Source organism: Chenopodium album, chromosome 9 (genome assembly GCF_948465745.1).
Source record: "Chenopodium album chromosome 9, dcCheAlbu1.1, whole genome shotgun sequence".
Lineage (NCBI taxonomy): Eukaryota > Viridiplantae > Streptophyta > Magnoliopsida > Caryophyllales > Amaranthaceae > Chenopodium > Chenopodium album.
The window spans coordinates 1,357,960-1,493,060 of record NC_137842.1 but is presented as its reverse complement, the minus strand read 5'-3'; the positions used below and the strand labels follow the sequence as shown (position 1 = coordinate 1,493,060).

The window sequence follows — 135,101 nt, the reverse complement described above, 5'->3', positions numbered from 1 at the left end:
TACTCATTTACTATACATACACAATTTCAAAAATTGTTGAATATGAGTAGATGCAAAAACAAATAAGAGACATAATGTAAAAAAGTGGGTTTGTTTAGGAAAAGGTGAATAAAGTAACAGATAAAGTCATTGTTGTGGGGTAGAAGGGGTAAAATGGTAAAAAGAGTATGACATAAGTAGAATAAAGTAAAGTGAGTAGAATTTAAACAAAGACCTAAAACGGAAAACAGGTATAACAAAAAAGAATAGGGGGAGTATAACACTTCTATTCACGTCACGATTTTATTACTAGAGTTGCTGCTGGAGCTCTACACTCGCATCCACGGAATTATTCCATATTTTCAAATTAATATCTATTTCACCACACATACGAACTTAATTTTCACACCTACACCCCGTCCCATCACCCAATTCAATTAATATTTCTTTATCTTTATCACCAAATTAACGTATATCCTTACCTAATTATAAAAGTGGAAATCTAAACAGTCGCCCTCGAATATCTAACTAACGCCCGCAAAATAAACTAAAATTACAAATTTACCCTTTTTTAATAAAAAAATTTACCCCCTCAATTCACCCCCCTCTTCATACTACCCACCACTACCACCTCTTCATACTAACCACCGCCACCACCACCACTTCCTTCTCCTCTTTTAACCACCAACTCCTTAGCGCCGGTTTCACGATCTACACAGCTGCATTAATAACGAGTAAGGACAAAGGGAAGTCGCTTGCGCAGCGGAGAAAATGTTTATTTTTTTTTAATTTTTTGAATTCGCGACAAACGCCTATATTTTTCGCACTTCCGAGGCTCAAACGCCTAGTTCGTGCGAACAACCGTGTGGTTGTATGAAAAATTTGGGCGTTTAAGGTGAAACACCTAGTTTTTTAGAATACCCTAGGCTGAAACGCCTAATTTTTTCGAATAGGCTAGGATGTTTCAAAAAAACTAGGTGTTTCAACCTAGGGTATTCAAAAATTCTAGGCGTTTCTTGGGTTTCGATTTTTTTAAAAAAAAATTATCGAGACATACCGATTCCGTACGGTTCGACAAGCCTTTGGCGAGCGTCTAAGGTTGTGTTTCTAGTATTTCATCGTCGTCCATAAGATCTAACGAATTTGAATTTGCAAAATTTTAAAAATTTGTTTGATTTTGAAACTCAGGATGGTTGTTCGATGAGCGTTAGTGGCCGTTGACCATTAGAGAGAACGGTAAAAAGTTTTGTGTACAGTAAAAGTGTGAAATTTAGGTAAAATTAATTATTTTTATAATCGTTATTATAAATATAAATACGTAATTTTATTTTATTTTGCGGGCGTTACTTAGATATCGAGGGCGATATTTAACAACAAAGCCAAATTCCATTTAAACCGCCCTTAACCACTTTCCCATGACCCCCTACCCTATCAACTCACTTTTTTGGCTTAGTTCTAGATTGCGACTCGACCCATGCCCAACTCTATGTTATTCTAGCCGATCCCTGTATTCGCAGTCTCGAACACTACACAACTAAAACTAGTAAACCCTCCCCTTATTTCTTCGTCCAATTCCAGAAACCTTTCTTCCCTCCTCAAATCTGAGCGACAAAGATGCTGCGTAGCGCCATAACCAAGGGCCTTTCACTGCGCTCATCACAGTCGTCGTTCTCAAATGGCTTGATTCCTCAAAATTGCCGAGCATACAGCTTAATTCCAATGGTGATTGAGCACTCTTCTCGAGGAGAGAGAGCCTATGATATCTTCTCTCGTCTTCTGAAGGAGCGCATCATCTGCATCAATGGCCCAATCGCTGATGATACTGCTCATGTTGTGGTTGCTCAGCTTCTTTACCTTGAATCTGAAAACCCCTCTAAGCCTATTCACATGTACCTCAATTCACCTGGTGGCGCTGTTACTGCTGGTTAGTTTTCTCACTCACACTCCCTTTTTTTCTTTGATTTTCTGAAATTTTGTTGTTTTTTATGATGTGGGTGTTTGTTAATTTTTATCAATTTTGGTTTTTTTAGCAGTTCATTTGGTTTAATTGCAGAAATGCATGTGAATTTTTGTGGGAATTCATGTAATTGTTATATAATTTGTGTTTTTACATGGGTTTTGTTTATTTTAAGCTCACCTTTTGTTTCTTGAGAATTTGATTGTTGTAATTTTATCTATTTTAGGGGGCCTTTTGTTCCCCAGTGTTTTGGTTTATATTTCATATACATAGGCGAACTTGGAGTTTTCTGTTGTAATTTAGATGGGAACTTGGAATTTCTCAAATTGTGCTCTAATGGAACAAACTACATGAAAAGTGGGACTTTGTGTGTGTGTGTGAGAGAGAGTGTGGTTGTGCGTGTAGTCTCTTATGCTGGAAGAAGGGGTTGTTGCAAAATCTCACTTGTTTCTTTAGACTTACCTAATGCTTCATAAATAGTTTACAGGATTCTAGGCCTTCTTGAAATTGTTGTCACAATGTCTTAAAATGAACATATTTGGAATGATCGATGGTGAGTGGTGTGTGTGTGAGAGAGCGAGAGAGACTGTGAAAAACTGAGATTGATACATGTGCTATAAAGGGTCCACTAGGAAAGTATGTCACTCTGGAGTTAAAATTATGTGAGTATGTGATTTATTTCTGAAGGAGTGTATAACTGTATGTGTATCTTGACAAGGGAGAAAATTTAAATTGTGCTGGTGAGTTCTTGTAGTTGTTTACTCGCTTACCATTTTCAGCCATCGTGTTGATTGACACCACGTCATTATCTCTCTGAAATACAGGTCTTGCAATCTATGATACAATGCAGTACATCCGCTCTCCAATCAGTACCATTTGTTTAGGACAGGCTGCATCGATGGCTTCTCTTCTATTGTCAGCGGGTACCAAGGGTGAGAGAAGGTCACTCCCAAACGCGACAGTTATGGTCCATCAGCCATCTGGGGGTTACAGTGGGCAAGCAAAAGATATGACTATTCACACAAAACAAATTGTCCGTGTCTGGGATTCGTTGAATGCATTGTACTCTAAGCATACAGGGCAATCTGTTGACATAATTCAAAAATACATGGATAGAGATTACTTTATGACACCAGAAGAGGCTAAAGAATTTGGGATTATCGATGAAGTCATTAATGAGAGACCCATAGCTTTGGTAAGTGATGCTGTCGGTGCTGAAGACAAAGAGAAAGGCAAAGGTTCAAAGAAGGATACATAAGTGAGGTATGTGTCATACATGCCAGTGATGCCACCACTTATTACTCTGGTGATTAATTTTTGATATGCTGTTGAAGTGGACTGTTTATTAGCTTGCTATATGCACTCTATGATCTGCAAATGCTGAACTTTTTCTTTGCTTTTGTTGCCTAAGCTTTTATTTTCACTTTTACGTCAATACTTGTGCATTCAAACTTGTGATGTGTAGGGTAAATATCACTGTAGTTGAAATGTACTGCAGGAAAATTAGTGGAGACAAATCACCGGTTTCTGTTTCTATCTCCGTTCTAAGTAGCATGGCAGAGTGTTGATTCTCATGGGATTGGGAAAGGGGAGGTGGGTAGGGAAAAGCAGGATCATGACTTGGGCTTTGATTGTCCAGGGGGATTCCTGCAATAGGGTTCTGGAAGGGAAAGTCAATTTTGTATGTGGCTTATTGTACTTGGATCCTATATTGGCATAGGTAGCTCATAATGATATTCTTATGAGGTGATGTCACCCATTCAATTATCATACCCTTCCCCGCTCATTTTGTTTGCAGAAGTGCCACATTTTTTAATGTCATTCTCTTGGCCAAACCCCAAACCTTTGTGACCAATATATTTCCTACTTTTCTTTCCATACCTGTAACCTGAGGTCAACATTAACTTTGGTAGTATATTATGTAACTAGCTTCCAGCAACATCAACTCTCTAATCACCTTGAGACCTTCTCACAATAAGAGAACAATACTATGCAATACACTTCATCAACATTATCACATGACCACATGACAAAGAATGGGATACAGTGGCAAGTTGGGGTTATCTACAAAATATATGAAGCTCTTAAAATCTCTCTACATACAATCAGTTTTAACTGTTTCAATGTACAAAGCAACCCCTCGAATGTCAAGGTGTGTGATGTTAACTAATGACAAATGTTATAAAACAACACTAACTCTTATCCTCTTGACGACAAATGTTAACTAATTTATTACATCTTAAGTGTTATTACCTTGCTTATTTTGTGACCAATGACCGTTTGTTGTCTTTGTGTGTTAAAAGGCAGGGTAATTTCTCTGGTTGAGTTTTAAATGTGGGATATTAGATTGGCAGACTGTAATACATGGTGCTCCATCATTACAAGAGAGATTGAACATAGAGATGGTGTTTTAGTGGAAAGAAAGGGTTTGGGTTTAGGAATAAAACTTATTGGTGCAAACCGCAAAAGAAGTGTTTGTGTACTTGTACTTTCAAAGTTTTAGTGTTGTGTTTGGAAGTCTATTGTTTTTCGTGCTGTTTGTTAATTGACTTTTTGAATTTTTTTGCAATACATTTGCAACATAACTCTTACCCCATTATATTTGGTAGCAGTAGATTACATCCAGTTTTTGTTGTTTATTTGTGATCCATAGTGGGATGCTGTATAACTGCATACAAATCCATGACTTCTTCTGAAGCACCCTGAACCCCTGTTAGTGCTGCGGTGCTGCCTCACTTGCTTCATATCACATTTCCACGTGCTTTCATTTTGTCATGTAGGTCAGTTCACTAATTTACAGGGATATGAGCCTTTGCCTATTCTGTGATAAAGGAATTTTGGGGGTGAGGAGTGAGGACATTAAGTCAATAAATCATCTATGGAAATACCATGAGAAAGATAGTTGACGTTGGGCTACTTGGCTACTATCGTTGGCAGTGTGGAACTGTGGATAGTCTGATATTAGCAAAAGCTTTAAGCAATTAAGCATGCTTTGTTGGCTGTTTCTTGATGATTATCATATTTAATGATGAGTAATAATGAATATATGTAAAAGACACCTAAGAGGCATCACCCATGTACAAAAGGAGATGAATCTCATACTTTTTAGAGAGGAGAGAAGAATGTGTTGCTTTCTGCTTCTTAGGACATATAGACTGGAGACCATGAGTGTTTCCACCCTTAGCTTGGAGTTCTTGTGGGTGAGATTTTATTGCTGCCTGTATAACTTAAAAATAGTTTTACTCCTCAGTTGCTTCTAATGTCAACACATCATATCCTGGGGTTGAAAAACATCCTTTCATTCGCTCCTCTTCAATGGAAGTTTGATTTTCTGATGAGATCTTAATTTGACATTTGGTTCAGATAAAGCCTTTTTTCCCTGAAAAGTGCCTACTTGCTTCAAGTTGTTTTTTCTATATTTGTGGTGAAGACTGATTATCCATTAAAGTAGAAACAATATGAATTATTAATGATTCAATGCAATTGTTGAAAACCCCTTACTCTGACAGGTCAACCCAAACCTTCCTCCTTGACATGGTTGTGTTCTCACATTGAGTAGAAAATAAAGATTAGCTTGGAAAAGTAGGCTTGGGATGTGGGTGTGTCTTTGGTCTTGAGTAACTAGCAATTTACAAACTAGGTTTAAGCCTGTGCATGCACTTTTTTTTTAATCTAACTTTTTGAATATCTTGTTATCTCTATGGGTTTTTTCTTTTGAAAAAAGGACTTATTATTTATTCTAATTCAATTTAAATCTCTAGTCTCATTCGTTGATTATAATAAATGATACCCCCTCCATTTTGCCGAGTGTTACTCACTTTCTGCTTTCATACGTTTTCTAAGTTCTACTCACTTTTGCTTTATTCTTATTATGACAACTTTTTATCTATTTTTTTTAATAATTGACAACAACCCCACTGTGTAGGGTCCATTTTATTTAATAAATCTCATTCTTTCTCTCTCTTTTTAATACTAAAGTACCTACATTTATGGTCCCCATTTTTAGTTTTCCTTGGGTTGCGTAGCTACTAAGTAACACTTAGCAAAATGGAGGGAGTAATTAATTTTAAAATTAAATTAAAATCTCTGACACTTGAATTTTTTTTTAATTCTACAGTAAATTATAAATCTCTTTTCTCATCTGTAAAATTTTAATGCTTGCTTATATGGTGCTCTAAATGCTCCTGAAAATTCCTTATATACCAAACTTGTTGTAGTTTGATCTGTTTCTCCTTTTTCTTATTTTTAAACATCACAAAGTGAGAATTGTGGACCAGCTTAGGCTGTGGGCATTAGGGGCATGATTTATTATAAACCAGCTTTGAGTTTAATTTCCTATCGGGTGGGGAAGCACTATTTCTGTATTAAGCCTGAAACTTACTGTAAGTAGTTCAAAGACTAAGATCCCCCCTTTTTTTGTAAGATTGTCTGTAAAAACCAAAGAACGAAAGAGTGGTTCAGTATATCAAATGTTTTTCTTTGTGGTGATAACTAATTTTTGGCCCGGGCGAGGAGAAGCAATGAAGGATTCTGTGGATTTTCACCAAGATTTGACTTAAATAAAGTGTTATACTCATCATTGCCAAGAAAATTAATGTCAAATGGTGATTGCCATCTGGCCTACCCCTACTAAGAGCTCTAGCTCACAAAAAAAGTAAGGTGCCAACCCAATTCGATTTTTCTCACTTAAGACATAACGTGATTTACCACAATCAAGGTAACTGTTTTCAGAGAAACATCAGAAACAGGAACTTTCTCTCATGGTTAACTTCAATTGCTAGGATGACTCTATGCTTAACCTTATTTCTTCTGTGCTTCTATAGTCCCTCCTTATGTCTTCCTAATGCACTAAAAAAAAAGCATAGGCTGTATAGCACAACACATTTCTTGGCTGCAGCTGCATTCAAAGATTAATTTGGTAGCTGTCTCAGGTTGACTATCACACGCTACAGTCGCTAACACACAGGGCAAGTGTTGTCATCTGCCATCAGAGTTCACAGACCACAAATTCAAAGGTCTTTTTCTTGTGTTCCTAATTTTGAAAAGTGTCAATGGCTCTGTTACTTTGATTCTTCATTTCATCTCAATTCTCAAGTAACCATGTTCAGTCTTTGACACCTCGACATGAGTATGGAGTCTTTGGGCCCACACTGACACACCACTTTATTTTGAACCAAAAGCATGATTTTTTTTTTTCCATAAATGTGCTTAACATAAGCACCCGAGTCCGAGTAACATAGGCCCCAAATGTTCCTAGGAAAAAGGCTCACATAGGCTAAGACTCATTTGACACACCTTGTCACAATGCATGTGTCTCCTGGTGCAGCGCCTTGGTAGTTTTAGAGTAGAGACGAAGAGGGGGAGAAGCTCTATGAGAATACTAACTTTAATTATAATTTCTCTGGATGAAGTTGTACCCAGCTTTAAGATCCTTATATGATCCAAAGCCCTTGATGGAATTGCTTCCATGTAGACGCTAGAATTAACTGCCCTAATTTGGTAAAAATATCCTAATTTAATAAATATCAAATTGGAGGTCACTGACTAACTGGTCACATAACAATGTAACCGTGATTGTTGGTGAATTTTTTTTGGTGGCTGTATTTGGTCATTTTACCTCTGGTGGTCATTGCTGTTCATCCATTTTAGATTTGCAGATTTTTCCTTTTTCCTATTTCTCTGTTGCTTCAAATTTTCTAGCTCACATGTTGAAAATATCAAGTCTTGAGTTGTCAGTGTGTTTTCAACTTTTGTTTCCCATGCAGTGACTTATATTCTAATATTCATATTCTTTTTTATTTTCATTTTCTTTCACATGTCTTAACTTTTACTTGAACTGGGGCTCATATACTGAAATTATACTCCCCGCACACATAATAAAAGCAATAAATGTGCCTTGCATATGTGAAGTGCATGCCTGCATCTTGCACCTTTTCTCTTAGTTTCCAAGGACCCTTTGTGCTTTAACTTCATCTTGTGGTAACTGCTGACCCAAATTGGAAACTCTACTTTATCTTCATCTCATAGTAGCCAAATACAACCGCTTAAAGAATTGAGTAGTGTAGCATGTTTTGGATAGTGCTGGCATTTGGCCCTGACAACACATCTTCGAAGTTGTCTTTTACCTACATATTGCTTCAAACCCAGTATGCTGTGAGTGTACTCCACTGACTACTAGCCTTGTGCTTTGAAGTAGATGTAGTAAATCTGTCTGACCGGTAGGATTCACCTTATAACTCACAAAATTCAATAGAAGCAATGTTCTCTGTGACTTAAGAACTTTTGCACCAGACATTTTACACTCTCTAAAATGGCATGGTTAATTTCTGTCTGATCCATGATCACCTCCTAAACATGCCATTTTGGATTCAGATACAAAGTATAAGCAACCAAATGTTGTTGATTGAGGTGATGTTTATGAGTATGTTTGTGATTTTGTATGGTGAGTCTAATATGTCAATGTGATGAAAACATATCTTTGATAGATTAGAGATGCATTACAAAAGACATTTGCATCAACATTTAATACATTGGCACATAAGTCACCACTGTTTATTCCTATATAACATTTTATCATGCTGTTAGATTAAAAGATTTTTAATTCCCACTAGTCTAATTATTAGTATTCATGACTGACTGACCACCACTAGTAGCATGATTCTATAATATGCATCCCATTTCCCTGTCTAGCCATCATAAGTTTGTCTTTCTATCTGTTTTGGAATCTGAAATAAGTATTTAAAATTGCTGGAGATTTCACCAGAAGTTATGAACTGAAAAGAATATGAAAATTGGCATTACAAGCTGGAATTAAAACTTTAAAAGACAATACAAGCTTTTGAGATGCTTTTTCTCTCCTAAAGTGTAAAATAAACTAAAGAAAACTTTCAATAATATTCTTTGTGGTTTATCGCTATTCTTGAGATGCTTGTTCTCTCCTAAAGTGTAAAATAAACTAAAGAAAACTTTCAATAATATTCTTTGTGGTTTATCGCTATTCTTCTCTTTATATTAGCATTTCTTAGTCTAACTTACTGACTAGCTTCTCCTAAAAGCTTATTCTTACAACTGATTATGCATTGCTTATGCTGTTACACCTACCCCTTCCCCTTGAACTAGTTCATTGCACAAGTGTTGGTGAGAAATGGAATATTCTGTAGACCATGCTGTATTTGTTTTATTTAAGCTTGTGGATGCATTAGCCATGAACGATACAGTTGTATCTTAGGGTGAATAGTTTATCCTATAAAATTAAATTTTGTGTTTCATGTGTTAGAAAGTTTCAATGAGGGGATTGGCATATTGTTTCGACCTGATTTTATTTATTTATTTGTTATTTGATCATATCTGAAACATTTAAAATCAGATATTTTTGATGTCATGTTCTCCACCCTTTCCTATTGATGGTGACTTGTCTGTAACATGCTTTACTTTTTTCCCTTTCTTTTATTTGGTTGTGTGTGCGTGTGTATTTTACCTTGTCGAAGTTATCCAATTGCGTAATATGACGTCTTAAGGTTTTTATTTCTGTGGGCAGATGGTCAATCGTGAGAGAAACGTTTCTTCTAACATAGTAGATGAATAATGGTTGAACATCACTCCGGAAGATGTTGAAGTTTGGAGAGCAGCTTTCGTTGATTGTTGCTGAATTGAGATTTATGCGGTATTGATAAAAATCCAGATAGAGCAATCATTGAACATGGCAAGCGCTTATACGTTTTGTTGAATACTTTCAGCTGTGTATTTTTTTGCCTTCTCCATTTCATTTTATGGAACTTACAGAATATCTGTCACTCTTGGTGGAAGTGTTATTGGATAATTCTTTCCATAGTAACATAGCCATCATGATTCATTACTGTCCTTTATTTGTGCATATCAAAAGGGCATGACTTTGCGTTGTTTGTGCTGGCAAGTGGTGAGCTAAGGTGGTGAATTTGTCAACCAAACAACTCCAAAGAATTTCAATTCCTATGTTTTTATTTGCCATCCAAACGACTAGGGCTGGCAAAAGCTGACCCGACCCGAAAACACGACCCGAACCTGACCCGAAAATAGCGGGTTTGGGTTGAGATTCTTGATCGAAAACTTAAATGGGTCGACACGAACCCGACCTGATAATTAAATGGGATAGGTTAAGGTTGAAATTTTCAACCCGAAAATGACCCACTTAACCCGAAATAAGTGAAATAGCCAAAAAAAAATGCTAAAGTAAACTAGCCCAAGCCCATATTTAAGTTCTAATAAAACATAAAACCCTAAATCCTATCACACTCTCAATCCTCTCCCAGCAGCCGTAAGAAGCCCTTTCTCTCTCCTATTTCAAGTTTCCTCTCAATTTTCTCTCTCTTCAATTGTGGAGATCCATAATTCCATATTGCAATTCAAGAGTAAGGCAGGCAGTTCCCAGACTTCCCACACATTAAATTATGGAAGAATGAGAGGTGGAGGCAGCGGCGACACTACTGACGATATTACAAGCTAGTAAATGTGATGAATCTGATGATAATTGTTTTTTTTTTTCATGTTTTTGTTATTTACCTTGTAATTTATTGATTTAGTATTTTGGTTTCAACTAAAGCAATGTGTCTATGAACTTTGATAATATCAAGGGGTTTGATAATAAAAGTTATTAGAAAAACAAATCAGGCTAGTTTCAGGTTGAATAATCTGATTAAAAATTTAAAACCCAAAAAAAAAAAAAGTCAGGTGAGATAAGGTCAATTTCGGGTTGACCCGAACCCGATAATATCAGGTTCAGGTTCGGGTTTTCAACCCGAAAAGTTAAATGGGTCAGGTTAGGGTTGGGGGGTAGTTGACCCAAAATCAACTGACCCGAACACGAACCCGACCCGACCTGATCCATTTGCCAGCCCTACAAACGACACCTTATACTCTGCGATTTATCAGGAATCAGGAAATGGCTTAGGAATACCGTATCCACTCTTTGCCGACTTAGGAAAAGCAACATTTTGTAACGTTCATGTTTTTATGGGCTCTGTGACAGACTTTTAGATCTAATTGGAGTGCTTTTAGTGTTCTGTGAACCTCAACATTAGGTCATCCATTATATATCTATCGTATTTGAGTTGATCTAGCTCTGCCTAATCGAGTTGGGGGCTGAGAGCGCAACCATCGTATGATTCCTCTCCACTCAACTAGCTTGGCGAGGCTAGGCCAACTTTCCACTTGAGTCTTTCCCAAATCGATTTTTATAGCTGGGTCGATCACTTGAGTCCCTTGAGTAGAGTTTCAGGATAAAATTAGTCGAATCGATTTAGCTGGGTCACTTGAGTCCCATAACTCCTATTGGCTATTGAGTAGAGTTTGAGAGTAAATTCAATTAAAACAGTTGAGAAGTAACTTTGACCATAAACATGTTTAAAATAATCAGTACGGTAATAGTTGGATTAATCCGTGTTTAATTTATCATTATCGTAACATTATAGACGATTGCGATTGATTGTCTAACTTGCGTGATTGCACGTAATCCACACGCTGCTGGCTCAGAATTGAATACAAAATTAGGCAAGACGCTGGCAATTGAGTCTAATGTTTGATTTGATTTTAAATACCCTTGATTCTTCAGCTTGCTGTCACAAAGAATGCAATTTCTAATACTTAAAAGAAATTAAAGATATACTTGTACGTGTTATTATATTAAAAAAAAAAAAACAGTTGTTTAGGGTTCCTCTGACGTAAACCTTGTAGGAAAGTTTTTAATCTTCTGGTTTTCTTAATAATACTTTGTAATCTGTATTTCGTACTCTCTCTGTCCCTTAATACAATGACTCTTTCTCTTTATTATGTGGGTAATAAATGCTCAAAAAAGGCATTGTATTAAGGGATGGAAGGAGTATTATCCACCAATCATAATCAAATTTTATATTCCCTCAAAAATTAAAACTAAATATGAACATGTCATCTTGACACGTATTTTAAAAAAGATACAAAGTACATAGATAAATATAAGTAGATATTATTTTTAATTTTAATTTTCTTTTTATTAATTCGTTATATATTGTGCCGACTGTTTCAGGAAAATGGATTAGAGTTGGTAGAATTACTTAAGGCAAAATTAATCAAAATAATGGGTATTAATGAATAATGAATATCATACAGTTGCACCAATATATTAATTGTTGGGTTTGGTCAACAGGACGGTAAAATATTGACATGTACATAAGTACATTCATTTCTAGGACAAATTATTCATTTATCAATAAAATCTTGCCAAGGCTAACGTAAGTTATACTCGTAATTGAATTAATAAATATGGAACTATTAATTAATCATCTTTATTACTCCCTAATCCCTATTAATCTATTATCAACCTAACAGCCTAACACAAAGTCACAAATCAAGACCTCATCTTATGCCATAGTTCCCCCTCACATATTTCCCTTTTTTTTTTCGTGGATATCAACTAACTGAATTGGTTAAAAAAATTTAGAACGGTATCCAAAATCTAGCCACATGGCCCACATAAAAGTTAAGATCATATCTCATCTACATGACTACATCTTGCATTGCAGATTTCAGTACAAAAAAATAAAAAAAAATCCTTTCATTCTCTCATCTATAGCTCTATACATATCTATTATTCTAGTAAAAAAATTGATTTATGAGTGATGATTATGGTGTAACTTGAGGCTTACAGAATACATGAAATATAATTCATGCATTATTTTGTCATATATTTCTAAATTAATTCAAATAAAAAGAGATATTAAATACTTATTTATAATCCTAACATCTAGTTATATTAAAAGCTAATTTGATTATTGCTTTCCAAAAAAAAAAAAAAAAAAAAAAACTACTTTGATTACGATAGGATTAAAAAAAAGCTATGTGTTATTATCATTATTAATTATTTTTTTTTTAATAGTATTATCATTATTATTAATTACTTTGCCATGAATACGATTGGAAATAATAAATTGAAAAAAAATTACTAGTATTACATACTACGAGTACTAATAAGTAATAACAAGAAGAAAATACTACGGAGTACTCCGTATATTACATTATTTACATACTAATAATAACATGCTAAGAAAAATTACTAGTATTACCTTCATTTAAAAAGAAAATCGTCTAGGATGCACCTCAACCCTCAACTTTTAATATCTAGAGTGTATGGAGGGATGCAGTCTTGTGGGGTGTGTTGTATGGCTAGGCCATATGTGAGGAAGGGGAATCCATCGTTGGGAAGGTCAAGTCTGCTAAGGGTTGTTAGGAGGTTTAGTGATGGGTTTGCTTGGAAGATCGGCAATGGGAGAGAAGTTAAGGCTATCAGTATGCCTTGGGTTGATGGTGAGATCCCATCTGTTAGGTCGAACCAAACCTTGGGTAAGGCTCTAGGTTGGAAGGTGGAAGATTTTATTGATCGGAACACAGGAACCTGGAATGCAGGGAAGGTTAGGAGTTGTTTCGATTGGGATAGTGCAAAAGCCATCTTGGCTATGGACCTCCCTCACAGCGGGGATGATGACTTCGTCTACTGGAAATACCACCCATCAGGGAGGTATACGGTTAAAACAGGATACTATTTTCTCTTGAAGAATGCGGGGCTGAGGCAGTCTTCTTTTTCAGACATGGATCAGAGGTTTGTAAAGCTGATTTGGAGATTAGACATTCAACCAAAATGGAAATTCTTCCTTTGGAGACTCTTTCATGATAGTATTGCGGTTAAAGCCAACCTAGCAAGGAGAGGGCTACAAGTTGATGAGACGTGTGATTTCTGTGACTCAGGGCCGGAGAATTGTCAACATCTCTTCCGGTTTTGTTCTCTGGCAAGGGAAGTTTGGGGGAATTCCCCTCTTCCTATTAGCCATGACACTACTGGTAAGAGGTGGATCCAGAGCCATATCCTGCTTTTTCATAGCGAGGATGGTAAGAATGGGACTCGTATTCCTTTGTTTATAGCAACCTTGTGGGGGCTCTGGAAGTCAAGGAATGCGAGATGTTTCAAGAATGCAAATGGGAATGCAAGGTTGGTTGCAGAATTCACTAGCCAAGCAATGCAAGACCATGAGGTCTTTACCCATAAGGATAACCATGACAGGGACAACATGGGGATAAGGAATGAGGACCCTACCATTCCCCTAGGGTTCAATCATGTGCAGTTGGGAAGTGACAAGACTGGTTATGATGATTTCATAGTGGAGGTGGATGGGTCCTGGGATAAAAAGACCTCAAAAGCAGGGGTTGGATGGGCAGTGGTAGGGAATAACTCGGCTAACTTGATGAATGAAGGAGGTCTTAGTGGAGCAGCTTCATCGGCACTACAATGTGAAGCATGGGCATGCCTGGAAGCAATGAAATGGACAAGAGCACAGGGGGGAAAATGGTATTCTTTTGCTTTCTGACTCCATTTCCCTACTTAATAACTTACAGGATAACATGTGTAAGGATGTTAAGATTACCTGGTTGGTTAGGGAGATTAAGGAAATAGGGGCAACATTCCGAAGATGTGCAATCTTAAAGGTCCCGAGAGAACAGGTGAAGAGGGCAGACGGCATAGCTAGGAAATGTCGCCTTACCTTGTCTAGCTTATATTAGTTTTTAGCTCCTTTGCTTTTGTCAAAAAAAAAAAAAAAAAAAAAAAGAAAATTCTTCCAAGCAAACTTCTTTTAGCTTCATTTTTATTGGTTTACAAAAATTCAATAAGCAAGCAAAAACCCACACTTTAAAGTTTTTTTTTTTTTTTTTTTTTTTTTTTTTTTTTTTTTTTTTTTATAAAAAGTCTCCAGCTTGAATAAAAATTAAATATCGATCCCAATCTTTTTGGATGTAATTGGTGAATAATATACAATTTTTTAAGTTGAAAAGTTAAATATAGAGCATAGTATCTACACTAGGGATGAAAAGATGGCAAATAAAAGAGAGTTGTTAACAAAGAAAAAAAAAAATTAATTTGAATGTAGTATTGTTGTGACACTTTGGTAAGCATCCGATTTCTTCAAAATTTGGCAAATATGGTGAGTAAAAAAGAGATATGTATTTAATTTGCACCTCTAAAATTAATGACATTTTATGACTAATGAAGTTGACAACTTGTATGTCACGAAATGCCAATAGCATTTTTGTGATCCCTTTGAAGAAGTCCTTGTAGCACCACTTTCTTCTTGTACAATTCTAAGTTTAAATTTTTGGTCGTCTTACCCGTGTTATCCAATTTTGTGTTTGTATTATTTTGTGTAATAGCAACATCTTTAGTTCCTCGAAAAAGTGGTATGCAATATAGCCAAGCTGACATGCATAAAATCGCACAAAATCGCCCCCAAATTGACATAATAACTAACATCGCTATCATGATTGCCATTCCGAGCAGTGAATCCTTGATAACTTTATTAGTAGACCAAGAACCTCCGACGACAACGCTTGTTGCCTTATGATCGGCCACATCTTCTCTATGACATGTGTCACAATTTGATTGAATCTTTGGATGATTTTGTATGTCTTTAGGGATGATTATTCCTTTGGAGGGCACCTTTGGCTGAATTAATTGATATATAAAAAAAATAAAATTTAATCAATCAACTAATTTATATCATTCATCAAGATTAAAAATATAACATTTTTCTTTTTTTTTTAGAAAAAAACCATTTTTCGTTTCTTTTACTCAAATTTAATTTCTTCATTTAAGTAGTTTCAAATTAAAATTTTGTTCACAAATCATAGACCATTTTTTTGGTATTGTCAACGATAATGAATATATTTTTCCGAACATCCTAATATAGTAATTCTGAACCAGGGATCTAGAGTATTATTATTACATACCTCTTGGACAAGGTTTGAGACATGGTGATCAATACGTTTGCGTTGTTGGTGAGCTTTTGTCGCTTCAAGTATTATATCATGGCTGGTTTTGAGAGTTGCTGCTTTAGCATCATCAAAGGAAAATCTTCTCTTCTCAATGGTTATGACTTTAAGCTTAGGCCATCTTAATAACTTGAACTTGAAGAACTTCTTTCGAGCGTCGATTTTCTTAGGCTTCTTCTTCTTTGAGGAAGAGGGTTTTGAAGAAATTCCAAAACAATTTAGAAAACAATTGGTTTTAGGTTTCTTTTGTTGAGTTGTTTTTTGGTTTGGTGCCATGGAAAAAAGATGAACAAGTTGATGGTTAACCCATAAATAAAAAAGGATCTTAGAGAAAAGGAGGGTTTTTGAAGGTGATGGGTTTGGTTGGACTTTGGCATTGCATGGAGGGGACTAAGCTTTAATTCAATTTGCCTAATATTTTAATTTCTTACAAAATTAAAAAAAAAAAATACTAAAAATTAAAAATTAAATCCTTAGTTTTGATTGTTCAAAGTGTTTTTGTTCAAACACGCTTAATGTTGATGATGACATCAATTAGCCTCAATTAGCTTCTTATTTACGGTAATCTTAGTTATAAAATAGTAACTCATGAGTAAGACGACTGACTGTATCATGTATATAGTAAGATAAGGATGCCTTTTAACAAAAGATGAAAAAACCGGCTTTTATGCATGAAAAATTGTTACCTATATGTAGGATGTCTATAATTAAGAGCTTGGGTACGAGGTTTTTTTTTTTTTTTCTTTTCTTTTCTGTTTCATGTTACGAAATAGTCTCCTGCTAAAATTACAATTATATTTACAAAATGCTATTACCTCCGTTTCAAAGGAATTAACATAATTTGACTTTTTTTATAAATTTTTTAACTCAAACATTATCATTTTTTTTCCTGAGAAAATGTATACGCTCATATATTAGTGGTTAAATTTATGTGTTGTCTAATTAAAGTATGTCAAGTATTCTCTTTTGATAAAAAAACTATGTCAAGTATTATGAAATGGAAATAATACTTTATACCAGTCTATAGTTTATTTGTTTTTGTTTTTGTTTTTGATTTGATTGGTTGTTGTATTTTGTTTTTAATTGGTTGTTGAATGGGTAGCAATTGTCTATCTTGGTTTAGAGTTTAGACGACCCCTCACAAGACGGAGGTGACTTTAGACTTGGTGGGGTACCAAATACCAATTAGCACTAGAAAGGAGATTGCGTTTTTGGTCAAAAGAATGCACCTTCTTCACGTTCCCGTGTTATTCACTTCAATTGAATAAATAAATGCTTGCATCTTAGTTAGGTGTATAGTTCACGGATGTATTAATGTATTATTACCAAAGTATATATGCAAATCCTAATGAAAACCCAAAAAAGATGTTTTATGATTCTTGTTCTTCTTTATCTCAATGACTTTTGACATTTATTAGTATTTTTAGAACATATTTTGATTGTTGTATTGTAAAGACTAAAGACCTTGTTCACTTCACCTTATGAAAAAATATTTAGTAAAAATAATTTCAATTCGGCAAAAATAAATTGAGTTTAGTAAAATTAATTTTAGTTCACAGGGCCTATGTGAAAAAAAAATATTTTATATTTTTTCGAGAAAGTCGACTACGACTAATTATTATTAAAACTTAAGCAAAAATCGGAAGCAACGACATCCTTCATCATACTTGGACAACCCCCAACCCACATTCGAGTCACATAATTGAGTGGGTTAAGGTGAGCCATAGCATGGGCAACACAATTCCCTTCCCGGAAAACATGAACAAGAATGATACTATATATATATATATAAAAAAAAAAAAAAAAAAAAAAAAAAAACAAGTAATGCTCCTAATTTCCCCAGCAAGCATACCCAAGAAAGGAACATCAATACGTTTCCTTTGAACTAACGAGACTAAGATCTCACAATCACTTTCAATTAAAACCCTCCTTGCCTCACATTGAACAACCATTTTCAAACCTAAACTCATTGCTTTCGCTTCAGCTATCCCTGCTTCCAACCTGCTACGAACTTGCTGACATGCTACCCGCACCACATTCCCACCTTTATAATCTCGAATAACAACACCCATACCTGTTCCAACGTCACCCAAAACCGCCCCATCCACATTCACTTTTAGTGTACCTATCTCAGTTGGACACTAGCTAGCTCACCTCCTCTCGTCTTCGCCTGCTGTTGTTGGTGTTCTGAGGGGCAACGACAACCCCCTCATCTCGCGCCTAACGAAATGTCCAGCGTTGACAACAACAACCCCCACTTTAGAATGATGTCTATGCAGAGTATCATACAACATTTCTCTCATTCCAGGCTTCCCAATTAAGCTAATGTCACAGCATCAGTTTTATCATCTTCTCTTGATTTTGACAAGACCCAATCCAACCAGTCACCCACCATGGTAAATTTTGGACAATTAACCATAATCTCCACGTTATCCCAAGCACTAGTAATAAAATCACAGCCCAAGATAGCATGTAACTCCGTTTCCACATGCGTATTACATCTATCTTCTATAGAGAGGAGAAATATTATCAATTATTACATTCAAGCCTTTATTAGTAGGAATAACCACTTTAGAAAGTCTTCAAATAAAGTCTCGTACCTTCGGTGGAACTTTTAGCTTCCAAATCTTCTTCCATAAATCAGACGACATTGAAGAACCAACACTACCTTCTTCCATTTTCCAATTAAAAGAAATGAAATGATAGTCAAATTTTACAAAAATATGAACCAGAATTTTGTAGCTCCAAAAGTATATATCATCAAAAGAAATCGACGTAAAGGGCATATTTAAAATCTCCTCCGCCTCAAATGGAATAAAATTTGCCTCCATCAGCTCCGTATTCTAGCCCCCACCATCAGCAAGCATCAAATCTGTTTCTTCTTGAAGTGACTCTAAATGAAGGTGGTCTGTTCAGCCATTGATCACTCCAAACTCTCTAAGTGTCCATCTACATCTCATCTCTATTACCTACCAACTACCCCAAATACTCCTCCAAATAAAGCTCGATCTACTACCATGACAACATTTAGAAAATCTAAGCATGATTTTATCTATTTTACAATTATTATCGTACAATTTCAAGACAAAAACATTACAAAAATTCTGATGTTAATATAAAACAAAAATTAAATAAACGCAAATGCTCATACACACATTAGTTATGAATATTGATTGCAATTACTTATTTTTGAAATAAATTTGACCAAACTAATAATTTAAGTGGACTCGAAATAATAAACCTGAAACAAAATATACTAATATTATTAATAAATTAACAAATTATGTGAAAAAATATCGTGTGAAAACTAAGCCTAAAATTAGAACAACGAAGCAATCTAGACCTCGAATGGTCAAGATGTTATATATGATTATACTGATAACCCAGAAAATGATGGATTTATGTGAATCTAACAAATATTAAATTACTAAAAACATCTATCTTAACAACCACCAGATTTTCTGTCAATCGGTTTAGCTTTCTTACAAAACTCTAATTTCACTATTTAATTAAAATTATATATTTTTGGGAAATTCTCTTTGGTAACACCATACTTTTTACTTTTCTCAATGGTGAATTACAAAAATTCTCATTATCTTTGGTAAACCTAAGTTTTTGATTACCAAAGATAATACTTATTTTAACTTAAACTCATTAACCATAGTTAGTTTTTATATTTTTTAAAATAATTAATTACTTTTATAAAATAAAAAATAAAAACCCAACCCCACCCACCGGTGCCCCAGCCAACCCCATCACCCCTCCCCTCCGCCAGCGCCACCTTACTTCGTTGCCGACTTGCCGGCACCCAAACCCCTTAACGCCGGCGACCATCCCACACCTCTCCCCTTCCTCGAAAACCCTGAAACATTCTATCCCCCACCCCCGAAAACCACCTGCCGCTCACCCCCTCACCCCCGAAAACCACCAACCTCTTATCCCTTACCTCTGAAAACCGCCAGCCGCTCATCCCCCACCCCCGAAATTCGCCAGCCTCTCATCCCCATCCCCGAAATCCGCAACCACACCTTAACCCCCTTTCCTGTCGAACTCCGATCCTCTTCCCGATTCCCCACTTCCCGATTTCCACCCTAAACCCTAACCCTAAAAAAATCCCCAATGTTTCTCTTGCTAATCTCCATTGTTTGTTTGGTCGGCAGAAAAGAAATCACTCATCAAATCTCAACGAAGAGAGATAAGGACGAATTGGAAGCGAATTGATCGAAAAAGACGTCGGCGATTGACGGTGAAGATCGAAATTGAGGACGGGGAAGGTGTTTGGCTGATTGATGTTGTTGTATAGTAGCGGTTTTGGCTGTTGTCGATTCATGGCCGGGAGGGAAGGTCGGCGCGCCGACGAGAATGGGGTCGGCGTCGGCGTGGGTGGGGGGAAGAGTGGTGGCTGATTGGTTGGGGAAGGGGTGGCTGATTGGTTGGGGAAGGGATGGTTAATTTTAATAAAAAAATAATTTTTTTAAGTTAATAAAATAAAATAAAATAAAATAAATAAATAAACTAACTATAGTTAAATATTTAACTACAGTTTATCATTAATGTCATGGTTAGCTTAATATAAAAATTCAGGTTTACCAAAGATAATAAGAATTTTTGTAATTCACCACTGAGAAAAGTAAAAAATATGGTGTTACTAAAGAGAATTTCCCTATATTTTTTAATTCCTTTTGTAACCGAGAAGATGTCACAACATATCATTATTATTGTGCATTTTTAGGTTCAACTCACAACTTTTTTAGGGCAAAAATTGACTTCAATGAGAGCATGGCTATACAAGAAATATCTAAACTTGATATTCTTGTTGGTGAAAATCGATGACAGACAGTTTCAAAGACTTGAAGAGTTGTTTCATGCTGAATTGATCAAGTACAACTCTATGTGCATTGTTACGGGAGTTGTACTTGGTGTAATATTGATAGGGCTAACTACTTTATTTAGGCATATTTAATTAGGTAAAATAAAAATCATTTATAAAGACTATTACATAAATGAAGTCCTTGTTAGTTCTTTTGAGCCTGCATGCAAGCAATAATAGTGATAATAAAGTCTTTTCAATTGGTTTTATTAGGATCTGAATCCTCTCATGTTGTTACCATAATCGAGAGCTCATTCAAAATGCTTTGTAGTTTGAATTACTTTCCTTTTATTAGCTCTTACTTGATGAAATGTAATACACAATGGACTGATGAAATGCGGAATTTGATATCCTCAATTGACTGGATGATATCCTCCAATGGCTGGGTGATATCCTCTACTAGCCGAATGATATCCTCTACTGGCTATATGATATCATGGCTGGATGAGGATATCATCAAGCCTTAGAGAATATCAAAATATGCATTTTGCGTTACTCCGAACTGACGTAATACCTTCTCTATGTAATATATGGGATGTTACAATTAGATAATTTGTTTTCATTTCTTTAATTTACTTATTTCTGTACTTCTAACTAGACCTGGTTATTGGGCGGGTCGAGTCAAGGTCGGTGCGGGTCGGGTCAAAGAGGGTCAAATTTTATAAGGTCAATATTGGGTCAGACCAATGCGGGTCGCGGGTCAATAACGGGTCGATAATGGACGAGCCTACAAAATATCAATTAAAAAAAAATTGGACAAAGCCATTATTAAGTATATACGAATATAAATTTATCTATGTATGTAATCCCCCGTATTTTTAAATATATTATAAATGAAATTATATTTTATTTATAATATAGATTTGTATTTTTTCGAAATTTAATTTCAAAAGTTTCAAATTATTTTGGGTGGAAAATTATTTTTATTACAATATGATTTTTTATGGACCATCATTTTATAATTTATGTCCAACATACAAACCTAACCCACTTTACTTACTTAATTGGCCCATTAATTTTTGAGGCCCAATTTTACTACTTACCCTACACCACTCTCTCTCCTATAAATACCCCATACATCCCCAAATTTTTCCCCACACAAAAAGGTTGGTAAACTCTCTTCTCTTTATTTTATTTCTTTATTTTTTTTTCTTTCCTTTCCTTTTCCCTTTTTCTTTTCTTTTTTCACGTGAGCATAGCTCACTGCTGCCGCCTGTTGCCCGCCACCACCGCCGGTCGCCAGTCACCGCCCACCACCGCCAGCGACCCACCGTGGCCTTCCTTCCCTCCTCCTTTTTTTTTTTTTTTTTTTTTTTTTTTTTTTTTTTAGTTTTGCTTAGAACTGATTTAATTGTTTTGGGTTTTGATTTTGTGGTATAAAGATTATATTTTTAGTATCAAAATCATGTTTTTGATGTTTTAAACTAATAATTTCAGATTTTAATTATGTTATAAAATTTCAGATTTTGTGATTATAAAACCTAGGGTTTTAATTGGTTCAAATTGGGATTTTAGGGTTTAATGAGCAATTAATTTGGGGCTTTTATTCCTATTGTATTTCTATTGATTAATTAAGCATAAAAACATGTTTTTAATGAAGTTTTAAGGACTTTTAATCAAATTTATATTGCTGGAAATTTGGTTAAGTATTAATTTATTGTTGTTGCTTGTTTTCTAGGAAGTGATTATTTCTTAGGAGACTTTTAGGTGATTAAAAGTGGCACAAAGGATTGTTTATACGAGGTACGTACATGTCTACTTCGTTGTAAGTAGTATCATGTTTAGGTACCAAAGAAAAGAACTTAGTTTCATGATTAGAGAACACTTGGATGAAAATTGTTTGGTTATACATTTAATTAATCCATGTGCTTATGTTTATAAGACATGTTTTAATTTGGTGAATTGATTATGTTTGTATGGAATTATGGATGCAAGCATGTTGAATTACATTGGATTAATTGTTTGTATGGAATGTTGATACAAGCATAATTTTATTGGATTGGTTTGTTAACCACATTTGGATTATTAAAGGATTGGAATTGAATGGTTTAAGTGGAATGAATTTATTAATTATTCCACAAGGTTATTATTTATTTTATTTATTAATCAAGCATGACTTGTTAGTATGTTGAGTAAAAGTGGATTAAGTCGAAATGGCTAGGTGGGTTGACTATGTTCAACAATTTTGATAATTTGGAAGTTTAATGGAATTAAAGGTCAATTTGTGATGTGATCACCATTGTCCTAAATAAGATTAAAAGTAAATTGATGTATGATTTTTATGTATGGTCTATTTGATTGAGTCGGCTATTAATTAAAATTGTAATCACGTAAAGTGAAACATGGATGAGCAATAAAACTCTAGAAAGCGTGCACTTCTAGAGTTTTGACAATTATGGGTTGGGGTACACGGTGGTAGCCTGTGGCTTTCCGAGGCTTGTTTGATCAACATGTCCTCTTCTCTTTTGGTATTTACATTTTTATTTTATAATGAAAGTTAGATGGGATCCTATACTAACTTTGTGAGAATGGAGTCGCGCCCATTCTTGCATCGCGCTAAACTTTTATTTTAAATGGTCATTTGGGACCAAAATGATTTGGTGGATTGGACAACCTCGTCTATTGCTTACTCCAAACTAAGTTAATTAAATTAAATATAAAGAGTCGAGTGTTTAGAATTGATTAGCAAGTATGTTGAGTCGATTGAATTGTTTAAGTGTGGAGTCTTGATTAATGAATTCGTGTTGTATGTTTATTACTTTAATTAGTTGAGCATGCTAGGCTTGGTACGTTGTAGCTTGTATGTAGCTGATTGCGTACTTTTGTGTGTTTTCTTTTGGTCATGGCCTTCGCCTTTCAATGACCCTGTGATGATCCAATTATTACACTTGTATTATTGGGGAGTAGTATTGCACAGGTTAGCTTGATGATGTGAAGTTCGAGGATTTGACATACGCATTGTCAAGGGATTGGTGTGATTGAGAGTATTCGTTCTTTGTGTTGAACTTATTTATGTTTTACTACTTTAATTATGTTTTGGGACTTTGATTATTGGTTTGGTTTTAAATAAGGGCCTTTACGGTTCCAATTTGTAAGCTTTGACTTATTGGGTTTCTAAATTATATTATTTTAATATTTAAGTTGGATTTCCGCTGCAATACTTTGATAAAGCCTTAACGTTTTAACACGTGGCGGTAACATGCCGATGGTTCTCCTCTATTTTTATTTAAAGTAAGTGGTTTGGAAAAGGGAGAATTATTGAGGTGTTACAATGTAATTATTTTTACATTATCTATTTTCTTTATTAATTAAATTGAAAAACATTTTGGCCCTATATTAACCCTGTCCAATAAGGGCTCTGTCCATTAAAAGCCCTTTAAGCTTGGCCCTAACCCTATTATTATTGGGCTACCCTACCCAACCCAATAACCACCTCTACTTCTAACTATAGAATGTGAGTGGACTTGATATTTGTGCATATATGTATGCATAGTAAGGTGTGTACTCTTGATTATGATGGCAAGTATTCTACTGAGTATTGAGTAGAGAAGAACGAGAATAATGTGACTAGAGCACATCGAAAACCTAGTAATTCCATTATGCCTACTCATTTATTTTTCTACTATATATAAGAATAGATAGTCATGTGTAATCTATATCTATATCTATACTTAGTATTTAAAAACACAAATCACAAATTTTTCATATGACACATGGCATTACAATTCACAAGTCACTCATCTATTTATGTTCAAGTCTTTATGCATTATACAACTTGCAAATTCAACTAAGAAAATGAAGTGTTTTATTTCCACCATAATAAAATAATGTTTTAATTAATACACATTACATAAACATATAAATTATAATAAAAATTGTCTTTCCATCTCTAAGACTTTAAATATAATTTAAAATAATATGTCATTTTATATCCCACAATCTTCACGTGTATATATCTAACTAAATTCATTCATCTTCTTTCACGGTTCTACCCTCTCTCACTTTTTTTTTAAAATTTATTTTAAGTTTAGAAATGAAACAATCTTCCGACATATGAAAATAATTAACCCAAGTAACAACCCGTGCATTGAACGGGCCAAAAAGCTAGTTATTATTAAAACTCCAAGACAAGGAGTGTCATTTTGCCATTTGTCAATTCTTTTTTGCCATTTCGCCACATCACTTTAAATTTTTTGCCACGTCACTTTTGCAATTGTATTATTGTATCTAAATAATGTGCTTGATTTACACCATATAATAATGATCAATCAAATATTGATTCTAAATTTAAAGAAAGAGAAGGTGTTACTTGCAAACCAATAGACTAGCCATTATTAGTATTTAGTTTGGTCACAATTGAGAAGATGAATAATTAAAATGTTTTTAAATTGCTTTGATCCATTTAATTTGTAAAATATGTAACCGATATGTATTCAATATATTTATCCCTATAAATTAACTATCTAAGGAAATGATATACTAAACGGTCTAAACCTCTTGGAGAAACATTTTACTAGGCCAGTATTGAGCTACTTAAGTATTTGTTTACTCTACTTACCTTGGAATGCAATGTATATATTTTGCATACTTAACTCATATTTTTACACTTTTAATAAATCACCCCGAATTAATTATGGGCTATATATGTTTTAAGCAATAAGTAGCATTTTGGTTCGATGATTGTGTATTTTGTAAGAATTGCTATATTTTAATATGTGATTCCATTGTTTGATTTTCTTTATAGTTCACTCAAAGCTCTCAAAGTTAGTGCGTGTAAAATTTTGTATTATTCACTACTTATGCTCGGTGGTTGAATATTGGTTTGATGATTCATTTGTGCATCCAATTTGAAAACAATACTACATTTTTTAAAAAAGGATATCATGCATGTAATTATTTGTCACGTACGTAATTGAATATGAAGAAGATAAACAAGCCCGGGCCGGGTCACTAACTAGTTCTTATATGTAAATAGAGTATAACTTCCCTTTAAATAGAGTTGTGGATTCGTGGTACTTATTACTTAATGTTACCAGCGACGCTAACTTAAACTAAAAAATGTTGATCTGGTGACATTATTGTAAATAAGTTAATAACTTTTATCAAATGCAAGTCCCGCAAAGGCACAAATGTTAATTATTTACGAAAATATCAACATGATTGTAATATTCCATTGATTTATTTATCGAAATGCACTTGATATCGACTATTGTTTATCTCGAAGATTAATCGGGACTACCTCTGGAAAAAGTAGGGTGCCAAAGAAACAAACAACGCGCCAAAAAAACATCACATAGTTAGTTCCTCTTCGATCGACAAAAACTCCGACCACCATTGAAATGGAGGAGAGGAGAGAGACAGTGAGACGAGCAGAGAAGTTGGTTGAGGAACACATGAGTGCCAACGATGCTTCCCATGATGCTGCTCACGTCTTTCGAGTTCGCGACTTGTCTCTTTCTCTTGCTGCTCAAGAAGGCCTCTCAGCTTCACCAGATTCCATGTTTGTTGTAAAAAAAGCCATCTTTTTCTCTTTCTTTTTTGCAATTTCATTTTTGTTTGATTAAATTTTTTCAATTGAACAATTTGAGGGTTTTATGACTAGTCAATTTTAAGTAGTAATTTGAATGTGATTAGACCTATTTTCTCTTAATTATTTAGGGAAATTCCGAATTTATCTTCTTGTTAATTTAACAATAAGTTGCTAATCAAGTGTAAATATGTGACCTTTTGATATCATAGTTATCGATTTATTATGAAAATGCAATGTTGACATGTTGTTGTACATAGTGTGAAGTTGTGTGACCTACATTTAATGAGTAGTTGAGTTTATTGTGCCATTTGGTTCAATTTTTCTGGGTTAATATAGAATATTACCTCGTAAAGGCTCATAATTTAGCTTATGTGTTGACAATGTTATTCCCTGTTATTGTCGGTTCACTTTAAAAAGGTCTCAACTTTCGATAACTTAAAATGGTCCTAACTTTCGAGTAGTTTAGAATAATCCCAACTTTGAGCGGTTTACTTTAAAAGTGCTTTCTTCATTGGTGGTATTGTTAGTTTAAACTTATAGAGTATCATTATAAGACCTTTTTAGGGTAAGAATAGTCATATTGTTGCCTTTTCCATCGAGGAATACGATTGATTAAAATCAATCATGCCAGCAATGAGAGAATAGCCTTCTTTTTTTGTTCTTTGAACATTTGGTTGTTTTGTAAGTCAACTAAACACTCCCTAGTTATGACTTATATTAGTGTGCAAATATTGACTTGGGTTTGTGGCTTGGTTCCAATGAGTTGTGTGTTAATCGAAGGATACAAATTAATACTGAATAAGTATCACCTCAAAGCGCGTAAGGTGGATTTCCCTTTACTAATATAACAGTTGCTTGCACATAATGATTGCTGTATGCAAGTGTCTAAAAATGTGTATTTATTGTTACAATGTTACCTTTATTAAAAATAAACACTTTGTAATCTGTTGGAGACTTTTACCATAGTAAATTGCAATAGCATGCTTAAATTGGTACTTGAAAGAGATAAAGGACTATGTGATGTGTAGAATAAAGGCTAGCAGATAGTATTAGTATATCTTAGCATTTGTGAAGTATGTCATACTCAGCGACTTTTTTTTCCTCTATGCTTTTAGGTGGAACTTGCTGCACTGTTACATGATATAGGTAATCCTAGTTTCTTGCATCTTGGAAGTAAAGTTTTTAAGTAAAAAGTTTGAATTGAAAGAATCAGAGCACATAACGTATGAATATTACCAAAGTTGATGTGGTAATATGGTTTTTACCAATACTGATTGTTTATTTCTTTGGCTGACCGATTTGCAGGGGACTACAAGTACGCTAGGTCAGTTATTCAGTCTTTAATTCTTAGCCTGATTGTTTTCGAGTTTTGTTTCAAAAGTTTGTTTATTTGACTATCAAGTCTAGCGTACTAAAGTCTATACATTGATTGAGCTTTATCTAATAAAACCTATATGTGCAAGCCTAACTTCTGTTTCAATCAAGCTTGACAAAAGTATGGCTACGTTCTTCTGTTTTGCAACCATTAGTATTTGCTAATGAGCTATGGATACCTTTGGAGCTTAAAATGAAATCCGCTAGAATGGTTGAATATCAGGTTTAGGCATGCCTCTGCTTTCCAGTAGGACTTTCCTTTGTCACACTCCTCTCTATGGCTCTATATATGTTAATACTATACGCATTTTTACATGAATTTACCCCCTGGTTTTGTGGACTTAATACCATGGCCCTTGGTTATTCCTTGGAGAGGAGGTTTAGCAGTCAAGCTTCGTCAATTATCAATGCACTGCTAAGAAACTTGTATCTTATACTCTAAGACACAGACTTCTACTGCTTTCTTTTTTATAGTAGAAATGTCCTCTTCTGTGCCCCTGACAATTTTCTCTGTATGATTTTTTCCCCCTTGGTCATATGTTGGCCTTTGGAATGCAGAGATCCTGCCGAGGAAAATCTAGTTGAGCAATTTCTTGAGAAGGAAGGCATAGAGGAGAACAAGAAGATGAAGATAGTGGATATTATAAAAAGAATGGGTTTGTTCTCCTGCTGTCCAGCATCTACTTGTAGAAAATGTTGCACTTAGGCTCTATTAAGAGAAATTTTGCACTTTGACATACCTACACCAGCATTATTATCTTAGATAGTATATTATTACTGAAGCTCACCTTATGAATATGGTTGTTGCATACATACCCATAGTACCTTAGGGATGCTGTATACTTCACTCTGAGCTGATCTTCTCCTCTTTCACTTAAAAGTGCTCTTGAGACTTTGAGGATTTAGAGATTGTAACTCTTAATAAATAATCCATGCTCTCGTTGTTTATTGTTGAGACTTGAGAATGTAGACTGGGTTTTCCCTCATTGACAGGTTCTATTCCTTCATTGTCGTTTTTAACCATATAACTTGATGTATTTGCTTTTAATTTATAATCCCCTTGATTTTCCACTCAATCATTGTTTTTGACCCCATAATCCATGCCAGTAGACAATTATACTCAATTCGATTCCGCCAGTGACTTTTCTCATTCCTTCTTTCCTCTTGAAAAAACAAGGATTTCTTATTAGCGCTTGCATAGATAATATAAGGCAGATGGTGGATTATTTAAGTAACTGGACCATTATTCAGATTTGTATTATGGTAAATTGTTGATCTTTGCAGGTTTCAAAGAGGAGCTTGCAGGAATTTCAGATCAGGAATGCTCTCTGGAATTCGGGGTGGTACAAGATGCAGATCGTCTAGATGCTATTGGGGCTATTGGTACTTTCTTAATTCATTGTTCTAACATCAGTACCTTAAACAATTTCATATGTGTAAGAAGCTCCTGATGTAAACCTTTAGTAGGGGAAGCTTGAATGCAACTTAGTTAGCTTCATATTGATTGGATGGTTTATTTGGTTGCCTGAAGTATATAACACCCAGAAGTGTTGCCAATTTTTCCAACTCTACTACTCATTTTCTGTTTGACACTCTGAATTCAGTTTGCTTGATCGCAAAATGGTTATTAAAACCTATGCAAATGGCTGAAGAAAACATGCTTATTTACATAGTACTGTTCATTATGATGATTTGTAGAACACGTCATCTTTCGCTCCAAGATAAAATCATACTCTATCAATAACCGCCCTTCCTTCCCTAACTCAACTATCCGTTCTCTCAAGAATAAGGAAAAAAGGAATAAGGGCCATTCAGAAAAGGCTGTCAAATCAATGAAGATTATTACTGATTTCTTAATTGAACAAGGTTTTGTCTTTTGGAACAGTGATCAGATGATCATGTAACACTTGCCCAATACCTTCAACTTGATCTTAATATGGTTATGATGATTAGGCTTGCATTAAGAATGTGGACAAACCTTAATTTTTTCCCCTTTACTTTCAGGTATTGCTCGTTGCTTCACCTTTGGGGGAAGTAGGAACAGGGTGCTTCATGATCCTGCCATTAAGCCACGCTCTTCAATATCAAAAGAAGAGTACATGAACAAAAATCAGCAGACTACTGTGAATCATTTCCATGAGAAGCTTTTGAAACTGAAGGATTTGATGAAAACACAGGTACGAATGAGATTAGCTTACTAAATGTGGCTTCAAAACTTCAGACTGCATCTTTTCCTACTATAAATTTGGATTTTATTCATTGTCGTCTATTTGTTCATTCATTCAGTTTATGAATGATCCTTTCCTTTTCCGTGTTTTTAATTCTAAATTGAGAATACAGCCATTAGCGCTGTTACTTACCAAATGTGTCTGATCTTTGTACTGTGCCTGCATTATCATTCCACTTGTTTGTCTTAGTAGTTTCTTTAATGTCAATTTGAAGATTTATTTTTATCAATATAAATTTTTCCTACATGTATATGGTTTAGGCTGGGCGGACGAGGGCAGAGAAAAGGCACAAGTTTATGGAAGAATACCTAGAAGAGTTCTACCTAGAATGGAATGGGAGGGCTTGAATAGACGGTACCAATATTGGGACTTGTAAGTTGTAACAGAATATCATGAATTCATGATGTATAATTTTCGTGTTTATTAGCATGCTGTTATAATGAAGCGTGAATGTGTGATTGTGTTGAAATAGATGCATCAAGTAAACTACCTTCAACTTCATGCTTATTCTTCTGTTTATTGAGCAGGTGACACAGCCTGGTTTTCTGATTTAGGCTTTTATTTTCTTGGTTTTATCACATCTCATAGAAAAGTAAGGAGGAAATTAATAAATCATTCAAGTTTTGAACCAGATTGTCATTCCTTCCAATATGGGAAAAGGGGCCATGGTTATGAGTATGACTTATAATCTTGAATCTAGTAAACGAATCGCCGTGAGACTAAAACAGGGTCATATACATGCTCCTGACTAGAAGTCTAGAAGCCTTGAAGGGGTCATTTACTGATTTGAGTGTATTTAGAAATTGTCATATTCTCTCATAGTTTCACGATGGGCCTGGCTTGGATTCAGGGCATCTGAACCTTACTACTCATAACCAACTTACGCTTTTATGGGTAAAGCTAATACCCATAAACAACTTACTCTTTCGATCCTTTATTACTTGCCTCATTTTAATTACTAAGGTGTCCAATTCATTTGTCCGATTTCTTTTTAAATTTTTTCTTCCCTACACAATATTCTTTCGAGTTGGGCTCCACGTTTACCCACCCATATTTTTTCTCCTTACTTCTTCACCTGCATAGAATCATGCGTAAATGGCTATGGGCAAGTAAACAGGGATGGCGGGAGTATAATTTATATGAGTTGGTACCAAGCTCATTCATAAATAACATGTGGGCAATTAATGTACGTACTATGTAACTAAGCTAATACCTTTTCATGATCCAGATTCCTTATTTGGGGGTGGGTGCAGTAGATGTAGCCATGTTCATGTATATGAGATTAATTTTACAGACCAAATGGCCTGAGAAATTGACTTTACCATCATTTCAAGGGTATGGGTTATATCTAATCTGACTTTCCTGAACCTAGTCATTCGTCAGGGCGGCACCCATCTCTCATTGGTTAAATCTTAAATGTTTATGACTCAGTTTTTTTTCCAATTGTTTGGAGATGGTCCTCCCCTTTGTGGCAGTAATTAATCCTGTGCTATCCACTGCAGTTAAACAACTGCAATGAATAGCATACTTGTGAGCATAGATTTAGCTGTGTTAGGAAGCCAATAGCTAGCATAGGAGAAGCTATTCGACTTAACTCCAACGTAATCACTTGAATTTTACGGCCTATCAAGATGCATTAGTTATTGATTTTGTTGCTTTGTTAGTACTCAATAAACTTAGTGATGGAGTATAAAACATATTCCTGGTTGATGGTTGAGGCTCAGGAATATATTTTATACTCTATCAATTGGGTTATGTTATTTGGCCGATGAGTCAAAACTTTACTAATAATTGTTTGGTTTAGAAGTGTTTATAGATAGCGTTTGGAGGTTGAAATTGTTTAACTAATTTATCAACAAGTTTCACTGAAGTTTAATTTCTTTTTACTTTTAACAACTAACTATCTCCTCTTTCACTCCATCCCTTATCAATGACTCTTGCCCTTATTGATTGTCGTAACTCGTAAATTGCACACTTGCCTTTTCAAATAAACTTTTTGCTTTTATCTTTTCCCTTTCCCCTAAAGTACACATTTGATACTTCCTCCGCCCATATTTGTGAGATATAAAATATGGAAAATTCCTTTGTTGCACATGATTGTGGGCGGAGGGAGTATAAAAAAATGTGTGATCTCTTTCTATGTACTATCGTACTCATATTTTGTACTAATGACTTATTGACATGTATGCAAACTAATACGGAGCAGAGGTAGTACCTAGACTGCAAATTACGACAATCACGAAACCTCACAATTGGTGTAACGACTACTTATGTCCTACAAAATAGAGCCTCAGTAGACCCTTAAGTAGTTAAGGAGGACTAATGACCAGAAATAGAACTTCTTCATATTCTTAAATTTTATGCCATGGTACATGGATGGCTGTCCTATAAATTAGCTGACTTTACCTATCTAAAATTAACATGGGTGAGACGCCGAGACAACGATGCAGTTAACCTGGTTGCTATGATACTTGGAGCATCCATAGGCCATTGATAGAGGTTACCTTTTCTAAACTATATGCACTCTTCCTTTACTCTTTGATCTTTCACAACGGATAGAAAGAAAATGTAACAATTAAGGTATATAAATGATGATAAGATCGAGAGTAAAGGTAGTACTCCTTACGATCTGGTCATATTTCTGTTTTAGTACGTCCTAAAATAATATGTCACTTTCTAAATTTAGTAGGTGTATAATTAAAGATAGAGTTACGGAGTATAAGAATTTCAAAGAATGAAAACATTGGTAATGTGATGATGTAAAATTGTACTTTAGCTAAATTCTTTGAAAATGACACTGTGATAAAGGGAAACACATTATATTATTTTGTATAGAAGAGGAAAACCATAAACATATTATTCTGAATGCTTCATTCAAAATTTTAATATCAAAACCTATGATTATTGACATACCTAAATGCACACTGTTGAAGACAATCTTTCACCCTAAGAATGTATGTTCTGTTACTTCTGTATGTCTTCTCAAATTACTCTAAATCATATTGTATTCTTTTACAAATCCAATCACAAAAAAATAGCTAAAACAGAAAACATTACACACAACCCTGTCAAACTTAACACTTCTAGTATCTAACCCTGAGGAACTTATGCAGCTTAGCTTCATCGCGCCTGATGAGATTTACTTGTAGTCCATGTTTCATGTACATAGTCAGCGCGAGCTTTGGTTCAACAGGGTGATTTTCCACCACCTTTACGTGATATCGGTATAGAATTGAGGCTGCAGCAAACTTCATTTGGTAATAAGCAAAGTCCTTGCCTAAACATAGTCTAGGTCCACCATTAAAAGCTGTAAACTTGTATGCAGACTCACTCATGAACCGTCCATCTCTAAGCCACCTCTCCGGCTTGTACTCCCTGCAGTCCTTACCCCAGATAGCCTCCATTCTTCCCATCGAGTAGATAGCGTATATTACCTTGGTTCCTTTCTTTAGCACTGTCCCATCTGGGAAGACGTCGTCTTCAACAACCTGTACATTCATCAAGTATGTAGAATTTTAGTTAATGTTTGTAGAGAACCAACGTAGGAGCTGTCCTTCTCTTATCTTCCTTATTAATTCTTCTTATCATTCTGTCAGAAATCAATGATGTTTTTTTTTTTTTTTTCCTTTGACAATTTGATGATTTGACGTTTGATCTAGTGGTATTATCTGAAGCCAAGTTTATGGTATATTGTTACAGCATAGGTTGTTGGTGGGGTTGTGAAGTTCTAGATGATATATACAGTTGATGACTCATTTGCTTCGGTTTCAATTTGATTGTCATGTATGAGTCAAGTCAGATTTTGGTCTATTGACAATTACTAGTGTATTATGAATTTATGATAAAATGAATCAATCAATTGTAATCATACAAATATCCTAGTCGGTTCAAGTCATAACCGATTTACCTAATTGTGGATTAAGGTCTGTCTATTTCGGGTTGGGTCAGTTTTGCTAAGTCAAGCTCTAGATATGAACGGCTTGACACTTAGAAACTAGTAGATGGCCGGGCTCCATGCTGAAGGTTTGTCTAATGAATTTCGCGCATAAGTGCATGCTTAGGGGGTATTAAGGCTGATAAGACATCAAATTATCTTTGGTTTTCTGGCACTTGATTCATTGATTGAGTGCTAAATTGACAGTTTAAGATGCCTTATTCTGGAACTTTTTTCATGAACATAAAAAAATGGTGTAAACAATTGTTTAAAAAGAAAGAAAGAAAGGAAACAGAGTATTTTACCTCCTTATGATCAACTGGCACTGAAGGGTACAACCTCAGGGCATCTGAGATAGCGGCGTGTAGATAATCCATCTTCTTAATCTCCTCTGGACGGAAACTGACTGGACCTCTAGTTCCGGCATTGTCAGTGACTTCCCTTTCGCGTATGATTCTGCCTATCTCAGCTAGAATGTTCTTCTCGATCTCTGGGTGCTGGTCGATAAGCCAGAAAAACCAGCTGAGTGCCACAGATGAGGTATCTCTTCCTGCAAGGATGAAGTTTACACAAATATCTCTTAAAAACTTGTCAGAAAATGGCTGACCCTTTTCATCCTTTAACCTCATAAACACAGTCAGTAAATCAGATCTCTCCTTGCTGTTGTCATCTTGCAAGGAAAGCTCCTTCTTTCGCGTTCTGATAACTTCATCAGCAAATTTGTTTACTCCTGTGATTGATTCTTTCAGCTCTTTCTCTGGTCCAAGGTTAAGGTACCTCATTGTTTGCCATACACAGGTTGGAGTGACAAATCGAAGAACTGTGGCTTCAGTAGCTTTCTCGAATGCACGAGCAAATGGTATTTCAGGGAGTCCTAGGCTTAAACATCCAGGATCAACCCCGAAAGCTATCATGCAGACATTATCAAATGTCATTCTTAAGAGAACATCTTGTAAGTCAATAGGCAGAGAATTTTTCTGTGACTCCTCTAGGACAGGTATTAGCCTCTTATGGACTAACTCGAACAAGGACTCAGCAGTCAGTTGTCGAAACCTTGCTGAGTGAAACTCAATGCTCGCCGTCTTCCTTTGCTTGGACCAAGTCTCATTATCCGCGTTAAAGATCCCATCCCCAAGAAGGTCCTTCAGAGTGTTTCGAAAATACCCTCCCTTAGGAAAGTTAGAGAACTTTGCCTTCAGAAGGTGCTCCAAGTTTCTAGGATCCGATGTCACCACACACTGGAGGTTACTGAACCAGGGTCCCTTGAAGTGGAACGTCCCGTTCTGACGATTAGTAATCTCAGTAAGCCACTCATACAAGTTTTGCCTAAGTCCGAAAATCAAGGAAGGCAACATACCTACAAATGGCCATACTGGCATACCATGATACTTCCTTTGCCTTAAAGAATGTATCACTATAAAGACCGCGATAGCAAGGAAGATCTCTAGTATTTGAACATCATGTAATGAAAAGACTCGCCGTGAAATGGCTCCCCCTCCTCCTTCTCCTCCTCTTCCGATCATGATGTCAGAGGCGAAAGGAAAAAACGAGTAAGGGGAAGAAGTCATGTTGTTGAAGTGCTGCTTAATCATGAAGTTAGAATGAGAAGAAGTATGTATGTAATAGTTGTATGAAAGTAAGAATAGCATGAGTTATATGAGAAGGTGTGCATGTATTTGTTGGCGTGCTTATGTTTATATAGTGGTTTTGATTTGGTGAGCTGAAATGAGAAGCAGAGGAAATGAGAGAAAAGAGGTTACCAGAAATAGTAAAAGCTGTGGGTCTGTTTTCTTGAAACAAGAACTTTTTATTCAGAGTTTTTGAGTCTTAAAATTCTTATCTTTCAAGAGGGAAAATAATCAAGTAAATCAAAGGTTTAAATGTATTGATTTTGAAGTGTCAAATATAAGTATTGGAAAGAAAAATTATGGAGGATGAGAAGTGGGTGTAACGGTTAACCTAAGTGTAACAGTTAAGTGCTGATTTTGTATTCCCGGAATTTTCTTGCTCTTTCCGTAGTGTACAAGTATAGAATCTATAAGATAGGATTATTAATATAGGATTAGTTACTCGATAGGTCTTGTGCGCGATGATGAATTGCTTAGAACAGACTTAATCAATAATCATACATTATTACCATGTCATGTCATATTAAGGAGTCGATCGTTTATGAAGTGACTTTTATGTGATTAAGGATGATTAAAGTTGTCAAGCATAGGGTGTGTAAACATCCCATTATACACAACCCTTCTTTGTAGAGGGCCTAAATTGAAAGAGTTACCCACCAAAGTCTTAACATGCCGAGATCAACAACAATTTCAAAGGTAAGGAATAAGGGTATGAATGTTCTTCGATCTTATAATTTTTAATTGTTAATATATACAAGTACTTACTTTTGCGATCCACCCCTATATACACTTGCTTGAAACTTATAAAAATACCCAAGCCTAAGGGCCTGTTCACATTTACTGAACTGAACTGATTGAAGCTGAACTGAACTGAATAATGAGAGAAGGAAATTAGGAGCTGAACTGAACTGAACTGATTGGAGCTAAACTAAATTGAAATTAAGCTGAAGTGAACAGACATTAAATACTCCGTACATTATAAAGGTATATATAATTCTCAATCTGATCAATTTTTTTTAAGTTCACTTTATATTCATATCAATCTTTATCTTAATTTACCATCAGAGTGGGTTCCTGAGTTCAAACCACCCCTTAACTTGATAGCTAATTTTATTGTACAAGTATTAAATACTGATTAAACATGTTCCCTGCTTAAACCGATACCCGCAACAATAGTGATTAGCCTAGGCAAATTGTTCAATAACAAGAATTAAAAAAGATTAATAAATACGAAGTAATTTGATAAGATGAAGAATAAAGTTGATCCTGCAAATTAAATGAAGAAATGAACGCAGGATATATGAAAAGTGCCACTAAATAATAGATATACAACAACAACTACCTTGATTAATTATAGTTTTATCAAACCTTTTACCATACTTTTGTAGTACTATAATATGAGTTGGTGCTTACTTGATTTTATATTTGTAACTTAAAGCTCTTATCTTTTTAATTGTTTTTTGTTCCATGTAAATATTCAATTTGAAAAGAGACAAACTTTGATCAAATTTTATTTTAATATGCAAATTTTAGATGTTGTAATAGCTTGTTATAACTTATTAACTTTTAACTATACACACTTAAAGATATTAATTACTCCCTCCTAAACAACACAATTAAAGATAATAAGGTATAGTCTAATGCAACAAGAGCATGTTTCAAGCGACTGATCGACTTCTTTTAAAGCTAAAGATAGATCCCAAGAGCTTATTGTATGTGTGTAAGAGTTGAATTGGTTTATTAGCTCAATGAAATAATTTAGTTCGATATAAGGTCATATGTTAAATAAGGAAAGAAAAAAAAAAAAAAAAAAAAAAAAAAAAAAAAAAAAATTTCGCCCATGCTCATCAAGTCCTTTGTTTTTCGTGAAGTATGTTGATAGCATGGAAATCGGTAACTAATTAATACAAACTACAACTCCATGTGTAATTTAGTTTGATATAAGGGTATATGTTAATTAAACAAGGAGAAAAAAAAAAAAAAAAAAAAAAAAAAACCTTTTTCGCCCATGCTCACCAAGTTCTTTGTTTTTCGTGAAGTATGTTGATAGCATGGAAATTGGTAACTAATTAATACAAACTACAACTCAATGTGTAATTTAGTTCGATATACTCTGTAAGGGTATATGTTAATTAAAAAAGAAAAATGAAACCTTTTTCGCCCATGCTCACCAAGTTCTTTGTTTTTTGTGAAGTATGTTGATAGCATGGAAATTGGTAACTAGTTAATACAAACTACAACTCAATGTGTAATAATTATCACCTTTTAAATACACCCGGGTGCACATAGAGGTATGTGTAGGCAAAAGTAGTTTTAAAGAAAATATACTAGCTAACAGACTCTTTCATAAATTAAGCATAATATTTTAATAATTTTTTATTTTGTAATTAATTGTAGTGTTAATATGAAACAATTATTAAAAATAACCGTGCATGGCACGGGACCTAACCTAGTTAATACAAAATACAACTCAATGTGTAATTTAGTTTGATATAAGGGTATATGTTAATTAAAGGGAAAAAAAAAACTTTTTCTCCCAAGCTCACCAAGCTCTTTATTTTTTGTGAAGTATGTTGTCTTGTTGATAGCATGGAATTGGTAACTAATTAATACCAAAATACAACTCAATGTGTAATTTAGTTCGATATAAGGGTATATGTTAATTGAAGGAAAAAAAAAAAAAAAAAAAAACCTTTTTCGCCCATGCTCACCAAGTTCGTTGTTTTTCGTAAAGTATGCTAATAGCATGAAAATTGGTAACTAATTAATACAAACTACTTTGTAGAATTGACATGTCCTGCGAAGTGCTATTACGGGTATTAGATTTGATAACATTAAAAATCCACCATTATATATCTGTAATTTAAATTCTCTTATATTAAAATTAATTAATGCCATTCATTTACATTTATTCATTAGAAAACTAGAAAATCTAATTCTACAAATGATCACAGGAAGTAGAGAGAAAACCTACCTCCACAAACAACAATACATGCAATTATTACTATAAAAATGGATCAGTGATTGGGAGAATATAGTACGTAACACCCTTGTATCCATAACACATGTGTACAAATGTGTCAATAACAAATAGCTATAAACTCGAGCATGTCGAATTTTGGGTAGCATACATGAACATCAATATGCAGTATATGGATAGAAGAAGAGGCAACGATAGATATAGAACCACCTTAGCTAGAATGAGACTGTAAATAAGTAAAAGGAAATTAAACCCCAAGTGAAAATATAAGATCCCTAACGTTAGTCGTTTAGGAAAGTAATCTACATTAGCCCTAATTTTAATCGTTTAGGAAAGTAATTTGTCGACTCTTAAGAATATATATTACTTTTGATTCAATATACAAATCATTATGCTCATTTCCGTTCTTGAAATTTAGACTAATGTTGAATTTCATACGGCATTACTGAAAGCTTTTAATTAAATATAAAATAACATATAAAATTGTATTGATAGTAACAATATTGAAAATTTGTAGTTTGATTAGAAAATACCCCGTAATTAACTTAATTATATGAACATTATTCATCCCTAAAACTTAGGGGCCGTTTGGTTGGGGTTAATAATCAAAGGGAAAGGGAATGAACATGCCTCATTCCCTTTATTGTTGTTTGTTTACCATTTTTTTCATTCCCTTTACCCTTTTTATTTTTGAATTTACCCAAAATCATTCTATCTTGATACCCCACCCCCTCCTAGACTTTTCCATTCCATTTCCTAGGCCACCACTACACACACCAGCCACTAGCTTACCCACTTACCCCCACCGCACAGCCACCTCGCCGAAGTTCGCCTAGTCCTCATCGGATCTCGCCGGAGATAGCCCAGTCCTCATCGGAAGGTGCCGGACTTTCCCAAATCCATATTGGAACCCGTCGCACCTCCCTATGAAGAATTCTCTCCTCGTCGGAAAAACTTATCTTGCCCACGAAAAACCATTCTCGTCCCCTTATAACCGTCGGCCGTCACTTCCCCTACCCTCGAAACCCTGCGGCTAGGGTTTCGAGGGTAGGAGAAGTGACGGTCAGCGGTTATAAGGGGACGAGGCTGGTTTCTAGGGTTTTTCGTGGGCGAGGGAAGGTTTTCCGGGGGGAATAGAGGGGCGGAGAGAGGTGGGGAGGGCGCGACGACGGACGGCGATGGTGGGGGAGGGTGCGACGACGGGCGGCGATGGTGGTGGCTGGGCGGTTTAGTGGTTGGAGAGGTGGGAAAGAGGGGTTGTGCAATGGTGGTAGTGGTTGCCTTTGATTTTTAAAAACAAACAACATAGTATATGGAAAGGGTTTCATTCCATTCTCTTTGATTCCCTTTGTTCATTCCATTCCGTTTACCCCGTGTGAACCAAACGGCCCCTTATAGTTTTATTATTAGTATCCTCAACTAAAGGGCATTTATCTAGGAATAGTAAATATAAAATTAAGGTTAGGCAAAAGTGATACATGATGTTTCCTTGTACTTGAAATGGACAACAACAACCTTGTAAGAAAAGCCATTAGTCAGGTGGCTAAAAATATGTAAAAAAAAGTTAAAACTTTATAAGTGTAAAACCAAATATTACTACTATTAATAAATTACTAATACTACACGTTAATTTGAGGATAAGACAGATACCTCCTAACTAAAAGATTTAGACTTTTGATATAAAATGAAAGTAATTTTAAATTGCAATAGAATTGATAGTGATTAAAATAAATAAGAAGCCACAAATTTACAAATTTATAAATTTAATTAATATTTGTGGCATGAGAAGTATGCACTTGTTGGTAAGATGATGCTTTCTTGTTTGACCCTTTAAAACACCAACATCAAATTGAAATGGAAACCGACAGTTGGAAAGAAACCATTTGGACTAATTCGGCCGTCATGAGCATTTCTCAAATTATCTTTGGAAAGAAAAATAAAACGGATGACCTATCTTCTTAAAGAAAATTGTCTATGTGGATCGATTAATTTAACATGATAAATAGAATACTATCGGCCGGTCGGCAACAGGTGATTAGAGGTAACGTAGTAATCTCTTTGTTATTTTTAAATGCAACAGTTTAATCCGTATCTTTCTTAAATGCAACAGTTTGATCCGTATCTTTGTCAGACACGACACTGCTGACTATTAATAACTTTAATTACGTATAAATAGGTAAAAATATAAAAATATGATATATTGAAATATATCTCTTAGTTAATTTATAAATATATTACATGATATCATATGTATTTTGTATAGTAGTAACTAGTACGATGCCCGTGCGATGCACGGCTTATAATATTAAATAAGATTAACTAATAATATGCAATATTAATCCAATTTATGAGTAATAAAAATATGAAACAAAACTATCATCAATTGTATACTATGAACGATATGTCGTTGTAGAAGTGTTTTTGTTAAAACTTCTTACTTCCTGATCATATAAGTAATCATGCAATAAATAATTGTCTTATACGAAGAAAAAAATAACACAAACAAATCAATTTAAGCTCCAAACCAACGCATACAATGTTTGAATAAAAATTAAATTATTCGACTCTAACCACAAAAATCTAATTAAAATACTTAATGCCTTTCAATTTTTACCTACTTCGTCCATTTGTTGGGCATTAATAAAAGTCCATGAATTGTAGCACTACAATGTAAAAATTGATTACAAAAAAAGTTAGAGTGTTTAACAATGTAGATTTAAAACAACGTTAGCAAATAATTAATATTAATTTATTTATTAATTAGTGTTGAGTAATACCTTCTCATGGCAAATTTTGAAATACTTTTTGAAGGAGTTGTGTCTTCAATAAGTGCAATTACTAGATATATCAAGGATCACTATTATGGAGATAATAAGTTCGTTCTCTTGGGGCGTCATCATCTGTTGCTAGACTATGAGAGATGATCTTTGGACTAGTTAAATAGTCCAAAGCCCGCTAGAATGGATCCTATGAGGTCACACACAAGGGTATTGGGTTAAGCAAGTTAGAGGCCCATTAATGGGCCTCATGAGCAATTAACTAATCATGAAATGGATTGGGCTAGCATAGTTAGATTGGAAATAAGTTTTGGGCTTTTGACATGGGCTCTTATTTAGAGATGAGATCTATAAATAAGATCCATGCCTAGGGTTGCAATGATGTAGAAGTAGTCATAATTCACACACAGTGAATTTTGACATCAAGGCAACCAATCCCAAAGACCCTAATTCCTCTCTCTAACTCACGGCTTTCTCTCTCCTCCCCTCGTCCGTACGGCCGGCCACCTTGGTGGCGCGTGTGGTGGTTTGTGGTGGTTCGTTGCTTGCACTTCTCCATAGAAGGTCAATTGAAGGGTTCAATTGCAACTAACTAGCATTAGTGGAGGTCTTAATCTGTGCCCGTGGACCAAGTAGAGGAATCACGCTTGAGGTTCTTTATCTCCCATTGTTCTTGCTCGATCGCACGTGGAATCACGCTTCAAAGGTACGATTATATGTTCTTTATGTGTTATGCATTAGATCTTGGGATTAGGTACTGTATGAATATGATTCATGTTTATTTCCGCTGCGTAGTACCTATAATTCCCTACAGTGGTATCAGTTAGCCTATTGCATTTACGCATATTGACTATAATTCTTTGATAGTCCACAATTTTAATCCAATTAAGAGGGAGATTAATTTAATTATAGTTTAATTATTATATTTAATGTGATTAAACTTTTGGAATCGATTAAATGTGATTTAATTATGCTCAAAATAGCCATGAAGAGACCGAATTTTAGCCCTAATAATTGCAAAGAATTAAAACAATTCAATAGGAAATTATCAAGCAATATCAATAATCAATAATAACAAACTATCCCTTCATATTAATTATGGATCCCCATAAACCCTAGAATGGAACTACTCACTAATCATCATAACTAAGCCAATCAAGTAAAAAATTAAAAGCATAATCAAGAAAACAATTAAAATAGCTGAAATTAAAAAGGGAAGAAATTGTACCAAAAATAAATCTGGAGTTAAGGAAGTATTAAGAACAAGAGTTAAGAGAGAATTTAAGAGAGAGAAAAATACTAAGTAGAGAGAGAAAGTTTAAGAAAGAAGGTGACTAATAATTCCGTTCAAAACGTATTTAAACCTCTCCTAAAATAAGAATTAAAACTAAACTAATCAGCTTCTAAGAAAACACGCGCCCGATCGGGCGGCCCTTCGCCTTTTTTACAATGCCCTTTACTGATGTGCCGCGCCCGATCGAGCTTAGCTCACCCGATCGGGCGCGCCTCTTCCTTGAGGGTCCTTATGCGCGCAGCCGCCCGATCGGGCGTATGCTTGCCCGATCGGGCCCGGTCTTCTTCTTCGAGGCTTGAACTTCGATTGGGCTAGATTTCTCGGCCCAATCCGGATTTCCTCTCGGGTCTCGAATACTTGGTCCAAATGCCTCGTGATCCCAATTACCGAGCCCTTAATCACCGGCTCTCACCGATCCTGGGCTCCAAAAGTGGCCGTGTCCTTCTAGCTTCCATAGTCGATCCAATAAAGCCCGGGAAAATGCTCCAAGAGTGCAATTTCCTGTAAAATACAACTAAAACTACGAAAACACTAGAACACACAAATTAGTAATAAAAGTGGCTCGAAAGAGCCAAAAACACTACTAATAACGACCAAGGGACGGGGATAAAACACTATATAAACTAGACATATCACCAATATGTTCGAAAATTTCGAACCCCCTAACCCTATTTTTCGAATTTTTCGAAATTCCTAGCCCTAAAATATGATTTTTGTGCTTGATTTTGATTTAATTCGATTTATTTTATGATTCATAATTTTAATCGGATTGATTTATGCATAAAAGTGTTTTATGTATGATGATCAATTTAATTTTTAAAGTTAGAATTAAATTGGGATTAATTTTATGATGAACCCTAATTTTAAAGTTGAATGTGATTTAATTTTAATCTTATGGACTGATTTAATTTAATTTTAATAAATGTTATTTTAATTAAATTAAAAACAAAAACAAAAAAAAATTATTATTTTGGTCGGCAATCGCGGCTGGGTGGCGCAGCCACGGCGGCTGCCGACCAGGTGGTGGTCCAAGAGGGAGGGAAGGGGAGGGCAGAGGTCAGGGTGGTTGTGGACAGCAGCGTGCAAGTGTTGCACGGCTGCTGCCACGGCTGCCAGAGCAGCTGCCCGCTGCTGCTTGCGGCAGTGGCTGCTGTTATGGCAGCCAGCCACCGTGGCTAGCTTCGGCTAGCCAACCACGGTGGCCGGCGGCGGTGGCTTGCGGTTTTTTCAAAAAAAAAAAAAAAAAAAAAAAAAAAAAAAAACTGTTTTGAAAAATTATTTCAAGATAATTATAAATTATTTTGGGATAAAATCAGTTTTATTTTGGATAAGATAAAATATTTTGAAAATATGATCTTTTATTTTTAAAAGATAAAATTGGTTTTATTTGGATAAAATCTTTTATTTTAGGATAAAATCAAATATTCAAAAGTTGTTATATTTGATATTATCCATATTTAAAGTTGTTAGATTGGTAATTATCCATAATTAAAGTGGTTAATTTTGGATAAGATTTGTTAGGATATTCTGAGCATATTCCAAAAGGATAATAATTGATTTAAATAATGTGATTATCCCATAATTAATATTGGATATAATTGATTTAAAATTTTGTGATTGGCTAGTAATTAGGATAGAATTTCCTAACTTTGTTAAGATAATCTTTGATGAGGATAAATATGATTTATCTTTTAAGATTAAAATAAGATTTGATTCTATCTCATGACTAATTTAGAATATATGATATTTTATTGATGGTCATGAATAATATATGATATTATCTAATTACATTAATTAAAATATGAGATATTTTGGTGCCATGTTTCCTTAATTGTGAACATTCGATGTTGTAGTTTAGGAAAGCATGATGAGTGATTTATTATGTGGCAATTTTATAATATATGATATTATTTACTGCTATATAATGACTAGTATGGCCCACTAGATTGCTAAATACGATCTGCACATCGTGATGTATTTTTGTAATCTTAATACGGTCTACGTACCGATAAAGTATTTTTGTAATTTTATTTAATTTTATTTAAGTAGTAGATAGAATAGAGTAAAATTACAGGTTGCAGTTATTCCAAGAAGCCCATGAAGTGAAGGCCCAAAGGAGCAAGATGGATGAGATCCATGAAGGTTCAAGTGGGAGCATTTACTTTATTAGTTTTCTTAGGATTAGGGGCCATGCTATGTCTTGTTTATGCATTCAGTTTATTATGCATGTTAGATTTTATTGATGTTTTGTGAGGATGCGCTAGAGTTCACTATTTAATCACAACATAATAAATCTAGGTCCCAGTAATATTGAGGTTGCTTTTCCAATTAAAAACCCGATGAAACCTTCGATATTTATGACAGGTCATGCCTCAGCTGGGTGTCATACTATATCTTAGGGGAGTGGGGGTAAATCACGTTTTACACTTTTAATTGGTTATACTCAACAAGGTTACCTAAAGAGTTTAGAACCTTGAAGCTAAGGGTAATAATTAAACATGTGATGTTTAATTATTCAACCAAGAGTTACAAAGAGTTGTAATCAGTAAAGAGTTTACTCACCTTGAAAATGCGATACTTGATGGTAGGGCCTCAGTCTGGTCAATTATTGCACAAATAAAGGATCTTGGAATCATTTTGTTCAATATGGATCAAATTAAAATTGAATAAATGCTTTAAAGTTTCCAATTTAATTCGCTTACGGCACTTTAAATTTTATTAAACATAATTGAATTTTGCGTTTACATACAAGTAACATGTCGTTCTAATTTTATTATTATATATAATCTCCTCGATTGAAAATAAAGTTGAGAAACGTTCACAAAAGGTTAAAAGATAATCCATAAACCTATATTCCAACTTTGCTAAGATGGTTCTAAATGGCAAGTTTTAGAAATCCATGTCACATGTCTAAGATTGGTTTTATTCAAAATGTTTGAGTAAAATGCCAACACATCTTCATTTTGAAAAGTGTTTCAAGGGATATAATGAGATGGGAGGAACAAACCCTCTAAAAGACAAGTATAGAAGTCCAATAAAATCTCTTATCTTCAATATGATTGAATATAAGAAAGTGATTGGAAATCTCTATGATCAAAAGTTGATCAAATGACGCTATTCTTCATCCACTTTATATAAGAGTTAAATAGTTGATTAAACTCTATTATAAATAATGATTGAATAGACTTAGCAAAATCATGAAAAGTGCTTAAAGTAGTTAAGCAAAGCATCATTTTGAACCTAAGAGAAGTGTTCTAAGTGGCTCAAATGGGAAAGGTTTAGGAATATATGAGGATTGCATTAAGAAGTTATAGGCCAAGAAATGCAAACAAGTTGCTACTTCTCAAACCTAGAACTACTTACATGCTAAAAGTTGTTATGAACAGCAAATGTTTCAAATTAAATGGACCAATTCCAATTGATTAGAAACTACCTCATATAGTTGGAAAGTAAAATAATGAAAATGTTCCAATTTAAGAAGTATATTATAGAAATTGATTTAGCACATTGCTACTTCTTAGACATATGATGTCTTGTTTAGTTCTCTCTCATTAAGAATGAGGTTGAACTAAATGAAGAAGTATGGCTAAAGGAGAAATAAATCTACAAGTTTAGAAGCAAATGTTGCTACTTCACAAGTAGAATCTACGAGTCTGGAAGCAAAAGTTGCAACTTTACAAGTAGAACCTATATTTCACCTTACCTTGTTATTGGCTAGAATTAAATAAATGTTATTCATTCTTGCCATTATCAAAACACCATTCAATGTTAGTAATGACTACGCATCGAAGATTCAAAAACATAGAATAAATCACTAGTAGAAAATATCAAAAAGGCACCCCCTAATTGGCACCGGTTCAGTCCAAACCGGTGCCAAAAATGGCCTACAAAATTGGTGGGAAACTGAACCAGAGTAAAAGGCACCGGTTCACTTCAAACCGGTGCCAAAAACAAATAGGCCACCGGTTTGAACCGGTGCCTTTTGAACCGGAGCCATTAAAAAAAAAAAAAAAAACAAAACAAAAATAAAACACGGTTCTTTTAAACCCACCCCAACCCTAAAATCTTTCTCTCTCCTATCATCCTCTTTCTCTTTCTCTCTCCTCTCATCTCCTCCTCCTCAAACTGATCTCCTTCTCGATCCTCAAACTGATTTTTCTCTTTATTTTTTCGATCTTCTTCTTCTCCTTCTAATTCTCTTTAATTTTTCGATCTTCTTCTCCCTCACAATCACGAATAACACATGCAACATCTCGATTTTCTGGGTTTTTGAAGACCACATGCAACATCTCAATTTTCTGGGTTTTTGAAGACCACATGCAACACCGATTTGTGAGGGAATTTATGGGTTTTGTTTTAATTTTCTGGGTTTTTGTTTTAATTTATTTTTTAATCGGTTTTTTTAAAATTTTAATCGATTAAAATTCTTTTTTTTTTCTGGGTTGTTGTTAGATCAATTTCAATCAAATTTCTGGGTTATTGTTTTGATTTTAATCGAATTTTTGGGTTTTTTTTTTTAAATTTTAAATCGGATTTTTTTCGATTTCAATTATTTTTTGTTTCTGGGTTTTTCGAACACCAATTTTAATTTTTTTCGAATTCTAATTTTTTTGCATTGGTTTTTTCTGGGTTTATTCATTGATTTTTTTCTGGGTTTATTCATTGATTTTTTCTGGGTTTATTCATTGATTTTTTCTGGGTTTATTCATTAATTTTTTTCTGGATTTTTTCTGGGTTTGTTCATTGATTTTTTCTGGGTTTATTCATCGGTCGTTTCTGGGTTTATTCATTGGTTTTTTTTTTTCTGGGTTTTTGCATTAGTTTTTTCTGGGTTTATTCTAATTTTAATTTTTGCATTGCTTTTTTTTTTATTTTAATTTTTTTTTCTGGGTAACACCGATTTCAATTTTTTTTCGTTTTCTGGGTTTCTGGGTTTGAATTTTTTTTCAATTTTTGGGATTAAATTTCTGGGCTTTTTCTTTCGAAGTTTAATTATATTAATCGATTTTTGTTTTAATTGGTGCAGGTATGTTATTTAGATCTGAAATCGAAGAAGCAAGATACAAGCAAGAATGAATGAGTTTTTTTTTTTTTTTTGAATTTATATTGTAATTTTTTTTTAAATTTATATTGTAATTTATTTTAATATGCTGTAATCAAAGTTTTTTTTTGTTGTAATTTTTTTTTTATCATATATTGCAAATTTTTTATTCTTGTTGATATGTTGCAATTTTCGATTCTTGTTGATATATTCCAAATTTTCGATTCTTGTTCATATTTCGCAAATTGGCTGGAAAAAACAAAAAAAAAAAAAAAATATATTTTTGGGCATTTTTGGCACCGGTTAACCGGTGCCAAAAACAACAAAATAATTTTTGTTGGCCATTTTTTGGCACCGGTTAACCGGTGCCATTTCCAATTTTTGGCACCGGTTTGAACCGGTGCCTTATTAAACCACTTTTGGCACCCCTCACATAGGCAGCGGTTCAAACCGGTGCCTTAGACCGGGTTTGAACCGCTGCCAAATGCCTTTTTTCACCTAGTGAATGTTATTCTATGCTTCATTGAGTCATAATGTGTTTTGAGTTGCTAAATAGGTTCAAAGTTCTATATGATAGAAAAATTAAGCCATTTCTATATATAAATTGTCTCTAAAATGTCAAAAATTCGAATGAAAATGAACATTGCATGCGGAAGATCAAAAGGGATGGACTTTCAATATCATTGGATTATGAATCCATTGATATATGTAAATATCATTCTAATTTGAAAGTATTGACAAAGTCACCATTTAGAGAAATGATGATGCGAACTCGAGGTCGAATACATATCGATGTAAGAAAACCAAAGGTTCAAAAGCTAGAGACGGACAATGAAACTTCATTTGTGATACGATCACTACTTGTGCTTAGTTGAAGCATAAGAGTGAAAATTTTGAAAAGTTCAAAATGTTCAGTATGAAGTTCAGTATCAACTTGACAAGATAATAATTGCATTACAATATGATTGTATTGTGAAAATTTGAGTCAAGACATTTACTTGGCAACACATTCAAAATATTGCGATATGGTTGTAATAATGAAAATTTAAGCCAAGACCTTAATGAACATCCAAGAGTTGTGAAATCGTTTTACGACAAACTCCGAAAGAAAACCTTATGAAGTGTTTATGAAGGGAGCTATCAATCTATATGAGATATATTTTGATAATGGATGAAAATTACCTATCTTCCAACCATTGTTCGAGGGATATACTTTTAAGATAAGCTACAAAACTAAACAAAGCTACATAGGTCAAATCAAAATGTAGCAAAGGCTTCATATGTGATATGGATAAGAAAAGTTCTTATTAAGTCTTTCTACAAAGCAAGGAATAAAATTTGTATTAAATTGTTTAATGCACGATCAATTCCTATACAGATGACAGGGTAAAGTCGTATCCCCTAATAAAAAATAATTACCTAAATCACTAACTAAAGTAGATAGGGAAGTAGGGTCGATCTCCACAGGGAAACAAGTCTTTTTAATTCTAATTTATTATTATAATCTAAATTATCTAAGTAACCAATATTTTTAGGTATGAATTCTATACTACGAAGAATAAGTTTAGGGAGAAAAGAATCAATAATAATGAAACCTAGGGTCACAGGTTCACCAATAATTAATATTCCGGGATAGAACGAAGTAATTAATAATTAACAATGCACAGATAACATGATTAACAGGCTCTCGCAATTTATTAATCAACATAGATCTAACAGGCTCTCGCAATTTACTAGACTTAAGTTCCTATTAAAATTAGCCTTTAATATTAAATCAACATCTGCTCGATTCATCAATTCAATATTGCTAAACATTCACAATCAAATTACATCTGCTCGATTCATAATCTAATTGCAAAGAATTAAAACAATTCAATAGGAAATTATCATGCAATATCAAAAATCAATAATAACAAACTATCCCTTCATATTAATTATGGATCCCCACAAACCCTAGAATGAAACTACTCACTAATCATCATAACTAAGCCAATCAAGTAAATAATTAAAAGCATAATCAAGAAAACAATTAAAATAGCTGAAATTAAAAAGGGAAGAAATTGTACCAAAAATAAATCTGGAATTAAAAGGAGTATTAAGAACAAAAGTTTAGAGAGAATTTAAGAGAGAGAAAAATACTAAGTAGAGAGAGAAAGTCTAAGAAAGAAGGTGACTAATAATTCCGTACAAATCGTATTTAAACCTCTTCTAAAACAAGAATTAAAACTAAACTAATCAGCTTCTAAGAAAACACGCGCCCGATCGGGCCCGCCTTTTTTACAATGCCCTTTACTGATGTGTCGCGCCCGATCGGGCCCGCCTTTTTTACAATGCCCTTTACTGATGTGCCGCGCCCGATCGAGCTTAGCTCACCCGATCGGGCGCGCCTCTTCCTTGAGGGTCCTTATGCGCGCAGCCGCCCGATCGGGCGTATGCTTGCCCGATCGGGCCCGGTCTTCTTCTTCGAGGCTTGAACTTCGATTGGGCCAGATTTCTCGGCCCAATCCGGATTTCCTCTCGGGTCTCGAATACTTGGTCCAAATGCCTCGTGATCCCAATTACCGAGCCCTTAATCACCGGCTCTCACCGATCCTGGGCTCCAAAAGTGGTCATGTCCTTCTAGCTTCCGTAGTCGATCTAATAAAGCCCGGGAAAAAGCTCCAAGAGTGCAATTTCCTGTCAAATACAACTAAAACTACGAAAACACTAGAACACACAAATTAGTAATAAAAATGGCTCGAAAGAGCCAAAAACACTACTAATAACGACCAAGGGACGGGGATAAAACACTATATAAACTAGACATATCAACAGAGCACAGGGTACTACCACACAAATCATACTTAGCACAAAATGTTTGTTGCTAAAGTAGGTGCCCTTATGGAAATTGTTCCAAAATGTCAAGTGGGAGTAGTATAAATCTCGAAAGAGTTCGAGAAAAGCAACAAACAAACATGGCTCAAACCATGGTTGGTTCACCCTATGCTAAAAAGTGCCTCCTCAAAAAGTCAAGTGGGAGTATAAGAATCTCGAAAAGTTCGAGAGCCTTGAAAAGTTCAAGAAAAGTGATTTCGAAAATCTTGAAGAAATTTGAGAAGTAATCGAATCAAAGCAACAATATGAGCATGATTCACCTCATGTTACAAGTGACAACGCATGGTCTCATTAAGTGTAATGGGAATAATAACCATGTGTCGAAGGTAGTACATTCCAAGTGCACATTCTCAATTGTCGTTTCTCATTGAAACTAAACAAAGTTGTTGTATGAGTTTCAATTGTTGCATAAAAACCCACAATGATGACTAGCATATGTAAAACTTAGTCAAAGAAATATGATTTCATATTGATTAAGAGTTCTAAAATATTCATTTTGGAACATGATGATTATGCAAGTAACAAAGATGATTTGACAAGTAATGACTCCAAGTGGTTTAAAAACCAGGAAATCTGAAATAGATTCTAAATTTGTAAGCAAGTGTATGACACTTGAATAATTTGCCTAATTGGGTGAGACCCATTATAAGCAAAGCAGACAAGAAAGAAAAATGTTTTCTAACTAAAGCAAAGACTTATTAAAGGATTCAACTAATTCATAGTATGACTATAATTACGATGAAACCTTTACATTTGTCACGTTGCAAAGATCTATTAAAGATATTTTAGTGATTTCTACCTTATAAGATTTGGTAGATGGATTTCAAAACGCTTTCTTGAAATTGTTCATGAAAGAAGATTTGTATATGATACAATCAGAATGATTTTGAAAATCCAATAATCCTAAAGATGCATAAAAGATCCTTTAATGGATTGAAGTTAGCATCATGGAGTTGATTAATGTTCTTAATTTTGTGAGTAAATCAAATCGTTTGATGTTCTCGTAAAATGAAGAAAATGTCTTGTGTGTACAAGATGTTTAGTGGGAGCTATGAAGTCTTCTTGGTCTAGTATAAAGAGAAAATTATTCATTGCGGGAATAGTTGATGTATCCATTTTATATAGTATTTTACCCCCGTCCCTTGGTCATAATTAGTAGTGTTTTTGGCTCTTTAGAGCCACTTTTATTACTAATTGATGTTTTCTAGTGTTTTCGTAGATTTGGTTGACTTTTGCAGGGATTTATGCTTTTGGAGTATTTTCCCGAGATATTTAGGAGCAATCACGAGCACTGGAGAAGCACGACCAGATTTTATAGCCCAGGGCCGGTTGGAGCCATCGAACCGGTGATTAAGGGCTCGGTAGAGGTGTTACCGGGGCGTTTGGACCGAGTATTCAAGACCCAAAGAGGAAACCCAGATTGGCCCGAAGAATTGGAGCCCAATCGAAGTCCAAATATTGGCCCAAATGATCCGCCCCGCCAAAAAGGCGCGCCCGGCCGGGCGGGAGGAGCGCCCGGTGACGCGCCCAGCCGGGCGCGAGATAGCTATTAAAGATAAAAAGGCGCGCCCGATCGGGCGGTGCCTCGCCCGATCGGGCGCGTGTTTATTTAGGAGACGATTAACGTCGTTTTAATTTGTTTCAGTTTAGGATTTTTGTACGGAGTATAAATACTCCTCCGTAATACGATTTTTGGGGATCTTCTTCTTCTTCTCTTAATCCTTTCTCCTAGACTTTCTCTCTCTACTTAGTTTTCTCTCTCTTAATCTCTCTCTAAACTTTTGTTCTTATTTCTTTGATTAATTCCAGATTTACTTTGGTGACGATTTCTCTTCCCTTAATCTTAGTTATTTATTTTATTCCTTTGATCATGATTTATTTTATTGCTTTGCTTAGTCTATATTTAATAATGTGTGAGTAGTTTAATTTCTAGGGTTCATGGGGATCTAATAAATGATATGAAGGGGTAAATTATTGTTGTTGATTATTAATGCTAGATTAATTTCCTATTGATTGATTTAATGCTCTGTGACTAGATTAGGCCTATCTTTTATGCATGAGTTTGACAATATTGATTCAAGAATCGAGAGATGAGAATTAATGTTTAGGTCTAGTTTCAATAGGCAAGTTAATTTATAAATGGTTAAGTCAAGATTCGAGAGATGAGATTTAATACCGATAAGTTAATTGTGTGATTGTAATAAGTAGCGAGAGCCCTTTACAATCTGATTAATTGATGTATTGATGATTGACTATTATTGATTGTTGGTATTGCACGATGATTTCTTATTGGATTGTTTTAATGTTTTACAATTGCGGCTTGTAAAAGTATAGCGATATTAAATTGATGAATCGAGCAGATGTTAATTTGATATTAAAGGCTATTTTCAATAAGAACTTAGATCTAGTAAATTGCGAGAGCCTGTTAGGTCTATGTTGGTTAATAAATTGCGAGAGCCTGTTAATCATGTTATTTATGCAATGTCAATGATTGATTACCCTATTTTACCCAGGAGTATTATTTATTGGTGAACCTATGCCCTAGATCCTTTATATATTATTTTCTCCTTTTTCCTACTCTTTTTAGTTTAGTTTCATATTCAACTTTTAATATTGGTTACTTAAATAATTTAGATTATAATATTTAATTAGGAGTAAAAAGACTTGTTTCCCTGTGGAGATCGACCCTACTTCCCTATCTACTTTAGTTAGTGAATTAGGTAATTATTTTTGATTAGGGGATACGACTTTACCCTGTCAATAGTCAAGTGGCGGGTAGTGCATTTTGTATGAAAATCTTGAAGAGGATGATGAGTACATTTGGGATTCAAGATCTATAGTGATAGGTCTCGAAGGATGTTTGAGTTTGGTTAAGAAGCTTATATTGATAAGATTCTTATAAGGTTCAACATTATATTGAAGGAGTTTCAATCCCATGTAACATGGCACATTGCTTATGATTCAATACTTTGAGAAAGGTTGATGAAATTAAGGTCTTGAGTGATGATCCTTATGCAGTTTGCAAAGGATGCATCATGCATGTCATGGACTATACTCGCCTATTTGATTCACATGTTTTAAGAACAAGTGATGATAGATTTCAATTGAAATCCAATGTTACGTTGGAATACAAATTAGAAATTTCTAAGTTCCTTGTGAAAGGACGAAGGAAAATTCTTAGTGTATGGAGATGAAAATGATTATAAAATTTAGAAATTGGAAAATTCATGTTTATGAGAATGTCTCATGAACTCTACTTACTAAACCCCTTCCATTTCCAAAGCATGAGAAACATGCCAATGAAATTGGATTGAGGCAAATGATGTAATTAGAAGTTGTATTTGTTTTTGGAGAAAAACAAGTTACATATGTAATACATTCATTTGCAGAATTATGTTTATCAATTGAAACAAAGTTTCAATCTTATTTAATCGTGGTTTCAAGATTAAATAAAATGTCCAAAATAATTATGAATTGATGGGCTCATCAGGTTGATGACCTGGTGAATGAAACCCCACAGGTGAACTGAAGTCATATATTATTTAAGTTCCTAGTTCAGAATCATTAAACTGGACATAAATTATTTCAATTCATGGACTAGCATGTAAGATTGATTGGATAGCGCAGTTTCATGGGCTATAGGAGCGTAGTGAAGCTCGGTCAATCACATGGATATGCATGAATGATGCATGATCGAACTATAGACCTACTTTGAAGTTCAAGTATAGAGCTTCCGGATATATTAGTGGATTCCTTTGACATGAGTGGAACATTGATTTCATTCAATGGATGTTATGGTTGTGGTACACTCAAACGTCTGCCCGTAACTGGAGATTATAAAGGGTGTTTCCCGGTTATTTCAGAAGTTGAGTGGGAGCTTTGGTTGCCACAAGATTGGATAGAGTCTACCTATTTAATTAGGAATGTGTCTTGGCCCCTTAAATAGGGAGAATTCAGAAAATGCATGGCCGTGCTCAAATGGATTACATAGTAACCATTTGTTTTGTAATTCTCACTCAATTTTCAAGAAAAGATTTGTAGACTAATATGATCACGACATGAGATGCAATCATATTATCAAATCAACACACATTGACTTAAGGAATTTGAATATTGCGCACTTGTCTCGGACAAGTGGGAGATTGAAGGAGTTGTGTCTTCGATAAGTGCAATTACTAGATATATCAAGGATCACTATTATGGAGATAATAAGTTTGTTCTCTTGGGGCATCATCATCTGTTGCTAGACTATGAGAGATGATCTTTGGACTAGTTAAATAGTCCAAAGCCCGCTAGAATGGATCCTATGAGGTCACACACAAGGGTATTGGGTTAAGCAAGTTAGAGGCCCATTAATGGGCCTCATGAGCAATTAACTAATCATGAAATGGATTGGGCTAGCATAGTTAGATTGGAAATAAGTTTTGGGCTTTTGACATGGGCTCTTATTTAGAGATGAGATCTATAAATAAGATCCATGCCTAGGGTTGCAATGATGTAGAAGTAGTCATAATTCACACACAGTGAATTTTGACATCAAGGCAACCAATCCCAAAGACCCTAATTCCTCTCTCTAACTCACGGCTTTCTCTCTCCTCCCCTCGTCCGTACGGCCGGCCACCTTGGTGGCGCGTGTGGTGGTTTGTGGTGGTTCGTTGCTTGCACTTCTCCATAGAAGGTCAATTGAAGGGTTCAATTGCAACTAACTAGCATTAGTGGAGGTCTTAATCTGTGCCCGTGGACCAAGTAGAGGAATCACGCTTGAGGTTCTTTATCTCCCATTGTTCTTTCTCGATCGCACGTGGAATCACGCTTCAAAGGTACAATTATATGTTCTTTATGTGTTATGCATTAGATCTTGGGATTATGTACTGTATGAATATGATTCATGTTTATTTCCGCTGCGTAGTACCTATAATTCCCTACACTTCTTTGTATACTAAATTGTTTGTAGTGTTAGCAATATTTCCGTCCTTATCGCATATTAGAACCTTCAAACCTTTCTTGTTTGTAACTCTGGAGATTGCAACATAAAGTTGACCATGACTAAAAACCGGTCTTGGAAGATATAAACCAACATGTGAGAGTGATTGACCTAGGCTTTTATTTATTGTCATAGCAAAACAAACTACCAACGGAATTTGTCTACGTTGAAGCTTGATTGGCAAAGTGTTAGTATCCGATGGGCTTAGGACCATTCTAAGAATGAACACTTTATGCCCAATGTTACTACTTGAAATTATTTTGGCTTCAACAACATACTTTCCTAGCTGAGTTATCACCAATCGGGTACCATTACATAAGCAAGAAGACTGATCAATATTTCTGAGAAGCATAACAGAAACACCAACCTTCAATCTTAGCCGGTGATTTGGCAAACCGGAGCATCTAATGGTGTTTAGGAACTCGGGTGGATAAAAGTCTTCAATTCCCATGGTTTTATCTGCTTGACATATGCTATCAGAACTCAAGTACTCTATTTCTTCACCTAGCATTAAAGATAGCAAGTAATAGTCAATAAAAATCTTATATATTAAATTAAGAACTAATCATTTATAAGCAAGTAATAGTTAAAACTTTATCTTCATCTGGCATTAAAGATAACATATAATCATTTATAGCTTCAACATTTTCGTGAGTTGATGCTCACATCTAATTTATCCCTTGATGAATGCTTGTATAAACGGGAAGTGCCCTCTTTCACAAGACCTTCAAATCGTCGAATGAGTGATTCTTTGATAGTTGCTTGTATTTTGGATCCCTGCGTTTATCATATCAAAATCAATTTTGCACTATAATTTATGAGTAAACATATTACAAAAATTAAACACATCTAAAAGACGAAAACTTTATGAACCTATAATAGTATACCTTCTCATAAACTAAAATTAACTCAAGTGAGTTAATTTTTTTTTTGGATTGGAACAGTCAGGTTAATTAGTACCATAGCCTCACAATACGAACTTTTATTCTCCATGATTCTTTAAAAGGGGTAAGGTCAGATATCATAGTGAACGCCATTAACAATATATTAACCTCGATAATATGACCTTGATATAAAAATTGTTACGACTTATATGATATGACTAATATTTATATAGCTGATAATACAAATAATATTGCATCCGATTTTATTATTTGAATATATATGATTTATATATGATTTGATTTTAATATGTTAACTATATTTTATTTTTGCCGTTTTTCGATCCAATTATGTAACATAATATATTGATAAGTATCAATGTATTTTTTTTGTAAAGATAGTAATCATACGTAGTGTATATTTGCCTACTTTATAGCTTACCATTAAGTTATAGTTATTTATGCTTAGTGTATATTTGTCTTCCATTAATTGTAGGAAATTAGGCCTACTTTATATCTTACCATACGTAGCTTACAATGTATATAATGCATTTGATAGACTTGTTAATATTTGAGGAATTATCTTCTTTCATTATAAAGATAATAATCTAAAATATCTTACAGATTAAGATAATATATTCTTAACAAAAAAAAAGGATATTCAAAGTATATTATTCTAATATTATATATAAGAAATTTACTTATGGTAATTTGCATTTGATTATATATATAATACCCTTAGAAATAAGAAATCTTCTATACATAAAATTGGGAAATAAATTAAGAAATTTATAAAAAAAATCTAGTGTATCTTAAGACGTAAGATAATATTCTACAAAATATCTTAGTATAATAAAAGACAGCGAATCATAATGAGACATTTGTCAGTCTCACATTTAGGAGCTTGTCTTTTAGTATAATATATATAGATAGATAGATTAATCGTATCAAACTTTGTACGTAAATAGCAATACAAAAACATCCCAAATGTGTGATAGGATAGTCACCCCTCTCACGATGCCCCAGGACTCCAAGAGGACCTAGCTCCTATACATTCATCCATCAAACAATCTCAACAATTTTCCAATGATATATTCTGTAATTACTTCAAGACCTAGTGTATACTTAGGCTAATATACATAAAATCCTACGAAGTACATAATAGCATGGTGCAGGTGTTACAAGTACGACACCGCCCCACATTCCTAATTTAATGCGTGTCATTCAATTTTATAATCACTAGAGTAGCTACGTGCGTGACATAGTTAGCTATGTTCAGGGAGTTTTTCAGTTGTTGAATAAATTAATGAGGGAGAATAAATAAATATTTTAGGTAAAATAAATAAATAAATAAATTTGCATAGTAAGGTATGTAAATTTTGAAGGACATAATTGACAGAAATCTATTTTTATAAGAGTTTCTTATACCTTTTATAAGGTAAACATGCATATATAGAATACTCGTACTATAATCACACATAGACCTGTTCAATGGGTTAGGGGCCCATTTAAAGCCCTAGTCCAACCCTTTTATAAAAGGGTTTTACCCATCCAACATTTAAATGGGGCGGGCTTTTAAAGGGCTATTAAATAATGGGCTTTAAAGGGTTGGGTCTAAGTTAAAAAGGGCTGAAATTAGATTACACTTATGAGGCTTTTTTATCCTAAATTAGATTACACTTTCTAAAATTCTAACGTCAGTAAAAAAAAAAAAAAATTCCCTTTAAAAATTCCCTATTTCCCCCAAATGATGAACCCTAAAAAAATTCCCAAATTCTAAATCTTCAATTTATCACCTTCTTGCTTGCCGCTCTCAATCGTTGATTCCGTCATATCATTTCAATTACCAAGGTATGTTGTTCGATTTCGCTCAATTCTTCAATTATTTTGATTTGTTTCATCTGGAATTTCGCTCAATTCTTCAATTATTTTGATTTGTTTCATCTGGAATTTCGATTCTTCAATTATTTTGATTAGCTCGCCGTATGCTTCTTCCTACATAATATATGTATGCATCACATAGATTAGCTAGACATATTAACAGGACAAGCATGCCTAATCGATTTTGATAAACCATTGATCGATTTTACTATGAAAACTTGTAATAATATTTAGTCTTCAAAATCGTATAATAATAGTAATGTGGATAGAATTAGTGATTTGCCTGATGATGTATGAAAACTTTTGATGTATAATAATATTTAAATGCCTACTATGAAAACTTTTGAACTAGCCTTGTTTCCAAAAGGTGGAGATATGTTTGGACTAATTTAGTTCATCTTGATTTCGAACACCCTGATTTTCATTTGATCCGCTGCCCTTTTCCCAGACCATCATTTGATTATGAAAGAGATATATATTATAAATGGGTTAATCAGGTTATGACTGGGAATTATTTTAAATGGGCCGGGCCGGGCCGGTCTTAATGGCCCATGGACAATATTGGACCATTTTGGATTAGGCTTGGCCCGGCCCATTTTAGATAAAGCCATGTCCGGCCCAGCCCGGCCCGTTGAACAGGTTTAATCACACAAGATCCTTAAAACCAAGGAACAGTCATATTATCATTATCATTTCAACCGTAATTTTTTAAAAGTGTCTAATAGAAAACACAAAATGAACAATGTTAATTAAAATTTTTCCAATTGCTAGATGAATCAGGTGTCACATTCTACAATGACTCTAGATGGATGGATTGATGGGAATGAAATAGGTGATCGTGGGACGTCTTTCCACTCATATTCTAGAGTCATTGTAGTTCATTCTATCAATCATTTTTCCAGACTCGATATATACGTAAGCTAACATTATACGTGGAACTCGTTGCAGCAAAATTGGGGGCATATGAAAATAGCGTCGGAGTGTGATGCGTCCAATGTGGTGAATACCATTAACAAGGTAGAGTAGGGATAGCACATTTAGTAGCTAGATTCGGTATTAGTGAAACTTACGAAGTATTATGTATGGTTCAATGATTTCCCCTAAAACTTTATTTGATTGGCAAAAATTTATCGGCTTTAATAATTTTGCCCGGCTAACGGTTTTCTTAATAAATAAATATTTTATGAGAGAAGGAAATTAGGAGCTGAAATGAACTAATTAGAGCTGAACTGAACTGATTGAAGCTGAAGCAAACAAGCCCTAAATATAGAAATTTTAATGTAAATATAATATTAATTACACCAATTGACGCATGATTTTATCATGTATTTCAAACTTTAATACTATTTTAAGTAATATATTAAGTAAGATCCATAAAAAAATATAATGCAGTTAGGCTAATTATTAAGTGAAAAAAAAAAGGATATTGGGGTTAAATTAATTAATATATAGCTGGGGTTTTGTTGGTTATGGGTGAAATGAGAATCTTATTTGGATTAAGAGGAAATAATTTGTTGCAATTTTACTTTTATATTAGCTTCAATTTAACTATTTCACTACACATACCACTTTGATTTTACTTTATACATAACATTAATTAAATATAATCTTTCGAGTATTTGTAAGAGTTGTTTTAAATATATAGTTTTGGAATATCAACTTGTTACACTAATTTATATTTATTGATAACTAACAAAAACCATTGGTCAAAAATCACTTAATAAATATGTCAATTAAGATGAGGCACTTAGGGCCTGTTCTGATTGCCTGAACTAAATATTTTATAAGAGAAGGATATTAAAAATTGAAATGAACTGAACTTATTGAAATTAAATTAAACTGAAAATAACAGACTCTTAAAAAAAAAAACCGAGGATTAAGTAATATAATCCCTTGATACCTTTTAGCTTAAAATCCGCGAACCAGCCCAATTGTACGATTCAGCGACACTAAGGATTACGGTCGAGGTGACCGGTGCAATTTCAAAGCCCAATACTTTAGTCACGTGCTCAGGAGCATGCCAACAGAACGTTCGAGTTCTAACTCCATTTTATCATCTACGAGCCCTAATTTCTCTTCAATTTCAATCTTCAATTCTTCTCCAATTTACCCCAAAACCCTAAATTATTGATTTTAGTTTTATTTGATTCATTTTTTGCAGTAACAAAATCGGTTCTTTAAGGTAATTGCGTCTTTTTCTATTTTGTTTATGCAATTGATTTATTCATTTTCAGTGTTTGCAATGCATTGTGGCAGAATTTCACCAGATTTCAGCTGGATTTTGATTAAAATGATTTAATTTGTTATTGTTTTTTAAAGTTTGATGCATTGTTAACCTGAAATGCTTAATCTTTGCTGTTATTGCTTTTATGTTCATTGATGAATTGAAGGATATGTTTAATTTTGATGAATTTATAGGAATTTGTGGTAGATTAAAGAAGTTGCAATGCTTGCAAGAAGATTTAAATGTAGAAATCAGAGGTGGGAGTATTTATATCAGTCATTAAAGCACTCAATTAGATTGTACTCCGGTGAATGCTCGAGTTTTCGAGGTTCTATTGTGGGGGATGCTTATGTACGGAGTAATTATGTGAGGCAAAATATGTTAGAATGTAGCCGGGCGATATGTGTTGTAGGAAATTCTTTGCCTTTGAGTGGGGGGTTACATTCGCCTTGGCGGGGCGGTCATTTACGATTTTACAGCTCGGAAGGGGGTAGAGGGAATGCTAGAGATGAAGAACATATATCTGTGAAAGATGGGGTGGACTTTGATAAGAATGGTGTCCCGCGGACAGAAGTAAAGGAGGCTATACAGCAATTCGATCAGCATGCTCGGTTAGGGGAGCAAGATCAGAAGGAATGGCTGAGTAATGAGAAGCTAGCGATCGAGAATAAAAAGAAAGAGTCCCCCTTTCTTAGCAGGCAGGAAAAGTTTAAGAATGAATTCATGCGGAGGATTGTCCCGTGGGAGAAAATTACTGTTTCCTGGGATACATTTCCCTACTATGTCCAGTAAATATCTTCTACCGTTGTACTTTGTATTAATTTTAGCACATATTATCTTGATACCATGTTCATTAGAGCTATGTTTTTGTCAGTGAACATACGAAAAGCCTTTTGGTGGACTGTGCTTCATCACACTTGAACAACAAGAAATTCACTTCGGAGTATGGTTCTCGTTTACCGTCTTCAAGTGGGAGAATATTGCTACAAAGTGTTCCAGGTTTTTAATTGACTGGTTTATAACCTTTTGACAGAAACTGCATTGCATAGAAAAAGTATCTGTAGTTGATGTGATATATTTTCATGATTTCTAGGCACGGAACTATATCGAGAAAGATTGGTTAGAGCGCTTGCTCGTGATTTAAAAGTTCCACTATTGGTGCTTGACAGTAGCGTTCTTGCTCCTTATGTAAGCTTTTAAGCTAACTTATGATTTGCTGTGGGCAATATAAGTGTTCAAAATAGAGTGAACACTGGACTCTGTTGTTAATGATGGTGTCAATGTGCAGGATTTTGGGGATGATGGTGTGTCAGAAAATGACTCAGATGATGAACATGCGGTATCCAGTGAAGAGTGCACTTCTGGGTCAGAAGGCGAGGATGAAAATGAGGAAGAGTGGGCCAACAATGCTGAAGCAAAATCAGATGCTTCCGAGGATGACGAAGCTGATGTGCAAGCATCTGCTGAAGCCCTTAAGAAGCTTGTGCCTTTCAATCTTGACGAGTTTGAGAAGGTATGTTTAATGTGAAGTTGATAACTGTTTGGTTCCTTGGCAAGGAAGCATTGTAGCAGATATATTTGTGTGCTTTTACCCTCATTCTACTATTCATTTTGCCCTTATTTCTGACATCCTTCTGTAAGGAGACTGCTATTTTTAATAAGAATGTCAATTGTATGCAATATCTAAAAGAGGGAATCAATTGGATTGGCTAATCTGTTGGGTGAGTTGGGATCTTGTATGTTATCTGAATTAGTTAAGGTGTAGTCATTGAAAGCTCCCCATGACTCATGTGTAATTTTTCTCTTTTAGCCACATACTTTTGAAAATGTTATGCTTGATTAAATGTTTAAACCTTTGTGTGGACAACTCACTCAGGGAAACTCTGATGATAATATGTAGACTTGGCAGCCTAATGTTATTGAACTTGACCTATGACAGGATGTGTATCTTATGCCTTTGGAATTGTGATATAGGTATTTATTTTCCTTGCATTATGTTGGGGCTATGTATCTAGAAAGAACAGATCAAGTTTTTCACAATAAACTTAAGTCTAGGAGAATTTATTGGATATACAGTGAACTTGCATTCCATTGATGTTGAGCTTTTATTGGTATGGTTCTCAATGATCATTTTCATTTACTCTCTTTGGTGGACTTTCTTCTTGTATAATATTGTTATTGTTTCATATTATTATTATACTATTTAAAAGTTGCTCGACATCACCATTTGTATAACCCTTTTGCTATAATCTCTGTACAAGACTTTTTTTTTGGGTAACCACTAACATTATATGTATTATGTATATATTTTAGTTTCAATAACGCACTTGTTGACGAAACTTGTTTCAAGCAACTTTGTTATTTGTAAGTATAAAATACTGATATTCTGTTCAAAATTATTTTTATTCTTCCAATTATTGTCTTAACTTCCAAGCTATGTGAAATTTGAGGTTCTGGATGAATCAACTTTAGCCTAATCTCCATATCTAAAAAATTTACTCATACGTCCAAGCAAGTTTTTTTTCACGTGTTTAGGAAGTTCGTTCCTACTTAAATGCTAACTTTTTTAGAGTTGGATGTCACTTTCATTCTTAATACCTTTCTAGGCACCTCATGTTTCTTTCGTTGATACCCTTGTGAAGTGTCCTAACTTTGGGGTTGAACCTTGTGCATACTTCCTTCGTTTCTTTTTAGTTGACACATTTTAACTTTGTGCACTATTCACATAACTTACTTTGACTTCGTTTTGTGATTTAGTGCTAAGAAAAATATAGCAATGGCGGGTCTTGTTGGATTCGTCTCATGATCTATTTTCCAAATATCAAAATTTTATAAATTTTCTAATACATAATTAAATATATTTGCATTTAAAGTGTGCATTGTTGAACGTGTTTAAACAAATTGTGTTACTCCCTTCGTGTTTTAATAAGTGTTGCACTTTCTTTTTCTTGAAAAAACCTACATTTTAATATTATATCGTTCTTCTCTCATAGTCTCCACCCAAACCCACTAATACTGTTTTTTATTATTTCTTTCCTCTCACATTCATTACTTTTCAATAAACTATTAACCCTATATATTTTTTTTGACACGTTTTAAATACTAACATCCCCACTTACCTCTAATTTTATTTAAGTCAATAAATTGCCTTAAACTATGTGCCGGTGAAATTGTAACACGTTTAATATGAAATGGAGGAATTGCATGTTTTCTAAACTGGTAGCTCACTCAAGTAGGCACATATTCTAAAATATTCTTGGCAATGCAATTGACTCCAGTGGCAATTCCTACAAAAATGTGTTTTACTTGATATAATTCCTTTTACCCTCTGAGTTAGTGGTGTGCTTCAAGCTTTTAACTATGATGACTTAAGTTGGCGGTTTCTTCTCTCACTCATTTTGTAGCGAGTATCTGGAGAATGTGAAAGTGCATCTGAATCCTCCAAGTCAGTTAACCCGACTGCTGATGAGTCACAACGACCTCTGAGGAAAGGTATTTTGTCATTTTTTCTTTACTTCAACTCTTAATTTCTTTTCTTTATATTTGTGATTTGTATATAGTATCTTGGTCATTTTCTGTATGTATATGGTTTTGGTTGTTTAGACTGTAATTCTTGATGCTCTATTTGGTGTACATGTGGTCAAAGTTAGTCGGAGTTTGGGATGCTGGAGGCTATCATCAAGATCATTTTGTTATATAATTACGGACTTTTTCAAGATTAATGGATATAAGAAAGCCATAAATATTTCCTTTTTCATTAGTTGCTTACACATTGGAAATCTAAGGTCCCTGAATATTTTACATTCTTGGATTGCAAATCTTGTTTTTGGTGGCTCTATACGATTTATACTTGGCAACCTAGGAAGTGTATATCCCTTGATGTATTGCCTTTTGGCTGTGAAGAAAGGCAGTCATCTCTCCTTTTGCTGCATATCTTTGGAACTTATTGGTTGAATATTTCCGATTACTGTTGACTTATTCTCCTGGCCCTTCATTCTGTGTCTGGATTTGTTCCCTTTGTTTTCTTTGTAGTGGTCAACCATCACATCATACGTCTATATGTGGAGTTTGGAAGAAATAAAAGTGGGAGATATCCGAGCAATATGTTTGTTTGGTTATTTCTTGTGCTTTGTGATTAGAGAAATGTTAATTTTTCGGAGTGTGGGTGAAATGCAAAGATTTTTGGTGTAGAGTATTGTGCTTTGTTTCCTTTTGGTCTGATTCTTTAGGCTTTTCTGAGGAAGCCTTTTTCTGTTTATAGACAACAGTTTTTTGTGTGGCTTTTATGTATTCTCGCACCAGAGTATGATCTGGTGTTTGCTTGTTGGAGATTTAAGCTTCTGCATGAATGTTGTAAAAATATAGTTTCAATCGATAACTGTGGGACTTCATTACCCTTTATATACTGATTTTTCCTCTGAAATTAATTTGTAAATATGATGTCATTTTAATATTTTATACTGTCTGCTTACAGGCGACCGTATCAAGTACATTGGACGATCTGTGCATGTTGAATCAGATAGCAGGTCATAACTTTTCCACTTTTATGTTTCGTTTTTGAAAGAATTTTCTTTGGTGTATCTTCACCATACCTTGATCATTGAGTTACCATTTGCAATTGTTCGAGCATTCCTTTCCCATTTGTGCTCTTCTGTCAAATTAGCGTGCTATTCTGATTTACATTATATCTATGCGTGTATAAACTCAGATTTATTTTGTTATTGATGACTAATGAAAAATCATGCTTGTTCTATTGATTTATAAACCTTTGTTTTGTATGTGTGGGATGATCTAATGCTTGTTCATACTCCTCACAGTCCTCAGTATCAAAGACTATTTTCTTTCAATTGTTTGTTTTTGTGTGGGATTGGATAACTTCCTCGTTAAAGATTAATTCAGGGATTTTATTATATTTTGCATTTTAAGAGAGAGGGCATAGCAGGAAGAATTATACAAGCTGATTTTAAATGCATAATAGGCACTATTTCATTTGTAATTTGTTTATAAATTTCATCATGGTAGTTATAGGATCTCTTTTGTTATGCATGGGTTAGTGGGTAGACAATACCTTGACACTTCTGATGTAAAATAAGAAAGAGAATTTTTTTCTTCTTTCTTCTTTATTTCTTCTAGAGAAACCTTTACCACTATCTCCTCCTATAGAGATAGCATTGTCCCCCCCCTTAATCATTGACAATATACAATGCTCACAGGATCTTATTGGGGAAGATTCCAACATCCGATGGGCCGATGAATGCTTATACTATTATTCGTAGCAGGTGGGTTGGTAAGTTGCCATTATATGTTGGAGAAAGAACCCAAATAATACCTGCAAACACATGGTTAACATCCTCAGATCCAATGTAATAAAAGTCACTTTAGCAATTCTTACGCATTCTAAGAATTCACTTGAGTCTAGTTAAACTTGCGATAGTCTCGTAAAATTGTTTTGAATGTTGCTTGGATAATATCATATGACCTACATTATCTTGTACAACAAATTAGTAATGTGCATTGTTACTGTAGTTTGAGTTGTTTTATGCTTGATTAGTTATGTACAATAAATTAGTAATGTACATTATTAAGCAAAACATATATATTGTGTCTTCCTTTTATAGGGTTACATTTAGAGGGTTTTGTTTTCTCTACCTGACACAAAAAGAAGATATATTCTTCTGATATAATTTATTTGTGGATTGTTTAGGTTGTAGAATATTTTGTCAAGAGGATTTTTAATTAGTTTCGCTGTGCTGCATTTAGTCCTGTTTAGACTCACCATAGATATTCTTTAGATTGGCTTTGTAATCACCATTGTGCCACTTTTGTTGAGAGAGAGATTAAATGGGGAAAATAGAGTACAAGCAGGCAGGTTTTAAGAATTCATTGGAAGATTTGATGGTTGAAAAGAGTAGGATAATAGGAGTATGCAATGTAAGAAATCTTAGAGGATTGGAGGAGTCAAGAAGATGTGATAAGTGAGGTCACTAATTGGAGGAGTTTTAGAAGGGGTTTTTAGTGGGAGGAGTCAATGTAAAAAGAATTAAAGTTGTATTTTGAGGTTATTGTTTGGAGGAGTTTCAGAAAGAGCTTGAGGTTGGAGGATATGTTGTTTTAAGAGATCAAGAGGTTACTGTTGTTGAGATTTTCTTCTCCAATCAGGCCCTATATGTGGAGCTTGTTAAAGCAGGTTAAACCTTGTGCTGATACAGGTTAGTTGAATAGGCCCTTGAGTTGGGATGCCATTTGGAGTGTCAAGGCTTTTGGGATCCTAATTGTGAAACACTTTGAACGGCTTTCAGAAGTTACTAGAATCAGGTTCTTTTGCAATAAAAACTTAAGCTACTCAACTTTTTTAACCTTGATGCCAAGTCGAGGTTATGGATGTTAGGCCAATGAGATTGATCAATAGTATGTACTATGCTATTGCATTGCCTAAGTTTCTTGCATTGTAAAAGGGCTACTTATTGGGGAGAAGCTGAATATGTAGACTTGATAAGGTGGGTTGGTTTATCATATATTTTGCAGATTTATTATAATTAAGTTAGAAGGTCTATTGGGAATAGAATATTGTGTCTGATGTCTTTCTTTGCTATTTAGTGAGTGATTTAGCTGAAAATGAATGATCTATATCAACAGTTAGTTTCTTTGTAGGAGAGGGTTGAGGCAAATATGTGTTGTTGGTTTGATGTGTATCGGTTTCTAGCATTTCTCAATTTGCTTGACTTGCATTGTCGGACTGTGGTTTTTGGTGTATTTTCTTGAATGAATAACAGTCAGTTATATCCTGCATGAAGAAATAAAGTAGTTAACTCTTATCACTTTAGTCATCTAAGCTCTTAAACTCATGCATATGAAGAAGTCTTTGCTTCTGCATTTTCAGGTCTTTATTTAGTGCATATGTAGAGCGAGATGATTTCTTGCAATCTTAGAGCTTGATTGACTATTTTTTTAAAAAATAAAATCCCTCTCCCACATATATGGTTTATCTTAAATTCTCTTTTTATTCATTCTCTGTGTGTGTGTGTGTGGAGGCGGGGGTGGGTGAAGGTTATTATTGTTTTTTAGGAGTATTTCGTGGATTTTATTATATCTGAGTTGGGCACATTTGCAGAGAGATACCAACTGGACAGCGTGGTGAGGTATACGAAGTTGAAAAAGACCGTGTAGCTGTCATTTTGGACAGGGGGGAAAAAGATGGTAACGCAGAGCAAGATGTAAAACCTCCAATTTATTGGATTCCTGGTAATTCCTTATACTAATCAAGCTTCATTATTTGAGTGATATTGTTTATCCTATTTTTCATTGGTTGAACAGACAATTATTGTCATTTCTGACTGTTTTTAGATGATGAACATTAATGATTGATCCATTGATTGACAATGAAGCTTGGCAAAACAGTCATCTTGTTTATGCCTGCTTGAATCTGTAGCATAAAGTAGTAGATGTATATGTACTCGTTTACTCTGGACTGTAGCTATGGTTTGATGATGCGGTTTTGGTCTTTTATCATGGGAATGGTCATGGTGTAATGAGAAAGGAAATGCTTGACCACTAGGCCGTGTTGTGATGCAGATAATATTTTAAATTTCTGAAAAAAATTCTAATAATTGTATGCTATTAGAGTAGTTTAAGTATATTCTTAGATTCACAGAGCTGAGATTAGGGAGACTTAGGAAATCTTTTGCTATATCTCATGATAGCAAGTGACTTTTGAGTGAAACATGGGACATAATGCTCAATGCGGGGCAACTCGGGGTTGGATCCTTTGATTTGGTCAAGATCGCAGGTTTTCAAAGTATTGAGCAGGATGAATGGTTTGGTCTATCGAAAATCTTTTACATTATACTGCCGAACCGAAACATCAGAGGCTCTCTTTGGGCTCAGGCCTTGGGATCTTTGTTAGGTTCATTCTTGTATCAGAATTCAGATGCGGTAATTGGCACTCAAAATTTCACTCTGTAGAATGTCTTTGTTTATGATAAAAATTTGCATCTACTTGCTCATCTTTGTGAAAAATTGGCCTAAAAATATACTGTAGGAGGTATCCTGGTTGTTGTTAAGTTTACTTTTTTCTAATTTTATCAATTTAATTTACATGTAAAATCCGAAACAAATGAAGTATAGTACACAGTGTTTGAAATTTTACAGAAATAATTTTCACCTTATCTGATCAGGGTATAGTAAAAAAATTTCATTGGAGATGTAGATGAATTTCACAGGGGTATAGTAAGAAAACTATGTAAAACGGTGAAAAAGAGAGAGGTGTTGCTCTATACATCAGATAAATTTGATAGGATGAAAGTCTCATATGTTACATTATGTACGGCCAGGAGTGGGTTCTGGGTTGGGTTTATTAGGGTTTTGGGTAGTCAGAACAATTTTCTTGTCATCTTTTCACATTGATTATTGATCCATGAGTTGTTTTCTCCCTTTCTCATCACTTGTACTGCTGATCTATAGAATTTAGATAGCTATTGTTTTGAATGTTGTTTTTTTTCTCCTGCATCTTGTTGGTGATTTTTTATCTATCTATAAAATGCTGTAATTGACTAATTGGGGCATGATGTAAATATTTCAAATCTTGTTGAGTTCCTCCCGTATTTTCACAGTTTATTAGCTTAATGCTTTCATCAGATCTCTACTGGTTATTTCTTAGACAGTTGATGTATGCATGTTATGTATTTTGCTGTTTTTCTGTTTGACATTTTTTTGGTGCTTTACCAGTGGTTTAACTTTGGGTTTTGTTTAAGTTTTGATTAGTTTGTATGAAATGCATAACGCTCACACCCCACCCCCCCCCCCCCCCCCCCCCCCCCCCCCCAATCTCCTTTTAACTATCTTTGTCGCATGCAAACAATTATTACCTCCACTCTTTTTACCACACTTTCCATTTTAGGAAGTTTCGTTATGATTATAGTTGGAACATTATGCTATTTGCATGTTGTTTTTCTCTATCCCTCTCCTCATCACGTCCTTTTTATTTTTCTGCCTTAAACTATTTGCCTCCCCGTTATGTTGCAATTGCAGAAGAATGAGGGAACGATAGGTTTTCAGAGTTCCTTTCTATGTGTTTATAAGATATTGTATGTTGTTCTTGAATTAATTGTTTCCTTGTATTATTTGCAGTGAAGGATATTGAGCGTGATCTTGATGCTCAGGCCGAAGACTGTTATATTGCTATGGAATCTTTGTGTGAAGTATGTTATGGATCCAAGACTAGGGACTACCTGTATAAAATAAAATTTGCATATGGGGAATTCTGATGTTTCTTCTGAATTCTTAATTTAACGTTCCTTTAGCCTGACTATGCCCATGTCTTTTCAGGTTTTACAGTCACAGCAACCTCTCATTGTCTATTTTCCCGATTCTTCGCTGTGGTTGTCACGTGCAGCTCCCAAGTCCAATCGAACTGTGTTTGTTAGCAAGGTTGGAGAGATGTTTGACCGATTATCAGGGCCGTTGGTCCTGATTTGTGGGCAAAACAAAGTTGAAACTGGTTCCAAGGAGAAAGAGAAATTTGTAAGTTTCAAATATGCTAGTTTATGTTCTGATTTGTCCATCCATGAGATCTCCACAGTTTATTGGTCTCTAATCCTTAACGGCGGATTATTATGACACTGAGAACCAAATCAACTAATAGCTTCAGTTACAACTAGTTTGTCTAGAAATATTACGTCATATTCAATTTTGAACTTGATATTATTTAAAGCTTTGGTCTTACTGGTGAGGATTCAGCTAGCCTGTTTGAAGATTTGCCACTGAACTTTTAGTGTAACAACAGATACCTAGGAAAGCAGGGTTTTAAATATCTAATGCAAAGTGGGTCCCTTTATTGGGTAGGAAAGAGTTAGTTGCTTAAAGAATTGGTTAAAGAGGGAACATGCCTAAATGGAAAGTAGGAAGACTAATGGAGAAAGGAAGGAGTATGTGCTAATGAAAAGCAAATCTTTTGAGAATTTTTGAAGTTATAGATTTTCTTGCTATGGTTTTGTCTGAAGATTGTGCTGAAAGTCCAATTAGAATAATTAACATCTTTGATAATTTTATTTTTATTCTCCCCCCCCCCCCCCCCCCAAAAAAAAAAAAAAATTACATATGTATGATGCATGCAAGCAACTGATTATTGCTAAAATTTATTTTAAATTGTCGTTTTGCAGACAATGCTACTCCCGAATTTCGGCCGCCTTGCAAAGCTGGTAATGCCTCACAATCTTTTCTTAACAATTAGCAATTTAGCATCATAATATTGACTAATTTTGTTTTCAAAGTATCTAACTTCTCCGTCTTTCTTTCTCGTCTTTCTTTCTGTTCTTATTCTGACATTATCTTTTTTTTACCTGTTTTTATTTATTTATTATTATTATTTTTATTTATTTATTTATTTATTTTATTTTACTTCCAACTGTGTGTCATTGTGAATTTGTGACTGTTTTGTTTAGAACCTTGGTGAATGGTGATATGATGGTTTATATACTGCATGTCTTACATACATCAATTGTTTGAGTTGCTTGATTGTTTGTGGGCGAAGAAAAAGGGTTCCATCAGATTGGCTGTTAGCATGCATATCTTGATTTTTATTTTTTATGTGCAACTTTTGATTTCAATGAGAGGAGTTTTTCCTGTGTTGGTGATTCGTATAAACATGTTATGGTGATATATTGAAACTCATAACTTTAAATCCTTTTCTGATAATATTAGTAAGATTTGAGGGAAGAAATTATGGAGGAGTTGATAGCTTTTGAGTTGCTTAAAGTGGTCCTTTGTAACTTATATTTCATCTGGTTGAAGTTTTTTTCTTCTGTGAATTTATTTGATTATTCCAAAGAATACAAAAAGATTGCCAATTCATTAATTCTACCATTTATATCTGTAATTATTAATTAAATTTTTAGTTGATTTTGTGTATTAAGATATAATGAGTTTTTAACTGAACGTCTTTGTGTTTCTGGAATGATGTTAGTTTTCCTTATTAATGATGTAACTCAAAATTAACTTCTGTCTTCTGTCATTACTTATTATTTTGCATCTAACTCCATTCCCATTTCTTCTCAATTTGCCAGCCACTTCCTTTAAGAAGACTGACAGAGGGACTTAAAGCTACAAAGAGATCTGATGACAATGATATATATAAGCTTTTTACAAATGTCATGTGTATACATCCACCAAAGGTAACCAAGTAACTGCTAATACTATGCATTTTGGAATTTAACTGCTGTGGCTTCCTTTTTAATCAATATCCCTTTCAAAATTTTCTTTTAATCATATGCAATTCATCGTTATAATAGATCTAAAATGATGGCTTTCAATAAATGTATCTACTGAATGTCTTTTCTTTTATCAACTTGTTTTGTTGGACACCATTCGTGTGCATCTTAGTCCACTTGAGCTTTCTCTTAGCTTTCTTTGGTACACCTTTTTTTTGGTTAAGAATGCGGTCACTCATGAGTACGTAAATCTTTGTTCTATTCTTTGATGATTGTGATTTAAGAATTAAAATCTGTTAAATTATGAAAAGTATTTTTAAGTCTATATCAAAGCTGCTATGTATTATTGGAACAAAAAAAAATGAGTTTAAGATCTCATGTATGTGAATTTTAATAATGTTAACTTGTACCATGGTTTTATAATGGTTTGCGGTAACAGCACATTATGGTCTATACCAGATTTCATGGTGTGATGTGAAAAGTACATGCTACTGGCATTATTCGCAAATTTGCATGTTGAAATTCTTAAGTAACGACCTTGTAAATGAAGGGCCTTGATTTGATTCCATACAGTGGAATCATGTCATATCAGCTTGCCGAAATTTCGTTGCCCCTTGTAATATATATTTTGGTGTAACAGATTTTTATCTGTGAAAGTCTATTTTATTCTCATACCTAAGGTCCTTACTGCTTTTATATTTAAAGGTCTTGAATATGTTATCTATTCTTTTGATTGTCTTCTCTCTTCATGCTGCTATCAGGAGGAAGAGCTACTTCGGACTTTTAATAAACAACTTGAAGAAGACAGAAGAATAGTAATTTCACGCAGCAATCTGAATGAACTACATAAGGTATTGCATACCTTTGTCATATTAATACAGGGATATATTCAGCTACTCAGGTGTAAGGCTGAGTATATGTTGACCTTTATATTCTGCTTGGCATGGGATTCACTCTGGTCTTGTTGTTTTTTGTTGGCTTTCAATTTGATTTTATGTTACTACCTTTCCAATATAAAACTAGGCATTGGGCTAAAGGTAATGTCTGGGATGGGGAGAAAGAAATTCCCAGTCATTGTATTTGGAGACAAGGAAGTTTCTTTATTTGAGTATCTGCAACTTCTATTCATACTTATAGTTATTTTTGGCCTTGGAGCTTTGTTGTCAACAAATGATTTCTATGGATTCACTCTTATGAAGTTATGACGTAATGCAGGTTCTTGAAGAACACGAGCTTTCTTGTTTGGAGTTACTGCAGGTTGGTACTGACGGTGTGGTATTGACAAAAAAAAGTAAGTACCCCGTTGTGGGTATAATAGTGCTGGTCTCTGCATACTATTTACCTGAGCTTCAATCTATTTAAAACATAATTGGTGAAGTTTCACTTATATCGTTGACAATAAAAATTATGATTACTTAATTAAATCTATTCTGTGGAGGGGCTATGTGAGTTTACACAGGGGCTTGTTGTAATACTCCCTCTATTTTTAATGCAACACTTCCCGTAATGGAGATAATCCATACTGTTTTATTATATTCTTCTCATCTCACGGTCCCCAACTCTTACCTCTCTGATACTTAATTATTATTTCTCTCACCTCACATCAAAAAAAAAAAAAAAATTCCTATTAGTGCACTCTCATTTTTGTAGTTTTTAATTCCCCAACAAACGCTGCATACAGTATACTTAAACAAATTCAACTCAACCACCTATAGTTCTGTGACGGTCACCATGTTACTGATGTAAGAAAAGATACCTATTTGGCAGTCTTCTCCATTTTCTGTTATATATTTGCGCCTGGACCAGGAATGTGTTTCCACAAAATTATTTCTGCTCTGGTGCTTTATCAAGTTTTTCCTTCTCCCGTGCCTTTTTTGACCTACTGCTTCCTCTAACTCTATCCACAGAGGCCGAGAAGGTTGTTGGCTGGGCCAAAAATCATTACTTAGCAGCTTGCCTTATTCCTTCCGTCAAGGGAGAAAGACTCACTTTGCCTCGTGAAAGGTATGTAGTGTATTATTTCTTCATGTTAATTTGACAGACTTATGTTGCACATGTCTGATTTTGTTTTTGCAATCTCTGTTTGGTGTTTTGCGTATAGCTTGGAGGTTGCAATTTCAAGGTTAAAGGAGCAGGAGTCTATTACAAAAAAGCCTTCACAAAATCTAAAGGTATGCATTTGGTTAACATGCGATTTGATGATTCTCTCTGTTATAGCTTCATTTGTTTAAATTTTTCTGATCTGGCAGAATCTTGCGAAGGATGAGTATGAGAGTAACTTTATTACAGCAGTAGTTCCCCCTGGTGAAGTAGGTGTTCAATTTGATGATATTGGTGCTCTTGAAGATGTGAAGAAGGCACTGAATGAATTGGTTATTCTTCCTATGAGACGGCCAGAACTTTTCTCTCGTGGAAATTTGCTGCGGGTATTACTTTGCATCAAATACTCATTGAGTTTAATTTTGGTTAAAATATTACATGCATCTATTAATAGTCTGAGGCTCGTAACAGCCTTGCAAGGGAATTTTGCTGTTTGGACCTCCGGGAACTGGTAAAACTCTTCTTGCCAAAGCACTTGCAACTGAAGCAGGGGCAAATTTCATTAGCGTTACGGGTTCAACTTTAACATCAAAGGTATGAACAGCACATCTGTGCTGACTTTTGTAATCTTTATTTATAGACTTTTTCCTGCGTCATTTTCTTGTTCTCTTACTTCATCTGCAAGCAATTTGTAGTCTTGTTTATATGTTTTGTTTCCAATATTCTAAAGTATCATGCTTCTTGTGTTTGTAGACTGAGGCCTTGTTCTCTTCACCTTATTCTAATAATCTTTAGAAGAGTAATTTAAGTTTAGTAACAATGTGTTATGTTTTGCAAAAATAAGTTAAATTCACAAATCAATAAAAACAAGTTTTTAGTAAAAAATAATTTAAGTTTAGAAAAAAAAAATTCAGTTAAATGATTTACTTGTTTATAAAATAGTTTTAATTCACGAGAGTGAAGGACAGCTCAAGTGGTTAAAGCTTACTTCCCGGTTTCAAGAGAACTTGGGATCGATTCTCACCCCCGCCCTTGTGGCTCTCGAAACACCAAAAAAATAAAAAATAAATAGCTTTAATTCACAAAATTCAAGTGAAGAGAACAGGGCCTGTCAATTTTTCATTTGCTGGCAGCCTCAATCCCCCCCTTCTGCCAATGTTATTGTTTTTTCGAATAGATATAAGACAATTATGAAAAGAGTAATGTAGAATACGACTAGAGTCTAGATTTCCTCAGAATCGACACAAATTAAAACACAGAGATATCTCACCCATTATTAGAAAATTGTTCTTCAAAAGCTGCCTTTTTGTCTGGCTAACACTGCTGTATCATCTTTGTTTGTTTAATATTCTTGTTAGTCATAGGTCACCAAATATGGTGTTTTATTTGTTAGTTTCTAATGGAGAAAAATAAAGAATATCTTTTTTTCTGGTCAATGTCAGACTTATAACATCTACAGTGATCATGAGCGTTGTAGTTGTAATCTTTCCACCTGAGTTTGGAATTGTTTGGTCAAATAACTGTCTTTATAGCTCTTGTTTCGAAATGTACTTGATATGGACATAATGATGTTGTGTACTAATGTATGAGCTTCGTGCTGAAATCGAAAAAGGTACTAGTAGAACTATACGCTTTTTATAGCAAACTATATTTTTCCTTTTTTTACTGTCATGTCCTCTGAAAAGTTCTGATTTCTTGAATGCATGGTGTCTTTGCTTGTTATGGGTGGCTGATGAGGCTGTAAATCTTGACCTCACTTGATCTTGTCAGCCTTGTATCCAAACTGGATATTTTATTTTCTTTATGATTTTATTTTCAATATTTTTCTAATCATTTCAATTTATTTATGGCAGTGGTTTGGAGATGCTGAAAAGCTTACTAAGGCTCTTTTTTCCTTTGCTAGTAAGCTGGCACCAGTCATAATATTTGTTGATGAGGTAATATACGTTATTAGAATGCTTGTATTGAGTGCTGAAGTATGGCTGCTATTTAATCGAAAAAAAATATTCTTTTATCTTCAGAAACTAGCATCTGACTTGATTACAATGTAATTTAATAATCATATGTTGCCATTTTAGATGCATCTTTTTTCTGGTATTCTTAACACTAAGAATAGACATGTTTAAGTAAGCTTGTTCCCCATGAAAAGTAGCTATTTGAATGGGAGTGTTGCATGCTGCTTGCGGTTGACAGTGTGGTCTGAGCTCCGTGTAGTAAAGAAGAGGCCTTTTCTATTCATGTAGGTGGACAGTTTGCTTGGTGCTCGTGGTGGGTCCTTTGAACATGAAGCAACTAGAAGAATGCGTAATGAATTTATGGCTGCTTGGGATGGGTTGAGGACAAAGGATAGTCAAAGAATTCTCATCCTTGGTGCAACCAATCGCCCATTTGACCTTGATGATGCTGTCATTCGTCGTTTGCCGAGAAGGTAAGACTATTTTTCCTCATTGCCTGGCTGCTTCTCTGCCCAGTGCCAACTAAGTTACCTCTCTTAATTTAATTTCTTTCAAAAATCTACTGGTTTGAGTCTACAAGATCATTTCATGCTGTAAAACCTGAGGCACTGTAATTTTATATTTTCCTGGTTTGCTCTGGTTCCTGCTTTTGGTATTCGTCAATGTCTATTGGATATTTCTCTATACTTTTTCTTAGCCCCTTTAATTGGTTGGTTGTTTGAATTTTGGAAGCTCTTGAAAGAGCAATTATATGTGCTTAACTGAAAGCAGTTGCTTTAGAGTCATGATATATCTTTTTGTCATGCAGGATATATGTGGACCTTCCAGATGTAGAAAATAGAATGAAGATTTTGAAAATATTTCTTGCTCAAGAGAACATTGAGCCAAATTTCCAATTTGATAAGCTTGCAAATGTGACAGAAGGATATTCCGGGAGTGATTTGAAGGTATTCTGATTTTCCCTGATCTCATTTTCTTTGGCATTATCCTACATGCTGTGAGCTTCTAACATAAATCTACTTTGTTCTGCAGAACCTCTGCATTGCTGCAGCATATAGACCTGTCCAAGAACTCTTGGAACAAGAAAACAAGGTACATGTCTAATGTACATCTCTCAGCAAACAACTTATATTCAATCATGCTGAAGCAGTAATTTAGCCTGATCTGTATCCCTGACTTTACATGGGATTGAGGTTTTCAGGAGTCGAGTTTTTGTACTTTCATAGTTTCATGTGATAGCATGTGAGCCAAGAGCTAGTTCAATGGCAAACAAAAAGTATTAATTTTTTTTTGTGTTTTCTTCTTGCTCTCGTGCATGTTTTTCATGTGATTGTTCTTACTGTAAAATTTAGTTTACTGGCAATTCTGAAGAATTCCTTTTTGGGGTTGTGGAGTTGTCATTAAAATATGTGAAAGGATGGGTTATGTGCCTTATTATGTAAAGGTTATGTGTACTAGTAGCATGGTCATTTACCCGTCTGTAATACGTTCATTTGCTTTTCCTGACAGGTTGAGAAGAACGTTACATCTTCAATATTACGTCCACTTAGTTTGGAAGATTTTATTCAATCAAAATCCAAGGTAATTTGTTTAACTACTTTTTGCATTAGTCACTGGACACGAATAACTTTTGTTTCTCTTGAACTCCATGACAATTATTGTTGCATTGAAATACGTTGTTGATAATAATTGAATTATAAAATTGATTTTTTTATTTCAAGCTTATAGTGTTGATTATTTTGGAGTTGTGAGTAGTATTGTAAAGAATGCAGTATATTCTGGTACAAAGGGTGAGTAATTGTGATCCACCACTTGACTTATCTACACTAGACCATGGGACACAAGCAAATCCCTATCACAGTTAACGCAATCCAGAACATGTTTATCTCGAAGTGTGTAGTGAAAGGATGTATCATACGGGCCAGTGGAGAAATTATATTCACGACCTGAAAATTTTCTAAAGTTGTGCTAAGTCAGAGATTGGATTTTTATAGGAATTTTCATTCTCAATATACCCCCTTATTAGATAATTTTTTTTTAATAGAAATTTTTATCCTCAAAACTTTTAAAAACAACCTATGTGTTCCATATAAACTAGTTAGAAATCCTTGAGGAGGCTTTAATTCGAGTGGTGTCCCTATTACCAGCCTTTTGTCATTTTTAGAGAATATGTCCTTGTTTTCATTCATCTATCCATCCAGTTTCTCTTGCTTTCTGTTTATAGTCAGAGGTGGAGAAAGGGAGTTATTCACCTCAGCTATAAAAGAAAAAAGCAATCCTTTATATCTAAAGCATTGAAATAATCTCTATATATTTCTTGCACATGAACACACGATGGCTTGTTACTAGTATGAAATAGTATTATATAAAGGCTCTGAGATTTGTGTATGGCGGAGAGGAAACTGTTTACCTATGCTAATTCCCCTACTATCCAAAAACTATCACCCTTTGGGGAATAGGAAAGAATTGTGTTTACCTAACTCACTAATCCGTTACATACTAAATTACTTATTTCATCTAGAGGTCATATTTTTCACTTGCTTGTTATTAGTCGAGTTGAAATTTTCTGAAAAAGTTTGTCATTGCTTGATCATTTTGTACATTGCAGGTAGGACCTTCAGTTGCCTATGATGCAGCTAGCATGAATGAATTGCGAAAGTGGAATGATCAGTACGGAGAAGGTGGAAGCCGGAAAAAGTCACCATTTGGTTTCTAAAGCAGTAAGTGATTTCCCAATAGTTAATCCTTCTAAAATTGGAGTGATCGGCACCATGATGATGAGAACAATGAGTAAATTGCATGAATCTTATGGACGAAAAAGTAAAAGAAAGAACGGTGAAAGAAAATGGGGTGCGCAAGAAGGCAGGGCTGTGTTCCTTAAATAAAAAGCCAGAGCAGTTCTCTACTTCTCTTCTCCTATAGAAATAGAATGCTGTTGTATGCAATATATCACGGCCATATAGTTTGCCATACATCATTTAATTTAGCAGTAGGTCTTTATTTTGTTAATTTTAAAAAAACTAACAGCTTTTTTTTAACACCTATATTGAGAGAATGGGAGATAATTTTTTTCTCCAGACTTGTCGTAAAACTGGAGAAAGAGTGAAAAAGAGAATTGGGGGGATGCTCTTTGGAATCAAAATTGAGGGGGAAAGGTCCGTGAAATATTTACTCGTGTGCATTATTATGATTGATCCAACTGCAGCGACGAGTATAATTCCCTGAAGGGTGTATATCTTAGAATTGATGTAATAAACTTGGCTGTTCTTCTATATAATCTCATTTTAAGTGTATATTTGGTGGTAGCTAGGAAGTTTTGACCACAATCTCAGTCATTACGCATATTTTGTCATTTCATATTTTTGATGTTTTGAGTTGAGTTCAATTGTTCACTAAGATGTTAATGAGTTAATTGTAGATGACAATTTTGTATCTTGAAATCGCTTGCCCTGTTTCCGAACTAATTTTTCCTGACTTTTTTTTACAACAAACTTTATCAATTTAATATATATATATAAAGGAGAGTTTTTCCCCGAGTTTTTAGAGAGCCACGTAGGATGTATTTTTCTTAACGCGCCATGTAGAATTATAAATTTAAGTTGTAGCCAATTAAATAATAGATTATTAATTTCTTTTACAATTTAATAATTCAAATGCCATGTAAGCAAAATTGACGAATGAGATTTTAAAGTTAAAATTAATTAAATACAAAATATTATCTTTTGAGATTAGGAATTTTATCTAATATTTTAAAATAATATAATAACAACTTTTTAAAAAGATTATTAATTTCTTTTACAATTTAATAATTCAAATGCCATGTAAGCAAAACTGACGAATGAGATTTTAAAGTTTAAATTAATTAAATACAAAATATTATTTTTTGAGATTAGGAATTTTATCTAATATTTTTAAAATAATATAATAACAATTTTTTAAAAATTATTTTTAAAAAATATACTAACAAATCGTGCATCGCACGGGCTTCATAAAGGGGAGTTTTTTCTCGAGTTTTTAGAGAGCCACTTAGGATTTCTTAGTGCGTCATGTAGGATTATAAATTTAAGTTGTAGCCAATAAAATAAGAGATTATTGATTTCATTTACAATTAAATAATTCAAACGCCACGTAAGCAAAATTGACGAATGAAATTTTTAAGTTTAAATTAATTAAATACAAAATATTAATTTTGAGATTAGAAATTATATCTAATATTTTAAAACTAATATAGTAACAATTATAATCACATATATGAAAAATATTTTGTAAGAAAATACTAACAAACCGTGCATCGCACGAGCTTCATCTAGTTATTATCTAAATTTAACTTAACAAAATATTTTTAAAAAAATTGAGAGATATTTTTACAAAAGGACATATTATTCCAAAATATTTTCTAATTTTTATTGGTTATATGTAGAGCTGTCAATTCGGGTAAACTGGTCGGGTTTGGATCGGATAAGAGTAGGTTGGGTCAACTCGGATCGGGTCAATTCGGGTTAATGTCATAACATATGCGGGTCGGGTGAGGTCTTGCTTGAGTCGGGTCATACATTTTATCGGGTTTGGGTCGGATTAATAACAAGTCGGGCTACATTCGGGTCGGGAATAATTCGGGTTTCACGGGTTAAAACGGGTTAGGGTAATTCTCGGGTTCGAGTCGCGTTTGGTTCAAGTCAATAGTTTGCGGGTTAGAATCAGGTCGGGTCATTTTTGGGTTTGAGTCGGGTTCGGTTCAAGTCAATAATTTGCGGGTTATAGTCAAGTCGGGTCATTTCCAAGTCAGGTCATTCTCGGGTTCAAGTCGGGTTTGGTTCAAGTCAATAATTTGCGGGTTACAATCAAGTAGGGTCATTTCCAAGTCGGGTCATATTCGGGTTCAACTAACTATAAATAGATAATTATCATTTTTATCAAACTAATTATTTCCTGTGACTATAATATACTACCTCCGTTTCTATTTAGTTGACACGTTTCGCCTTTAGCACTATTCACACACCTCCCTTTGACCGTTTTTTGTGCTTTATACGTAATGAAAAATATACTCATATGGGATCTTGTTAGATTTGTCAAGTTATATACTTTTAAAATATCAACTTTTCATAATTTTTGTTTATCGCTAATTAAAGATATTAATTATTGAATAAGTGCATTGACAAACGTGACTAAAGAAACGTGTCAACTAAAAAGAAACGGATGAAGTATTTTGTTAATAATCGGTAATTCGGGTCTAGGGCTGGTTTCAGATCGGATTTGGATCACCATTTTTTCGAGTTTAGATGGGCCGGTTAATAATCGGGTTCGGATCGAGTCAGCTTTTGACAGCTGTAGTTATATGTTCAACCAATATCCAAGATTTTCAAGAAGGGAAGCAATATCCAAGATTTTCAAGAAGGGAAGCAAAACTAATCCATACAGTATGTATCAATTGCCAGCCACGAATTAACATCTAGAATGAGGAAAAGTCCTAAGACTACAAGGATGACCCTTATAGTAGTACGGTAGTTGACCGGGAAATGGACATATTTTAACTTATTTGAGCTATCAAAATCGTGAAGCTATCAAAATCGTGATTTAAGGTTCCGTTTATTTCCATAGAAAATAAAATTCATGGAAAATCATTTTTAAAAGATAATAGTTTTTGATGGAAAACATGATTGTGAAAAGAGTTTCCCTTTGTTTGGTTATAGAAAAACACTAGATTAAATCCCGTGCAATGCACGTTGTTAAATAATTTTAATGACAATAAATTTTACCAAAAATAATGGATATAAATATTATAAATAGACTTAGTAGTAAAAAGTATGAAATATTGTGAAAGAAATTAATTAAACATACAATAGTTATAATGGGCAATTTGATATTTAAGGACATTTATTTTAGATTTTATACAAACTAAAAGTCATAATTTAATTACAATAAGTTTTTTTTAGTAGGTGGTTTTGGAGGGAAAACATTTTACAATATTTTGCCAAGTGTTCTCTATGTTTCGCCTTTAGTATAATGTAATTGATTGATATGGAGAAAAAGAGTAGCGGAAAATGGAAATACAAGGGAGGGGATCGATGAAGGAGAGAAAATACAGAAGCACGGAATTAAAAAAAAAAATTAAAAAAAAAAAATCTTATCGAAGATGTAACTTTCCACATATGAAAAAATTGTTGTATACCTGATCTAATAAAACAAAGAAAATGAAGAGCTTGAGGAAAATCATTTTCATGGATCCAAGGTTGAAACTTCTACTCCACTACTAATTTTTCGATGTAGATGTGTGGAATGAGGCACAATGAATGAAGATCACTTCGGGCCTGTTCACTTCAACTTAATTTTAACGCAATTTATTTCAGTTCAGTCCATCTCCAATTAGTTCAGTTAAGCTTCTAATTTCGTTTTTTCATAAAATATTCATTTCAATTCAGTTCAGTTTAATTTAGCTCAGTTTAGTAAATATGATTAGGCCCTTTATGTTGTGGATGTATGAATTATAATACAAACGTCTTCTAGTGGATGAAACCGATTTAATCAAAATAAATCTATTTATTCAAAATATAATTGGGGATACATTATAGTCGTTATTTCACACAATGGAATAATAAGTCGATCGTACAATTAGACGGCCAATTCGATCAGCTTCATCATAATTTAGTTGTCACTCAATCAAACTTCTCATGATAAAAAGACGTAATTCAACAAAAATGTAAAATACTTTCATGATACAATTGAAAATGATCGATCTTTGACTAATCATTCTACTAGAATACCTTTTAAAAATTGAGACAATTTTCCAATTAATTCCAATGTGTAAACACTTGTACTATATAAGTATATGTTCATAAGTCCCATTAACTCATGGTGTAGTGTACGAACCAAGTAACAAACACTAAGCTTAATTACAAATTGCAATGAATTCTTTCACAAAATTGCTCCAATCTCTTCCATTATTACTTGTTTTGATCTTCTCAACTTCTTCTCTTGTCATGGCAAGAATGAAAGTTATTAGCAAATCAAGAATAAAACATAATAATCATGGCGTCGTAAAAAACATAACATCTTCTCTTGATAATGATGTTAACATTTTACATTACCCACAAACACTTGATCACTTCAATTATCAACCACAAAGTTATGCAACATTCAATCAAAAGTATATCATTAGTTATAAGTATTGGGGAGGTGCCAAATCTAAGTCACCTATATTAGTCTATCTTGGAGATGAAGAACCACTAGATGATGATACGCCTAGTGAGCTCATTATCAATGATTACGCTCAACGTTTTAAGGCTCTATTGGTTTGTATTGAGGTAAATTTTATTTGACATGCCTTCTGTCCCAGAATAAATAATGTTATAGTCAAATTTTACACATATGCCGATATACTAATTTGACCTTATTTTTATTACATGATTAAATATTAATGAAATTTATTAAAAATATTATATTATGATTGAAACTTTATATAAAAACCTATCTAATAGCATATTATTGTTACTAATGAAAGTATTTGTTTTCTTTATATAGCATCGATTTTATGGAGAGTCGATTCCTTTTGGTATGTCAACGGAAGAAGTCACAAAAATTGCAAATATTCGTGGATATTTCAACTCTGCACAAGCTTTAGCTGATTTCGCAGAGTTGATTTTGTACCTTAAACAGAAGCATAATGCACACTATTCTCCTGTCATTGCTGCTGGTGGATCTTACGGTGGAAGTAAGTCATAATCGCGCAGTCTCAATATATACATTTTTCTATCGTTAATGTTTCTATATAAAAAGTACATACTAAGACGAATCAAATAATAATTTAATAACTTGCATAAGTATGAAGATTTTTTTGTTGTTTGGAAAGCCACAAGAAAGGGGGTGAGAATTAATACCAGGATAGATCTCGTAAAGCCGGGAGGAAAGGTCTAAACATTTGAGCTATCCACATTTTCTTTTATGTATATATATATATACTTTGATGGCACTATATTGTGTACATAATTACCCTGGCTCATATTATTTTTTATGTTACATACAGTGCTAGCTTCATGGCTCCGGCTAAAGTATCCCCATGTTGTCTTGGGTGCCCTAGCCTCATCGGCCCCTGTGTTATACTTTGACAAAATTATTCCACCAAATCATGGATATTACTCTGTCGTCACCAAGGATTTTAAGGTAAATATAACATGGTATCATTTTTTGGTCTGTAGGGGAGAAGGGCCCTCCCAGGCTGGAATCTCTTATAGACACTCTTGGCTCGAGTTAGTGGGCTAGATACTTTTAGAGTGTAGGGAAGGGTAAGAAAATTCACACCCCAAAGTGCCTCTAGTGGGGTTTGATCCCGCAATCTCTTGATTGTGAGATGTAAACTTTCACACTAGCTTCATGGCTTCGGCTAAAGTATCCCATGTTGATATTGATTTGTGAGTTGCATTATGCTGTATTGGTTTTGTAGGAAACAAGTAAAAGTTGTTACGAAACCATCAAAAACTCATGGGCTGAGATTGATAGAATTGGGGCAAAGCGGAATGGTCTTTCTATTTTGAGCAACAAGTTTAAAACTTGTGTGTAAGTAATAATAATTCCTTTTAATTTATTTACTTGGACATGCATAAGTTTATCACTTAAAGTTATAAATCTATTCGTGTCAATCAAACAACTAAAGTACAAATTTTTTAAATATTTGATGCGATAATTTATTCTTTTTAATTAAAAATTTACGGAGTACAAAAAATCTTGTGAGCTCATCAATCAAACGAATTAATTTAAGGTAGACATTAATTCATATCATTTTTAACAATGTCACCATCTTAATTACTTATTGAGTAAGCCTCTAGTACGTTTTTTTTTTTTTTTTTTTTACTTTTTAATTTTCAGTCAGTCATGAATTGAAATTTGCTAACTCAATTTTATTACATGGCAAAAGAATGTTTGACACCCGATGATGTGGTGTTACAATAGCACCAATAAACTATTAATTTGGTTTAATTCATATCATTTTTGTCATCAACGCATGATTGTCTAATATTGTTAAGTGTTAACTCTTCATATTTAATTATATATTTTTTTTTATTATTTTGTGCTTTGTTGTGTAGCCAATTGAAAAATACAAGTGAGCTTAAGGACTTTTTGGCAATCAACGTTTATGCGCAAGCAGCTCAATATGATATCCCTAGTGTGAGCAGCATTTGTGAAGCAATAGACAGTGGAAGCAAAAAAGATATACTTGCTCAAATTTACGCAGCAGTCAATGTATACTCGGGCAATTACATGGATTGTCTAGACATTAATGTCGTGGACAATATAGGATGGGATTGGCAGGTAAATTACACTAATTTACACCTTTGTTGGAAAAGCACAATGAGATCCAATGGAAAGTAGTATGTCCCTATAAAATAACAAAATTATCGACCCGCAACCCATATTGGCACAACTTGTTAATTGACCTTATAACATCATTAACATGTGATGTGACCCTATATCATAATTTAATATCTTTCCTTGAAATTTCAGAGTTGCAGTGAAATGGTGATGCCTATATCATATGGCACAAATAAGGATTCTATGTTTCCATATGAAACTTTTAACATGCTCAAATTTATCAAGGAATGCAAACAAGAGTACAATGTTGTACCACGACCACATTGGATCACAACTTATTATGGAGGGCATGTGAGTATGGAAATTTTTTGTCTTTTTTTCCTTTGATGAAGCCGACTTATTTATTCTCCGCTCTCATTTTTACTAAAAATTAAAATTATTATTATTATTGTTTGAATAATTATGTGATCCAAAAATTTAATTGTGTTAAGTATTGTAAATGAATACAAGGCAATTTTCTTACATAATATTATCCACTACATACAGGATATGAAGATAATTTTGAGTAGATTTGGCAGTAACGTTATTTTCTCCAATGGACTAAGAGACCCATATAGTAGTGCTGGGTAATCCTCGTTATTCCCTTAGACTAGAAAATGTTTTTTTTTTTTTTCTTTTAACTATATCCTTAAACATATATTAATCATTTAATTAACCTTGTTTTTAACTTAAATTTGTGCATGTTGGCAGGGTTCTAGAAAACTTATCAGAGAGCATAATTGCCATTTATACCACAAATGGTTAGTGTGCAATATCATGTCATCTAAGTGCTATCTATTACTCTTCTACATCATCGGGTTTTAAAGTTGTTCATTTTTTTTTTTTTTTTTTTTTTTTTTTTTTTTTTTTTTTTTCGCACATACTATGCATACACCTTACTATTAGGTAAAAAAGTACTCCATAGTTAAATACTACCTCCGTTAACTTTTATTTGCAACTTTGGAATATTTTATATCTCACAAATAATACCCCAAAGTTGCAAATAAAAGTTAACGGAGGTAGTATATTAATAGTTAGTGTTACACGTATTATTTGACATTAGCTAAAGGAAGCGAAATCTTACCTAAAATTTTACCCCTTTTTTTAATTTTTTATTTATTGGCCTAAAATTTTACTTTAGTTACCTTAAATATTTGTAGGAACCCATTGCCAAGACATGCTTGCTGCAAAAGAAGATGATCCAGAATGGTTAGTTCATCAAAGGAATAGAGAAGTTGAGATTATCGATGGGTGGTTCAAGATATATTATGAAGATCTCAAACAATATTTGAAATGATTTTGCTATTTTCATTGTGCAGCTAATCTATTTTGTATTTTACAAAATTATAATACTTATATAAATTATAAAATTATATATTGTATACTTGTATGTAAGCAGTGTATAATAAATTTATACTCCGTATGAAATAAACTTCCGAACGATTTCCCCCTTCCAAAACAAAATAACACTTCTTTCGTTCTTTTATGTTTTGACTTATTGATAACAAAAAAAAAAAAAAAAAAAAAAAAAAAAAAAAACACAAATTCAAATAATTCATATAGAATCTTATTACATTCGTAACCATTGAGAATTTTGGGTACCCAAGTAGACTTGTAAATATTGGATCAAAAAATTCGTGAGAGTTGAAGTATGATAAAAATTCATTTAACCGTATGAAAAAAAAAGTAGGCTTGTACTAGGATTGGTCTAGTGGGACAATTTATATCTCAGTGGCATCAAACTCCACTAGAAAGCTATTTGGGGTGGAATACCCTTACCCTCCCCCCTTAAATCCCAAAGACCCTAGCCCGCTAACCTTGGGAGGGTGAACCTATGAAAGGTTATGGCATAGTAGATTAGTAAGACCCTTCTCATTAACTAAAAAAAAATATAGGCTTGAATTTTGATTAAGAAAGTGTTAATTCATTTGTTAAGAGTCTTAATTACCTTAATACCTTAGTTCTTAAAGGTCTAAACTTCAAATTCTACCGAGTGAGGTATTTGGAGTGGACCAGATTCCACTGCGTACTTCATCTCCTAATTATTACGTGTACGAGATAGTGTCAACACCGACAGGATTTATCCCGTAAAATGCGTTTAAGTTGCTTAATTATCTATTATTAATCATGCATATCGGCCTACTCCCCTTAACAACTTTGGTCATTGCCACGTGGAGAGTCGCTTTTGGCCACGTAAGCACTTACTGCCTATAAAGTCAATTTCCCGACTATGCCAATAGGTGGCACCAGCTTGGTTATCTTCCTATAAATACCCAAGCATGATTCACTATTTAGATACTATTTTTTCTCTCTCTATATATATATTTCTCTCTCTCTTACACACTCTCTTATCCTTTCTCTTATTCTTATCATCAAATTACTGACTTTAGCACCGGAGTGGTTATCCCCGGATAATCCCCCAGGTTAGTTAATTTATGCTGACTATGCAGGTGCTTAATTAGACGATAAACCTGTAACACCCCCAAAATTCGAGTCTTTAAAAACAATAAGAGTAACCTTTAACTTTCAAAAACCCAACCATCGAACTCTGGAAGTGTTACTGCTACACTTATTTTCCGTAGAAAATTAATGCAAAGCAAAAATAACATAATATTTAAAATAACTAAGTGGTCTAAGTTGTGGCAAAATAAAATAGTCATTACATCAAAGCTGCAATTATTTGAAACCAATAATTGAGGGGAAATAATTAAATTCGGGGATAAACTAAATTGTCTTAGCTACGTGATTATTCTAACGTCTCCTCACACGTAACCGAGTACCCTTTTTACCAACCTGCAAAATAAATCAGAAACAAGAAAAGAGAGAAAACTCCCAAAAATCAGATAAACTGAGTAATTCCAACTCCATCCGGTAAAATAAATAAATTTTAGTACAAAACAGTTTATACATAATATAGTCTCATAAATATTTTAATACTCAACCAAGTTCAAATAGTCACATAACATATTATTACTTTATTTAAGAAAGGGAAAGAGAACGCCAGTAAGCCGGGACTAGTCCCTGTCACCACCTACTTTACAGAGGGTCGCGCGTAACCCCAATTGGCCATAAAATAAAACAGAATGTCCCTAGTGTGCACACCCCTCACTAATACCCAGTGATTAGGAGGAAGACTAACAGCAATATACAATAATTTAAACCAACTAGTAGCAACCATAACTACTAGTGGGCAATCTGTTCTTCACCCTTTCGGGTTTCATTTCCCTTCTTAAATTAAATTTCACTGTACATCTTATTAGATTATATCATCCAATTACACTGTACACAAGTATTGCACAAATCAATTGAATTTCAAGTATCAATACTTCAATTTCAGTATTATTAGACCATAGTCATCCTACATGACATATAGACCATCAATCACGTATAATCAATCATCCAATACCCAAGATTATATTTAAAAAAAAAAAAACTCATACGATAACAAATAATCATATTTTTTTTTCGAAATTACATATACTAGTACACAAAATAGAAAACTCATATATAACATATGATTCCATAATATCATACGATAACACACTCGTCACATATAATTACATAAGCACGTATTTGACACATAATATTTCAAAACAATTTCCTAACGAGATTCTAAAGATGATGGACATTGAAAATTACCTCGATCGTGCGTAAAACACAAGGTAATTAACCTCCGAAACGTTCACCTAGTAGCCTCCGTCTACAAATAAACCGATGATAAACTATGTTAGTAATACTATACACGCCTCCAACTTGCCTATATGAAAGAATTATCTTCTTTAAAGAAAACAAAACCAAAAGAACACGCTATCACCCTAAATGATGATACTCTTCTATCCTTAATTCCCAAGGATAACACTTGTTTTCCACCTCCCTTTTTTTTAATCTCTACAAAGTATAATATCATGCTTGGTTTAATGGCGGCAAGTATCAAATCTTGTAGGAAGTTTGTGCGGGTCGAGAGTTCCATGATCAATACTCATTAATGGGCATTATAATTTGTTGAGTTTGGCATAATTTCAAAAGGGACGATCGCAGCAGTGGTGATGGCGATGATATTTGACGGTATAAGGGGTTCGTCAACGGAGTTATGGTTTTAGCAATGAAAGGTATCAAAGATTACTAGTTGTAAGATTGAAACTTAATTGACTAGTTAAAGTCATCAAAATAAAGAAGAGATTATGAGTTCTCTTACCTATTAATTTGGCTTACCAATGTGTGGAGATGAAGGGTGGAAGAAGAAGTAGTATTGTTGTTTGGTGTCCTCCCTTTCTCACGGTCAAGGCAATATATATAAGGTGGAATTTGGTCTAAATTGAGGTAGATTCATGTAACTACTATGATAAGATCAAAATTCAAATTGTAGATAAAATTAGTTTTTCAATAAGCTTGAATCCTACGTAATTTATTTTTTTGTTTTTTTTTTTTTTTTTTTTTTTACAAAATCAGTTTCTGAAAGTTATCCAAAAATCAGTTTCTGGAAATTATCAATTTTCAGTTTGTTTTTTTTTAAATATTAAATAATTAATATATATATTTTAAAATAATAAATTTAAAAGTTTATACTAGCAAAGGAAATTTTGGGGTATTACATCTACTCCCCCTTAAAACGAAAGTTCGTCCTCGAACCTTAAAGTAAGCTCTTAAATAAGGCTCACACTATGACCAAAGGTAAGTTAGTATTACAAAACCTTTACATATCCCAAGACTTGTTAGTACGGGAGCTCACCCGGAACGCCTGTAAACTAGAGCGAGTTTTGGGAAGCCAAACAATGGCCAGAGAATGCTTAGTGACTGCAGTAATACCACCATGCCGACAACCACTAGCAGATCTTGTGGGTCAAAAAAGGGAAAGAACTCCATCCACACACGACTTGGCAATGGAAATTTTGATACACGCCCGAGTCGGTTCCTCGCCCTTTGCCGGGGGAGAAACCGTCGAAATAGAACTGCAACCAGGAGACCTACGCCGAGTCGTACGGGTGGGATCTGATATGTACGTTGATTTATGGTGTCACTTAGTTGATCTCCTATGGGAAAATGCAGACGTGTTCATCTTCTCAACTGATGAAATGCCAGAGATTCATCTTGACGTTATGGTACACAAGCTAAATGTTGACAGACGAGCACAACAGGTAAGACAGAAGTAAAGGAATTTCTCGATAGAGAAGATTGAGGCTATACAAGCCGGAGTGAATAAACTGTTAGCGGCATGGTTCATAAAGCCTTGCACGCATCCTGAATGGTTAGCAAACGTAGTGATAGTGAAAAAGTTATTAGGAATGTGGAGATGTGTGTCGACTTCACCAATCTAAATAAGGCTTGCCCGAAAGACTGCTACCCATTTCCCAGAATAGATAGGCTGGTAGACACAACTTCTGGCCATGCTCTGTTAAGTTTCATGGATGCCTTCTCTGGATACCATCAAGTCAGCATGTATGAGCCCGACAGAACCAAGGCTGCATTCATTACGGATGCTGGAGTTTATTGTTATAAAGTAATGTCGTTTAGGCTGCGGAATGCGGGTGCAACGTATAAAAAATTAGTTGATAAGGTAATCGCAAATCAGATGGGAAGAAACGTTAAAGTATACTTTGATGACTCAATTGTTAAAAGTCGATTTGCTACAGATCATGTCGCAGATCTGAGGGAAACCTTCGACACTCTCCGACAATACCAAATGAAGCTAAATCCCGAGAAGTGTGTCTTTAGGGTTAGATCATGAAAGTTTTTAGGATTTATGGTTAGTGAAAGAGGAATTGACGCAAATCTGACAAGATTGAAGCCATTCTCAGCTTGCCGCAACCGAAATTGATAAAAGATATACACTAAGTACCATTACAAGAAGAACGAAAAGAACAAAACACTAAAAAGGTCTTGCAGCAAACCAATTGCGAAGCACAGACAACCAAGAAAACTAAACCACATCCATATTGTGGATCAAGAGAAGCCGAATTAACTGAAATAGTCGAGATCGATGGACCAAAAGTGCAGATCATAAACATTTAAGAGAACCCAAACTGGCATTTACAGCGAAGGAATATCATGATAGAAATTGTTGAGAGACGGAAGAACCCGAAATATGCACCATGTTGTTGAAGAATAGACCTTTGACACTATTCCATTCCTAGGGCTTGAAAAGCATATCTGCATGTTAGGAGTCTGGGAACAAAACCTATAGAGTCATATACTTTAATGACTCTATGAGAAACTGTGCATCCAAATGTAGGTTCTCTTTTTGCAACTCTACCAACATAGAATTCTAGAAAATATAATGGAGGACTTTGCTCAACCGAACATCAAAGATGGGTAGCCTGCTTCCTTCAAGATATTAATTAATGGCTATGACTAACCTTGTCATCACCCCAACTAATAAAGGAATGATAACAATTTCATGAATGCCCATATCATCCCACAACCTAGCTGATATGTCCATTTTATATAGTAATTTACCCTCGTCCCTTGGTCATAATTAGTAGTGTTTTTGGCTCTTTCGAGCCACTTTTATTACTAATTTGTGTTTTCTAGTGTTTTCGTAGTCTTTGTTGAGTTTTGTAGGAAATTGCGCCTTTGGAGCATTTTCTCGGGTTTTTCATGGAGCGACTACGGGAATTAGAAGTGCACGACCATCTTTGAAGCCTAAGGCCGGTTAGAGTCATCGAGCCGGTGATTAAGGGCTCGGTAATTGGGATCCCGAGGTATTTGGACCGAGTATTCAAGACCCGAAGAGGAAATCCGGATTGGGCCGAGAAATCAAGCCCAATCGAAGTCCGAGCCTCAAAGTGAAGCAAGGGCCCGATCGGGCAAGGTCTAGCACGATCGGGCGCAGCATGCATGGTGCTGTGCGTGGCCTATAGCGCGCCCGATTGTGCGAGCGTCTAGCACGATCGGGCGATGCTGCTGAGAAGGAGCGCAAAGAAAAAGGCGGGCCCGATCGGGCGGCCCTTCGCCCGATCGGGCGCGCGTTTTTATAGGACCTGATTAGTTTAGTTTTAATTTTTGTTTTAGGGAACGTTTAAGTACGAGATTTTTACGTAATTTTTGATTACCTTCTTTCTTAGACTTTCTCTCTCTACTTAGAATATTTCTCTCTCTTAAATTATCTCTCAACTTTTGTTCTTAATTATTTCCATTAATCCAGATTTCTTTTTGGTAACAATTTCTTCTCTTTTAATTTAAGCTATTTTACTTACTTCTTTGATTATGCTTTTATTTATTTATTTGATTAGTTTAGTTATGATGATGCGTGAGTAGTTTTATTTCTAGGGTTTATGGGGATCTAATAAATGATATGAAGGGGTAATTTTGTGATTGTTAATTATCAATGCTTGGTTGATTTCCTATTGATTGATTTAATGCTATGCAATTAGGTTTGGCCAGATTTAATTGTATGAGTTTAGCAATATTAATTCGAGATTCGACAGATGAGATTTAATACCGGTAAATTAACTCTGTGATTATAATACGTAGCGAAAGCCCTTTATAATCTGATTAACCAAGGCTTGATGATTGCTTATTATGATTTGCCCTGGAATATTGTTTATTAGTGAACCTATGCCCTAGGTCTTTTAATATTTGATTTTCCCCCTACTTTATTCCTTTCGACCTTATTCTCCGTAGTGTAGATTTTATTCACAAAAATATTGGTTACTTAGATAATTTAGACTATAATAATTAATTAGGAATAGAAAGACTTGTTTCCCTGTGGAGTTCGACCCTACTTCCCTATCTACTTTAGTTAGAGGACTTAGGTAATTATTTTTTATTAGGGGATACGACTTTACCCTGTCACTAGCAAAAAGACTTGCAAACCAAACTCTTCCCTTCAAACCATACTCCTCCTGCAAAGTGCAAACTCCATATGCATGGAAAAATATCCACCTGTGCAAATAACTTCACCCCCCTGGAGAACTGTTTTAACAACCAAGAGAGCACATTCACACCCCGACAAGGCTACTAACAGGACCACCAACCTAACTAACAAGGGATTGTTTAATCTTACAACCCTTAAAACCAACCAACAAGGCTCAAAAGCTAGACCACGACAACTCTGTGTTAACTTCCAAAACTAGAATTGTTCTATGGAACTCTAACTCATGACCAAGCAGAGAAAGAGAACTATTGAAAAACTAAAACCCAATCAACAACACAAGCAACTTATACATGAACAACATAATTAAACTAAAGCAAACCAATAACGACAACTAAAAGAAATCAAGCACACAAGCAACTTTTTCAATGTTCTCATCTTAATTTAGTTGTTTCTTAATCGAACTTCTCTTAACAAAAATGACAAAATTCTACAAAATGTAAAATACTTTCATGATGCAATTTAAAATGATCGGATCTTTGACTAATCATTCTACTAGAATTCCTTTAAATATTGAGAGAATTTCCAATCAATTTCCATGTGTACACACTTGTACTATTTAAGTATACGTTCATAAGTCCCATTAAAGCATGGTGTAGTGTAGAAACCAAGTAACAAATGTAGGGAATAATATCATGATATGATATATCATATAATCTTTGATATGCAATTATGGGCTGATTTCCTTCACAATTATTATCTTTTCATATATTTGACTTCTATAAGTGTAGATTGATTCATACTATCTTCTATCTTTGTATAATACGGAGTACTTTCTCATAGACTTTTATTGCTATGTAATTGATTTTCTTAGCTGTACATTACATAATTAGCACCTTAGCCTTGTATATATAATTTGTAATAGTCTTGCATGAACATACAACATTATTCATTCTCTCAACAAACACTAAGCTTAATTACAAATTGCAATGAATTCTTTCACAAAATTGCTCCAATCTCTTCCATTATTACTTGTTTTGATCTTCTCAACTTCTTCTCTTGTCATGGCAAGAATGAAAGTTATTAGCAAATCAAGAATAAAACATAACAATCATGGCGTCGTAAAAAACATAACATCTTCTCTTGATAATGATGTTAACATTTTACATTACTCACAAACACTTGATCAACCACAAAGTTATGCAACATTTAATCAAAAGTATATCATTAGTTATAAGTATTGGGGAGGTGCCAAATCTAAGTAACCTATATTAGTCTATCTTGGAGATGAAGGACCACTACATGATGCTACGCCTAGTAAGTTCATTTTCAACAATTATGCTCGACGTTTTAAGGCTCTCTTGGTTTGTATTGAGGTAAATTTTGATATTCCCTCTGTTTGAGAATAATTGACACTATCTAACTTTGCAAATGCACTGATTTAACCTTAAAAAAGTTTGGCATCTAGTAGTAGTATACTCTTCAGTGTTTTAGGCCTTGTTTGGCAAGTGGCTGTTGGCGGTTGGCTGTTGGCTGGTTCACTTGGCTTGTTTGACCAGCTGGTATGTTTGGCTGTTTATAATGGCTTTTGAAATTGGCTGTTAAAGCTGGCTGTTTATAAAAGTGTTTGGTAAATTAATTGTTGGTAGTTGGCTGTTTATTAGATAATTTGTGGGCCAACAAGCCAAAAGCCAACAAAAAAGCTACTCAAAGCAGCTTTTTCATTTTGACTTAAAAGCCAGCTTTTTCACTGGCTAAAAAGCCGATTACCAAACACACTTTTTGGCTGTTTGACCTTATAAAAAAGTCAAAAGCCAAAAGCTAACCAAAAAGCCATTTACCAAACATGGCCTTAATAAGTGTTACACTTATCATATCTAGCCGTGTTTTAATAAGTGTTACACATTCATTTTTTAGAAAATAACTATATTTTAATATTATATCTCTCTCCTCTCATGGTCCCTAGCTAAATCTGCTACTACCTTTTTTTTATTATTATTTCTTTTCTCTCACATTTATTACTTTTTAAGAAACTATTAACACCACTATCTTTCTTTCACAACTTTTTTAATACTCCAATTACCCCACTTACCTTTTATCTTATTTAAGTCAATTAAACTATTTATAATTTTGTGCCGGTCAAAGTGTAACCCTTGTTAAAAAACACGGAGAGAGTATAATACTCATTTCACCTTGTTAAAAAAAAAAACATAGAATTGCAAAGAGATGAAATATATGTCATGTTATTGAACTGATGAAAGCATCTGTTTTTTTTTTTATAGCATCGATTTTATGGAGAGTCTATTCCTTTTGGTATGTCAACAGAAGAAGCCACAAAAAATGCAAATATTCGTGGATATTTCAACTCTGCACAAGCGTTAGCTGATTTCGCAGAGTTGATTTTGCACCTTAAACAGAAGCATAATGCACACTATTCTCCTGTCATTGCTGCTGGTGGATCTTACGGTGGAAGTAAGTCATAATCGCGCAGTCTCAATATATACATTTTTCTATTGTTAATGTTTTTATATACAAAGTACATATTAAGACGAATCAAATAATAATTTAATAACTTGCAAAGTATGGAGATTTTTTTTTTGCTATTTGGAGAGCCACAAGGGCGGGGTGAGAATTAATCCCAAGATCTCTTGAAACCGGGAGGAATGCTCTAAACAATTGAGCTATCCACATTTTCTTTTATTATATACTTTGATGGCATTATATAGTGTACATAATTATCCTCGCTCATATTATTTTTTATGTTACATACAGTGCTAGCTTCATGGCTCCGGCTAAAGTATCCCCATGTTGTCTTGGGTGCCCTGGCCTCATCGGCTCCTGTGTTATACTTTGACAAAATTATTCCACCAAATCATGGATATTACTCTGTCGTCACCAAGGATTTTAAGGCAAATATAACATGATATCATTTTTTGGTTTGTAGGGGAGAAGGGCCCTTTCAGGCTAGAACCTCTCATAGACACTCTTGACCCGGGTTAGTGGGCTAGACACTTTTAGAGTGTAGGGAAGGGTAAGAAAATCCCCACCCTAAAGTGTCTCTAGTGGGGTTTGATCCCGCAACCTCTTGATTGTGATTTGTGAGATGCAAACTTTTCCCACTAGCTTCATGGCTTTAGCTAAAGTATCCCCATGTTGATTGGATTTTTAAGTTGCATTATGTTGGTTTTGTAGGAAACAAGTAAAAGTTGTTACGAAACCATCAAAGCGAAATGGTCTCTCTATTTTGAGCGACAAGTTTAAAACTTGTGTGTAAGTAATAATAATCCCTTTAATTTGTTTACTCGAACATAAGAAAACACAAGTTTATCACTTAAAGTTATAAATCTATTCGTATCAACCAAACAACTAAAGTACAAATCTTTTAAATATTAATTTAAGGTAGACTTTTTCAATAATAGTGCGAGTAATAACACAAAGTATTACTAATATTGTGTCACCATCTTTCTTTCTTTTTTTTTTTTTAACAATGTCACCATCTTAATTACTTATTGAGTAAGCCTGTAGTACGTTTTTTTTTTTTTTTTTTTTTTTTTACTTTTTAATTTTCAGTCAGTCATGAATTGAAATTTGCTAACTCAATTTTATTACATGGCAAAAGAATGTTTGACACCCGATGATGTGGTGTTACAATAGCACCAATAAACTATTAATTTGGTTTAATTCATATCATTTTTGTCATCAACGCATGATTGTCTAATATTGTTAAGTGTTAACTCTTCATATTTAATTATATATATTTTTTTATTATTTTGTGCTTTGTTGTGTAGCCAATTGAAAAATACAAGTGAGCTTAAGGACTTTTTGGCAATCAACGTTTATGCGCAAGCAGCTCAATATAATATCCCTAGTGTGAGCAGCATTTGTGAAGCAATAGACAGTGGAAGCAAAAAAGATATACTTGCTCAAATTTACGCAGCAGTCGATGTATACTCGGGCAATTACACGGATTGTCTAGATATTCATGCCGATGACAATCAATACATAGGATGGGATTGGCAGGTAAATTAAGCTAATTTATACCTTTATTGGGAAAGCAAATCACAATGAGGTCCAATGGAAAGCAACATGTCCCTATACCCGCTATTGACTCGACTTGTTAATTGACCTTATAAAATGTGACCCTCTTTGATCCGGCCTGCAATTGATCTGCATTGACCATGTCTAAACCTGCCCAATAACCAGGTCGGTTTAAGGTCCATCATGGGGCAATTTTGCACCACAAATTAAAATACATGGGTTAAGCAAAGTGACACGTGAACTTGACCTTAATTTGATTGGAAATTTCATATTTAGAATTCTCATTGAAATATTTTACACACGTAGATCGAGCTTAGATAGGCCAAGATACACAACTTGACACAAATCATGCATTGAAGCCATCTCTTAATATTTGTGTCTATAATTTAATAACTTTCCTTGAAATTTCAGAGTTGCAGTGAAATGGTGACGCCTATGTCATATGGCACAAATAAGGATTCTATGTTTCAATATGAAACTTTTAACATGCTCAAATTTATCAAGGAATGTAAAGACGAGTACAATGTTGTACCACGACCACATTGGATCACAACTTATTATGGAGGGCATGTGAGTATGGAAATTTTGTCTTTTTTTTTTCAATTCTTTACTGCATGAGTTCAATTTATTTATTCTCCGTTCTCATTTAATTTTTTCTCATTTAAAATTATTTTTATTGTTTGAATATTTTTAATGGATTAGTTTAAAAAAAAGCTTTGCAAATGAATATGAGACAAGTTTCTTACATAATATTATCCACTACAGGATATGAAGCTGATTTTGAATAAATTTGGCAGTAACATTATTTTCTCCAATGGACTAACAGACCCTTATAGTAGTGCTGGGTAATCCTCCTAATCCCTTTGGACTAGAAAATGCTTTTTATTTATTATTATTTTCTATTGTGTTCTTTAACACATATTCATCAATTAATTAACCTTGCTTTTAACTTAAATTTGTGCATTTTAGCAGGGTTTTAGAAAACTTATCAGAGAGCATAATTGCCATATATACCACAAATGGTTAGTATGCAACGTCATGTCATTTAAGTGCTATCTATTATTCTTCTACTTCATCGGGTCTTAAAGTTGTTCACTTTTATTAGCTTTTTATTTCTTTTTATTATATATATATATATATATATATATATATATATATATATATATATATATATATATATATGCGTAATCCTCACTATTAGGTACAAAGTACTCCATAGTCAAAGATATTAATAGTTAGTGTAACACGTAGGCAAAATATACATTCAAAGTGCAAAGCATATGAGTAAGAAGTGTATTAAAGAATTTATTTGACATTAACTAAAGGAAGCAAAATGTTACCTAAACTTTTACTTTAATTAACTTAAATATTTGTAGGAACCCATTGCCAAGACATGCTTGCTGCAGAAGAAGATGATCCGGAATGGTTAGTTCATCAAAGAACAATAAATTATTTTTATAATATTCACAAAATTATATTAATAGCTTGATAATAAATCTGTTAAAAAAACATAATATAATTACAATTATAGACTTCTGCATTGAAAATAATTCCATTTCTGAGCTTCCAAATCTGCCTCATTTCCATAACAAAGATACATCTCTACTTTGGGGTCTTACATAAGTTGTAAGCTATCCAATCTATCTATATACGGTATACATATATAGTTGTATGTAAGGGCCTGTTCATATTTACTTATTTTCAGTTCAGTTCAGTTCAGCTTCAATCAGTTCAGTTCAGTTCAGCTTCAATCAGTTCAATTCAGTTCAGTTCAGCTCTTAATTTCCCTCTCTCATAAAATATTCATTTCAGCTTAGTTCAGTTCAGTTCAGCTCCAATCAGTTCAGTTCAGTTCAGCTCCAATCAGTTCAGTTCAGTTCAGTTCAGCTCCAATCAGTTCAGTTCAGTTCAGTAAATATGAACATGCCCTAAGTTGTGTATAATTATTTTATAGGAATAAAGTGAATAAACTTCCAAACGATTTGCCCCTTTTAGAACAAAATGACACTTCTTCTGTTCTTTTACGTTATGATTTATTGATAACAAAAAAAAAAACAAAAATTCAATTTATTCATGTAGAATTTTATTAGATTTGTAACCACTAAGAGATTTGGGTACACAAATAGGCTTGTACATACTGGACCAAAATAACCGTAAGGGTTAAGGTTTGGTCAAAGTTCACTTTACCGTATAAAAAAAGAGTAGGCTTGTTACGCTTGTACTAGGGTTGGTCTAGTGGGAAAATTTATACTTCTATCTAAGTAGGATTAAACTCCACTAGAAGCTATTTGGGGTGGGGATATTCTTACCCTCCCTCTCCCCCCCAAAAAATAATCCACCGATAATCTTGGGTGGGTGAACCTGTGAATAGGTTCTAGCATAATATATAAATTAGTAGGACCCTTCTCATTAGCTAGAAAAAAAACGTAGGCTAGCCTTGGACTTTGACCAACAAAGTGTTAATTCACCTAATAAGAGTTAATTCTAGAGGTCTAAACTTCAAATTATACCAAGTGAGGTATTTGGAGTGGACTAGATTCATTAACTATACCCCCTCCTCTTAAATTTCTAGCCTGCAAAAACTAGACCAGAAAACCGTGATAGACATCACCTGATTATTACGTTCGTTTCATGTCGGCTAGTCAACCACTTTTAAATCATGACACAACCTACCTCTTACTTCGTACGTTGTTTTATGTCCGACATGCTCAACAAACAAAAAAAACATCCCAAGTATTAAAAGAAAGCCATCTAAAAAATCATTTGGGGTCGTGTTTATCTCATGTCCGGCTGTGCGGTTTCAATAGGCTAGCCTGACCCATTGCCATCTGCCAAGCCTCAACTTATCGTCCCTTTAATATTGTGCTCAATACGACTACACCAGCAGTCAATAAGCTCATTGTTTGCCCTTCCCAAAAAAAAAAAAAAAAAAAAAAAAAAAAAAACTCATTGCTCAAAAATGGCGTTTTGAGTTTTCGCCAAAATAGTGCAGATTAAAAATGGCGTTTCTATTCCAGAAATTTCAAGAGGTTTGTTCTCTCTCTACCCATTTACATATTCTTCAATGTTGTTCATTTTCATCTTCCATTTTTGCGATTCATTTGTTCACACATCAGTTGCTCTACTTTGCAATCAATCTCAAATTTTTTTGCTGGGTTTTTACGAGATTTTAGCATTCATGTAAAATTTATGTTAATTTCAGATTTTCAGTATGTATAATTGCAATAATTTAAGTTACAATGCTATGATTTGTGTTAATTTAACCCTAAGTTTATTGTGATGAATTTCTTGCATTTATGTTTTGTGAATGATGCATTGATGTGTGTTGATTTTACTCTCAGGCTGTGAAAGTTCTTGCTAAAAGTCCCACCTTTGCTAAAGATCCTAGGAGTCTCCAATTTGAAGCTGACATTAATCGTCTCTTCCTTTATACCAGGTTGGTTTCGATGTTTTGAAACTTTTACTTTTTTCTCGGGGTTTAATTGTTGCGTTACTAGTTCAAATTACGCTATCAACATGATTGTTACTCTGTATGTTTCAGACGGAACGGATGTCATAAATGTGTTTGATGGACATTGTATAATTTTGAAAAATCCTGATATTTCTTGTTTGCCTATTAACATGATTGTTACTCCGTATGTTTTGGACGGAACGAAAGGGATGTTTGTCATAAATGTGTTTGATGGACATTGTATAATTTTGGAAAATCCTGATATTTCTTGTTTGCTGTAATTTGTAGAAAGTTATGCTGTGATTAGGATGTGAAATTAGTTGATGCGATCAATAGATTGAAATTTTCCAACATAACTTTTGGACAATTTTTGGAATAGTTATGAGTTTTGTGTGTCATGGCCTGCAAATATTCAGGTGGGAAAAGATTTTCCTTAGTATGATAGCCTTCGATTGGTGAAGTTGGAGAGCAGGGGTATTGAGGTAGACGAAGATAGGGAAATTGTCAAAGCATGATTATCCATGATCGATTCTCAAAGGTATTGTAGTAAAAGTTGATGGATTCACAGATGCAACAACCCTCCATAGTCCATGATTAGTGGTATTGGACTTTTGCAGTTCTTACCCTGAGAATGTTTCTGAAACAACCCTCCATAGTCCATGATTAGTGGTGGTGTCTTTTATGCAACGAGTTAGTATCAGTATCTTGGAGAGATGATATTCAATGTGAGCTTTTCATGCTATCATTCGATGTGAAATTTATCTAATGAAGTATCTCTATTGATATTGTTTTCATGGTTCTTCTACAAGTCCACATAACCCCAAAATTTTACATCACAAGATATGGATTTGCTACTATATGTGTGTATAATCCTAATCCCAATATATGTGTAATATATCATAATTAGTTTGCATTACCTGACATATTCACCTACAGGGGAGGAAGGTAGGGTAGGGGTCGTGACTGGGGAGGGAAAGGGAGAGGGGTTCAATTTGACCCTTTTGTTTAGAAAAAGCCTTGTCTCCAACCATAAAGAATTCGAGACAAGAGTATCAAATGATTTACTTATGAATGTCTTCTGCTTGCAGCTATAACCGCATAGGAAAAGATGCTGACGAGGCAGATGTGGAGGAAATAATTGATTTGGCTAACAAAGCTTCCTTGGCTGACCAACAAAAGCAAGTTCAAGAGAATATTCATTCTCAAATAAAAAATTTCTGCACGCTCATGGATGAAATTCTTCTTCCTGCCAAGAAAACTGAGGAACAGTTTGAATCAGCTGCACGAATAGATAAGGATCAGCCACGAAGTGGCCTTAGGTTTGCTCTTGGCCGTACTGGAAGCTCTCCTAGTAACCAACCTGGTAATTTTTTCTTCAGGTTCCTGAATTTAGCTTGCTCTTTGTTGAATATGAAATTAAGAATTGATAGCATTGCTATTTGTCTTCTGCCTATGCTACCTCTTATTAATCCAATATTTAAATACAATGATATCTTCAATCTTTAACTTGCAATGGATATAAATCATGTAATTTTTATTAATATATTTCTTGTAAGCAAGTGTAAGATATTGTATTAACTACACAAACTAATTTATAATGCCTTCTAGTGCATATCAAACTTTCTAGGAAGGACTTTTCATTTAATCAATCAAAGCCTGAATCCCATAAGCGGGGTCGGCTCTAGGAAGGGCTTTTCAGAAATATAATTAAATACTAAAATAGAAAAGCATTCAGGCTTTAAGCCTCAAGCTACATACAGTCTTACAGTTTTACACATCAAACCAATCTTTATCCCTACAACCTAACCCTAACTTAAGTGTAATGAGATTATTTGCTTTGACTTTTCAATTCTTCTTGGGACTTAAATATTCCCATAAAATATCATTTCTTGTAGTCATAGGCTGCACACATTTGAGAGAAATTACAAGTTGATATCTTATATTAACAAAAATTGTTAATATCATGGATATTTTGTAAATTCACACCCAATATCTCCTTTCTCTCCCCTCTATCTACACCACCGTCCACTGCACCCCCTCTCTCTCTCCTCATCTACACTACCGTACCACCGCAGATCATCACCGTCACCACATAATGACCATAACCAGCACCCGCACGACCACTGCACAACCACTAGAACCACCACCCGACCACCGCATGCCCATTAACACCATCGCGCCACCACCGCGGCACCGCACGACCTTTAGAGCCACCCATCGCACCACATCACGACAGTTAGCAGTCTTAGCACCACCGCACAGCTATGAACACCATTTCACAAGCAAATTCCTTTCCCTAAGGATTAATATGGGCCCACTTTACTTGCTTTGCAACTAGGGTGTCTTTTGTTGGCCGGACGGCCAACCAATTTATAGTCGCCAAGGTGGTCCATCGCCGGCATAGCCATGGGAGGGAAGGAGAGAGAAGGAAATATTGGTGGTAGTGGAGGAAGATGACTCATGACTGTACTGTACTTGTATTTTGGAGGAGAAATTGGTGATACTAAAATAGTTTGTTAATATTGGATATCAATTGGGTTGGCCTCCACATTAGACCAAAAAAATGAAAAAATTGTAGACCTCTCTCCTGAATTTATTTAATTTATGCTTGCTTATCAGCCATCTGGCCACAACTGAAATCTAGGATTCATTACTAACGAAATGTGAATTTATCAAAACCTCCCTTGTTGGCAGCTTGAATTGGATAGCTACCTAAGCTATGATCCTGTGTTTTGGCTCAACTAGTCTCTGCCAATCAATCTTTTCCCAACTCCAAAATTCATCTTGAAGAGTTTTGAGTTTTTGACAGAGAAGCTCATAAGTTTTTTTTTTTAATGGTATAACTGTTGCCTTGTCCTAACTGATCAGCTCTCATCAATAGACCCCTCACATTGCAAAATTGTTAACAGTACCAAGACAAACAACTGCTGTCAGCAGGTGGCTTATAAATAATTCTGGTTTTGGATGTGCGCAGAGTGCACCCACTTGACCCATTGGTTATCCACTTATCTTGCTTGATGCTTACACCCCAAACATGCTTCCCCTGCAACATTCCAACTTAAAAGTGTTTCTGATTTAGGCATGTGAGCAGTATGAGCTGAAATGCCCCAAGTCCCAAGCCACATGCTTTCTTAAATCTGCAAACCTTGAAAATTTTCCATACCAGAAAAATTCCCTATAGAGCTTATTAATGATTTGCAAAATACTTTAAGGCAACAGCACAATTTGGGTTCACTAAGCATGGAGATTTATCGGGAAAGAATTATTTAAATTAACCCTCCCAGCAAAAGAGACACTTCTAGAGCTCCACATTCCAAACCTGGTACTTATTTTTTCAATGATATTCTCAGATTCTCCTCCAACACTTCCTAGGCTGAACCTAAGTGAGGTACTTTTGGTGGGTTTGTGTTTGTATATACTCTCTGGATAGCAATAAAATTAAATTTGCCAACAAAAACAAAAACTAAAGTTAAAAATAGATCTAAAAGATAAAAAAATAAAAAATAAATAAAAACTCGTAAAAGTATTAATTAAAAAAAAAAATGACTATAATAAGGTAATAAAAATGTATTATATATCTAATTATGCACCTAATACAAAAGTTAATGGTTTTTGTGGCATTGTTAGAATCCCTTTCCTATGCTTGTCCTCCTTATTTGGTAGAACATCTTGTTCAAGGGAATTGGGCCATGCAAATTTTGCTCCATCTTGCTGTGCATCATGTTGTCCTCCATATTTAACACGGGAAACCATTGGAAATTGACAGTCAATATTTATATTCTCTCTTTCTCTTTCATATGCTTGTTTGCTCGTTGTTGCTTGCTGAGCATATATGGTCATTTGTTTTTTCAACTCCAATTTCTAGGACAAAACTGTCTAAATCTGAAGTTTCTCGGATGTCTGTATCAAGATAAATTAATTATAGGGTCACTTTCAGTGCAGTTGTACCTGAAACGAAGCCATTAAAGCTGGCTGATGTAAGTCAGGGTGTTAAGGAACATTTAGGCTACTCACTTACAGTTCGATCTTCTGAAATTCCACACAAGGATGCTGGCCGAGGTCTATTTCTGGAGGGTGAAGCTGATGTTGGTTCTGTGATAGCAATTTATCCTGGAGTAGTCTACTCCCCAGCATACTACCGATTTATTCCTGGATACCCAAGAGTTGATGCACACAACTCTTATTTGATCACTAGGTATGATAGTACTGTGATAAATGCCCAGCCTTGGGGTGAGGGAAATGATAACCGTGAATTCTGGGATGGAATGAACTCTCCACAAGCTGCAAAATTTACTGAGCAGATTGCTCAAACTGGTTCTGATAGGGTGTGGAAAATGTTGAGCAAGCCTCTGGAGAGCCCCAGAAGTGGAACCCGTGGTGAGATTCTGGAGCGGCGGAATCCACTGGCCTATGCTCATTTTGCCAACCATCCACCGAAGGATGTGGATCCAAATGTCATGGTTTGCCCATATGATTTCCCGTTGGATGAGAAGGATATGAGAACATATATTCCAAATATATCATTCGGAAATGAAGAGGGAGTAAGGATGAAGAGGTTTGGTAGTTTCTGGTTCAAGTCTGGGAGTTCTGTTCATGGTGTTTCTGATAAATTAATTATAGGGTCACTTTCAGTGCAGTTGTACCTGAAACGAAGCCATTAAAGCTGGCTGATGTAAGTCAGGGTGTTAAGGAACATTTAGGCTACTCACTTACAGTTCGATCTTCTGAAATTCCACACAAGGATGCTGGCCGAGGTCTATTTCTGGAGGGTGAAGCTGATGTTGGTTCTGTGATAGCAATTTATCCTGGAGTAGTCTACTCCCCAGCATACTACCGATTTATTCCTGGATACCCAAGAGTTGATGCACACAACTCTTATTTGATCACTAGGTATGATAGTACTGTGATAAATGCCCAGCCTTGGGGTGAGGGAAATGATAACCGTGAATTCTGGGATGGAATGAACTCTCCACAAGCTGCAAAATTTACTGAGCAGATTGCTCAAACTGGTTCTGATAGGGTGTGGAAAATGTTGAGCAAGCCTCTGGAGAGCCCCAGAAGTGGAACCCGTGGTGAGATTCTGGAGCGGCGGAATCCACTGGCCTATGCTCATTTTGCCAACCATCCACCGAAGGATGTGGATCCAAATGTCATGGTTTGCCCATATGATTTCCCGTTGGATGAGAAGGATATGAGAACATATATTCCAAATATATCATTCGGAAATGAAGAGGGAGTAAGGATGAAGAGGTTTGGTAGTTTCTGGTTCAAGTCTGGGAGTTCTGTTCATGGTGTTTCTGATATTCCCATCCTGAAATCGCTTGTTCTTGTGTCCACTCGAACAATTAGCAATGAAGAGATACTACTGAATTATAGGTTGAGCAACTCAAAGCGCCGGCCATCATGGTACACTCCAGTTGATGAAGAAGAGGACCGTAGGAGATGGGGCTGATTGTAAACTATAACTGCCATACCTTACAATAGAAGCTGAGAAGAGCTGTGGTTGTGCTTTCTGATGACCATCAATTCGGTTCTTCAGAAACAATAAAATAATTGTTTTGAATTGGTATTTTCATCACAAAGTGGTTTTACTTGTATTACCTAGCGGTATGTTAGGAATTGATTTTGTTAACTTCGTTCTTCCTATTTAGATGTGAAACATTTTTGGTAAATCCTATGTCGTTTAACTTTCCTGCAGGACCATCAATGCCAAGTGAAGCAATATTGAACAAGTTATGTTCTGAGCAAGTGTTTGTTGAATCATTGAATTCCTCTTGTGATAAAAAAATTCGTATGTCATTGCTAACAGAGTGATGAAACTTGGGGAATATAGCCTTGCCAAGGTGAAATGAAAAACCCTCTTAAGTAAACCATAAAAGAACTCAAGTGATTTGTATGAATATCAGACTTTTTTCTTGCAGCCCTGCAGGTAAGTTAATGTTAAAGTTTGCTTCAGTTGTGTCTTTTTCATGTGAAGTACTTCAATAACCAAAAAGGTATGATTCTATACTGCTTGAAATTCAAAACTTAAGTGAACTTTAGTAAAATTTTAGAGCAGTGACAGGAGAGATTTTTCATTTCAAAATTAAGTGAAAAGCTCTAGTTGTCTTAACTAATTAGGTAATAATAAGGGGTAAAATGTCTTGCATTACCCTATGAAGCAAATTGTACTTAAAAACATTACGCCTTAGTTAGATGCCTAACAGTTAGACAATCAGTCGGACTATTTTGGGTCCATCACCAAATAGTTAAGTCGCTCTGAACACATAGCAAGGTTAAAGACTTGAAGGTATACAGGTTTCAAAAATCTATAATTATTAGTTGGAAAACAAGATCCCATGAATACAGTACATAAGACTGTTGCAGAGTTTACTGTCAAAGAATTTGCAGATGATATTCAGGAAAACTTCCAAAAAGCTAAAAATTGCCTAAAAGTTGGAAGATATTCCAATTAGACAAATGCAACCCATGAATATGCCATCCAAATAAAACTGTTTTAAGAGATGAAAAGCAAGTTTTTGGGCCCATTTTTATACACAACTAAATTTGTGCCCTTTTTTCCCCCTTTTCTTCTATACTCTGTCTTCATGCACATGTCAATTTGTGAGTGCTCGCATGCTCTCACTATATACGCTATATTATCATTGGCTGTGTTCTAACTTGACAAAATATAGGTATAACTTTTTGTATGTAATTGTTTGGTCATAATTTACTGGGGGTATAATAAATACAACAAAAGTTTGTGTGGTGGTACTATATGTAGCTTGTGAACTTATGAGCAGATTAAATTAGTGATTGATTGGATGAGAGGTTGATTTATTTTGATGACATAAAGATTTTGCAAATTAGAAATATCTCGAGTTGAATGTTTGAAATAAACGTAGAAAGTTTTACTTTTAACACTTCCTATGTAATCAGCATAACAATTTCAATTTCATGGAAAGTAATACTTCCTGTGCTACGAATTACTCGTAACAAAGGGGTATTATTTGTGAGACATAAAATATTCCTTTATTACGAGTAATATGTAACAGAAGGAGTACTTTCTACGTCTCACTTATTGCCCGCTTATGTTGTATGAACTGATAGAGTATATATAAGGGCCAACGTGTAGTGTATATGATATATGTTGCTACTAAAATTCTATAGAAATACAATTGGCATGTGTACATATGATATGCGATTACGCGTGGTGCATGCAATAGTGGGTAGATTTGGTCCCAAATTGTGACATAAGGTTCGGAAAATCCACTAGTTAATTTTTTCTAAACGAACTTACCGGTTAATTTAAGATTCAGACATGTATGATATGCTTACTTTGTTCTCATCTAGTCACCATTATTTGTTTTCTTAAAATTCTTACAAGTGATCTAGTGATCAACCTTTATTTTATTTTCAAAGAAAAGTTTGATGTATCTTTGTTAGGAATTGTTTGATACTTGGATGTATCTTAATTTGGATTTTGGAATAATGTGCTAGTTTGTTTTAGAGCCTTGAAAGATGCATTTTTTTTTTCTTTTCTAATTGGAAAATTTGCAAATTGCAGCCATTTAAAGTTTGTATTTTGCAAATTGCAGCCATTTAAAAAAAAATTTAGCAAATTGCAGCCCAAAAATTCGTATAAATTGTTAATTGCAGTCCGATTCAATTTTTTCATCGGTTTACATGTTGAAAAATCTTCGGTTAATGATTTTGGGGTCATTTTAGCCCTCAGGGGTCCGAATTGAGCTCGGAATTAGCAAAAAAATAACGTAAGTGTCTCATATTTACAGTTTTCCACAAATCGATACACTTTTGTTACGCAAAACGAGTTACTTGCGTTATTGTTTTTGCTAATTCCGAGCTCAATTCGGACCCCTAAGGGCTAAAATGGCCCCTAAAACCTTAATCGAAGATTTTTCATATTGTAAACCGATGAAAAAGTTGTATCCGGTTGCAATTTACAATTTATATGAACTTTTGGGCTGCAATTTGCAATTTTTTTTTAAATGGCTGCAATTTGCCAAATACGAAATTTAAATGGCTGCAATTTGCAAATTTTCCTTTCTAATTTGAAATTGTAACCTAAAAATTGCAAGGTATAATGGTATATGTAGATTATGTACCATTGCATTTATTAGATTTACCATATTCTAGTTTTTAAAATGCAATGAATTTTCAGCTCCTAAATATTTTGATATTGACTTATTTTTCATATCAACTTCACTTGTTTGCATTCATAGCTTTTCCTTAATGTTGGTTACTATAAATATCAAACTAATTAATATCTTGATCAAGTAGATCAAGGATTGTTTGTATACTTTTAGAGAGTTATACTTAAGGTTTTTCTAATCATAAGATTAGTAGGCTCTAATGTTTTATACAAAATGAAGTACATGGAGGCACAATGAAAAATCAAATAGTTATTTCACACATTAAGCTGAAAGAATAATGAGTATGAATCATTTTAAAACATAGTGCGCGGTAGTGTTGGGGCTGGGGTTGACATAGAGAAGATTGTATTTATACCCTTGGTCGAGTCTCTTTATAAAAATCACAAAAAAATCTTAATTTCTAACACTCGAAAAAAAAAATAGATAATCTAAACTTTAGGTTGATTAAGAATGTGACTACATGGACACATGGCCATGCTTTTGATCATAGTGTTATGTACTCCGTAATAAATAATCCAGATAATTCACTAATAATCTTAATTATCATTGCGTACATACACAAAGCTAAGCTAATTACTTAAATTGACTTGGCTATTATCTACACTTAATCTATGAGTTTAGGGTAATTAAGGAGCCTAATCCCGAGGCTTTCATACGTGACTTTTGTGACAACTTTCTTATGCTTTCATTTAATCTGGTTGGTCAACGAATAAAGTACAGCAAATACAATCTACTCGTACCCATTTCATTTGGATATGTATTTTTTTTATTATTTTTTTTAAAAAAAAAAGTAAAGATCCCATACGTTAAAGGTGACTAACTTTTTATCAAGATCTAGGAGTTATCATAGTTCGTTAGAAATGCCATTCTAAAGCGTCCAAACCATATCTTCATTGATTTAAATATTACTTCAGTTTGATGATAATCATAACAGATTTTGGGTTTCAACCATCAGCTTTAGAAAGTTAAGAAGTAATAATCTAACTTTCAATCACAACTTCTCCAAACCCAAATAGTGTTCAGTTTGTATAAATGAAGTACAAAATAAGATAGTGTAATGTATGTTGAAATTAACAAGTTTTAATGAAGTAGTACGAGTAATTTGATCCAAAACCAACCACACAAATAGCATACGGAGTAATACGGAGTGCATTAAACAAGAACCATTATTAAAATCAATTATACTAAAAGTTTAAGATATTTTCTTGCAAAAATGTTCTCATATGTAATATTTTGGATCAATCTCCTAAAAAACAAGTTTTTAGACCGGATTTAGAAACAATTGAGTTCAATTACAGAAATATTGTTCAAAATCTATTATTTTTCAATCGGTTTTAGGTCAGGTCGGATTTTGACAAGGCTACTTGTTCCGTTGTTCGTTCCTTGTTTAAATTGGTATCTTCATCTGTATTAATCATGTAAAAAAATTGACCAAAGTCCACATAACAGGTCACAAATCATGGCAATGCGACGTATAAAATGGCGACATCTTTGGTTTTCAAAGGTTGCTATTTAAGCTATTGACCATATTAGCGCAGGATACCCCACGTTCAATCAATTTATACTGATTTTTATTCTCACCAAATACAATATACAATACATTCTTGTATTTATTATGCCCCTTTATAAAACAATGTGTATGTACTACTCGTATTTATTAAGGGTGAGCAAAAATTCAGGACATCTTGAATTGAAATTGAAACTTGTTAGGAACCGCATCAGAACCTAAATAAGAGGTTTTGATTTTGAGAAGTATTATTGAGAAATTGTTACAATTTATTTGTAGGGTACCATGTAACTTGCTAAATGGTTTCACTTAATTTCAACTTATGCACCAATTCAAGCCCAATTTTTAAATATTATAAATATAAAAATAACAATAATAAATATATGTATTCAATTTGCTAAACAACTACTTTTGGTTTAATTTGTTGTATTTGCGAGATATAAACGTTATAATAAATTAAGTAGGGGTATATTACAAGGCATGGTACCCTAAATCAGAACCGAAACATGCGGTTCCTATTTTGAGAAACTTGTTGCAATGAGTTATGGTTCCAGGAATTTGTTATGCTCACCCTAGTATTTATTATGCTTCGTTTAGTTTATTTGGAATTCTGCCCGTTTTTACTCTAGGTCTCTATCTATCTTTTATTTTATTATTTAGTATATTGCTTTATATAACAAATATTGGAAGTATTTATTATGAATTATACTAGTTTTTTTTTTTTATCCCATTAGAATCATCAACTTGATGTATTTTAATCTAAAGTTTGAGTAAAATAATTTGTATACAAATAAAATGAACGTCAATAAATAAACAAGGTAATAGATTTGGCTATTAAAATCTCAATTACTGATTTGGAGGTTGATATGTTGCCTACTTTACTGGATGTGTAAGCTATAGAAGTATATAGAATCAAAGCCAGCTATGTCAATTAATATGATACGATATCATACATTATATATCATACACGATACAAAAATTATCTTGTCATCAATTAATTTCGATCTTATTCCATCCTACCCAGATTCTACTAACCATACACATCAATATTAAATACGACTACATACATTATTATAAACCTAACAAGTACTCTATCAACTTATAAGGAAGTATGATATAATGATTCACCAATCACCATGTATCAAAATGTGCTTTAATAGTCCTATACTCCTATCCTATATACACTGTACAAGGTTTTTTTTTTTTTTTTTTTTTTTTTTTTTTTTTTTTTTCGAGATACACTGTACAAGTTTAAAACTTTAAATAAAATACATAACACAATCATTTTTTTATTTTATTTTTTACAAATATGTACTGTATCAATTAATTTCTCTGATACTAAATCTTCCATTTCCATTATCGGATAAGGTAACATACCATCCCCCAAACCAAGAACCCGGAAAAATAAAAAACATTTTTAAGATAATAATATAATATAATCATAAATTCATAATTAAATCATTTTACATTAGAAAAATATAATCATAAATTCATAATTAAATCCAACGTATGAAGTAATATCCGAATATATATTATTATAATTCTTATAATTATAATTTTTGAGCTTATATATATACACATTAATACACTCCTTTTTACTCTTCACTATGCAAAAGGAGAGTTTAGAGAGAGAAATTTAATATTTTGTAGAGAGAGAAAGTTGGCCATAATATACTCAATGGCTTTCTCCTCTTCTACACCATCATCATTAACATTTTCTTGTAAATATTTTTGTTTATCTATACTCCTAACATGGCTTACAACCCATGTTATGATAGTTTCCGGTTCGGTATCAACCCTCGGGCTAACCCCAGAGGTGGTGGCTAAGCAGAACGCCGACCGTGTCGTCGACTTGCCAGGGCAGCCGGTAGTTGGGTTTAAGCATTATGCTGGTTATGTGAATGTGAATGCTAGTCATGGTAGAGAACTGTTTTATTGGTTCTTTGAAGCTCATCATAATCCTCATCTTAAACCTGTGGTTCTCTGGCTTAATGGAGGTAATTATCATATTTAACTAATTTAACTGTTTTGTTTATTATGTACAATTATTTTTTATATATATGGCCTTAGATTTATAGCAATTTTACTTTATAATTTAGTATGATTTTTAAAAATATTTTAAACTCAATTTATACACCATAAGCTTAAGCTTTTGATTGAGTTGGTCCTTTAACATGGTATCAGAGCCTACGTGACATAGAGGTCACAGGTTCGAATCTCATCACCCCTCCTTCAAAGTGGAATTAATTCGCTTCAGATATGGGTGGGCCTGTGTTGTATCCACATTTCAAGCCCAAAGGACCTTTTTCCTCATGTGAGGGGGAATGATAGAGTATAAAACATATTCATGGGCCTCAACCATAAGTTTAAGTTTTTGGTTGAGTTGGTTCTCTAACACTGCGGTCTCATGTAAAATCTTTGAAAAAAAAAACCTTAATTTTATATGTTTATAATAATAATATATGAGACTCGAAAGTTGTCAAATATGTTGCATCTCCTTTAAACAAGGGAGAAAAGGTTAATTATAATGTTGTTTATGAGATTATTGATTGTGATTAAGGGAAGTTAGTTTGAGTCAAATTAAACATAGGAGTATATGATTAGTCCAAATAAAACAAAGTTAGTCACCTTTTATATAGTTATAAATGCAATTTTGTTACGTGGTCCTTGTAATAATAATTAATGGCATGGCATGCATATATACAAAGTTAAATTGTCTCTATTCTCCTACTTTCTAATTATTTCATTGTTAGGTTGAAATTCCCTTTCTGTCAATTATTATTATTATTGATATTTTGTTTAAATTTCCTTTAAGACTAATAATTTGATTGATTTATAGGATAAGTTATGTCCTACCAATTAATAAAACTTGGCTAGGCTTTTTTATGAGTTACTATGGTTGGTTTGTCATTCTAAATTATTGTATTTTAAGGTATGGTCAAGTCATAGTTTAGGAATTGATCAATTCGATTTCACTAGAATGATTATTAATTTGACCATTTCTTTCAAATCATTATGATGGATTAGATAGAATTTTGTTTGTTTATCGATATACCAAAATTTATTTATTTATTTTCTTTATTACAAATTGATTGTGCAATAAATATTTGATAGTGAAATAAGCAATTGTATGTTCAATTCTTGTATCAAAAATTCATTAAATCAAGAGATTCTTTCTAGTTGCTACTTGCTTCCTACCTTCAATATAAAGTCTAGTTACAAAATTGTCCCATTCTCTTTTTGGTTCGTGGACCAAAGATTTACTCAAGTACTGCCTCATAGACTGTCAGATAATAGTTTCAATTGTATTCTCTTATAGGCTCTTAAAATTCTCTTACATTATATTCCCGCAGTTTGTTTCACACTTTTAGATAATAGCGTCTTAGAAATTTCTTTAAAATGTCCTTATGTCCAAACAAACAACCACTTAATTTAAAATCGTAAAGCTTGTTAAGTACATGAAACGCCGTTAAACTATAAAATGAATACGGAGTATAAAAGAAGTAATGAATGAACACTCATTAGTAAACATTCACATCAACAATGGTTGGTCTTGTGGTCCATTTCTTTTTTAATTAACTAAAAAGGTTTATATTGAATGTTCTTCATAGTTAAACATTGCGGAAAGAGTTCGATTTAATATACTTCCTTCCTCTCATTTTACTTGCCTCATAATAACTGTATATCGAGGAACACTTTGTTATTTTAATGTTTTAAATTCATGTATGATATCATTAACATTTTCTATAAATAATAATTAGTTAGTTGTATTCTATATAGAAATAATTATATCATTGAACCGTAGGTTGTATATATTGTCCCACCACGTGAAACAAATGCAATAGTAATAGACTGTAGCCTGTAGGCCCTTTAGAAAGGCTGAAACCTCCAAATCTCCAATATGCTAAAAAATAATGTGCTCTGATTCTTCCAACTAACCAACTTGCTTGTTTTACTAGCAACTACCAAATATTCAACTTATTACTGTTATAAAATCTTTGTTAAAAATGTCAATTTTGTAACACGGTCCATGTCACCTCAATGTTCCTCGCCCGCTTGTCACCCACCCATTTAATTCATATTTACGACGAATATTTAAATCTAATCTACTCGATAAAAGTAAATGTATTAGATGATACTAGTAGTATAAAATTTTCGTGATTTACAAAGGGAAAATTGTTGATACACCTTGAGTGTTATAACACGTCTTTGCTAACGATACTGATAGTATAAAATTTTCGTGATTTACTAAGGAAAAATAGTCGATACACCTTAAGAGTTATAACACGTCTTTGCTCTCTTTGTTACATGACTACGTCGTGAATACCATGGTCTAGTAGCGGGAGCTCCACTTGTCAGGTCACAATCTTGAGTAATGGAGAAAATGTTGTGCTTGGAAGAGTGGCCACAACAAAACTGATTACCAAGATGATATTATGGTGGATACTACAGTGTGACAAATATACCATCTAGATATTTGACCATTTACTATGCTCTGTCCATTATTATGCTTCTGGACAAGTTGATGTCATTACCACCTCGGGCCCCTCTCCGGCCCACCCTCCCTCTGTTTGGAATTAGTTGTCGTATTGTCTCTATTCATAACATTAGACCTTTAATACTATTAGATTTATTATTTTTTTTAATTTATTTTTTTAATTTTCTTATCTCTAATCTTTGTTACTTAATTCCGGACAGAGGGAGTAGTAGATACGTATTGACTAAAGCAGCTAATCCACAAGTATGTATCATAAAGCCAAGTTGTCAAAGGGATACAAATTCAGCATGTAATCACTTGAATTTTGTACAAATTCATTAGGAGTATACATTGAAAGCCAAATTGTACATTCTTATACCATGATTTTTTTTTCCCTCCTAGGCTGTTTTTGTACATTGAACTCGTTTAGATATAATTTGAGTCTTTTGACCTTAACAATGTACGTAACTTGAACTAACAATGTAACAACTAAATTTGGACAGAGGTAGTACAAAATGTGATGTTAGTCCATTGAAACTCGAACGTGTTTTATTCATTTGTGGCTATACTACAGGTCCTGGATGCTCTTCGGTTGGTTATGGTGAAGCTGAAGAGCTAGGTCCCTTCTTCCCTAAGAAGGGAAGCAAACCGTCGTTGAAACACAACAAATTCTCATGGAATAAAGGTAGAACTGAGTTTTAATTACCTGAAAAAATACAAAGAATAAGGTGCATTAACCAATATCTGAATTCTGACAATTGTATTACTGGTTTATCTTTCAGCTGCAAATCTGTTGTTTTTGGAGTCTCCTGTTGGTGTCGGTTTTTCTTACACCAATACTAGCAGTGATTTTGATGAACTTGGTGACACTTTTACAGGTGATTAATTTAGTAGATATGTTTGATTGAATGTCATAGTTTCAAGCTATTGTTTCTTAACTCGTTTTCTCTTATTCAAACAGCAAAGGATTCTTACATATTCCTTGTTAACTGGTTCAAAAGATTTCCGCAATTTAAGTCCCATGAATTCTATTTAGCAGGGGAAAGTTATGCAGGTAAACATATGCAAAATCTGTTGATATGCTTGTTACTCCGAATTATTTCTCTTTGAATGACCTTGTATTGAGACGACGTTTGTTTCAAATGTTACCTCCTTAGGCCACTATGTTCCACAGCTCGCGGAGTACATCTTTGACAGTAACAAACATGCTTGCAAGGAGGATTTTATCAATCTGAAAGGTTTCTTGGTAAGCTTCATATATAACAAATACTTTGTATATAATTACTGCTAAACAAAATTGAGAAAATGGAGTTATAAATTTTAATGCAAAAGATGTCAAGCTAGCATTAATTTTCTGATACTACTGATATGGCATGTTGCAGATTGGGAACGCGTTGTTGGATGATGAAACAGATCAAACAGGAATGATCAACTATGCCTGGGATCATGCTGTTATATCAGATAAAGTCTTCAGAGATGTGAAGAGAAAGTGCAACTTCAAAGTTGAGAACGTATCAGATGATTGCACAAGTGCACTTAATGAGTACTTTGAAGTTTACGACCTGATAGATATGTACAGCTTGTACGCGCCTATCTGCACAAAAAATTACACTGATGTTAACAGCAGCAACAGCAGGAGGCAACTTTCTGCCATCAAAGGCATTGCACCTCGCGTGTTCTCCAAATTTGTTAGTAATCTAATCTCTATCAAAAAACATACAGGAAAAGTATCATCGCGAATTTGTATCTCCTTAGACTTATTCCCAACATGTTTTACAGGATAAATGGCACAGGCGGCCTGCTGGATATGACCCTTGTTTAGATCATTACACAGACGTGTATCTAAATAGGCCGGATGTTCAAGCAGCACTTCATGCCAATACCTCGAAAATTCCTTACGCTTGGACCTTTTGCAGGTAAATCAATCTCTTAAAACAGAACCCCTGCATTTTCTGACAAAATATATAATCAGTACTAATATGGTTTGAACTGATAATGGTGATATAAACAGCGACAACATTACATTCTGGGCTGATGCACCTGCCTCTATACTTCCTGTTATTAGGAAGCTTATAGATGGTGGGCTTCGGATATGGGTTTTCAGGTTAGTCAGTGGCAAACTTGCAACTCCTGATTACTTCGTACATATATAAGCAAATGATTGATACATAAAACCACATATATTGAGAAAATACTGTATTGAATTCCAGTGGAGATACTGATGGGAGGATTCCTGTGAGTTCGACGAGGTTAACACTCAGAAAGCTTGGCTTGAAGATCAAACAAGATTGGACACCCTGGTATAGCAAAGATCAGGTATAAACTCTTGTTCTGGTGTAGCAATGGAACATTTTTGTTGCTTAACAACCATATTAAATGATACAGGCCGTGTTCTCTTCACCTTATTTAATTCTCGAGACAAATATAGTTACATGTAGCTCTTTTTTTTAGCATGATATAATGTTGAACTCTGCTATTACAGGTTGGTGGATGGACCATTGCCTATGATGGGCTGATGTTTGTTACAGTTCGAGGCGCGGGTCACCAAGTTCCAACTTACAAGCCAAGGGAAGCCCTTCTGATGCTCAGGCATTTCCTTGCCAACAAAACAATGCCATCTAAAGCCTTTTGATAAACGCGCTATGATGCATTGCTTCAGTTTCCATCCTTACATGTATATCAAGAATAATTAGTTCAATTTTTGGTTGTCAAGATTTTTATCAAGAAAAAAAGAACAAGTGATGTTTGTTTAGGTTGAAGAACTTCCATATATAGGGAGGGGTCTAATTGCTAATTGTAAAGCATTTTTTTTACACAGAAAAGAAACAAATTATAGATAAAGGAGTAGTTTTTGGAAAGGAAATTTGATCAATAAATGAAATATGGGCATCTGTAATTCTTTGAATGCTTGTTCTATAATCCAATATCCTTAAAATTAGTTTGTCGTTCTCAAATTTTTGTTCATTGCTTTAGATTTTTTTGGGGATGTCATCTTGCACAATTTCGCAATGGTTAAAGTGATTCTTGTAAACATAATGAACATTTGAGCATTTAAATGAGACGATTATATCGTAAGACATGAGAGACTTTACGTAGTTAGTAAAGGTGACATTTATTGTTGGACAAGCCGTGACTGTTGTTGTAAATGGGTTGATTTCGCCCCATTGCTCCAAACAATCTAATGCTATGACATCAATGTTTCGAGTAATATGTCAATAACTAAGGACCAGTTCTCTTTAGTTAAGTTAAGTTCAGCTCAGTAAGTCATCTTTTGAAAATTCATTATCGATAGAGGTGGCTAACCGATCGTTCCAGAATGGTTAGGCTAGGGGGGTCGCAATCGGCCCATGAAGTAACATAGTTGCGCTGGTTCATGTAGACCGGTCTAGCTAGGAAAAACTTTCGCCTAATAAAGTTGGACTTTGGCAAACTCAGATGAAACCTAACGGTCAATATAAACTCTATATAGCTATTTTGATTACTACTGTCGTTTCACATTTATTTGCAACTTATGTTACTCGGACTTTGGTACTCATGTCCAACACGGGTATGTGTCCAAGTGTCCGACTAGGCTATATATTTTGTGCAAATTTTCTATGATTTTGAACTAAAATAAAGTATCCAAGTGTCATAAATATCAAGGGTCCGACATGAGTACTTAAGATAAAGTGAAGAGTTCGAGTAATATATAATACAACAAAGGGCTATTATTTGTAAGATAAAAATAATTTCTTTCCTTGCCATTAGTATGTAATAGAGGTGGTAGATTATTCAGCTAATTACATTAAAAGTCAAAATTGAACTAATCCTAGTCAAAGACTGATATAAAGTAGGAAGAGCTGTTGATCTCCAAAAAAATAAAAAATAGATAAATAATTAAAATAAAATAAAATTTACAAGGATGCAATAGAAAGCAATTGACCAAAGAGTGGGAGACCACATTGATAAAAATCAAGTTTTCAGCTGTCCAAACTTGCATCTTCTATTACTGGCTGTTGAAGCAACTGAACAAGATGTTAACAAGCTTGAAATTAATCATACCCAAGTTGACTGATTTATATGGAAAGTTCTTAAAATTTGACTTTTCTATACAAAAAATTAAACCACCAACTTTTTTGATATTTAAGTGACTTCTAGTGCAAAATACAGTATTGTCATGGGCTCATGGCATTAAATTTTATGCAATTTAGGGTTTGTTCTCGTTGACTAAACGTGAACTGAACTGAACTGAGATGAACTGAACTGAACTGAACTGAACTGAACTGAACTGAACTGAAATGAATATTTTATAAGAGAAGGAAATTAGGAGTTGAATTGAACTGAGCTGAACTGAACTGAACTGAATTTCAACGTATGAGAACAGGCCCCAGTTTGTTCTTCGTGCTATCTTCGACTCCGAAAAAATTATATCGCACATAAAAGATAGCATACTAATTGTAGGTAAAAGTGTCTCCAATTAAGTTTATTCCACCATGTGACACTTTCTTTCATTTTCATCTCATTCATGTGTCGTTTTAATACATTATTCCTTACACATATTTAAAATTTGAGGTTGACCGAAAACTTATCCACTAACCTATATTACGTTAGATTAAATGATTATATTTACAAAATAAGATCTGCATCCAAAAAAAAAGGTTAAGAATGATTATATTCCAAAACTAGTGTGTTAATTATGCATAGAGTTAAAACTTTGGTTAAAAATGTGGTGTCATTTGCTAAAAGAAACTATTATTCATATGCAAATGTATACAATATTGTTAATAATCTCTAGATCCAACAAAAAGAAAAATTCAAAAAGTGCAAAAATTAGGTAATAGCTTAAACTGCAACATTCCACTTTGTCTTACAAAAAGACTTCCTTTGACACAAACTCATCATTTTATATAGCTAACTTCTTTCCCTCAAATTTAAGCATTATTCATGTAATAAGCTATACATTGTTTCAATTCTTTGGGTAGTAACACTTTACTGTTTTATAGGTATTAAATAAATGTACTTTCTTTCTTTACTAGTACTAAAACTCAACATTTTGAGTCTTAATTAGTAAATATTTCAGAGTACAAAATGATCATCAACTATTGTTTGCTATGGCTGCTGGCTGCAAGCACCATGATTAATCCGGCCGCTGCACGGAACAGCCTGAGCCCGGAAATAATGGCGGAGCAAAGGGCGGATTTCGTCGAGAGGCTTCCAGGGCAGCCAAAGGTGAGTTTTAAGCAGTATGCAGGGTATGTGACAGTGAATGCAAGTCATGGGAAGGCACTCTTTTATTGGTTTTTTGAAGCTGCTGAAAAGCCTCAAAGTAAGCCTTTGCTCCTTTGGCTTAATGGAGGTACTATTTCATTTGTCAAGCTTGTTATTACATAGTACATTGTACCACGTATATCATATAATTATATTATCATACTATGTAGTACTCGTATATGTATATTAGACGTATATATATTTTTTTTGTCATAAAAATCTTGCCTTATAATGTTTGTTACAGAAGCTTTAGGAAATTAATTACTCTCATTGTCCCAAAATAAAAATGACACGTTTGCTAAAGATATGTCAAAATAATTCGATGTTTCTAAGTTTAGTTTTCTCTGTTAATGACACACTATAGTACGTACATTAGTACTATACAATTGATTTGTACATTATCATGGTAGATAATTAATAAGCCATCTAATTCATTGCCTAAAACAAAAAAAAAAATACCTAGAGTTGATTATAAGAAAATTTCCTTTTGGCACAAAAATGAAACATCAACATCAGTTTTGGTTGATAATGGGTGTAACAAGAATACAATATGTATAATCTGATGAGTATAATAATTAGTTAGGTGTTAAGACTTGGCCTCTAGCTGTTTGTTATCATTAAATCTTAGGTCGAGTAGTTAAGCTCCTCTTAACTAATAACTTATATTCAATTAATTAAACCATAAGGTCATTATTATTAGAAAGTTAAATCATAAAATATTTCCTTTGTTCCTATTTGATGTCTTTAGTTCATCATTAATAATATCGATACATATGATTACATATGTGACATCATATTGAATTTTTCTCGATGTTTAGTTTCATTACAAATTCAATTTTCAGGATTTGAAAATTATGTATCTGGGGAAGTAAATTAAAATATGTGCGTTGTTAAAAAAGCGAAAAGCAAACAGTAATAACAATACTAGTTTAAGAAATGAAACAAATTTTGTCACAAATTATTTTAAAAGGTATATTAACAACAATTTTCAAGTTTCAATTTTCTAAGTTGTTTCTTAAATTGCATATACAGGGCCAGGATGCTCTTCAATTGGGTATGGAGAAGCAGAAGAGTTGGGCCCTTTCTCTCCTCAAAAGGGCAGCAAACCCAAACTAAAGCTCAATAAGTACTCTTGGAATAAAGGTTAATAATCTTGTGTACATTTACTCTTGTTGAAATTCTAGGGGAGGGATTTTAAAAAGGTTATTTTTCACAAAATCGCGAAAAAAGTCATGTTACATACACTATTCGCGATATAAATGTTACATTATAGCATTTTTCATTAATACATTGTAGTTCTTACATAAAGTATTTTGTATTTTCAGCTGCCAATCTTTTGTTTCTGGAATCTCCTGTTGGTGTTGGATTTTCTTACAGTAATACTAGCAGTGACATAAGTGAACTTGGCGACACCATTGCAGGCAATCATCCTTCAATCTTTTCTAAGTTAATCTTGTACTCTCTTTGCTCGAATGCTAGAAATAACAGACGAACAGTAACATTGTCTTAACCCTTCATAATGTTACAACTTTTCCCGGACTAATAGAGTAATTATATTGGTATCAATTTTATGTTTTTGATTGTATTTTTTTTTTCCTTTTTTCCTTTTTTTTATTTTTTACCTTGATCATGATCAACAGCTAAAGATGCATACAACTTTCTAGTTAGTTGGTACAAAAGATTTCCACAGTTTAAGTCCCATGATTTTTACCTTTCTGGGGAGAGTTATGCAGGTAAATTCATATACACTTCACTCTATTCTTAAGCATTTTTCATAAGTTATTATTTGAAACATTGTACTATACTCTATAATAAGTTGGTATTTCTTTTTTCTTATCCTACTTATAAGGTCATTATGTTCCACAACTTGCTAAGCTCATACTCGACGGCAATAAGATTGCTTCTAAGGAAGATCAAATCAAACTCAAAAGGTTTCATGGTAAACATTCAGCATTCCTACTATAATAATCTCATTTTGTTGAATCATTCTTTTAAACTGTTTGCTAAGAAAATCAATTGTATTGTAGACTCTTAAGTACACAAGTTTTTTCTTTTGAAGTTGAAATATGAATGCACATATATAAATGGAGGTCTGCTTATAATGTACAGTGACATTCTTCAGATTGGAAATGCACTGTTAGACGACGAAACTGATCAGAAAGGGATGGTTGAGTACGCATGGGATCATGCTGTGATATCGGATCGTGTTTACAATGATCTGAAGAAAAACTGTGATTTCAGTAAGAAAAATTTGACTACAGAGTGCAACAATGCTCTGACACAATACTTTGTTGATTATAGACTGATAGATATATACAACTTGTATGCTCCAATATGTATCGAAAACCAGACTAAAACTCACAGAAGGAATACTCAGCCTCCTGTCATTGATGGTGTTTCTCCTCGACTCTTCTCCAGATTTGTAAGCCATTAATCCCTTGTTTTTGTTCAGTCACAGGCCCTGTCGCGACAAACTGTTTAATAACTAGTACTTGCTGTTCTGTTGTAGGAAGGGTGGCTCAAAAGACCGTCAGCAGGGTATGATCCATGTGCATCAGACTACACAGATGTTTATATGAATAGACTGGATGTCCAAGCTGCTTTACATGCCAATGTTACAAAACTTCCATATCCATGGACTCACTGCAAGTAAGTCTTAGTAGCACACACTAGCTCATACAGTAGACAGGCTAAGATTTGTTCCCGTGACCTTTGTGTCACGCTGGCTCTTGATACCATGTTAAAGGACCAACTCAACCAAAAGCTTAAGCTGATGGTTGAGGCCTAGAAATATGTTTTATACTCAGTCAAACTGATAAGGCCTAAAGCTGCTAATTTAGTACGTGTTGGTTGTATCTATGGTTCTGCAGTAACAATATCACTTCTTGGAGTGACTCTCCATCCTCGATACTTCCTACAATAAAAGAGCTTATAGCCAAGGGTCTTCGCGTTTGGATATTCAGGTGATTTACTTCCCCTTCCTCAGTTCCTCAGTTCTTCCCCTCGTGCTCGCAAAACCTCACTTCTTGTATGTATCACAAACAACTGATCACGATTGTATTGGTATCGACAGTGGAGATAATGATGGGAGAATTCCGGTAACATCAACTAGGTACACTCTTAGAAAACTCAGGTTGAAAACAGTTCAAGAATGGACTGCATGGTATACCAGCTCACAGGTAATACATGTAACATGTTACATTGTTACATGACCTATAAAATTGTACATATATTATACCAAAACATTAATGTTTGAGGTCAAATTATATTTTTGAAGGTGTTTGTCTTGTAATATATAGGTTGGAGGATGGACAATACAATACGAAGGATTGATGTTTGTGACAGTAAGAGGTGCAGGGCATCAAGTTCCAACGACTAAGCCAAGACAAGCTCTGCAGTTGATCAAGCACTTCTTAGCTGGTAAAAAACTACCAGATGCACCACCTTCATGATGAATTGTTGATGATGACATACAACCATTTTATTTGCCATAAGTTCAGTAGATTATAGTTTTTTTGTTTTGTATTAAGCTTTTAAGAGTTATGATTAGCACCAAATGTGAGAGTGAGAATATGTATTACCATTGTATTGTAGATTACATTTGATTTGTAGAGCATTCTTTGATAGAAATGTACTTCAGATAATTTGATAACTTAAAGGAATTTATATCTTTAGAATTTTATAAGGTGTGTATCTTATAAAATTTGGCACTATTTTATTGATAATTAAGAGTCACTAACAGCCAACTTACCTCGTGTTTAAGTGGATTATACCTAAAACGAGCCAAGAAATACTTGTGGCATGCCAGACTCATGTCAATCATCGTGTCATCGGACCACTTTATAATTTTTACACGTTGATCTGTCGTGTTTGTGTTAAATTTTGAAAACAAAGCTCATAAGTTTCATAACCAACTAGCATGCCTCTTGTGTCATGTCTTATAACAGGATAACTCTAGGTCGGTATCCGTGTCGTGTCTAACCAGCCCTCGCCCGGTCCGGCCCATTTCTAGCAATAGTGAACAAATAATAAAACAGAAAAAATAAAGCGCAGAAGATAATTCTCAAGTAGATGAAACATTAAAACCATAGAAAAACTGAAGATTGAAGAAGAAGAGGAGAGAAAGAGAGAGAGATAAAAATGGCGAAGACGAAGAAGCAATTACTATCATCAGCACCATGGAGAGAAGAAGAAAATCCCTCTGATAAATTCAAAGATGCAAAGCTCAAAGTCACCAATCAACCTGGTAGTACTCCTACTATGCATGTTCCTGGTAAAAAGAAGAATTCTCTCTCCTCCAACAATGGCGCTGATGATGATGATGATTCTCTCTCCGAAATTGACCCCCAACTTCGTTACAGTTTCCAGCGCAACTATCAGGTTTTCTGCTTTCCCTTTTTTTCGATTTTTCTGGGATTTTTTTTAAGAGTTTAATTTGTGACTTTGGAGTGTAATTATGCTCTATTTTAACGAATTATGAAATGGGGTTGTTTTTTTTTGTTGAATTCTTATTGAATTTTAGGAGTTAGGCTTTGGAATTGTGTTTTTGGATTGTAATTCAATTCTGTTTCTTTATGGTTTCCTTTCTTCTGTGTTGAAATTCAGTAGTTAGGGTTTTGAAATTAGAAAATTACTAAAAAGTTACAAATTTTTGTTGGATTATTCAAATTGAGGGGTCAGATGATTAAAAATGGAGTTGGAGTGTTGGGGTTTACACCCTTGACATAGCTGAAAAGAGTTTTGGAATCATGGGGTGATGATGATATTCATGGTTTTATTCTGATTGTACTTGTTTGAATGTGTGATGCCTAGGATGTTCATTCTGTATTCGAGTGTACTTGCTTGTAGCTTTACCTGCCATCCCAGGACTCGGGTTGGCGTAAATAATTGAAATTTCATAGGATGATTTCACTAGATTTTACTGAATATCAAATGTTGGAGTAAGGTGTCCAATTAATATTGTTCTGAATTGTAGGAGTGTGTTTTCTTAAGATTTTCGTGTTACTCTACCCGGTTCTCAAACTAAGTTGATGAATGTCATCTAGGAAATTCTTTAGATGGTATGTAGTTTGGGAAAGGTGCCCTATTCACAATAATTATAACTTTAGCGTGCAAGGGGATTGTGATGGACTGATGGCTATTGACAAGGGTTCTTGAGACTGGAGTTACTCTATTAATACTAGGTATCTCTTTCTTCCTATATGTAATAACTATTGACAAGGGTGATTCTGTACTCAAGGAAGGAAGTGTTCCTAAATTTCTTCAACAAAATAGGATATTATATCTTTGAGGCATGGCTTATCATTGATGAAGTGCCTTTTTTGTTCTTGTTCTTCTCTTGAGGTTCAAGAAAGAGAGCTTTGAAGGGACAACAATGACACTGAAAATGTTCTTACTTCGTATTATGATTATGCGCGCTCTTTAGGATTAATTGTCTTTCCTATTCTTCTTTTTCTTATAAAGTTTAAGAAAGAGAGCTTTAAAAGAGAAAGCAATTTCTCTGTAAATGTCTCATATTGGCTTATGACTATTCGCACTCTTCAGGATTCCGTGAATCAGACTTACTATTTGAAGATAAAGGACCCTAAAAAAGCTTGGTTGGCATGAGGGTCACTGCTACTTCGGGCCTAAACAGCTTGTACATTGAGCTCTTTACTTTTGAAGATTAAACTTTGGGCTATATTGTGATTTTTTATTTTCATATCAAGCCTCAATGTAGATAAGGTCCCAGAAGCTATTGATTATTAGTACTTATAGAAACTATATACTAAAAGGGTGGACATACCGCATACAAATATTCATCTTTATTATTTTTAGGAAATTATATCATTATATGGGGGTTGTTGAATCTTTTGACGGAAGAGGAAACTATTCCTTTTATTCCTTAGTTAATGTAGATCTTGGATATAATTCATTCTCATCCTTCAACTTCTTATGTTGGTTATTCACTGTGTTTTTTGTTTTCATGGAGACCATTATATTAATAATAGCGGGTTTCACTGCTTTTCATCTGCCTTAAAAGCTGGAATCTTATCAACTCTGAGAAAATTATGTAGCACAACTTTAAAGTATCTGAAATATTATTCCAAATGTTTTATTTTCCTGCTAATTCTACAAAGATCAAGGGCTGCTTGTTCTAAATATTGTTTGCTTGAAGGTGAAAGCAGTTTTTTGGAAAAGTTAAATAACTCCTATGCTTGTTTCTTCTGTAATGTTCCACCTTTTTTTGCCCCTGGTATCTTTTTTGGGCAAGTTTATAGCTTTTTTAAGGAACTAAAACCCATAATTAAATACGTTTGGGTGATTGGGCATCAAAACTCTGGAGTACTAGCTGTATTTCTCTTAAATTTAGGGGTCGTTTGGTTCGCACGAGGGAATCGAAATGGAATGAACAAAGGGAAAGACAAGGAATGGAATGAAAATCCCCCAATTTTGGGGTGTTGTTTGTTTTGAATAACAAAGGAATGGAATGAATGGAAAGCCACCACCACACCACTACCACTCGCCTTCACTTTCAATCATTTTTAGCCACCACCCAGCCACTCCACCCACTCGCCGCACCTCCTCCACAACTCCCCCCTTTCGCCACGCCACCACCACCCCTCGTCGCGCTGCCTCGACCTCTCGTCCCCCGAAAAAACCACCCATAGCCCCGAAAAACCCTAACCCCGATCTCCCTTGACCCCGAAAAAACCACCCGCTAGGGTTTCGAGAGTGGTGGGAGGGCTGGGCGCCGGATTTCGGGGTCAAGGGATATCGGGGTCAGGGTTTTTCGGGGTTATGGGTGGTTATTTTGGGGGAGGGGAGGACGGCGAGGCTCGGGGGAAGGTCGGCGGTGGTCGGAGGAGGGGCGGCGGTGGTAAGGGTAGGGGCGGCGGTGGTCTGGGCTGGTTTTCCGGTGGTGATGTGAAGGTGGGTAAGGAATGGAATGGAAATACCTGGGGGGTGGGGAATGAAGTTAGAGGGATTTTGGGGAATGAAGGGGGTAAAGGGAATGGGAAAAATGGGCTAACAAACAACAACAAAGGGAATGGGGGCAGTTGATTCCCATTCCCTTTGATGATTAACCCCAACCAAACGGCCCCTTACTTCTATGAGGTCTGTATGAGTATATGTATTTATGTTGATCTTATTTTGATATTTTTCATATTGTTTATATAATGCTTACTCTTATCTGTGGATCTATTTGCAGTTTCTTCAGCGGGTGTTTAGCATTGACACCCTTGTCAAACCCCTCCCTCCAGTGATGGCGTATAATGTTTCTCGCAACTTGAGCTTCTTCACTCGTATTTTCACCCAGTTTTTTGGTAATACAAACTTCTTTGGTTTGCTTTTCCCTCTGTTCTAAAGTTTGACTGGGTAGTGCATATGTCTCAGCCCCTCAGAAGTCAGAATTGTTCCTGAACCCAAATTGTTTGGAAAGATCATAGGCTTTTTATGTTTGCTGCTATGATTTTTAATTTAACTCCTCTAAGTGCAATTTGATTCATATGCTCCTTATCACTTATCAGCCATGTCAGATTTACTTGCATTCTTTGATCCTTGTTTGCTAATTGCTATCATGTAGAGCCTCTCATCTCATTTGTCAAAAAGGAAAAGCTGGAAAATCATATGTGATAATGGGTGCCTCTTTTTTATGAACCGCTGCTTTATTTGAGTGTCTGGCTGTCATGTTGTTTGCTTGCTTCCCGATTACTACTTTCATTTTAATTCTCTCACCTCTTTGTTGAATTAATCAAAATATTGCATCATATCTTTTGATTTGGTTTACATTTGAATCTGATTAATGCACTTTAAAGGAGACTTAATTGATTGTCTTGACATCTTAGTATACGCGTGAATTACCAAAAATAAATAAAAATAAAAGTCGTCTTATGTGCCTATGCTTCAGGCTAGAAGCTATGAAGTTGACCACTCTATGGAATGTTGTTGGGCGCATATTAGCCACATGTGCATAATAATTTTGTCATGGTTACAAGTGAAAAATCATTCTTCTTTTCACCCTTTTGTAATCTTTGCGGGATCATCCAAAACAATCACTCTTCTTTTCACCCATTATATACAGCAGGTTTGTAAACAATCCTCCTGATGGTGATGATTGTGGTTTTGTCCTTTTGTTTGAGAAGTTGGTCACTATCAAAAATTGATGAAAAAAAGGGGTAAAAGATACATAAAGTATGCCATGAGGGCGGTCTAGAATTGTGAAGATCCAAAATGCTAATATCATATAGTCAATAGTCTACTCATCTAGTGAACTTCTAGCTGAAGCACTCCCTGTCTGGTCCATTATAATTTTTGGCTGCTCAGCATTTTCATCTATGTTATTCTGCTCTGAAGCCTTTTGAGGTCTGGGGTGGAATTTTCAGTCTTCTGTGAATCCTAACCATTTCATATTGCAAAACCCTTCACACTTATTGAATATGAAATTTAGGTCCTAAAAAAACTGTAAATCTAATTATTGATTTTTGCCTTAAACAGATCCGGAAGGCATCTCAAATGCTCAAAAATCGCTTGGACTTGGACAAGAAGAGAAGGTTCGACGTGTTCGTTAACCAGAAGAAATGCATGTGAATAGCATGTTTTTTGCACGAATTCCTTTTTATTGTCACTTAAGCATGCTTTCTTAGTTGCTTAACAAATGGAGGGAGGTGTGGATGATATATTGTTACATTATATCTTGTGCTGAATTCCATTTTTATTAAATCTTAATGTTGAGAAGATCTTATTTTGACCTTTCTGTTCATCTTGTATATTAAGTTCACCCTAGTTTCAAGCATTCTGTTCACCCTATCACCAGCAAGGCATCTACAAGCTACATCATAAACAATATTCTCGAAAACACTGCCAGTCAGCAAACTTACAGGTCCCTGTAAGTATCACAGCATTCTTTGAATCCAAATACTATGCACAACTTCTGCCAATTCAGGAAAAGTCTGCCTTTAGCATCAACTTTCCTGCGGTGCTTTATTGCCCTAAAACCTCCTGATCAAATTGCTGGATTTTAGCTTCGTGTAATCAAATAGATGCAATTGCACCAGATTTTCTGAGAATAGGGGCATTGGATGAAAAAGGTGCTGCACATTCTCACTGCCACCAAGACAAAGCAAGCAAATTGGGTCACAGCCTCACAGGCTAACCACAGGAGGAAGACACTGTAGGAGAGGCTTTATTGTTACAGATCAATCCTTTGGCATTTGAGGCAGGCTTGAGCTGATTGTCTAAACTTCTTGATTTCCCAAAAACAATCCTTTGGCCTTCTATTATGATTTATGCATATAGAAAAACAATCCTTTGACATTCTATTGGATTCATCTCAATATACACTATAATCTTATCAAATACGAAGTATTATTTTACAAATTCAATAAGGATTTTTTATGAACTATTGTTGAAGTATAGTCTTATTGAATCTAATTTTACAAATTCAATATGGATTTTTCTTTCATCTTATTTAACTTATTTATAAAAAAATAATAATAATAAAAAATCTAGATATGTTCGGATATCTTATAATTCAAATCACATTCCACAAGAGTATCATTGGGATATGAACCAATACAAACATAATCAAATAAGTACTTTGTAAAGCCTTAGTGAAAAGGACTAAGGTCTACAAAGTATTATTATGGAGCCTTAGTCGTTAGGGAGATTTCATCATTTTATACAGGGAATACCCAGTCAATCAGTCTGATTGACAATTGACAAACATTGTAAATCAGGTGGCAATTGAGTAATTTTTTGCAACTTTTTAAAAATAAATAAATAAATAAATAATCAGATTTTAGGATTTCAGATCTACTCTATCACGATCGCAAGTTCGCAGCAACCACCACCGCTCGAAGTCCATCATAGCCACCACAACCTGTCTTCCCGTCGATCAACCATGAAGGCTTTCCTCTTCTTGTTCATTTTTTCTCAACCGCAATGACCCAACGCCGCGAAAATTAACGACACCCTAATAGCAAAGAGTGTAAATTTAGGGCCATACTACCCTTTAGGGAAAGCATCTTCTTTGCGGCCACATCTTCATCTCAACGACAATAGTATTGCTCATGGGGAGGAAAGAGGAGAACAGTTTAAACAGCCATTTCAATTACTTATTTGCCCCCATTTTTATTGCTGAAATTACCAATATACCCCCTCATTTACAAAGTTGGTATATCAGCGTGATTGACTTGGATTTCCTCATTTTATACTAATCCATTTCAAATTTAGTAATCAAACACCCTTTCAAGAGAAACAACTCACAACTTCACAAGTCATAACCTTGCACAGTCGCACTGAACACCTTCAACATTTGTAATAGTCTCTCACCTCTGCTCTCCTGCTCCACCGTGTTGCACCACCATCGCTTTAGCGTAGATCGTCGACAATATCGGTAACTCCGTGAACTCTGCTCCAACTGTTATTACTTTTTTATTACTTTCAAGTTTCTCAAAATATGTGGAAATTCAGAAGAGGATTTTATCTATTAAATTTATCGTATGAGTTGAGTTTGGGTGTTCGTGCTAATTCTATTAATCTGGGAAAAACCCAAGTTCCTAAATTTGCAAATAGTATCTCTGAAAATCTCAAATACCCTTTTAGTTTTAATTCCCAAATTCAGTTTTTTTGCTCTGCTACATCGAATTGCTTGAACCTAGAATCGAATTCAACTGATTTAATTTGTGATAATAATGATGAAAATGGTTGTGGAAATGATGAAGATGATGGGTTTAAAGGGGAAGATGATGATGATGAGATTGAAACTGTGAAAATGGGTTTTATAGATGAGAAACTTAAACATGATTTAGGGGTTGTTTTGGAAATCTTGAGGGGCAGTGTAAGCAAGAGTGACCCGTCTCAGGGCGAGGTTTCGTGTGATAAGCCGAGGGTATTTGGAGGGACAGAAGTTACTAACAAGCTCAATCAATGCGGGGTTTCACTCACTTCGGAGCTGGTGGTGGAGGTACTTTCTAGAACTAGGAATGATTGGGAGGTGGCAATCATGTTCTTCCTATGGGCCGGAAAGCAGCCGGGGTATGTGCATTCGGTTAGAGAATACCATTCGATTATATCAATCTTGGCGAAGAGGAGGAAGTTTGATACTGCCTGGTCTTTGATTGATGAGATGAGGAAGAGTGGTATTGTGAATCCTAACACACTACTTATAATGATTAGAAGGTATTCTGCTGCTCATGATGTGGTGAATTCTATAAATACTTTCCATGCTTTTAAGAAGTTTGGTTTTTGCATTGGGATGGACGAATTTCAGAAGCTACTTTCTGCTCTTACTCGATACAAGAATGTGCAGGAAGCTGAGCAGTTGCTTTTTAGTAACAAAAACACATATGAATTCAATACCAAGAGTTTTAACATCATCCTGAATGGCTGGTGCAATATTGTGGGTAGTCCGCGTGAGGCCAATAGATTCTGGAGGTTGATGAATGAACTGAGAGTGAAACTTGATGTCATTTCATTTTCGAGTATTATATCTTGCTACTCGAAGTTAAACAGGCTGAGAGAAGTCCTCAAATTGTTTGCTCAGATGAAGGAAATGGGTATTGAACCTGATAGGAAAGCCTATAATTCTGTTTTGCACGCTCTTGCAAAGGAAGGTCGTGCAGCAGAAGCCTTGAATCTTCTGCAAACCATGGAAGATAAGGGCATTGCCCCAAATGCTGTCACTTATAACTCATTAATTAAGCCGCTATGCAGGGGCCGAAGAAGGGATGAAGCGCGGAATGTCTTTAGTAAGATGCTCAGCCGTGGCTTACAGCCCACTATTCGAACTTTTCATGCATTCTTGCGTATTCAGAGGACAGGAGAAGAGGCGTTCATGTTGTTAGACAAAATGAAAGAGTTGGGTTGTCAGCCAAATAAAGATACTTATCTATTATTAATAAGGAAATTTTGCAGATGGGGTCAGCTTGATAATGTTTTCATCCTGTGGGATCAGATGACCGATAATGGTTTGAATGATGATGCAACTTCACATATAGCTTTGATCCATGGACTCTTTTTGAATGGAAAGCTAGAAGAAGCACACAAGATATATTCAGAGATGAAGGGGAAAAATTTGCTTCCAGATGCCAAAACAGATGAATTGATCCAGACCTGGTTGTTGAATAAGCAAATGGAAAATTCACCTGTGACGAATTCAGAAGCTAGCTTGGTAACTAATGATCATGTTCCCAGCAAAACCAAAACCATCAAAAAACAATTAGGTCAAGGAACTGGCGCTACAAAGGAGCCTGAATTCAGAAAAGTTATTAAAGAGCGGGGCTTTTCTTTTTGGGAGTAACTGATTATGACGCCTAAATTATCAAACTTCTCAGCAGGCATCATTGTTATTACCCTGCAGAGCTGTATTCTGGATATTTTTTCAGAACTTAAACATTCCCCCATGTAAAATGTCCTCAATCTCCTCATTGCTGCTGCAATAATTTCATGTCCACTAGTTTAAAGAAATTGCCGCCTATACCATCAGCTCCTTCATATGTGTTGTTGGCTGAGAACTTTGGGCTTGTTTACCATCTCATTCTATCCTGTGGACTGTGGTGCTGTCTGAACATATTCTGGTTTGTAGAATTTCTAATTTGTTGATTCCATGGGCAATTCTCTCTCTCGTTATAGATGGTGGCTGTGTGGATGAGGAGGAGATTTTGTATTGAGATGGATTGTCTTAGTTTTCTGTTGTTTGGAGTGTATGCCAGCAGCGTTTAGCTTGAGCTTCTGAGGAAAAGCAGTGGTTAGTCTCATCATTTAGTTGCCTGCTACAAGAATTATAGGAACTCTCTGGGCAGGTAAGAGAACGCGTACATGCAATGTTGCTGGTGTAAGAGATTTGTGCCTAAATGGGAGGCATGAATGGGAAGGCAGATCTGCTAAGGGTCCTGTAGGGAATGCAGCACAGTTTGGATATCTAAAAGCGAGGGTTGTCGCCTTGTAAGAGAACAGCTGATGGATTATGCCTGCTTATTAGAGTTTTCAGAACAGATGTTCATGTTATAAAATGTAAGACAATCAAGCATTTTGGTACAAGTTTTATGTACTAATATACTATGAATAATACAAAGATGTGCGGATCAAAGGCTCCGCCAACCCCATTACTCTTTATTCTAAATGATGTATGAACGAACATCCTATTACTATACACTTTCATATATGGAGGACAACGATATTCAAGCATGTCAGTGAAAACCTCGTTCATTTATCTCCATGTACAAAACAGTTGAATTACCATCATTTTAAAATAGTGTATTGAATTTTACTGGAAAAAATTGCAAATATTCATGTAAAATCCTTAGCATGTCGGTGAAAACCTCGTTCATTTATCTCTTTGATTGCTTTAAAACGTCAATCTTGGGGTACTCTTTAAAATTGGGGATTCGTTGGTCAATTTACCAACGTGACATGTTCATACGCCCATGTTGATGATGACTTGGCTGAACACGTAAGCCAATTCCATCATTAACACACTTTACCACTCCTCAAAGCTTGCTACCTTCATTCACCTATCACCATGTTCTTGGTCATCCCTACCCTTTGGGGTTAGTCATGCCCTTAATTTCACCTTTTATTCCTAGGGTATTCATTGATGAGGTGGTGGTGTCGGTGGACGGTTTAACGGAAGAAGATAGTGTTGTCCGGGAAGAAGATAGTGTTGTCGGTGGTAGCTACAATGTAGGAAATAAGTGTCGGTGGAAGCTTCAATGGAGGAAATAAGCGGCGTTCATAAATCGCTTGCCTACGTGTATTTTTAAATAGAAATAGGCTTCTAGTTAAGAGAAAATACAATTTTATTTTCATGATTTTGTTTATCTAATGACATTTTTGTAAATAAATCAACAAAAAATCCCAATCAGCCCGACATTTTCGTAAATAAGTGAACATTTGTGGAATCCGCATATTAATAAAAGTTGTTCACTCCAACTGAGATAAATTGTTGATATATTTACAAAAATGTCATTAAATAAACAAATTTTCATGAAGATGAAAAAAGAAAAACAGAATTCTAATAAAGAACTGGAGAGAGTATTATATAGTTGTAATAGACTAATAGATAGATACAAACCACAATCTTACCCATAACTACAAAGAAAGCTAAGTACATATACTATGCAACTATGGTGAGAAAGCTTGACGAAGACGATTACAATCAACAAGATAAGCAAAACCATAAGCCATATTGACAAGAGTACCATCATGAAGCTCATCCGACGACGTCGCGGTAGCATCCGTCGAAAAGAACACCCTAAACCCACGTACAAACGCCTCTCTAGCAGTCGTCTCACAACACAAATTTGTCATAACTCCACTAATAACCACTTCCTTCACGCCCATCTTCTTCAGCCTCTCTTCTAGTCCCGTGTTTCGAAACGCGCTATATGTATCCTTCTCTACCACCTCCATATCATTGTCACCTTCTTTCTTGTCTTCTCCTATTGCCGCCTCGACTACTTCTGTGATGAGGTTTGATTCGGGGGTTCCGTCGACGATGATTTCCCCGCCCCACCACTCGCCTAATACACCTCCGTCATCGCCGGGTTTGTGGCGGTGGCGCGTGAGTATGACTGGGATTCCCGCGCTTTTACAGAGGTTGATGGTGGTTGTTATGGCGGGAATGATGGGTTTTGCTATTGAAGAGAAGTAGTTTTGCATGTCGATTACTAAAAGAACTGAGGTTTTCGGGTCGGGTAATCGTTTTCGGGTTTCGTATTTTTTGTATGAAGTTGAAATTTGAGCTGCCATTTTTTTCAATTAGGAGTTAGAAATTGATCAGATTTTAGATTAGAAATGATATTGTAATTTTGGGTAGAAAAAATTAAGATGATTGATGATAAATGAACAGCATGTAGAATGTTGTGGAAAGTTGTAAGACTTGTAACGTGGTGTACTTTGTATTTGAGTGATATGTGTCCCTCCTATTTTGAGCCACAACCACATATTGTCAAATTTGAAAATTTTACTCCCTTGGCCGCTTTATTTTTGCCGTATTGTCATTTTTGGGTCAAACTTTAAAAACTTTGACTATAAATTAACGTTAATATACAAAAAGTAACATAGTCACGAATGGTCTTGTTAGATTCGTCTTATTGCTTTGTATAGTTTGTTAATATCATATTTTTATAATTTTTGCGTACATGACAATAAAGATATAAACATTTTAATATATGTCTTGAAAACCGTGCATAGTTAAATGGAGCAATAATATAGAGTTAAGCAAAACCATGTTTTTGTGGTTTTGTTCACATTTAACCATATCTATCTATTAGCTATTAACAACTAACCTAGGACGACATTAGAACACACCAATTTGAAATTAAGCTCGAAACGAACTAAATCAAATTAAATTAAAATCGTTTAATGGATAATAAAAATTGTGTAATTTTATACATCCAGTGATTCATCTATTGTGTCTATTCTTAATCTTGGAGTTCATATATTAAAAGTTTGTGTAAAATATAGTGATTCTTTGATTTTTCGTTGATCTATCCTCTAGAGTTCATGTATTATCAAAACCATTTTGTGGAAATGAGAGTTTTGATGAAGAAACACTACAAGAAAACAGCAAAATTGCGACGGAAAAAGTTCGTCGTAACATATGTCGATTCCGTCGTAAAGTAGGGTTACGA

General features: G+C 34.4%; 13 protein-coding genes and 2 pseudogenes across 15 annotated transcripts; 11 read left to right on the top strand and 4 right to left on the bottom strand.

Annotated features, from left to right (window-relative positions):
• Positions 1-1,509: 1,509 nt before the first annotated feature.
• LOC145559341 (ATP-dependent Clp protease proteolytic subunit 2, mitochondrial-like) lies at positions 1,510-9,788 on the top strand. Its single transcript, XM_081620765.1, has 3 exons — positions 1,510-1,903; positions 2,761-3,199; positions 9,474-9,788. Exons 1-2 carry the CDS (start codon positions 1,594-1,596, stop codon positions 3,192-3,194), a joined length of 744 nt encoding a protein of 247 aa, XP_081476891.1. The 5' UTR covers positions 1,510-1,593; the 3' UTR covers positions 3,195-3,199; positions 9,474-9,788.
• Positions 9,789-14,688: 4,900 nt separating this feature from the next.
• Positions 14,689-16,227, bottom strand: LOC145559340 (uncharacterized protein At5g23160-like). Its single transcript, XM_081620763.1, has 2 exons — positions 15,719-16,227; positions 14,689-15,434 (listed from the first exon to the last, which is right to left on the bottom strand). The coding sequence occupies exons 1-2, from the start codon at positions 16,034-16,036 to the stop codon at positions 15,000-15,002; spliced, it is 753 nt and encodes a 250-aa protein (XP_081476889.1). The 5' UTR covers positions 16,037-16,227; the 3' UTR covers positions 14,689-14,999.
• Positions 16,228-25,859: 9,632 nt separating this feature from the next.
• Positions 25,860-30,337, top strand: LOC145559339 (uncharacterized). Of its 2 annotated transcripts, XM_081620761.1 has the most exons (7): positions 25,860-26,137; positions 27,276-27,306; positions 27,466-27,484; positions 28,093-28,190; positions 28,819-28,917; positions 29,539-29,711; positions 30,023-30,337. In XM_081620761.1, the coding sequence occupies exons 1-7, from the start codon at positions 25,970-25,972 to the stop codon at positions 30,107-30,109; spliced, it is 675 nt and encodes a 224-aa protein (XP_081476887.1). In that variant the 5' UTR covers positions 25,860-25,969; the 3' UTR covers positions 30,110-30,337. The 2 variants fall into 2 exon arrangements, with proteins under 2 accessions (XP_081476887.1, XP_081476888.1); XM_081620762.1 differs by lacking the exons at positions 27,276-27,306; positions 27,466-27,484 and having other exon boundaries at positions 25,897-26,137.
• A 2,228-nt stretch (positions 30,338-32,565) lies between these two features.
• Positions 32,566-35,386, bottom strand: LOC145559338 (cytochrome P450 86B1-like). The gene is made up of 2 exons (XM_081620760.1): positions 34,002-35,386; positions 32,566-33,250 (listed from the first exon to the last, which is right to left on the bottom strand). The coding sequence occupies exons 1-2, from the start codon at positions 35,343-35,345 to the stop codon at positions 32,846-32,848; spliced, it is 1,749 nt and encodes a 582-aa protein (XP_081476886.1). The 5' UTR covers positions 35,346-35,386; the 3' UTR covers positions 32,566-32,845.
• Positions 35,387-55,212: 19,826 nt separating this feature from the next.
• Positions 55,213-55,785, bottom strand: LOC145559262 (uncharacterized). Its single transcript, XM_081620696.1, has one exon. The coding sequence runs from the start codon at positions 55,783-55,785 to the stop codon at positions 55,213-55,215; it is 573 nt and encodes a 190-aa protein (XP_081476822.1).
• Positions 55,786-60,064: 4,279 nt separating this feature from the next.
• On the top strand, positions 60,065-78,532 carry LOC145558192 (uncharacterized). 2 transcript variants are annotated; one of them, XM_081619345.1, is made up of 25 exons: positions 60,065-60,218; positions 60,455-61,048; positions 61,135-61,259; positions 61,354-61,448; positions 61,549-61,773; positions 63,665-63,752; positions 64,735-64,786; positions 65,474-65,539; positions 67,372-67,502; positions 69,387-69,457; positions 69,585-69,779; positions 70,418-70,456; positions 71,321-71,428; positions 72,226-72,315; positions 72,680-72,755; positions 73,372-73,468; positions 73,566-73,635; positions 73,714-73,890; positions 73,976-74,098; positions 75,358-75,441; positions 75,748-75,932; positions 76,268-76,406; positions 76,492-76,551; positions 76,969-77,040; positions 78,068-78,532. In XM_081619345.1, exons 2-25 carry the CDS (start codon positions 60,483-60,485, stop codon positions 78,173-78,175), a joined length of 3,042 nt encoding a protein of 1,013 aa, XP_081475471.1. In that variant the 5' UTR covers positions 60,065-60,218; positions 60,455-60,482; the 3' UTR covers positions 78,176-78,532. The 2 variants fall into 2 exon arrangements, with proteins under 2 accessions (XP_081475471.1, XP_081475472.1); XM_081619346.1 differs by lacking the exon at positions 65,474-65,539.
• Positions 78,533-82,309: 3,777 nt separating this feature from the next.
• LOC145558195 (uncharacterized) lies at positions 82,310-86,287 on the top strand. Its single transcript, XM_081619348.1, has 9 exons — positions 82,310-82,760; positions 82,978-83,167; positions 83,480-83,616; positions 83,897-84,009; positions 84,537-84,762; positions 84,955-85,113; positions 85,309-85,388; positions 85,513-85,562; positions 85,962-86,287. Exons 1-9 carry the CDS (start codon positions 82,362-82,364, stop codon positions 86,096-86,098), a joined length of 1,491 nt encoding a protein of 496 aa, XP_081475474.1. The 5' UTR covers positions 82,310-82,361; the 3' UTR covers positions 86,099-86,287.
• A 7,397-nt stretch (positions 86,288-93,684) lies between these two features.
• LOC145559261 (uncharacterized) lies at positions 93,685-98,138 on the top strand (annotated as a pseudogene).
• Positions 98,139-99,536: 1,398 nt separating this feature from the next.
• Positions 99,537-104,911, top strand: LOC145558196 (uncharacterized). The gene is made up of 4 exons (XM_081619349.1): positions 99,537-99,678; positions 99,991-100,085; positions 101,189-101,463; positions 104,043-104,911. The coding sequence occupies exons 1-4, from the start codon at positions 99,649-99,651 to the stop codon at positions 104,759-104,761; spliced, it is 1,119 nt and encodes a 372-aa protein (XP_081475475.1). The 5' UTR covers positions 99,537-99,648; the 3' UTR covers positions 104,762-104,911.
• Positions 104,912-104,925: 14 nt separating this feature from the next.
• On the top strand, positions 104,926-105,836 carry LOC145558198 (uncharacterized). Its single transcript, XM_081619351.1, has 2 exons — positions 104,926-105,707; positions 105,799-105,836. Exon 1 carries the CDS (start codon positions 105,061-105,063, stop codon positions 105,550-105,552), a length of 492 nt encoding a protein of 163 aa, XP_081475477.1. The 5' UTR covers positions 104,926-105,060; the 3' UTR covers positions 105,553-105,707; positions 105,799-105,836.
• Positions 105,837-111,350: 5,514 nt separating this feature from the next.
• LOC145558194 (serine carboxypeptidase-like 34) lies at positions 111,351-117,191 on the top strand. Its single transcript, XM_081619347.1, has 10 exons — positions 111,351-111,757; positions 114,812-114,922; positions 115,020-115,115; positions 115,199-115,291; positions 115,395-115,483; positions 115,620-115,925; positions 116,017-116,153; positions 116,249-116,341; positions 116,448-116,553; positions 116,720-117,191. Exons 1-10 carry the CDS (start codon positions 111,439-111,441, stop codon positions 116,867-116,869), a joined length of 1,500 nt encoding a protein of 499 aa, XP_081475473.1. The 5' UTR covers positions 111,351-111,438; the 3' UTR covers positions 116,870-117,191.
• A 2,018-nt stretch (positions 117,192-119,209) lies between these two features.
• Positions 119,210-123,163, top strand: LOC145558200 (serine carboxypeptidase-like 34). Its single transcript, XM_081619353.1, has 10 exons — positions 119,210-119,572; positions 120,517-120,627; positions 120,810-120,905; positions 121,125-121,217; positions 121,334-121,415; positions 121,594-121,906; positions 121,994-122,133; positions 122,355-122,447; positions 122,558-122,663; positions 122,784-123,163. The coding sequence occupies exons 1-10, from the start codon at positions 119,305-119,307 to the stop codon at positions 122,934-122,936; spliced, it is 1,455 nt and encodes a 484-aa protein (XP_081475479.1). The 5' UTR covers positions 119,210-119,304; the 3' UTR covers positions 122,937-123,163.
• A 377-nt stretch (positions 123,164-123,540) lies between these two features.
• On the top strand, positions 123,541-128,215 carry LOC145558199 (uncharacterized). The gene is made up of 3 exons (XM_081619352.1): positions 123,541-123,864; positions 126,677-126,791; positions 127,963-128,215. The coding sequence occupies exons 1-3, from the start codon at positions 123,625-123,627 to the stop codon at positions 128,034-128,036; spliced, it is 429 nt and encodes a 142-aa protein (XP_081475478.1). The 5' UTR covers positions 123,541-123,624; the 3' UTR covers positions 128,037-128,215.
• A 1,491-nt stretch (positions 128,216-129,706) lies between these two features.
• On the top strand, positions 129,707-132,778 carry LOC145558193 (pentatricopeptide repeat-containing protein At5g15010, mitochondrial pseudogene; annotated as a pseudogene).
• Positions 132,779-133,466: 688 nt separating this feature from the next.
• On the bottom strand, positions 133,467-134,346 carry LOC145558197 (nicotinamidase 2-like). Its single transcript, XM_081619350.1, has one exon. It carries the CDS (start codon positions 134,215-134,217, stop codon positions 133,591-133,593), a length of 627 nt encoding a protein of 208 aa, XP_081475476.1. The 5' UTR covers positions 134,218-134,346; the 3' UTR covers positions 133,467-133,590.
• Positions 134,347-135,101: the final 755 nt, after the last annotated feature.

What these genes read in the sequence shown, in the direction of transcription:
- LOC145559341 (XM_081620765.1), top strand. Translation starts at nt 1,594, where the DNA reads ATGCTGCGTAGCGCCATAACCAAGGGCCTTTCACTGCGCTCATCACAG. An exon ending in TGGTGGCGCTGTTACTGCTG is followed by an intron (nt 1,904 to 2,760) that starts GTTAGTTTTCTC and finishes TCTGAAATACAG; the next exon opens with GTCTTGCAATCTATGATACA.
- LOC145559340 (XM_081620763.1), bottom strand. Translation starts at nt 16,036, where the DNA reads ATGGCACCAAACCAAAAAACAACTCAACAAAAGAAACCTAAAACCAAT. An exon ending in TCTCAAACCTTGTCCAAGAG is followed by an intron (nt 15,435 to 15,718) that starts GTATGTAATAAT and finishes CAATTAATTCAG; the next exon opens with CCAAAGGTGCCCTCCAAAGG.
- LOC145559339 (XM_081620761.1), top strand. Translation starts at nt 25,970, where the DNA reads ATGGAGGAGAGGAGAGAGACAGTGAGACGAGCAGAGAAGTTGGTTGAG. An exon ending in CACCAGATTCCATGTTTGTT is followed by an intron (nt 26,138 to 27,275) that starts GTAAAAAAAGCC and finishes CTATGCTTTTAG; the next exon opens with GTGGAACTTGCTGCACTGTT. An exon ending in AGATGCTATTGGGGCTATTG is followed by an intron (nt 28,918 to 29,538) that starts GTACTTTCTTAA and finishes CTTTACTTTCAG; the next exon opens with GTATTGCTCGTTGCTTCACC.
- LOC145559338 (XM_081620760.1), bottom strand. Translation starts at nt 35,345, where the DNA reads ATGCTATTCTTACTTTCATACAACTATTACATACATACTTCTTCTCAT. An exon ending in TGCCAGTTGATCATAAGGAG is followed by an intron (nt 33,251 to 34,001) that starts GTAAAATACTCT and finishes ATGAATGTACAG; the next exon opens with GTTGTTGAAGACGACGTCTT.
- LOC145559262 (XM_081620696.1), bottom strand. Translation starts at nt 55,785, where the DNA reads ATGCTAGGTGAAGAAATAGAGTACTTGAGTTCTGATAGCATATGTCAA.
- LOC145558192 (XM_081619345.1), top strand. Translation starts at nt 60,483, where the DNA reads ATGCTTGCAAGAAGATTTAAATGTAGAAATCAGAGGTGGGAGTATTTA. An exon ending in TGTGTATACATCCACCAAAG is followed by an intron (nt 71,429 to 72,225) that starts GTAACCAAGTAA and finishes TGCTGCTATCAG; the next exon opens with GAGGAAGAGCTACTTCGGAC. An exon ending in CTCACTTTGCCTCGTGAAAG is followed by an intron (nt 73,469 to 73,565) that starts GTATGTAGTGTA and finishes TTTTGCGTATAG; the next exon opens with CTTGGAGGTTGCAATTTCAA.
- LOC145558195 (XM_081619348.1), top strand. Translation starts at nt 82,362, where the DNA reads ATGAATTCTTTCACAAAATTGCTCCAATCTCTTCCATTATTACTTGTT. An exon ending in TCGTCACCAAGGATTTTAAG is followed by an intron (nt 83,617 to 83,896) that starts GTAAATATAACA and finishes TTGGTTTTGTAG; the next exon opens with GAAACAAGTAAAAGTTGTTA. An exon ending in CAACTTATTATGGAGGGCAT is followed by an intron (nt 85,114 to 85,308) that starts GTGAGTATGGAA and finishes CACTACATACAG; the next exon opens with GATATGAAGATAATTTTGAG.
- LOC145558196 (XM_081619349.1), top strand. Translation starts at nt 99,649, where the DNA reads ATGGCGTTTCTATTCCAGAAATTTCAAGAG. An exon ending in TATTCCAGAAATTTCAAGAG is followed by an intron (nt 99,679 to 99,990) that starts GTTTGTTCTCTC and finishes TTTTACTCTCAG; the next exon opens with GCTGTGAAAGTTCTTGCTAA. An exon ending in CGTCTCTTCCTTTATACCAG is followed by an intron (nt 100,086 to 101,188) that starts GTTGGTTTCGAT and finishes TTCTGCTTGCAG; the next exon opens with CTATAACCGCATAGGAAAAG.
- LOC145558198 (XM_081619351.1), top strand. Translation starts at nt 105,061, where the DNA reads ATGAACTCTCCACAAGCTGCAAAATTTACTGAGCAGATTGCTCAAACT.
- LOC145558194 (XM_081619347.1), top strand. Translation starts at nt 111,439, where the DNA reads ATGGCTTTCTCCTCTTCTACACCATCATCATTAACATTTTCTTGTAAA. An exon ending in AGCAGGGGAAAGTTATGCAG is followed by an intron (nt 115,292 to 115,394) that starts GTAAACATATGC and finishes TTACCTCCTTAG; the next exon opens with GCCACTATGTTCCACAGCTC. An exon ending in TACGCTTGGACCTTTTGCAG is followed by an intron (nt 116,154 to 116,248) that starts GTAAATCAATCT and finishes TGATATAAACAG; the next exon opens with CGACAACATTACATTCTGGG.
- LOC145558200 (XM_081619353.1), top strand. Translation starts at nt 119,305, where the DNA reads ATGATCATCAACTATTGTTTGCTATGGCTGCTGGCTGCAAGCACCATG. An exon ending in TAAGTACTCTTGGAATAAAG is followed by an intron (nt 120,628 to 120,809) that starts GTTAATAATCTT and finishes TTGTATTTTCAG; the next exon opens with CTGCCAATCTTTTGTTTCTG. An exon ending in CTCGACTCTTCTCCAGATTT is followed by an intron (nt 121,907 to 121,993) that starts GTAAGCCATTAA and finishes GTTCTGTTGTAG; the next exon opens with GAAGGGTGGCTCAAAAGACC.
- LOC145558199 (XM_081619352.1), top strand. Translation starts at nt 123,625, where the DNA reads ATGGCGAAGACGAAGAAGCAATTACTATCATCAGCACCATGGAGAGAA. An exon ending in GTTTCCAGCGCAACTATCAG is followed by an intron (nt 123,865 to 126,676) that starts GTTTTCTGCTTT and finishes ATCTATTTGCAG; the next exon opens with TTTCTTCAGCGGGTGTTTAG. An exon ending in TATTTTCACCCAGTTTTTTG is followed by an intron (nt 126,792 to 127,962) that starts GTAATACAAACT and finishes TGCCTTAAACAG; the next exon opens with ATCCGGAAGGCATCTCAAAT.
- LOC145558197 (XM_081619350.1), bottom strand. Translation starts at nt 134,217, where the DNA reads ATGGCAGCTCAAATTTCAACTTCATACAAAAAATACGAAACCCGAAAA.